The sequence below is a fragment of the Felis catus genome, chromosome X (assembly GCF_018350175.1).
Source record: "Felis catus isolate Fca126 chromosome X, F.catus_Fca126_mat1.0, whole genome shotgun sequence".
In the NCBI taxonomy this organism is placed as follows: domain Eukaryota; kingdom Metazoa; phylum Chordata; class Mammalia; order Carnivora; family Felidae; genus Felis; species Felis catus.
The window spans coordinates 42745229-42858540 of record NC_058386.1 but is presented as its reverse complement, the minus strand read 5'-3'; the positions used below and the strand labels follow the sequence as shown (position 1 = coordinate 42858540).

The 113312-nt window shown below is 49.5% G+C and overlaps 9 protein-coding genes and 1 long non-coding RNA gene across 28 annotated transcripts; 7 read left to right on the top strand and 3 right to left on the bottom strand.

Moving 5' to 3' along the window:
• The first annotated feature begins 529 nt into the window (after positions 1-529).
• SYP (synaptophysin) lies at positions 530-12613 on the top strand. The gene is made up of 7 exons (XM_011291702.3): positions 530-620; positions 1793-1858; positions 2982-3106; positions 5950-6145; positions 6860-7051; positions 8442-8769; positions 11083-12613. The coding sequence occupies exons 1-6, from the start codon at positions 585-587 to the stop codon at positions 8763-8765; spliced, it is 939 nt and encodes a 312-aa protein (XP_011290004.1). The 5' UTR covers positions 530-584; the 3' UTR covers positions 8766-8769; positions 11083-12613.
• A 1492-nt stretch (positions 12614-14105) lies between these two features.
• Positions 14106-23037, top strand: PRICKLE3 (prickle planar cell polarity protein 3). 2 transcript variants are annotated; one of them, XM_004000512.4, is made up of 9 exons: positions 14106-14260; positions 15403-15488; positions 16328-16511; positions 18437-18550; positions 19140-19277; positions 20054-20257; positions 20359-20545; positions 21320-21619; positions 22199-23037. In XM_004000512.4, exons 1-9 carry the CDS (start codon positions 14219-14221, stop codon positions 22795-22797), a joined length of 1854 nt encoding a protein of 617 aa, XP_004000561.1. In that variant the 5' UTR covers positions 14106-14218; the 3' UTR covers positions 22798-23037. The 2 variants fall into 2 exon arrangements, with proteins under 2 accessions (XP_004000561.1, XP_023104787.1); XM_023249019.2 differs by lacking the exon at positions 14106-14260 and having other exon boundaries at positions 15405-15488; positions 16332-16511.
• A 3-nt stretch (positions 23038-23040) lies between these two features.
• Positions 23041-25953, bottom strand: PLP2 (proteolipid protein 2). The gene is made up of 5 exons (XM_004000511.6): positions 25707-25953; positions 24472-24624; positions 24271-24366; positions 23644-23734; positions 23041-23446 (listed from the first exon to the last, which is right to left on the bottom strand). Exons 1-5 carry the CDS (start codon positions 25800-25802, stop codon positions 23424-23426), a joined length of 459 nt encoding a protein of 152 aa, XP_004000560.1. The 5' UTR covers positions 25803-25953; the 3' UTR covers positions 23041-23423.
• A 3795-nt stretch (positions 25954-29748) lies between these two features.
• On the bottom strand, positions 29749-33759 carry MAGIX (MAGI family member, X-linked). 2 transcript variants are annotated; one of them, XM_023249116.2, is made up of 6 exons: positions 33623-33759; positions 32640-32786; positions 31777-31859; positions 31464-31700; positions 30939-31110; positions 29749-30305 (listed from the first exon to the last, which is right to left on the bottom strand). In XM_023249116.2, the coding sequence occupies exons 1-6, from the start codon at positions 33669-33671 to the stop codon at positions 29998-30000; spliced, it is 996 nt and encodes a 331-aa protein (XP_023104884.1). In that variant the 5' UTR covers positions 33672-33759; the 3' UTR covers positions 29749-29997. The 2 variants fall into 2 exon arrangements, with proteins under 2 accessions (XP_023104884.1, XP_044906919.1); XM_045050984.1 differs by lacking the exons at positions 32640-32786; positions 33623-33759 and adding an exon at positions 32394-32418.
• Positions 32782-34799, top strand: LOC111558715. The gene is made up of 2 exons (XR_002739825.2): positions 32782-33555; positions 33641-34799. It is a non-coding gene; the product is annotated as an uncharacterized LOC111558715 (long non-coding RNA).
• Positions 34800-39663: 4864 nt separating this feature from the next.
• Positions 39664-40877, top strand: LOC101100947 (cytochrome c). The gene has a single exon (XM_011291704.4). The coding sequence runs from the start codon at positions 39809-39811 to the stop codon at positions 40124-40126; it is 318 nt and encodes a 105-aa protein (XP_011290006.1). The 5' UTR covers positions 39664-39808; the 3' UTR covers positions 40127-40877.
• Positions 40878-45869: 4992 nt separating this feature from the next.
• Positions 45870-60357, top strand: GPKOW (G-patch domain and KOW motifs). 3 transcript variants are annotated; one of them, XM_019823804.3, is made up of 12 exons: positions 45870-45885; positions 52470-52915; positions 53686-53840; positions 53940-54064; positions 56119-56228; positions 57016-57229; positions 57652-57784; positions 58466-58592; positions 58796-58919; positions 59005-59074; positions 59819-59904; positions 59999-60357. In XM_019823804.3, the coding sequence occupies exons 2-12, from the start codon at positions 52740-52742 to the stop codon at positions 60131-60133; spliced, it is 1455 nt and encodes a 484-aa protein (XP_019679363.1). In that variant the 5' UTR covers positions 45870-45885; positions 52470-52739; the 3' UTR covers positions 60134-60357. The 3 variants fall into 3 exon arrangements, with proteins under 3 accessions (XP_019679363.1, XP_011290007.1, XP_006943793.1); XM_011291705.4 differs by lacking the exon at positions 45870-45885 and adding an exon at positions 47003-47175 and having other exon boundaries at positions 52473-52915; XM_006943731.5 differs by lacking the exon at positions 45870-45885 and adding an exon at positions 47003-47175.
• A 28440-nt stretch (positions 60358-88797) lies between these two features.
• On the top strand, positions 88798-94088 carry WDR45 (WD repeat domain 45). 6 transcript variants are annotated; one of them, XM_004000505.5, is made up of 11 exons: positions 88798-88954; positions 90279-90474; positions 90598-90672; positions 90762-90866; positions 91763-91868; positions 91991-92085; positions 92591-92670; positions 92777-92985; positions 93065-93166; positions 93251-93396; positions 93631-94088. In XM_004000505.5, the coding sequence occupies exons 2-11, from the start codon at positions 90420-90422 to the stop codon at positions 93738-93740; spliced, it is 1083 nt and encodes a 360-aa protein (XP_004000554.1). In that variant the 5' UTR covers positions 88798-88954; positions 90279-90419; the 3' UTR covers positions 93741-94088. The 6 variants fall into 6 exon arrangements, with proteins under 6 accessions (XP_004000554.1, XP_006943788.1, XP_006943789.1 ...); XM_006943726.5 differs by having other exon boundaries at positions 91760-91868; XM_006943727.4 differs by lacking the exon at positions 90762-90866.
• A 356-nt stretch (positions 94089-94444) lies between these two features.
• Positions 94445-97346, top strand: PRAF2 (PRA1 domain family member 2). Its single transcript, XM_004000506.5, has 3 exons — positions 94445-94755; positions 95904-96121; positions 96547-97346. The coding sequence occupies exons 1-3, from the start codon at positions 94577-94579 to the stop codon at positions 96684-96686; spliced, it is 537 nt and encodes a 178-aa protein (XP_004000555.1). The 5' UTR covers positions 94445-94576; the 3' UTR covers positions 96687-97346.
• Positions 97347-97773: 427 nt separating this feature from the next.
• CCDC120 (coiled-coil domain containing 120) lies at positions 97774-112534 on the bottom strand. Of its 10 annotated transcripts, XM_019823794.3 has the most exons (13): positions 112188-112533; positions 108019-108101; positions 107743-107884; positions 104388-104487; positions 104121-104211; positions 103842-103975; positions 103066-103206; positions 102386-102680; positions 101966-102028; positions 101516-101690; positions 101287-101385; positions 99417-100331; positions 97774-98920 (listed from the first exon to the last, which is right to left on the bottom strand). In XM_019823794.3, the coding sequence occupies exons 5-13, from the start codon at positions 104167-104169 to the stop codon at positions 98806-98808; spliced, it is 1986 nt and encodes a 661-aa protein (XP_019679353.1). In that variant the 5' UTR covers positions 104170-104211; positions 104388-104487; positions 107743-107884; positions 108019-108101; positions 112188-112533; the 3' UTR covers positions 97774-98805. The 10 variants fall into 10 exon arrangements, with proteins under 10 accessions (XP_019679353.1, XP_019679359.1, XP_019679358.1 ...); XM_019823800.3 differs by lacking the exon at positions 108019-108101 and having other exon boundaries at positions 104445-104487; positions 107720-107884; positions 112188-112534; XM_019823799.3 differs by lacking the exon at positions 108019-108101 and having other exon boundaries at positions 104445-104487; positions 112188-112534.
• Between the last annotated feature and the right edge of the window lie 778 nt (positions 112535-113312).

Sequence of the window (113312 nt, the reverse complement as noted above, 5' to 3'; positions counted from 1 at the left end):
AGGATATAAAGGGTAGAGTAGGAGCAGACAAAAATATGACTAAAAGGAAAGAGATTAATAGGGGAGATGGTTGGAGGGGGAGGGAGGGGTTTTTAAGACCTTGCACTATGTTTAAATCGCAGGGACTTTGGGCACTGCCAATTACTAGCTGGGCGACCTTGTGCAAATAGCTTCACCTCTCTGGGGACTCATTTTCCTCATCCGTAAAAATGGGGCTAATAGTTCCTACCACATAGGGCTGCTGTAATGATTAAATGAGTGAACACATTCAACAAACTCAGTAAAAGGCCTGGCAAAAACGTCATACCGTAGGACCGACCGGTCCTCCTCGCCCCAGACCTTGGGCTGTGTTTTCAGAGACACCGATCTTCCCGGAGCGCTCTCGCGGCCCCAGCCTTAGGACTGGAATGGCGCCTGGCGAGATTGAGGTTCGGCCGGCTGTATGCAGGCGCGCGCAACGAGTGGGGCGGGGGCGCGAGGGGCGGAGCCGCGGCCGCCTAGGCTGTTCCGACGATCGCGCGCCGCCCCCGCCGCGCCCCGCGCCCGCCCTTGTTAGCAGGCGCCTCCCGCCCCCCGCATTGCTGATGCTGCTGCTGGCAGACATGGACGTGGTGAATCAGGTACGCGTTCCAGCACCGAGGACAGAGCCCGCCGCTGTCCGGCTTCCCCGTCCGGATGCAGCGGATCAGGCGACTCTGAGAGGTGGTGGCCAGGGTCCTGGCAGCAGACACCCGGTCCCGGAGCTGGGGCTGGGGTCTGCGGCAGGCGAGGGAGGAAAGGGGAGGTGGAGAAAAGGAGTGAGCCCTTTGCCGCAGCGAGGGCCGTCCTCTCTGCCGCAGCGGGGTCCGCCAGAAGCTGGGTTCCTTATTGGCAACCGTGAGGAGAGGAGAGGAAGAGGGGTCTTGGGGCTAGGGTAGGGGCGGAGGGGGGCGAGGGGAGGAGGAGTGGAAGAAGATGGGGGTTGCTGTAGATGAGCTAGGAAATAGAGCGACAGAAGGCGTTGGGGCGGGGGTTGGGGGGGGGAGCTGACACCTGCCCCTCCCAGAGAAGGTACCCCAGTGAATGACCACCCTTTCCCCCAGAACAGACCAAGGGGGACGATCCAATTTTGCCTCTCCAAAGCTCCTACTCTCCCCTCCCCCAGCACATATCCAGTGAAGCCATGTCCCAGCCCTCCCCCACCTTAATCAGCCGGGACCCTCTCTGCCATCTCACTCTTCTTCACCACCTCAGAACCTCACCCCCTCTCTAACCAGTACCAACCCCTCCCCATCCTCATCACTTCAGACCCCCCAACCACCACCTGACTCACCTTTACCACTGCAGACCCCTCCCCCACCCTAGCCAACCTGATTCCCTCCCTGTTATGACTCACCTTCACCATCCAAGACCCCATCCCCCACCATAATGAACCCCAACTCCTTCCTCACTCTCTCCACCTGATCCTCTTCGCCATCTGACTCACCTTTACCGTTTCAGACCTTTTCCCCTTCCCCAGTTAGTCCTGACCCCATCCCCATCTTCCTCACCCTGAAAACCCTCTGCAACCTATCTCACTATCTCCCCTAACCCCCCCCCCACCAGTCCTGAACCCCAGGGGTCTTCTCTCAGAGACCCTGTGCTCAAACCTTCCCTTAAGTGTCACTTTCTCCTTCTCACTCCCTCTCCGAACATCACTCCCTCCTGGAGGTCACATGCCCTATCCCCAAGGGTCATTGCCTGGTGGCCTTGCCCCTCACCTCCCTCTCCATGCCCAACAACCCCACCCCCTCCCCACCGTTTCTCTCCTCAGCTGGTGGCCGGGGGTCAGTTCCGGGTGGTCAAGGAGCCCCTTGGCTTCGTGAAGGTGCTGCAATGGGTGAGTGTGGACTGGGCCATGAGGAGAAAGAAGGAGGTGATGGGGTCTGGAAGAGCAAGGGTGGAGTAGGGGTGGTGAGCACAGAATGGATGAGTAGGTGGGGGGTGGAAGAGGACAAAAGAATTGGCCTCCAGGGTGAAGTCCCAAGGGGTTGGGGCTAGAGAATCAATGGGCTGTGATGTGACGTCATGTAAGACCAAGGGGTACCCCCGTTGTAAAGTGGAAGAATGTGATGTCCTACCTCCTCCCCTGAGGTGAGAGAGGGGCAGGGGAGGTGGAGCCTGAAGCTGGTTGCTGCGGAAAAGATGCAAAGCCAGAGAAATCCAGGGACAGTGAAAGAGAATGAGAGGCAGGAAATGATGGAGACAGAGGTGGAAATACCAAGAAAAAAAAAAGATACAGAGATGAGAGAAAGTGGAGACAAACAGAAAGAGACAAAGAAAAGGGAGACAGAGATGCAAAGAGAAATAGACACAGGGAAAGTGGCAGAAAAATGGAATGGGGGAGAGATAGAAACAGAGAAAAAGAGATACTCAGAGGAAAGAGAAGAGGAGGAACTGAAAAGAGAGAGATACCACAAGGGAGACAGAGAGAGCATGATACCGAGACCAAGTCAGAGACGGAACAGGAAGATAGAGACAAACAGACCAAGGACATAAAGACACATAGAGATAGACATACATTTACACAGAGATAGAGAAAAAAGAGACATAAAAAGACACACATTGATGCTAGAGAGTCAGAGACAGAGAGAGAAACAGAGATACAGAGACACCTGAGAAAGAGAAACAGACAGATACTAAGAGAACTAGAGACATAGAGAACAAGAGACAGGCAGAAATACACAGAGAGACACAGAAATAGACTGAAACAGAAGGGGGGGGTCAGGGCACGGAGAGGTAGAGACTGAGAGAGACATTGAGAAAAAGACGGAAGAGATGGCCACACCCCTGTAATCAGCTTGTCCTTGGAGCCGATGAGCCCTGATTAAGGGGTGGGGGTGGGGATGGAGACTGGTCCATCTGGTGCTGCTTGTGCTGGGCCCTGATCTGTCCAGAGGAGGGCATCCCTATCCCACGTGTACACGGGATAACCATGGCCATCTCCATCCCTGCTGCCCAAGGTCTTTGCCATCTTCGCCTTTGCCACATGCGGCAGTTACACCGGGAAGCTCCGGCTGAGCGTAGAGTGTGCCAACAAGTCCGAGAGTGATCTCAGCATCGAGGTTGACTTCGAATACCCCTTCAGGTGCGCCCCCACCCTACCCCACCCCTGGAATCCCGAGAGAGAGAGGGTGGGGGTGGGGTGGGACTGGCCAACACCACCTCCCCAGTGGCTCCTGTTCAGCCCCCACCTCAGGGTACCACACTGGCTAAGGTCACTGTGCATGCACTGAGCACCTACTTTGTGCCTGGCACTGCTCTGGACATCTAGATGTGTGGTGAGCCAGACAGGCCTAGACTGTTGCCCTCTGGCTATGTTCTAGTGAATAGGGAGGGGCAGGAGACCGGTAATAAACAAGATCATATATATATATATATATATATATATATATATATATATAGCCTTAACGCAGTAGGTGCTCAATTAATGTCAGCCAATCTTATTTAATTCCCATTCGTTTTTTCCATACACATTTTTGAGAACCTATTGCATGCCAGTTTCTGCTCAAAGTGCTGGGGACCTAATGGGAAAAAACAGACCTAGCTTCCTACACTTATGGAGCCAAATTATAACAAATAAATTGCTAGAAAGGGATGATTGCAGATTGGGAGAAATTCAAAGAAGGGAATCCTTGTGCTGGGTTTTATAACAGAGAATGATGAGTGGGTGCTAATTAGCTATAGGAAATGACTAAATCCAATTAAGCAATTCTGATATTTACTGAGTTGTGTGCACCAGGTGCTAGGTACATGAGGGCAAGCATAAGCAGGCAAAGTCACTGCCCTCGCGATGCTGCTTACCTCCTGGGTGGGTGGGAAGACAGAGACCCACAGACACAACTTTAATAGAGACTTTTGAGGCTCCTCTACTACTTAGACAAATCACATAACTGCTTTGGGTCTCAATTTCCTTGTCTGCAAAAGCAGATAATAATACCCACCTTACAAAGTTATGATGAATATTAAGTAAGTTAATACTTGGAAAGTGCTTAGCACAGTGCCGGGAATACAATAAGTGCTCCATGAGTGTTTTTTATTTTTATTTTTTTATTTGAGAGAGAGAGAGTGTGTGTGTGCGTGAGCAGGGGATATGCACAGAGAAAGAGAGAGAGAGGGAGAGGGAGAGAGAATCTTAAGCAGGCTCCATGCTAAGCACAGTGCGCAATACGGAGCTGGATCCTACAACTCTGGGATCATGATCTGAACAGAAACCAAGAGTCAGACGCTCAACTGACTGAGTCATCCAGGTGTCCTGCTCCATGAGTGTTTGTTAAAATAAAGAAAATAAATACATTTATTTATTAGGAACTCAGGAAAGAGGTCAGGGATTGAGTTGGAAATTGGGCATTTTTTGAGCACTAAGGATAAATGTAGGCTCAGGGAATCACCCAGGGTGAGAGGGAAGAGTGGAGAGAGGAAACCCAGCACAGGCTGTGAGGAATGGTTGAAAGAAAAAGAGGCACCAGGGAGGTGCAGCCCGAGGGGCAAAGGGGAGCAACAGGAATCCACTGGTTCACAGAAGCCAGGCAAGAGAGTTTGGGGAAAGAGGAGTTGGCAGCATGGGATACTGCTGGGGGCAGGCCCTTTGGGAATCCAGAAGGCCACAAAAACTGGTGCCCCCCCCCCCCGATTGCTCCCACACCTAGGACCTCCAGTCCTGAAGATATGCCTTTTACCCACAAGTCTCCTGGAAAAAAAGTCTTTGCCCTGGTCCCCCTAACCGACCCCCACTTCCCTTATAATCCCCCAAGAACCCCTCAGGACACCCCCCCCTCTACCAACCCAGCCTACTAGGAACCCAGAAACACAACCCAGATTCAACTCTTAGCTCTGTCACTTAGCAATTATACAACCTTGGGCAACTTAACATAACCTTGCTAAGCCTCTGTTCATCTGTAAAATGGGTATAATAATGCCTGCTTTAGAGAAGTGAGGGCGGGGAGGAGGGTCATTAAATGAGTCAATTATCTAAAGTGCCTTGTAGGTGATCAATAAGTGCAAGCCCCTTCACTCAGAACCTTTGCTACACAAGGAGCCTAGCACCATTTGCTCAGTCTCAGGATCCTGCCCCCCAGTCTGAGACCAAGGATCTGGAACCATACCTCAGACCTTCTCCCTAAACACGTTTTCTCCCTATGACCCCTCCTCCATTACACCGCAGGAAAGGTCCCAGGATACCTTCCCAATCTGCCTCTCCCCACCTCGCACACATACATTCTGTTTGTTCCAGGATCTCTTCCACCCTCCTGTCTTTCTGTCTGTCTCCTGCTTTGTAGTCTCTGAGCTTTCCTCTGCTATGCATGTTTCTCTTCTCTTGGGGACCTGAAGTGAGGTAGGGAGAAGAGTCAACACGATGTAGGGAAAAACACAGGGTTCAGATCCCAACTGCACCATTCTCTCTCCAGCTGTGTGACTTTAGGCAAGTTAATGCGCTTCTCTGAGCCTCTGTACATTTCATTTGATACACATTTACTGAGCACCTACTATGGAGAAAAATGGAGCTAGGAAGGGGGCTAAGGCGTACTGGGAGGGAATGGCTCCATTTCATTTTAATAGTGAGAGCAGGGAAGTCCTCACTGAGGTGACAGTTGAGCAAAACCTGAAGGACATGAAGGGAGTAATACATGAAGATATCTAGGAGAAGGACATTCCAGTGCAAAGATCCTGGGGTGGAAGGGTGCCTGGTATGTTTTACAAATAATTAAGAGGTCAAAGTGCCTGGGTTGGAGGAGGGGATGAGTAAGACCCATTTCACCAGGATGCTGTGAGTAATCAGTAAAATGTGACTGGAATACAGTAGGTGCTCTGTGACTGGTTACTTCCTCCTCTTCCTTCCTGGGACCTTGTCAGAATCTGGGGAACCCATGGCTGGGTAGGGGGAATGAGAGTGTTCTTAGGGTCTGGGCCACACCTGCCATCTCTCCACAGGCTGCACCAAGTGTACTTTGATGCACCCACCTGCCGAGGGGACACTGACAAAGTCTTCCTGGTGGGAGACTACTCCTCATCAGCCGAATTCTTTGTCACAGTGGCCGTGTTTGCCTTCCTCTACTCCATGGGGGCTCTGGCCACCTACATCTTCCTGCAGAACAAGTACCGAGAGAATAACAAAGGACCCATGATGGTAAGCCCACACCGCCACTCAAATGCAGGGGCCAGGGGGACATGAAGGCTCAGGGACACCACCATGTTCACAGGCCACACCAAACCCAGACAGTCCCACATGCAAGCAGTCACCATAACAGCCACAGATGTTACTGCTGCTGAGGCTGTGAGCATAAAAGAAACCAAATCATAGAATGACAGGGACACACTCATAGCCCACACAGAATCCAAGACAGGCCTACACCTGGAAACCCACCACCTCACACACAACCACACAGTCTAGATCAAAGAAAGGTGCACAGAGGTTCACTGTGACATTCATGCCTGTCACTGTGCCACCAGACACACTGATTCCTACACAGCTGTACTCATACACCCTCACCCCAGACACAAAATGACACAGATTCCCACATTCAGACAAAAGCATGAAGACACACTACTTTCCACAGATTCGGAAACCATCCCACAAAATCCCCCTACGCCCACACCCACACATCACAATTACACTCCCACATCCTCTGTGTCACACACACACACACACAAGCCCAAGCTAGGAATGCTCACCTTCAAGTGAGTATTGGTGGCTTCAGAGCTCAAAAGGTAGAGGAGAGACAGGGCTTTTCTGAAGGACACCTCCCCCTCCCCAAGAAAGCCTGTGATCTGAGGAGGCCCCACAGCATGACATGAAGCGGCCCACTCACAGCGTTGTCTGCCTCTCCTCTGTCTGTCCTAGGACTTTCTGGCCACGGCAGTGTTCGCCTTCATGTGGCTGGTTAGCTCATCAGCATGGGCCAAGGGGCTGTCAGATGTGAAGATGGCCACTGACCCAGAGAACATTATCAAGGGGATGTCTGTCTGCCATCAGACAGGGAATACATGCAAGGAGCTGAGGGACCCTGTGACCTCTGGCCTCAACACTTCAGTGGTAAGCCCTGGGAAGGTTACTGGGATGGTGGGCCAGCTGGGGAAGGAGGCTGGGAAACCCACTGTCTGGCATGGGGAGTAGTGGAGAGAGAGTATGAGAGGAGAATTCAGAGGAGATCCAAGAGGGCTCCCTGGAGGAAGCATGCCAACAACAGTGCCTTAAAGGATGAGATAGAAATTTTAACCACTGCGATACCCCAAATAATCCCCAAGAGGGGAATATAAGACCTTCTGACCGATTAGGTTAGGGAGATCTGGATCCCAGGCCCAGCCTAGTCATGTAGAATCTCTGACGACTCAAGAAGGCCTTGGGACCTCAGTGTCCTTATACAGTATGCAGAATGAGAGTAACTTGAAATGTTTCCCACTTGGACGCCCCCTACTGGCCGGAGTCAAACTGTCTGAGTTTCAATCCCAGCTCTGCCACCTGTGAGCTCAAAACTAGTTACTCAGCAGGGGTGTCTGGGTGGCGCAGTCGGTTAAGCGTCCGACTTCAGCCAGGTCACGATCTCGCGGTCCGTGAGTTCGAGCCCCGCGTCGGGCTCTGGGCTGATGGCTCGGAGCCTGGAGCCTGTTTCCGATTCTGTGTCTCCCTCTCTCTCTGCCCCTCCCCCGTTCAAGCTCTGTCTCTCTCTGTCCCAAAAATAAATAAACGTTAAAAAAAAAAAAACTAGTTACTCAGCATCTCAGCCTCAGTCTGAGCATGTAAATTGAAAACTAGTACGAGGTCCTGCTCCAAAGTTGAGTATTTAGCAAACTAATAACAAAGTGTTTAGAAAAGGGTCTGGCATGTGGTAAGTTGTGTACAAGTGTTACAGATGCTAAGATTCCAACTTTTTTCTGTTGCTTGCTGGGTGTGAGACCTTGAGCATCTTAGCCTCTAGAGCTGGGCCCCAGTTTCAACTATAAGGAGGAGATATTACTTCCTGCGCCAAAATTGAATTATATTACATATATTTAAGTTCTATATATGTGTTTTAATATAAAAGTACATATTTATATATGTTGTATGTGTATATACATATATTTGCATATACATACCTATGTGTGTATATGCATCTATTAGTGGTATACCTACATATTTAATAAAAATTTATACTTAGCATTTTACTATATTACAAATTTATATTGTTTACCATATTTTATACATGTATAAATATATATATGTAACAGTGATGTCAACATCCCCGAGAATCTGAATTCTAACACGTCTCATGCCCCTGCACCCCAGGTGACTTTTCTCCACATTTACGTTCATGCCCCAGGACTCTACAGGGTCCGAGTTTTAGAAACCACCACCCTTCGGGAGGCCCAACACGCGCAGTCTCGATGTTCCCCAGGGCCAAGTCAACGGACGCGCGGTGCGACAGCAGGGCTTTGTCTCCCCGCAGGTATTCGGCTTCCTGAATCTGGTGCTCTGGGTCGGCAACCTGTGGTTCGTGTTCAAGGAGACAGGCTGGGCCGCCCCATTCATGCGCGCACCCCCTGGCGCCCCTGAGAAGCAGCCAGCGCCCGGGGACGCCTATGGCGAGGCGGGCTACGGGCAGGGCCCCGGCGGGTACGGGCCCCAGGACTCCTACGGACCCCAGGGTGGCTACCAGCCCGACTACGGGCAGCCCACCGGCGGCGGTGGCGGCGGCTACCCACAGGGAGACTACGGGCAGCAAGGCTACGGCCCTCAGGGTGCGCCCACCTCCTTCTCCAATCAGATGTAGTCTGGTGAGTGACTGGCGGGCGGTGCGGCCAAAGAGGGTATAGGAAAGGAGACGGGCGGGTCAGTAAACCAATAAGAGTCAAGAATAAGTGATTCGTAGATGCAGGGGAGTTGGAAGAGCCAACAGAGAGGCGGAGCTACACGCTAAGGACGAAAAACTAGCCAATAAATGAAGAGCAAGAGAGTGGTGCTTGAAGATGGGCAGAATGAAGAACCAATGGGAGAAAAGTAGAAGTGCCTCTCTGAAGGGAATGGCAGGGAGATTTGCACAGTGTAGGAGCTACGGTGGGAAGAGAAGGTGGGCCTTAGAACTGCTTGATAAGCCAATATGTTAGGATAAGGCAGGTAGATGGTGACGGTAAACAGGCTTGGGTCATGAAGGTCAGACAAGCCCACCAATCCCAGAGGAAGTGACAGATCTGCCACTTCTCCCCAACCCTAGTGGTGAGGGAGGTGGTGTGGAATTTCACAGAAGGAAAAGGGGGCGGCGAAGGCAATGCGAAAGCTTGCGGGCCTTTTTGCTGGGCCTGAAAAGGGAAGTGTGATTTCCTCACGTAGGAGGGAAGGAAATGGGGAGAAGAGGCAGGGGGATGGCAACACGTGGGTGGAGGTAGCTTCTTGCACTTGGCCAGTATGGAAAGGATAGGGAAGAGTTTATTAGGTACCTCACATCTAATTCATCAAAAAAACCCTGTTGACTCTACCTTCAAAATATATCCATAATCTTCCACTTCTCACTGTCCTCTCCGAGCCTGGACATCTTCATAGCTTTCCACCCACGTTCCCATTCTGTTCTACTCACAGCATTGGGAGGGATCCTGTTAAATTCTAAATCAGGACACTGCCCTCCTGTGCTCAAAGCTCTGCCTGGGCTCCCATCTCACATTAAAAGCCAATGGCCTCACCAGGGTCTACACAAAGCCTTACCCATCACTTCTCTGACCTCCTGCTTCCTACCACTCCCCACCCCCAATTCTGTTCCAGGCACAATCCAACTTCAGGACCGTGGTACTTGCTCTCCCCCTGGAGTTTTGCACCCACATACCCTGATAACCTTACCTGGCCAGCGGCTTACTAGTCCCCTTTCTAAGTTTTTTTACATTTATTTATTTTTGAGAGACAGAGAGAGACAGAGCACAAGTAGGGGAGGGGAAGAGAGAGAATGAGACACAGAATCCAAAGCAGGCTCCAGGCTCTGAGCTGTCAGCACAGAGCCCAATGAGGGGCTCAAACTCACAAACCGGGAGATCATGACCTGAGCCGAAGCCGGACACTTAACCAACTGAGCCACCCAGGCACCCCAAGTCCCCTTTCTTATCTCTTTTAGTATCCCGTGCTTTTCTTTATCACAGTCCATGATTATTAGTTCATATGTTTATTGACTATCTCTTCCACTAAACTAGGGGATGTCACCATGACTTATTTATGCTGTACATATATCAGAGCCCTACTAATGTTAAGAAACATTTATTGAAGAAATAATAGAAACAACATGAGATATTTTACTCTCATTTTATGCTTCTCTGCTCAAAATCTTCCCATGACTTACACCTCATCCAGAGTCAAAACTAATGTCCTCCCAACCTAGTCCACAAGGCCCTATACGACCCCATTACCTACCTCTCTGACATCACCTCCTCCCATGCTCATACCACTCGAGCCCCACAGACCTCCTTGCTGTTCCTCAAACACACTAGACATGGTTCCACTCCAGGGACTTTGCACTGGGTGTTCCCCCTGCCTGAAATGCTCTTCATTCCAGTTATCTGCATGGCAAATTCCTTCACCTCCTTAATTCTTTATTCCAATATCACTTCTTAAATGAAGTCTTCTCTGACTACCCTACTTATGACAGCAACATTTCTTCCCCTGTTGGTACTCCTAATCCCCCTCACCCTGGTCTACTTTTTGTTTTTACATTTCCCTTATTATCTCCTTATGTCATCCTACAACTCACTTATACATTTTCGTTATTGTTTGAAGTCTGTCTCCTCTGCCACAATGCAAGCACCACAAAGATAAGGATTTTTGTTTTGCCCAATACAGTTGATCACCAATGGCTAGAACATTACCTGTAAATGGACTTTTGGGGGTTGGGGGAGGGGTGACCATAATGTCTTTGATACTTAACCTAGTGGGCGCAAGGTATATCTTCCCAATAGGAGCAGCTAGGGGACTATGAGTGAAGGAAGAAGGAAGAAAAAGCATGGCAGACAGAGAGTAAAGCCAAGGTGGAGGCATAGAAGCCCAGCCCCCCTCCCTAAGGGTACAACCTAAGTCTGGACCCCCTCTCCTTTCTGTGTCTTTTGTCTCCACAGGTCAGTGCAGCCCGGGAGGACCCCATGGGTGGGCAAGAGCTCAGAAGCCCTGCCCCCCTTCCCACCCCTACACCCCAGGTCTCCGCCCCTCAAGCCAGGAGACTCTAACTCTCTTTGCTGTTTATATATATATATATTATATATAAATATCTATTTATCTGTCTGAGCCCTGCCCCCACTCCACACCCCTCATGCATTAGGGGCCTGACCTTGAGTGGGCCCCTCTCCTACCCTCACTGCTTCCCTTGTATCCCTTGGCCCCTCTCTGTTCTCTGGCCCTGTGCCCTGAGGTTGGGGGACTCTGAAAGGGGGACAGGGAAAAAACAGATCTCAGCTATGTGGGGAGGGTGGGTGTGACTTCAGATTCTCTCCCCTCTCTCCCTTCCCTTCTCCCAACTTGGCCTGGATTCCTCCAGCAATGCCTGGACAGGGGCCATTAGGGGAAATTCAAACCTGAGAGGGGATAAAGGTAGACTGGTGGACTTGAGATGCAAGGTGGACTTGGAGAGGAGCTCTGGGGTGGAGAGGACTAGTCAGCCATACTGGATCTGGAGTCAGAAGAGGGATGCCCTAGGGCATTCTGGAGTGGGTCTTGGAAGGAGGCTGAGGGCATGGTTCTAGAATGGGTGGAGCCTTGAGTGAGGCAGGGGTTGGGCCCCAAGAGTGGGCAGGGTTTGGAGTAGGACAGGATTTTGTGTAAGGGGTGTGACTTGGAACCTGGAGACTGCATTTGGAAGATCATTGAGGGCATGGTTCTAGAGGGGTGGGGCCTGAATCCGGTAATGGGGAAGGCTCCAAAGTGGGCAGGTCTTGTGTTGGGACCGGTCTATGGAAGGGGTGTAACTAGGAACATTCAGGAGAATGAGTTTGATTCTAAAGGGGATAGATCTTGTGCAAGGGAAGAAGTGGGATTCAGGAATGGGCTAAGCTTGAGGTGAGGTCATGGTCTGGGTTCTAGGCAGGGCAGGGCTTAGAGTGGGTGTTCATGGTGGTTTCAGAAGGGGCAGCCCACCCTAATGGAGCAGTGAAAAAATATGTTTTAGAGTGGGAAAGTTTGGCAGTTGGGGGGGGGGCAGGAATATCCCTGGCCAAAGCTGGGGACTGAACTGGCCTGGGAGGAGCTAAGAGGTATAGCTTGGAGGGTAAGGGGTGGGACCCAGAGAGAAGCATCCTCCACACCCTTGCCCACCCCCATGATGGACAGCTAGGTAATCAGAGGACAGAGCCAACATGTCTGTGGGGCCAGCCCACCCTTCTTCCCCTTTCCTTGCCTCCTCCCTCCTTCCATACCCCCACCCATCCTGGGGTGGTTGGAGACCCGGTCTGGAGTCCCTATCCTGCACCCACTGCTGTGTCTGTGACGTCGGTAGTGCCTGTGATTGTGTGTTGCCACTTTGTCTGGCTGTGGTCCCTCCCCCTCTCCTCCAGACACCCACCCTTTTCCTTGCCCTTCAGTATTGTTTGAAGACCTCCCCAAGGAAGAACAAATAGGATTAATTCTCCTCCCCTAAATAAACTCCTCAACCACCTAGTCCACCTGGCTCTGATTTCTCAATGTGTCTTTTTGGGGGGGCAGTGGTGGGGGATGAGAAGGACAGATGGGGGAGAGGTAGAAAGAGGAAGCTCCGCCCCTGACCTGCTGGACCTGCCATTCAAGTCACCCATCATTTTAGGTCCCTCCAGCAGTGTTATGCCAAGCCACATCCTCTGTGAAGCCTCTCCTGTTGATCACTTTAAGTCACACTCTAAGTAGTCCTGCCCAGTGTCCCACTACTGGCAACCAGCTGAATGCTCTTTCTATGGTTCAGTTCTAATTCTGGTCCACTAGCCACTCTCCTTCCCAGACTCCGTGGAACCCTGTCTTCAAACCCCAAATGGTCTGAATAGAACCCCTACACTTAATAGGGAGACTTCTCTCTACCTAACCCACCTCATATTCTTCAGACTCTGCTTTCTTGACATTTTCTTCCTCTGCCCCAGATGGAGAACTGGGAGACCCAATGGGCTGCAAGGCCAGGAGGCAGGGCACTGGGATGACTCATTAGTTCATTCATTCACTCATTCCCTGGCTACTCCATGGGGCAGGGAGGGGCGGGAAGTGACTGGGATGTGCATATTGGAGCTGGGTATGGATGAGGTCCCCTGTGCCCATAATAAAAGGCCCAGCTGCCACCGCCACCTTGCCTAATTAGAAACCCCTGCCTGGTACCTGAGTCCTGACTGCCGGGTCAGGGACCCCCTCCTCCCAGCCCTGAGGGGCCGTGAAGCCTGACATGTGAAGGAGAGACTCCCAGCTATGGACTGAACTCAGGGAAAGGGATATCTAACTGGGGAGAGAAAAATGGGAGCCAGGGGGGGAAGGCTTTAGTATCTATTTCTCAGGATTTAGGGGACAAAACAGCGGGCCTGTAAGGAAGGGGAGGGAGCGGGGAGTAGGGCCTCCAAACCTGGCCTGTGACTTTAACCTTCTCCCCATAAATATCAAATGGTCCTGGCTCTGATAGAGTTTTGGTGTGGGGGGCTATGGGGGTGAATAAGAGTTAGTTCTCTGATGGTGGTGAGGGAGCACCAGCTGGGACTGCGATGGGCTTGGGGATCACACTTGCAGCATTCACTGGGGAGAAAGAGACCCTCAGAAGATCACCAGTGGGGAGGGGGCCAAGAGGTGGCTTTAACCCCTCCTCCCAATAACATCCAAGATAAATGGACATGAAACGCCAGTACAAGTACCCTAGCTCACCACTCCTTGCAGCCAGGTGGCCACTTCCAAGTTCCCCTCCCCCGCATTCCCCCCCCTCCCGCCTCTTCAGGCCCTAAAATATTCCGTGAGAGGCCATGTGTTACCCTGAGGTTCTGGGAGGCGTGCCTTCTGAGGCCTGGTTTTGGCTCCGGGCGGGAAAGCTGGGGAGCTCTCCTGTACGGCGCTCCTGGGCTGCGTGCCCCTCACCTCTAGGCAGGGGGCGCCTTGGCCCAGGAGTGAGTGCAGGCCCAGGAGCGGGCGGTGCTTGGCGCGCTCCTCCCATGCCGGTGTCAGATATACGGAACAGATCTCCCAGGCCGGACGCGCGGTGGCCTGACGGCCCGTGAGGATTCCATCGGCCTGACCCTGCCCGGCTTGACCCTGCCCGGGCGCGCCATGTTCGCGCGTGGGTCCCGGAGGCGCCGCTCCGGTCGCGCGGTGAGCGATACTCGGGGCAGCGGTGGGAGTCAGGGGTAAACTGAGGCCCAGGAGAGGGGGCAGAGGATAGGGATAGCGAGGAGGCGCGCCACTGAGGGTTTGGGAATCCCCATCTCCAGATTCCCAGAACAGACGGGCTGGGGCTGCTGGAAACGTGTGGATGAAGGAACGTGGAGATCTGGCGGCAGATGCTCCCTAATCGCCTCTCTGCACACTTCCATCAGCACCCCAGGACCTGGTGGTCCTCTCGTGTGAATTCTGGGAGGGGATTCTGAGGGCCAAAAGACTGGATCATGGAGTCCTGAATTGAGTAAGGACCTCCTGAGCATCTGAGGGAATCTTGTACCTTGGCAGAAAGTGATCTTAGGGGTGAGGTCCTACACTCCTGAGGTGCCTAAATACTAAGGGTCCAGGGATTTGGATTTGGAGTTAGAGGGCTTCCAGGCTTCTACCTGAGCCAGGAGCTTTTTGACCTCCTAGATAGTGGGGCTGCTCTTCCTTTGGAGGGGGTCTTTAAGTGGGATCTGGGTTTGGTGGTCCAAAGGACCAAAGGCCAAGACTTCTTGGGGTGGGGATTATTGAATGGATCATGGGCCTCCTGAGATCCTGATCCAGTTCCTTAGGTATGAAAGGGGGGAAGCCAGGGTTTGGGGGAAGGGCTTCGGAAAAGAGGGACAGGGTTCATGTGGGGATCCCAAGTGAGGATGGGGCCTCAGACTCCTACCCTGTGGAATTGGAGTGCTGCTGGCCTCCTGGATGGAGAAGGGGCCAAGATGAGGCCTGGGAGGGACACCCGGATTAGAGTCTCGGTGCTCTGGTGTGGAGAGTGTTCTGAGTTCTGGGGGAGGTGTTTGAGGCCTGGAGGAGTCAGAGGCTGGTGGGAGGTGTCCAAGGCTGGGTGAGGGGGAAGGGAATTCCCTGAAAAGGGGTATATAGGAAGGTGGCCTCAACTTCCCCGCCTCTACCTCAGTTGTGTCCTCCTCTCCTGCACTCCCGGCGCTGTCCCAGCCTGCCCACCGCTGCCCTGGTGGGACAGGCCCTGGCGTGCGGTCGCGGGCCTGGGAGTGGAGAGGCGGGCGTTGACTTCTCTCTCCCCGCCCCCGCACCTCGTCTGGTACCGCGTCTGCCCTCACCCACTTCAGCCTCCAGAGGCGGAGGACCCAGACCGCGGCCAGCCCTGCAACTCCTGCAGGGAACAGTGCCCCGGCTTCCTGCTGCACGGCTGGAGGTAGGTGACCATCTGAGGGCCTTGTCTTTGTCAGGGCCCCGTCCTCAGGGGAACCCCCAGAAGCTCAGGCCACACCCGTAGGCTTGAGCTTAGTCCATGGAAGCAGCTCAGTTGGGGCAATAGCCTTACGCTCAGACTCAGGGCCCCACCCCCTGACTCATTCCCAATTGTCCAGTTCCCAAGAAAACTCCACCCACTACATAGCCCCGCCCCCCAGAAGTGTTCTCGCCTGGCTGCCAGTCCATCCCTAGGGAAGTCCTCAGTCCCAGGGGCTGAGCAGCATCCACTGACATCCAGCCCCTCTCAGACTCAGAACTCTTCTCCCAGACCCAGTGTCCTATCCTCCACCTGGAGCCCTGTACCCAAAACGTCTCGTGAAATCCCACAGAACCCACAGCCGGCACACTCAGGCCCTACCCACAGGCTCAGAGCCCCCACCCGCCCACAAGTTCAGACCCAGCACAGGCTAGAGCCTGCCTCTAGGAAAAGTTCCCCCACAATATCCAAAGCCAATCCTGGAAAGAAACCTCTGAATATGTAACTCCAATCTCAGACTCAGAGCCCCACCTTTATTCAGGCCCACTGCCAGGACAGTCTGACTGAGTCCCAGAGATAATAGTCAGGGGCCACAGCCCCACCTGCAGTTCACAGCCACTCCCTCTGCTCCTCTCTCACCCACAGCAGTCCCACCCCTGGGCCCAGAGCCCTGTCCTGGCTTAGAGTCCTTGGGTGACGATAATCTGTATGTCCCTGCCCCTTATTTGTACTTCCTTGGGGCTGCCAAAGGGTCCAAGTGAGCTACTACGCCTTAGTAATTGACACCCTTCCCTCTCCCTCAGAAAGATCTGTCAGCACTGCAAATGCCCGAGGGAAGAGCATGCTGTGCACATGGTGCCTGTGGATCTGGAACGCATCATGTGTCGGCTAATCTCAGACTTCCAGCACCACTCCATCTCCGATGATGACTCTGGCTGTGCCTCGGAGGAGTATGCCTGGGTGCCCCCTGGTCTCAAGCCAGAGCAGGTGACCAGAGGCTGCCACCTGCTCCTGTTCTCCAGTGGATGCACACACATGCAGGCACACACATATACAAACCTATTTGTGGGACCACACTAGGGTGTGTGGTCAAATTGCATGTATCCTTCTGACCCCTATGTAATCTCACAGTGGTCGGCCCCCCACAATTCTCAGGGAACCCTGAGTGATCATTGAGTGGGTTAATTAGGGCATGTTCACCCCACTCCTATTCTATCTCTTAACTCAGGTCTTATCCCAGCACTTCATTCACCACATCACCATTAATTAATTCATTCAACAAATAGTTATTGAACACCTACTGCATCCCAGACACTGTTCTAGGCACTGAGGACACAGCAGTGAACAAAACACAAAAAAAATACATCCACCCACATGGAAGTTAGATTCCTAAAGTGAACAACAGCCAATATAAACAAACCTATAAAAATATGTCAGATGGTGTAAGGACTATGCAATAAAAAAAGCAGGGAAGGAGTAGAGAGAAAGTTAGAACTGTAAATAGGGTGCCCAAGTCAACCTCTGTGAGAATATGATGTTTGGGCTTCCTGAAGGAGGTAAAGAAGTAAGCTATGCAGATACCCAAGGGTAGAGCTATCCAGGCAAAAGGAAGAGTTGATGCAAAGGCCCTGAGGCAGCAGCATTCTTGGCACATGTGAGGAACAGTGAGGAGACAGTGTAGCTAGAACAGTGAGTGACTGGGAAAGTGGGGGGAGGTGAAGTCCAAGAGGTGGAGGGGGGTCATGGAGAAGACTTGGACCTCTACTCTGAGTGAGGGGGAAGCCACGAAAGTGTTGTGAGCAGAAAGGGATGTGGTTTGTTTTAGGATTAGCAGGATCCCTCTGACTGCTGCGTGTAGAACAAACAAGGAGTAAGGCTGGAAGCGGGGGGGGGGGGCAGTGAGGGAGAGGCTACTGGAGTAGTCCTGTGACTGATGACAATATTGGCAGTATAAGTAGCAAGTGGTGATCAGATTGCAGATGTTTCGCAAGCAGAGCTAAGAGGATTTGCTTGTGAATATGTGAGCGAGAGGAGTCAAAAATGACCTCAAGGATGGATGGATTAACTGATGTGGGACCGGCCAAGGCCGGAGCAAGTTGAGAAGTAAGAACATAAATTTGGGTTTGGCCATCTGGAGTTTGAGATGCCTGTTAAAGGTTTGAGTGGCCATGTTGCTGGGATCTCAGGGGAGAAGTCACAGGGCTGGAGGTATGCATTTGTGAGGCATTAGCCATGACGTGGTATTCATAGCCATGAGGTTGGACATGATTCCCAAGGGGCTGAATGTAGAGAGAGTCAAGAAACCCAAGGATGAGCCTGAGAACCCTCCCACATTTGGGGCTCAGCTATTTGAGGAGGAACCAAAAGGGAGACAGAGAAGGATCAGCCAATAAGGTAGAGGAAACCCAAGACAGTGTAGTGTTCTAGAAGCCAAGGGAACAAAGTGTTTCCAGGATAAGGGAGCGATCAACTGTGTCCAGTGCTACTGAAGAGTCCAGTTGTTATAGGGCCTGAGACCTGAACAATGATTTTAATGGTGTGCACCTTGTCAATGACCATGACAGGAACAGCTTTGGAACAGGGGCAGGGATGGAAGGGGTGGGGAAGCCTGACTGAGGTCGGGTCTGGAGACAATGGGAAGAGAGGAAGTGGACACAGTGAATGCACCCAACAGCTGTAAAAGGAAAGAGAATGATGGAAAGGAAAGTGGGGTCAAGACCTGAAAGAACTTACAGTGTATTTGGGGGGTGATGGAAATGATCCAGACTGTAGGAAGGGGAGATGGAGAGTGTCACTAGACATTCCCTTGTGATGACTTTAATTTTCTCAGAGAAGTAGGGTCCCACCATCTCACTGTATCACAACTCACCCCTAGTCTCAATCATTGTCTCCCATTCCCCGTGTCCTCCCAGGTATACCAGTTTTTCAGCTGCCTCCCAGAGGACAAGGTCCCCTATGTCAACAGTCCCGGGGAGAAATACAGGATCAAGCAGCTGCTGCACCAGCTGCCCCCACACGACAGTGAGGTGAGGAGAGAAAAGACAGGAAGGGCATGCCAGGTCGGGGTGGGGGTGGGGGGCACAGCCTGAGCAAATGCTAAGCAGCTAGAAAGAAATGGACAGGGCCAGGGGCACCTGGGTGGCTCAGCCAGTTAAGCATCCAACTTCGACTCAGGTCATGATCTCACAATTTTGTGAGTTCCAGCCCCGTGTTGGGCTCTGCGCTGACACTGCGGAGCCTGCCTGGGATTCTCTCTCTCTCTCTCTCTCTCTCTCTCTCTCTCTCTCCCTCTCTCCCTGTCTCTCTATCCCTTCCCTGCTCACACTGTCTCTGTCTCTCTCAAAATAAATAAATAAAACATTTTTTAAAAAAGAAATGGACAGAGTCAGAGGAGGAAAGGTAAGCTGATCTGAGGTCTGGACAGACAGGGACAATCAGGACATTCCTTGGCAAAACCACAGCTGAGCCTCGGGAGAAGAGGTAAGGGGTGGGAATTTCAGGCAGGAAGTAACATCTATAGAAAGACCTAGAAGTGAACTCTGAGCTGGGATGAATTCTGGAAGGTGGGGAGGGGCAGGCATCGTGGGAGGTACCTGGAAGACCTTCCTACCCCAGGCACAGTACTGCACAGCACTGGAAGAGGAAGAGAAGAAAGAGCTCAGAGCCTTCAGCCAGCAGCGGAAACGAGAGAATCTGGGGCGCGGCACTGTGCGCATCTTCCCCTTGACCATCACTGGAGCCATCTGTGAGGAGGTGAGCAAGGGAGGGCCTAGGTGAGTGAGTAGTGCCTTTGTTCCAGGCCCTGGTAAGATGAGGCCTGCCACTTAAGCCCTAGTGGTCTGTCTCTAATGTCCCCTCTGGTGGATGGGGTCTTTTCCTCCTATCCCACTGTTAGGCATGGACCATCCCTTGCCACCTCCCTGGCCAGCAAGGTCTGTCTGTAGGACCCCCTGGTGGACAGGGCCTGTTCCTCCCATCTCACTGTTAAGTGTGGTCTGTCTCTCGGGAGGCTCTAGTGGACCTTCTCTATTAGTTCCCTCCACGCAGTGGATGTGAGGTGTGGGCTGACTCTCTGGTCCTCTTGTGGTTGCAACATGTCCTTAAGAACTGACCCCCAGTAGCAGGACCTGTCTGTAGGGCCCAGTGGTGGGTCAAATTTATCTTCAAGGCCCCTCCTGGTAGGTAGAGCCTGACCCTAAGTCCTACTGTTAGGATCTAAAGTGAGGTTCGTCACTAAGTTTCCCCCACTGGGCCAGGCCTATCTCTTTGATTTCCCCAGCTCCCTAAAGCCAAGATTTGCCTTTAAGGCCACCCATGATTAAAAGGGCCTGTCTCTATGGTTTCCCCCAGGAGGAGGGTCAGTCTCTAAGGTACCCTCCCCTGTAGGCAGGACCTGTTTCAAAGTTACCCCACTGGTGGAACCAGTCACAGAGGTCTGCCATGGGGATGGCCCAAGTGCGACCTGCATGACTTGGCTGACCCCATCCATCTGACCATCTTGGTGGCAGTGTCTATCTGTCATTTGGCAGTGCGGGAAGCAGATTGGAGGTGGGGACATCGCAGTGTTTGCCAGCAGGGCAGGCCTGGGTGCCTGCTGGCACCCACAGTGTTTTGTGTGCTCCACGTGCCGGGAGCTGCTGGTGGACCTCATCTACTTTTATCATGCTGGCAAAGTCTACTGTGGTCGTCACCATGCTGAACGCCTGCGCCCGCGCTGCCAAGCCTGTGATGAGGTTCGTGCCTCTCTACTCAGGGGTGGGAGTGGAGAGTGGGCAGGGCCACGGGCAGGCCCCTCTGATGGCCAAGGTGGCCTGTGTTCCCCCCCCCCCCCCAGATCATCTTCTCCCCTGAGTGCACCGAGGCTGAGGGCCGGCACTGGCACATGGGTCACTTCTGCTGCTTTGAATGTGAAGCATCGCTAGGAGGGCAGCGCTACGTCATGCGTCAGAGCCGCCCCCACTGCTGTGCCTGCTACGAGGCCCGCCATGCCGAGTACTGTGATGGCTGTGGGGAGCACATTGGTGGGTGAACGTGACATTGAACAAGGGGACAGATGGACAGCTGGGCCACAGCACCACCCCAGCAGGATCCTCCGTTAACATTCCATGCTTTCAGTCTAGTGCCAGGACCAAAGCCCTATACCCTTCACTGCAAATCTCTCACCGGTATCCCCCGTTATGCCGTACTTTCTAAACCCCACCTGCACAACACTAGGCACCACGACACATCTAGGCCCACTTCCAGAGTTCCGTCTAATTCCCAGCCCCTCCCCCCTCCTTTAGTCCCTCATCCAAAGCCCAACTCCCCCAAGCTGTGCCCTATTCTGTAAAGATTCCTCCTACCTTCTAAACCACACCCTACCGTCTAAGACCCACTCCTTTCCTACCAAGGCCCCGCCCTACCTTCTAAGCCCTGTTCCCACCACCCTGGTCTTTTCATCAGGTCTGCCTTCTGCACTCCATGCACCAGAAGCCACTTCTTAAAGTTGAAGCCTGACCCACATCTTAGAGTCCAATGCCAAACCCCAACTCTGGGAGGGAGCACCCTAGGAAAGAAAGGGAAGGAGGAAACAGTTTCCAGAAAAGAAGGGATGACGAAACTCAGGGCAAAGCCCAAAGCTCGGGTTTCCTGCTTTCTCCAGAGAAGAGCCCCATTCTGAAGAGTTGGGGGAAGGAGGGAGTCTTGGGACACCCTGCCTTAGATTCCCTGCCTCTTCCCAAGAAGGGCCCATTCAGAACGGGTGGGGATATGCCTGATGACCCTGCCTCAGCTTCCCCCTTCTTCGGTCTCTGCAGGCCTGGACCAGGGGCAGATGGCTTATGAGGGCCAGCACTGGCACGCCTCAGACCGCTGCTTCTGCTGTAGTCGCTGCGGGCGAGCCCTGCTGGGCCGCCCCTTCCTGCCACGCCGCGGCCTAATCTTCTGCTCGAGAGCCTGCAGCCTGGGGTCGGAGCCCACGGCTTCTGGGTCCGGCCGCCGTAGCTGGAGCGCGGGCACGGTCCCCGCGCCTCTTGCAGCATCCACGGCCTCTTTCTCTGCTCCGGAGGAGGCGTCCGAGACCTCCACCAAAGGCACCAGCACGGAGCCGGAGCCTGGTGAGCTAACCCTCGAGCCACGCCCAGCCTCTAGAGCCACGCCCAGCCTCTACTCGTCCCTCCGCCTCAACCCTTGGCCCCCTGAGTTCAATTCACCCAGGCCCTTCACCTGGGGCATCCCCGGCACCGCCCCATCTCAACCCTTGTTCCATCCCCAAACTAGGTCTCGTCTCCAGCCCAAACTACACCCCCTCGTGAACCCTGGTTCCTCCCCGCTCAGTTACAAGGCCAGTCCCCTAGCCTCAACTTGTTCCTGCTTGACCCTGAGTTGTTCTTCCTTCCAAACCCTCTACCCTCCACCCTCCACGCCCAGGCCCCGCCCCTATCCTAAGGCAAATTTGGTCGGCTTTAGCCCATGCCACGCCCCTTCTATCAGAAGCCTAGCTCCCATTCCCTCCACCCATAGCCTGCCCTAGGCCTCATATTGCCCAAATTCCCCACCTTGCTGCCCCTCTCCGACCCCTGTTTCCACTTTCCCAGTCCCGATGGGGGAAAGCAGAGAAAGCCTTTCCACAGGCCTCCCCTGGGTGGTTGGGGGCGGGGGGAGATAACAGGGAGTTGCTCCATCTCTCTTTTCAGTTACAGGCCCCGAGGAGCCAGCCCGCTTTCTGAGAGGGGCCCCCCACCGCCACTCCATGCCAGAGCTGGGGCTCCGTAGTCCCCCCGAGCCACCCCCAGGACCCCCCAGACAGCCAGACCCGAGCTCGGAAGATGGTGCCTTTGGTCGCCAGAGCACCCCTCGTGTCAGCTTCCGTGACCCTCTGGTGTCCGAGGGAGGCCCGCGGCGGACCCTGAGTGCGCCCCCAGCCCAGCGTCGCAGGCCACGCAGTCCCCCACCCAGGGCCCCCACCCGTCGTCGCCGCCGCCACCACCACCACCACAACCACCACTATCACCGCCGCCAATCTGGCAGATATCGCCACCACCAATGTGACTTGGGATCAAGATCGGACTCAGGATCTTGTTCCAGCTCACCTTCTAGCCCCAGTTCTGAGTCCTCAGAGGAGGATGGCTTCTTCCTAGGGGAACGCATCCCGCTGCCCCCGCATCTGTGCAGGCCCCGGCCTGCTCAGGACAATGCAACTGGAACCCCTAAATCCCCATCTCCACAGCTCTCCGGGAACTCGCGCCCAGGGATGCCTCGCCAGGCCAGAGACAAGAACTGCATCCTGGCTTGAAGGCAGTGTAGTCCTGGAGGGCTCCATTCTCAAGTCCAAGTAGATGATCCCATCCCCCAACCTAAATCATAAATCCCCTTCCTCCTTCATCTGTTTTTTGTTAATGGAGTAATTTAATATTTGTTGTAAAACAGGTGTGGCTTCTTTACCTCCTTGCTCCAGCTGTCCTCCTCCCCAATTTTGCCCCTCCTGATGCTTGAGATTTATCCACATTTGATCAAAGGATTAATTTATTCATTACCATATGTTCTAACAATCTCTTTATTTATCCCTCCACAGAACCACCCACACTGAGGAGTTTTTTTGGTGTGGGTCACAACCTGGGACCTAAAATCTCAAATCTGAGGCTCCCTCCTCCCTCATTTTGTGGCTTAAGTGGGTCCATAGTCCAGGCAGAACAGGTGTCTCCTTTTGGATACTGCAGAAGGAAGGGGGACATAGGCACACCCATAAAAATGGCCACACCCAGGAGGGATTGGCAGGTAGGAAAATAGATTCTCCCGATAAAGGCACTTTTACTTCAAATAAGGGACTGGGAGTTGGCTGGGAGTGCTGTAGGAGCAGGAGGGAGTTATTTCCATGGAAGTGTTATTTGCAGGTTGCAGAGAGAAATGAAGGGAGTTCACCTACACCGGGCCATCTGCAGGGTCTGCAAGTGAGGAAAAGAGAGGAAAGCATTGGCTGGATTCATACGCCTATTTACAGACAAGAATACTGAAGCTTATGGTACTTACTGGCACTAAAGCCATCAGTACCAATAAGGGGCATTCATGCCCTTGGGAGACCCCTTTCCTTCTCTCCTCAGCCCCCTAAGCAACACTCCCCCCCCAACACACACACACTTACCAGTAGGGGCTGCTGTATGTCTTTGCTGCCGCAAGGGGAAAGTGATGTAGGCATCATAGCCAAAGAGGCATGAGACAATTAGGCCCAGTACCTGAGGGTGGAGATGGGAGTAAGTGAGGTTGGATTAGGTTGGTCAGCCTACTCAGGCTTTTGCTTCTTTGTCCACCACCTCCAATGACTGCCCAACACAGGGATGGTGACTAAAACCCAGATCAGGAAGCCAGAGAGCCCCAGGGAAAGACCAGGAGACTGGAATCTACCCTACCCTCCCTCCTCCTAGACCATCCCAACACAGGAAACCACATGATGGCCCCACATGTTGGTGGCACTATTCACACTGTACATTTGAGACAAAGTTCTAGCAGATGATAGTCTAATGTATTGACAAAGGGGCCGCCTCTTTGCTCTTCCCACAAAGGTCCCTGTGTTGGACAAAGTATGGCCTTTCACAGCAAATGGTGATCTTGGGAGGAAAACCAGGGCCTGGGCCAGACTTTCCTGTAGGCTCTGAGGACAAGTGTGGCCTGCTAGGGGTCACACGCTTTCTAGCAAAAACAGGGGCAGAAATGGCCCCTGGATTCTCAAACCCCTCTCTCTTTACTTTAGAGCTGCCCCTGCAGCTTTTACCCCTGCGATGATTTTGGAGGCATTTCCTCTCTCAACCAGGACAACAATGGAGGTGATCAGGTAGAGGATGGCCGCTATGAGGGTTCGGAAGAAATCCTGTGAGGTGTAAAGAGAAGAGGGAAGTCAGCATCCAGAGTTACTGGGACCATCCCACCTGCCCAGGTCCCTCCCTAACCACGCCATTTTCAGCCCCCTTCTCACACTCCAAGGCCAGTTGATGATCTGTATCTTAGTGTGCAGGTCACACATGTAGATGACAAAGAAGATAGTAGCAAGGATCATTTCAACCACCGACAGGGAGGAGTATCCCGGTGTGGAGGCACTGAAGCAGATCAGAATCACCAAGCAAAATATCTGGAAGGATGACAGGGGAAAGGGGGCCTATGATCAGTGCCCATCAGGGCTGAGGGGATTGATTTAAACTGAAGGTCTCAAACTCAGATGCCTACCAGGACTGGAAAGGTGACAAATAATAATCGCTAAACATTTATTGTGTGCTCATTGTGTCTCAAAGGTTCTTCTAAGAGCTGTACAAATATTAATTTACTTAATTATCACGACAACCTAATGAGCTGGGTACTATTAGTATCTTTATTTTACAGGTGAGAAAAGTGAGCTCCAGAGAGGTTAAGTGACTTGCCCAGGGTCACCTAGCTAGTAAGGGGTAGCGTTGGGTGCCTCAATTTCGCCCCTTTTCCCTTCCAGCATAGGGGCGGGCTGCTGGGAGTGGTGCAGCCAGGTGTTTTGTGAGTACGGCTGGCGCCAGCTTCAGGGCCTTGACAGGGGCGGGACCTGCGGTTCCCTCGGCAACCCTTTTGGGAAGCGGTGAGAATGACACCGGAGGGGCAGGGCTGTGTTAAAGGCGTCGCACCCCTTTTACAAGTGAATCAAAGGCGGCGCCCACTTTGAGGGAGGTAGGAAACCCAGGCTCCTGAGCGGCCGGAATAGCTAAGGACCTCCGACCCGACCACAGAAGGGTGAGGAAGAACTGGTAAAAGGCGGACCGCCCTACCCCAAAGGACCAGCTCTCAGGGCCCCACCCCAACAGGCCCCGCCCCTGGGCTCCCGGCCAGCCCGCCCGCCTGTGCCCAGGCCGCACCACGCCCTGCCACGGGAGGCCCCCCACCTCCCAGCCCCCTAGGATCCCTCGGTTGAGCCCACCGATGTGTCCACGCGGTCTCCCTCCACAGGGCCCCACATACGCTCTATGGACCCCTTGCGTCACCCCGTGGCCCAGCAGCTCCTGACCACCTTCTCCAAACCCCACGGACTCGCCCCGAGCCCCCAGTCTCGGGCCTCTGCCACTAAGTCACCCACCCTCGCCTCACTGGGGAGCGCCTCCGGGCCCACGTCTGCCTCACCTGGGGTCGCCGGGCTACGCGTGGTCCAGCCACCCCACCCCGCCTTTGCCCACCCGCCTATCCCGGGACGCTCACAATCTCAGCCAACAGGAGAATTCCTTTTCGGGTGCGCGAAAAGTTGGTGCAGGCGGCCCAGCAGCCGGGAGCCGAGAGGCGCTCGGAATCCGCCATGGGGTGCGCTGGAGTCCCTAGGGGCGCAGAGTATCTACTTGCTTGCCCGTGGATTGGGGGACGCTGCACACCCTGCCGTCTTGCCCGCCGTCTGGACGGGAAGGGGGCCCCCGAGGCGAAGGAGGGAGTGAATCACCTCGCAGAGCAGAAGCGGGCGGGGCCGGAGGGGGCCGGGCCAGGTGGCTGCCGCCCCGGAAGCCCCTTTGCCCCGCCTGCCAAGGATACTCCCCGCCTGGCTCATAGCCCCCAGGGCGCCCCACCTCCAGAGGCGCCAGCCTTTGAGGCTTGGCAGTGCGGGGTACCAAGTGCGGTAATGGCAGTAATGGCGAGACCTTTCGCGCTTTCAGAATAGGAATGCTTTCGGTGCTGACTCAATTCGGAACCGCGGGGATCTGGTTTTGGTGGGAGGAGGGGAGGGGGAGGTATGACTCCGTTTCCTTAGCTGTAAAAATGACTGAGGGCATGGTTAAACCCATGTGTGTTTCCAGAATTCTGAATATTTCGGATCTGAGTTGTGTTTCTTGACACTCTCAGAGAGGTTTGAGGCTGCTCCGTTAAAAAAAAAAAAAAAAACAAACACCTTAATATTTCTTCAAGAAAAGGTGTGGATGTCGTTTACAGTAAGTGGGATAAGTCAGAACTGAAAATTGTGCCTCGTTAAGTCAGGTCAGGTTTTGTAACCAAATGGTTCCCAACATGTGCTTTTTGGACTTCGGAATTTCGGATAAAAGATCATGGTTGGTGGAATAAACCTCTTAGCAGTGATGGAAATGAGACTGTGCTAGCGCACCGGCTAAAAGAGAACAGGGCTTGGTGAGCATCAAGCTGCTCAGTAAATCGGGACAGATATTAACAGTGTCACAGCCCAGGGTCTGATTCTCTGTTCTGCAATCCTAGGGAAGCCCTGGCCCTAAGTGCTGGGCCTCCATTTCCTGGTTCTAAGGAGAGCAGCTACCAGCACAGCCCTTGATGAGGAATGGGGAAGGAGCATGGATTTCTTTTTTTTTTTCTTTTTTTTTTTAATTTTTTTTCAACGTTTATTTATTTTTGGGACAGAGAGAGACAGAGCATGAACGGGGGAGGGGCAGAGAGAGAGGGAGACACAGAATCGGAAACAGGCTCCAGGCTCTGAGCCATCAGCCCAGAGCCCGACGCGGGGCTCGAACTCACGGACCGCGAGATCGTGACCTGGCTGAAGTCGGACGCTTAACCGACTGCGCCACCCAGGCGCCCCGGAGCATGGATTTCTTTATTGCTGGAAGTTTGACAAGATGAGAGGAAGGCTCCTGGGGTGCCAGTCTGGGTGACAATGCTGATGACATTTGATGTGTGTCATCCTAAGTGAGCAATTTCTCCTGACTCAGCCTTGATTTCTGCATCTGAGACATGCACCTGGTCACAGGAATCTGGATATCCATGGAGATGTGCTGAGGATCACACTATCCAGACTGGACTTGGTTTTATTCTCACCTCATTTTAGGAGGGAAGAGTTGTGGCTGGAAGGCCAGGACAGTTCAACACAAGGACCTGTCTGTACCCCCAACCTGGGGCCCCTCAAAACCAAGGAAGGGGCACCCCTCTGTCAGTCCAAATTGCTGAGAGTGGTTGGGTGGTGGAAGGAATGAAGCACATTTCTCCCACCCCGAGTGTGTGCTTTTAACTTTGTGAGGACATGTCTGAGATTCTAGAACAAAACAAACTCTGCTCCACCTCAGGGCCTTTGCACTTGCTGTTCCCATGGCTGTCAATGCCCTTCCTCAAGCTCTTCATACATCTGGCTTCTGGTCATTCAGGTCCCAGCTCAAATGTTATGTCTCCAAAGAGACCAGCAGCCCACCATCATCACCTCCACCAACATAACCTCCTTTTGCTATTTTTATGGTTCTGGGCTCTGAAGCTATCCTTTATTTATTCATTTTCTTGTCTTTTCTTTTCTGACATAAATCTACACAAGGTTAGAAATCTTTATGTTTTTCATTCCAGCAGCGTCTCCCTAGTGCAATTATTTTGTCAGATGCAGGTGAGATTAAGAGGACAGGCTTAGGAATCTGGCCTTGATTAAGATTTTTTAGGGGGCACCTGGGTGGCTCAGTCAGTCAAGTGTCTGACTCTTAATTTTTGGCTCAGGTCCTGATCCCACAGTTGATCTCATGGATCTCCATGATCTCCATGATCTCATGGAGCCTGCTTAAGATTCTCTCTCCCTCTCTCCCACTTGCACTCTTTTTTTTCTCTCTCTCTCTCAAAAAAAAAGATTTTTTTAATGTTTGTTTTTGAGAGCAAGAGAGAGAGCAAGCAGGGGAAGGGCAGGAGAGGGGGGTACAAAAGATCCAAAGTGGGCTCCCTGATGACAGCAGAGAGCCTTATCCAGGGCTTGAGCTCACCAACTATGAGAACATGACCTGAGCCGAAGTCGGATGCTTAACCAACTTAGCCACCCAGGTGCCCCCAAAAAGATTTTTTTAAAAAGATTTTTTAAAAGTAATCTCTACACCCAACATAGGGCTCAAACTCACAGGTGTGAGTCAGCCGGCTGGGCTGAATAAAACCCCCAGATCAAGAGTTGCATACTTCACCTACTGAGCCATCCAGGTACCCCACTCTGGCTTTGATTAAATCTTGCTTCAACACCCTCCCTCAAGTCATTTATACTGTCTGGGCTCACTTCCCTCCCCCATGAAATGGACATAACAGGATTGTTGAGTAGAGGAGTAAGTAGATGAAAATAGCACAAGTAAAGCCAACGGGGGGGGGGGGGGGGGGGGGGGGGGGGGGGGGGAGGCTAAGTAAATGGTGGCTGGGTTACTATTATTAGTCTCCTGGGTGTGACTGTGTTTATAGGACTGGGGCTCCTGACTTCCATAGAGCCACACCTCCACCAGGCTCTGAGTCAAGGGTAGCTGGAAGCCCCAGCGCACTCTCCCACAATGTCCACAGTGCTGACCATTCAAGGGGTCACCTCTTTATACCCTGGCTCCCAGCCTGGATTTGCAGTCCTTCTCTCCTCTCAGTGTCACTCTGGAAACTCACCTCTGGTCTTTCAATTTGTCGCCCCTCTCCGACCCCTCCCTGTAGAGGTGGGAGTTGCCCACTCCTGCCTGACCACAGCTTCCTTCATTGGGGGTATGGGGCCAAGTGTTCAGGATGTGGTGACAAGCGGAGGTGACTGGACATTTCTGGCTTCAGCCAGTGCTGGTTTTGGGGCTATCCCGGTTGGAGTCCCGCTGGCCATATAAGCCCTGGCTTTGGGGCTCTGCTCCCAGGATGGAGGAAACTCTGGCCTCTCCCAGGACCGGAACGCCCAGCATGTGGCGTGTGCATACAAGCCTGGCTGCAGTTCCTCACCATCTATGGAAGAGGGGGGCACGGCTCAAAGGTTCTAACAGCCTTTTTTTAGCCCAGCCCGCTGACTCACGCCTTCCCGACTCCACCCCAAAGGGGGCTCCAGGGCCCCAACCAATGCCCTAAGGGTGGCAGTCTACGTGCCAGCAAAAGCTGGTCAACCAGGCCGGAAGTGAGAGACCACAGACTCCTGGCGAAAGAAGTCACCCAGGTTCTAGCCTTGCTATCTGCTCATCAGCTGAGGGTCTGGAGGATTCCTGCCTGGAGCTGTGGGTATATAGGTGCACTCCTGCTACAACGGGCCCACCTCTGCATTCCCCGTGCCACGAGCAAAGATTATCTGTGAGCCCTGCACACCTCCCCAAAAGTGAAACGAATGCGGAGAGAAGCAAGAGTTGGGGAAGAGAAACCGAGTGGGGAGAAAGCACGCCCGGCTGAGGATCAGCAAAAGCAGACCCCGCTAGAGGCACGAGTGAAACAACACGAAGTAAGTTTGTCTATGGCTGCAAGAAGAAGCCCTCCTTGAAACCAGATCGACCCACCCCCTCATTTACCGGGTGAACTCAGGAGCCCCACCCGGCCTACAGCACCTGGCAAGTCAAGACTGGGTCGAACCATTTTATTACCACCCCCGCTCGAAACCAGAAGCGCTGGTCTGGCCCGTCCGGAGGGCTGTACCACTGACACCTTGAGGGGAGCATGAGCTGGTCTGCTGCTCAGCAGGAGGCCGGGTGAGACAACATAGACAGGAAGCTCTCCCCGCCCATGATAGCCATGGTAGTGTGCGGCCGGCGGGGCACGCCAGATACAGGTTGGGCTGTACCAAGGGAGCACTGAACCCTCTGTTACATGCTCAGTGCCTCCGCCTCCCAGCTGCCATCTCGAGAGCAAGCTGCGCAGCCCCTGGGACCCCTAGGGCCCGCGAGAGCCGTTCCTCACTCGGCACCAGCCAGGGTCCCGGGGAACCTGGGGTTCGGTCATCAGGGTCCTCTGTGCGGCGCTCAGGTGGAGGAACCGCGGGGCAGTCGGCTGCCCCCTCTGGGCTAGGTTCTGGGCTGCCCTGGGTTTGGGCCGTAGTACGGGATAGCGGGTGCTGACGTGGGGAAGCGCTGGCGCTGCGAGACTTCATCACCTCTGGTCCACCAGGATCTGGCCTGCGATCTGGGGATGGCAGAACTGCGGGTTAGATTGGGCGATAGGATGGGGAACTGAGAGCCGAGCCCCATAGTGGAGCGTGGCAGGGAGGCTGCAGGAAACAGAGACCCCAATCCTTATAATTTCCTACAATCCCCAAAGGAAATCAAACCCTGACCTTGACCTCAAGATGCCAAACCCCTCCTATCTAGTACCCTAGACTCTCCCCTTCCTTAACCTACCTCCCTCTACTCCCAACCTTTTCCCTAATGGATCCCTCAGCTTTGGAACTAGACCCCTACCCTCTGTATCCCCCTCACTACACCATCCCATGCTCTCCCTGCTGAGACCCATTCTGCCTTCTCATGCGAGGACCACAACTCTTCCTTCCGAACATCCACTTTTACCCCAGACTCGTTCTCCCCACTCCTCTCCCGGTACCTCAAAAGCCTCCACTCTAAGATCTACTTTTATTCCTATCCTGGGACCCTGCCCTTCCCAACCCTGCTTTTGGTAATACCATGACCCGTCACAGGCAGTGAACTCTGACCCTGCCCACTGAGACCACCACCTCTTCATGCCCTGGACCCCACCCTCTCCACTCTGCCACCCTCTCCTTCCTCTCACAGATCTCTGACCCCTCTCCTTTGGGAAACCCACCATCTCCTTTCTGAGGCCCTCCCATCCCCTCAGGCTTGCCGGGGTGGGTTTCAAGGGGCCTGCTTAATACAAGGCGGAGACGGGGTCCGCCTGCGCGAATCCGCTCCACCACCTGCGCATGGGTGAGGCCCTGCGTTGGCTCTCCGTTGATGTCGAGCACGAGGTCCCCGGCCTGCAAGAGTACAAGGCGAGGGGTGTTGTAAAAGAACAGATGGAGGGGCGCCTGGGTGGCGCAGTCGGTTAAGCGTCCGACTTCAGCCAGGTCACGATCCCGCGGTCCGTGAGTTCGAGCCCCGCGTCGGGCTCTGGGCTGATGGCTCAGAGCCTGGAGCCTGTTTCCGATTCTGTGTCTCCCTCTCTCTCTGCCCCTCCCCCGTTCATGCTCTGTCTCTCTCTGTCCCAAAAATAAATAAACGTTGAAAAAAAATTAAAAAAAAAAAAAAAAAAAAGAACAGATGGAGAACACCCCAACAAAAGGTAAGGATTGGGCTAGCCTTGTTTAATGACGGGTGTCTTATACCTTACCTGCAAGCGACCACAGCGCTGTGCCGGCCCATCCTTCAGCAGCCCACGCACTGCCAGAGGAGTATCCCCGGCTGAATCTTGGCCTCCACTTAATGTCAGGCCAAAGCCCGCGGAACCGCGAACCAGTTCCACATAGAACCGTCCAGAGGCCTGGAGCGGCTTCGAAGCAGAACGTGCCTTATTCTGGGTCACTTGGGGCGGTGCGGTACCTGTACCCAAGGTCTCTGACTGGTGATGCTGGAGTAAAGACACAAGTGTACATACATTTCCAGTCTAAAAACAGGTGGCATTCTTTAAGAGGACAAAATGGTACCTGGGGCCGGTGATCCACAAAAGTGGCATTAGGCAGGCGACTGTCTGTAACCTCTATGTCGGCAGAATCTAGCACACTAATGGCTGGAAGATGAAAAAGGCAATCAGAGGGGTACTCCATGGAAACCAACAAGGATCTACCCCCTGACTTAACATTCTAGCCTCACCTCATTTCCTTGCCTGTGGAATGCAGAGAGGCACACGCACTCATTTAACTGAACTCAGCACACCTGAATAACTGACTTGACCCAGCCTTTTTAAGTAATAAATCTGGGCCCGGCTATTTGAATAAGCCTCCAGACTTTCCTACGGCCCTCTAATACACACGAAGATCTCGCTCCTCATATTAACACCCTCAGGCCCTCCCTGGAGGGTGCAATTCCAAGATTGGGCTCCTGAACTTCCCAGGCTCCGCCCTCTAACTGGCCTATAAACTTCAACCCATTCCTGACATTTCGAGTCCCGCCCCTTCGCGCTTGTAGGCTCCACCCCCTAGAGTGGCCTTCCAGGACCGCCCCTTAGCCAAGTGCCCGCCCCCAACGCTCTCCAGGACCCACCTTCTCAGAAATGCCATTCAAAGCCCCACCGACAGGGATAACCAATCCGGCCCGCACTCACAACTAGCCATGCAACATTCACCTACTGCAGTAACCTTCCCAGTGTCACCTCCTGGAGGAATATTCTAGGATCACGTCAGGGCTCCCCCGTCTCGCAGCTCCCTCCGAGCCCCGCCCCACCAGTCCCCCCAGGGGAGCATTGGCCCCACCCAGGGGAGCAACCAACCATCCCGGGTCCGCTACGTCAGAATCCGGCTCCAGTCAGACCCCGCCCCCTGAGAGGCCCCGCCCCGCCCCCGACACGCACCGGCCTTGGGGCGCAGGCGCAATGTGGCGCCCGTCCTGCGTACCAGCGCCGCCACGTCGGCCGCAGCTCGGGCCGCCAGGGGGCGCGCGTCCAGCCGCGCCAGGAGCTGCCGGGCTCTGGGTCCCGCGGGCAGGGAAAGGCCCCGGCCTGCGCGGGTGAAAGGAACAGGTCAGCGCCCGCCGGAGCCTCGGCCAACCCCCACGCTCCCCGACGTCCGAAGACCTAGAATGCCCCTCAAGATCTTCAGAGCCCCCCGACCACTCGCTCGATAGTTCCGAAGGTCGCCCACTGCCCCTCTCAACTCCCGCGACCCCCAGACCATCGCGGGTATGCCGGTGGACCCCGCGTGCCCCCACCATAATCCTGGAGACAGCTATTTGGCCGAATTATTCCCGGACCCTTCCGAACATTTTGGGACTATCTCTGGAGGTCTCCGACTGCCCCTTCATAAGCCCAGATTCCAAACTCTTTCCGCACGATATCGAGAGGGACCCCGATTTCTCCAGGTACCCCGACAGAACAGGGTCGGCCGCCGCTGCGGCCCCGGCACCCCCGATTCCCCTTCCAGATATCCAGGTATCCAAATACCCTGATGGCCCACGTAGTCCCAGATTGCCCCTCCATTTATCCCAGAGGCTTCCCGCCTAACGCCCCCACCCCCGCAATTCACTACAGACCCTGAGGGCCCAGGTGTCCCCAGTGACCCGGGCAGACCCCTGTGGCACAACTCCCCGGAGACTCCTGAGAGCCCCCGGGTCTGGTTACACGGCCCCGCGGTGCGGATGCGGGTGCGGGTACGGGTGCAGGTCGGAGACCTGGAGCCCAGCCCGGGTCGCCGGGCCCCCCTGCTCGCCGCCACCGCCACCGCCACTAGGGCGCCTGGGCTGCTTTGTTTACTACCTGTCGGAAGGAAAAGGTGAGCAGCAGACAGGCGGGGCGAGGGGTGGCAGGGACGCGCCCAGTCCCTCCTCACCCTCCCGTACCTCCTCTGCTCCCCCTAGGGTCCGTGACGCCCCCCGCGTGCGGCTCCATGACCCGAAGTCGGTCGGGTGGACGCACGGCCGCCAGCGACGCGTTTGGAGCTCCTGGGCGCGCTCACCTGGCGGCCCGCCCGAGCCTGGGCGCCGCTGTAGCCGGCTGGTCCCGTGCCCGGCGACCTGACCCGCGCAGTCACCTACCTGGCGACAGGCAAGGAGGCCTGGCTGTGGGAGGCAGCGTGAGCGCTTGGCCTCCCTCTACCTCAGGCGCCCCCTCTGCTCTCCCAGGACCCTGGGCTGTGCTCCTTTTCCCACCCAGGAGAGGCTTTATTCCGTGAGCGAGAAGGGGAAGTCGAGGCCCAGAAAAGTTAAGGTCCCCGCCCCAGCTCTGACAACTAAACACGGGGGTGCAGAAGTGGAACCCACGTTTACCAGGGAACTCTGCAGCCTCCAGCAGAGCTTTGCTCCTGGTAGTTACTCGGTACATTTGCAGTGAATGTTGGCCTGAGCCAGGACCTACTTGGGAACTGGAAGAGTCTGTTGAGCTGGGCAGGGGGTAGCCCTTGAGGAGACTTGGGTACCACGGGAGGGTTTGGGGCCCTGAGCATGATAGGGCTGGGAGACTCAAGAAGCCGGGAAGGGCAGGTGCCCTGGAGAGTGGAGGGGTGGTAGGGGCCTGAACTTGAGGAGGCTTTGAAGGCCCTCCTGTTGGGAGGGGACACCAGCCAATGAGAGGTGAGAAATGAGGCCTCTCTTAGGTATCAAAAGTGGGGGAAGCCTGGGGACAGAGGTCCGGGGGGGGCACTTGGGCACAGTGCTACTGTAGTGGAAGGAGGAATGGGGTGCAATGAGAGACAGTCTGTGACAACCACTTTGTGGAGGAAGAAACTGAGGGGCACAGGGGCTCAGACACCTGTCCAGGGCCCTACAGCCGGCCAGTCTCAAGAAGCTTACCCCCAACATGCACTGTTTCTGTGACTTTCACTATAAGCTGTGGACACACTGTGTCCTGATGCTCATTCTGGGTGGCCGGGCAGCCTCTCTGGGCCACCTTTCAGGGTCTCTGTGGTGTCATAGGTGAGAGGGGCGGAATGGTCCCTGCTTTCCTTCCTCCTGGAATGTTGTGGCCCTCCCACCTCTGATCTGACCTTGTCTGAAGGGAAATACACTGGACTTTATTCACTGCTCTGTCTTGTTCTTGTGCATACCACATGGGGCTGTCACCGTTCCCCAAATATGTGCACAGTTTTCCCCACCCTCCTGCCTTTGCCGTGCTGTTTCTTGTGTATTGGAGCCCTTCCGAATCTTGTCCACCTGGAAAAGAACTTCGTGTTATCAAGGCCCAGTTTTAAGGCTTCAACAATCCATTCATCCTTTTCTGAAAAGAAAGAGCATATGTTCATTGCAGAAAATGGATGATTGGTTGAATATGTAGAACTGTAAACTAATGTGCTTTTGTCTGTGAGGAAGAGTCTAGGCTGATATCTTTTCCTGCGTCTTCTCAGGAGCACTGGATTAGGGAGAAAAAAACCAAGGCTGATCCCTAGGCTCCCATGTCCTCTCCTTCCCTGGGAAGCCTTCCCACTCTACTCTCTCTTCCAGGTCCCTGTCCCCTTGAACTCCCCTTGGGGAATTCCCCAATCCTGCAGGGCAGTGCTGGTCACTGGACTCACTGTCCTATATGGGCCTCTGTCTCCCTATACTGGGTTCTTTGCCCACATCTGACTCAACGTGGGTCTGGTGTTGTGTAGGGGAAGGTTGAGACCCTCTATAGTACAGTTCTCTGTAGAATTTTCATTAGTTTATGTATTCTGTGGACATTTTCTACCACCTGGTCAGAGCTTGCCCCCCCCCCCACTCCGCCACTGTGGTGCAGGAACAGTTGGGTACATGGAACTGAAACTGCCCTGGTGCTGCCATTAGCAGGAGCCATCTCTGGAAGAAGAGGCCCTACTGGATGCCTACGCAGACAGACATTGACAACACAGTGTGGTCAGGTCTGGGACCTGCCTCTCTTCTAGGTTTGTATGGAAACGTATTTCTCAAAGTAGGAGGGTACATCCAATTTTATTTAATAATTACCTCAATTTTTTACTTTTAGATTTTTGGCCTTATAGTATGTGGGCCTCCGTTTTTATTCTTCCCCTAGGACTCACAAATGTTGTGGGTTGGCCTGGTCAACCTCAGAAACAAAAGGGGAGCACATAGATTTCAAAATTTGACATGCTACAAAGACATAGTAATAAAAAGTGTTGAACTGGGAGTGAATTAGGCAAACTCCTCAATGAGAAATTGGGGTTTTATTTTTTATGTATTTATTTACTTATATTTGAGAGAGAGAGCGAGCATATGTGTGACCCAAGACAAGGTGCAGAGGAAGAGAGAGAGAGAGGGAGAATTCCAAGCAGGCTCAACCCTGAGTTGATGCAGAACTCCATCCCACCACCCTGGGATCATGACCTGAGCCGACATCAAGAGACACTCAACCGACTGAGCCACACAGGTACCCCAGAAATTGGGGTTTTAGAAATAAGTATATACAGGAACTTGATACATAATGTATAGGTGGCACTTCAAATTAAATGGGAAAGAATGGATTCTGGTATATGGGGGGGGGGGGGAATCAGCTCACCCTAACCTCAATGGGATGTCACCTCACACCCACTAGAGTAGCTACTATCAGGATAATGGAAAAGAACAAGTGCTGGCCAGGATGTGGACAAGTTAGTACCTTTGTGCATCATGGTGGGAATGTAAAATGGTGCAGCCACTGTGGAAGACAGTTTGGTGGTTCTTCAAAAAGTTAAATGTAGTCTTACTATATTTAACTTGTGATTCAGCAGTTATGATTCAGCAGTTCCACTCCTAGATACATACCCAAGAGGAATGATAGCAGAGAATCAAATAGATATGTGTACGCGAATGTTCATAGTAGCACTATTCCCAATAGCCAAAAGGTGGAAAGAATCCAAATGTCCATTGAGGGATAAATGGATAAGCAAAATGTAGTATAAACATACAATAGAATATTACTCAGCCTTAAATAGGAATGAAATTCTGACACATGCTACAGCATGAATGAACCTTGAGGACATTATGTTGAGTGAAATAAGCCAGGCACAAAAGGGCAAATAGTGTTTGATTCCACTTAGATGAGGCACTTAGAATATGCTAACTTATACAGACTGAATGTAGTATCTGGGGGGAAGGGGGAATAGGGTGTTACTGTTAATTAGGTACAGAGTTTCTGTATCCATGGATGGGGCAGGACTGAAATATTTAAAGGTGGGGAGGTTTTTAAGCTTAGATCCAGGAAATTGGCAATGAAGGGATGAGGCTCAAATCAGTGAATGGGTAGGATTTATGAGGTAGATTTATGGAGCCTAAATCCAAGAAAAGTGTGGGGCCAAAATGGAGATAATAAAAAAAAAAAAAAAAAAAAACATTAATGTGGCCTGGACTTGAAGAGAGGATTTCTTAAGTCCCTGAACAAAGGGAGCTTTAACAGGGGAAATGGTCTTAACTCTTAGAATGTGACAGCGTCAAGAAGGACATTGATTTAAATAATTTTATGCAGTGTGGCTATGAGGGAGTTCTACTCAAATCCAGGAATGCAGTGCTAAAATGGGGATTGGCTTGGGGTGGCTGGGTGGCTCAGTTGGTTAGGCGGCCAGCCTCGTCTCCAGTCATGATCTCACAGTTCGTGAGTTCGAGCCCTACATCGGGTTCTGTGCTGACAGCTCAAAGCCTGGAGTCTGCTTCCAATTCTGTCTCCCTCTCTCTCTTCCCCTCCCCTGCTTGTGCTGTTTCTGTGTCAAAAATAAATAAACATGAGAAAAAAATTTTTAAAATAAAATAAGATGGAGATTGGTTTAAATCCATGAATAGAGTGAACCTAAGAGAGGTAAATGGCTTAAATCCATCAATGAGATGGGGCCTAAAAGGATTTTGGCATAAATTCATTATGGGGATGTCTAAAATGGGATTGGTCCACCACATCTTGTAGTAATCAACATTAATTATGCTGGAGTGGGATTAAGAGGGGATTGCTTTAGATTTATGAATTGGGTGTGGCTATGAAGAACAAGACATGGATCTTTTGTTCAACATTGTACTGGAGGTCATAGCCAGTGCAATAAGACAAGAAGAAATAAACAACATACAGATCAAAAGAAGTAAAACTATCTTTATTCAGGCATGATTATTTATGTAGAAAATCAGGTGGAATCTCCAAAAATCTACTAGTACTAATAAATTAGTTTAGCAAGGTTAGAGAACACAAGATTAATAAAGAAAAATCATTTGTATTTCTATATAGGCAATAATCTGTTGGAAGTTGAAACAATAAAATACCATTTACAATACCATCTAATATATATAGTATTTAGAGATAAAGTTGACAGAAACGTGTAAGACATGGACACTGAAAATTATGAACTATTTAAAATATTTAATAAAGAAGACCTTAATAAATGGGAAATATATCATGTTCAGGGGTCCTAAGACTCAATACTGTTAAGATGTCAATTCTCCCAAAGTTAATCTATAGATTCATCAGTCCAAATTCCAATAAAAATCCTTGCAGTTTTTTTTTTGAAATTAGCAAACTGACTAAAATTCATATGGAAATTCAAAGAACATAACAATTTTGAATAAACAGAAAATCAGAGTACTTACAATATTTCACTTCAGATTTATTACAGACATACAATAATAAAGACAGTATAATATTGGTAACAAAATAGACAAATAGATCAATGGGAAAGCATAGAAAGTCTGCAACGAGATCCAGACATATAAGGACAACTGATTTTCAACAAAAGAATAAAAGATTTGTCTCTGGGTAAAGGAGTATATTTTAAACATATGGTGCTATAGCAGTTGGGTATAAATTGGATACACATACAAAAAATTTTTTTGAGGAGTGCCTGGGTGGCTCTGTTGGTTGAGCATCCAGCTAGGTTTTGGCTCAGGTCATGATCCTAGGTTGGTGGGATGGAGCCCCCCCTTCAGGCTCTGGAGCCTGCCTAAAGATTCTCTCGCTCACTTGCTCTCCTTCTGCCCCTCTCCCCTGATCGCTCACTCTCTCTCAAATTAAATAAAATTATAAAAAAATAATTTTGAAACACACTTGTTTACATAAAGTGGTGTAATTCAAAATAGATCATAGACCTAAATGTAAAACCTAAAACTATACAATTTCTAGAAGCAAGCATAGGAGAAAACCTTTGTGACCTTGTGTTAGGCAAAGGTTACTTAGGATGTCAAAAACACAATCCATAAAGGAACCAATGGATAAATTGGACTGCACCAAAATTCAAAACTTTTGCCTTTCAAAAGACAGTGCAAATCACTCATCTGATGAAGGATTGTATCTACAATATACACATAATGCCCCAAATTTAATAATAAAACAATCAATGCCATAAAAAATAGGCAAAATATTTGAACATAAACTTCATCAAAGAATATATATAGATGGCAAATAATCATGTAAACAGTGTTCAATATTATTAGTCATTAGGGTAATGCAGGTTAAAATCATGATGAAATACCACTGTGTACAGTTAAAAAGTCTGATCATACCAACTGTTGGAGAATATATGGAGGAAATGGAGCTCTCATATGTTGCTGATAGAAATGTAAAATGATATAGCATCTCTAGAAAACAGTTTGGCAGTATCTTAAGTTAAACATATACATGATCCAGCCATTCTCTTTGCAGGTATTTACCTAAAAGAAATGGAAGAATGTATCTATACAAAGACTTGTATATGAATATTCAAAGCAGCTTTATTTGTTGTCTTAAGTCATCTCAGGCTGGCATAACAAAATACTATACACTAGGTGGCTTAAACTACAGATACTAATTTCTTGAAGTTCTGGAGGCTCTGAAGTCCAAGATCAAAGTGCTAGCCAATAAAAGCTCTCTTCCTGGCTTGCAAATGACCACCTTCTACCTATATCTTCACATGGAGAGTGGGGGGGGGGGGGAGGGAGAGACAGGGAAAGAGAGAGAGAGAGGCTCTCTCCCTCTTCTTTTTAAAAAATCTTTAAGAGAGAGCTGGACGTCCGGCTTGAGAGCGGGCACCTTCTTTTCGCGCGCAACCAAAGAACGGTGAGCGCAAAGCTGGGAGGCCGAAGCGGGCGGGAAGCGCAGCCGTAGGAGCACGCAATTGCGTTGATTTAAAAATGGGTGATGTTGAGAAGGGCAAGAAGATTTTTGTTCAGAAGTGTGCCCAGTGCCATACTGTGGAAAAGGGAGGCAAGCACAAGACTGGGCCAAATCTCCACGGTTTATTTGGGCGAAAGACAGGCCAAGCCCCTGGGTTTTCTTACACGGATGCCAACAAGAACAAAGGCATCACCTGGGGAGAGGAGACACTGATGGAGTATTTGGAGAATCCCAAGAAGTACATCCCTGGAACAAAAATGATCTTCGCTGGCATTAAGAAGGCAGGGGAAAGAGCAGACTTGATAGCTTATCTCAAAAAAGCTACTAAGGAGTAATAGTTGGCTGTTGCCTTATTTATTACAAAACAAAAATGTCTCATGACTTTTTTTATGTGTACCATATTTAAATTGATCACATACACCAGAATTCAGATCATGAATGGCTGATAGAATATTTCTTTTGGACAGTCCTGATTTAAATAAGATTGGCTTGTGGTTAAATGAATATGATTCACTTTTTGACCTTTGATAGTAATTCTGGTTTAGCAAGTGCTGTCACTCTTTTCCCCTTTGAATATGATTGGAATTGATTAGATTGTTGAGCTTTTCACAGAGATGGTAAATGCCACCTCTAAACTTACAGGAGATTGGTTTTATATTTAGATTTATATAACTGGTTATATTAATATATTTAAATACTGAGGAAATCCCTTCACTGTATCAGAACAGCAAGACTCAGCTGTGTTTCAAAAGTTGTGTTAGCCTGTTAAAGGCAAGGGCTGAAGATAAGCTGGCAATGTCCACTTTATCTTTTTAGTCTTAACTACGCCAATTTAATTAAAATTCCCCGCATCTAAAATGTTGCCTTTTGCTTAATGAAAGGCATTTTAGTGTGGTTTATGTATAATATTAAATAAACAATAGTAACACTTCTCACGTTTTATAGATGATCTGTAAGGTCAGATGCTTTTAAAATTCAGTGTGATAAGTTATAGCAGCAGATTTGGCCTGTGAATTCTTTACTAAGTTATAATTCAGGATTGTCTTCTAAATAGCTATTCAAAAATACAACTGTGGAATTACCATATATGTATGATTGGTAATGGTGCTTTTGCTAACTCGTTAGAAGGGTTAAAGTAAAGGAGATATATCATCAGCACAAATTTGTAAATTATGTGATAAGGCTTAAGATAATTAAAAACAAAATCACAGATCAAAAAAAATAAAATAAAATAAAAAATCTTTAATGTTTATTTTTGAGAGAGACAGAGAGCAAGCAAGGAAAGGTCAGAGATAGAGGGAGACACAGAATCTGAATCAGGTTCCAGGCTCTGAGCTGTCAGCACAGAGCCTGACAAGGGGCTCAAACTCACAAACCACGAGATCATGACCTGAGCTGAAGTTGGATGCTCAACCAACTGAGCCACCCAGGCTCCCCTCTCTCCCTCTTCTTATAAGGCCTCAATCCTATCATATTAGAACCTCACTGTTATGATATCATTTAACCTTAATCACCTCCTAAAGACTATCTCCACATACAATCACATTGGGGGTTAAGTCTTCAACATATGAATTTTGGGGCAATACGATTCAGCCCATAATATTCATTAATAGCCAAAAACTGAAAACAACCCAAATATCCATCAACAGATGAGTGGATCAACAAACTGTGGAATATTTACGTAGTGGAATATTACTCTGCAATAAAAAAGAATGAAAAATTTTGATGGATCTGTTAGAATAAAAACCAAACAGGGAACAGCTTAGAAAATTTGAGGAGGAAACAAAACCAGTTTGGTCATACAAACAAAGTTTAACTTTTCTTGCAAGGCTAATTTGACTTGGGTCATTTCTTGCTTATGCTTCTGGAAATCATAAACAAAAAAAATTGTTTCCCAAGGTTGATATGCAGTAACCACTGACCAATTCCCTATCACTGAAGAAAATTCTAATATTATAGCAAATCGTTGTGAAGAATAAACAGTCACCACTTTCTTACTGTATAAACTGCTTTATAACTATATACCCCTGAGCTTCATTCCATGTTTTGATCTGAGTGCTCCTTGTTTACCAATTATTTTCTTGGTGTGTGCACAATAAGATTTTACTAGGGGCACCTGGGTGGCTCAGTTGGTTAAGCCGCCAACTGCGGCTCAGTTCATGATCTTTTGGTTCTTGAAATCAAGCCCCATATCGGGCTCTGTACTGACAGCTCAGAGCCTGGAGCCTGCTTCAGATTCTGTGTCTCCCTCTCTTTCTGCCCCTCCCCCCCACTCTCTCTCTCTCTCTCTCTCTCTCTCTCTCTCTCTCTCTCCCTCTCTCTCTCTCTCTCAAAAATAAATAAACATTACATTTTTAAAAAATAAAGTTTTGCGGGGCGCCTGGGTGGCTCAGTCGGTTGGGCGGCCGACTTCAGCTCAGGTCACGATCTCGCGGTCCGGGAGTTCGAGCCCCGCGTCGGGCTCTGTGCTGACAGCTCGGAGCCTGGAGCCTGTTTCAGATTCTGTGTCTCCCTCTCTCTGACCCTCCCCCGTTCATGCTCTGTCTCTCCCTGTCTCAAAAATAAATAAACGTTAAAAAAATTTAAAAAAAAATAAAGTTTTACTAATTACTACTTTCGTGATTGGTTTTACTTGTTATTTCTGAACTTAAAAAATTAATGTTTATTTATTTTTGAGAGAGAGACAGTGAAAGAGAGAGAGTGCAAGTGGGGGAAGGGCAGAGAGAGGGGGACAGAGGATCCCAATCAGGCTCTGCACTGACATCAGTGAGCCCAATGCAGAGCTCCAACTCACCAACCAGGAGATCATGACCTGAACTGAAGTCGGATGCTCAACTGACTGAGCCGCCCAGGTGCCTCTATTTCTGCACTTTTGAAATATCTCAAAATAACCCAGCTAAGTGAAAGAAGCCAGATATACTCCCAAAAAAGAGTACATACTATATTATTCCATTATATAGAAATCTAGATTCCAGTTATATGTGGAATCTAAAAAACAAAACAAAACAAATGAACAAACACAAAAAGCAGAAACAGACCCATAAAAACAGAGAACAAGCTGGTGGTTGTTTGAGGGGATGGGGTGGGGGGATGGGCAAAATAGGCGAAGGGCAGTGGAAGATACAGGCTTCCAGTTATGGAACAAAGTCATGGGGTGAAAGGTACAGCATAGGGAATACAGTCAATGGTGTTGTAATAGTGTTCTATGGTGACAGATGGTTGCTACTCTTGTGGTAAGCAATCACTATGTTGTATACCTGAAACTAATGGAATATTGTATGTCAGCTATTCTTTAATTTAAAAAAAATCTAGGGCTGCCCGGGTGCCTCCATCAGTCAAGCATTTGACTTTTGATCTCAGCTCAGGTCTTGATCTCAAGGTAATGAGTTCAAGTCCCACGTTGGGCTCCATGCTGTACACAAAGCCTACTTAAAAAGAAAAAAAATAAAGAAAAATCTAGAAAAAATGCAAACTGATGTACAGCGATAGAATAAATCAGTGGCTGGCAAGAGCAGGACACAGGAAAGAGAATTACTAGGCAGCAAGAGATAACTTTTGGCAGTGAGGATTATGTTTACTATCTTGATTGTAATAGTATCAGAGATGTAAACATAGTTAAAAACTAATCACATTTTGTCAGTTAAACCTCAATCCACTAAAAAAAGAAAAAAAAAAGGCTTGATTAAATTGTTGAGAATTGGGTGGGGCTATGAGAAGAATTGACTTAAATCCATGAATGAGATGAGGTGAAAAGGGGCAATAGGTTTATATTCACGAGTGGACAAGGCTAGGAAAAGCATTGGTTTAAACCACATTGAAGCAGGACTGAGAAGGGGTTTGGCTCTGTCCACTCTCATTGATTAGGAGTGCCTGGGTGGCTCAGTCGGTTAAGCATCTGACTTCTGCTCAGGTCATGACCTCATGGTTCCTGGGTTCGAGTCCCACATCGGGTGAGCTGATGAGCCCTCTCTCTCTCTCTCTCTCTCTCTCTCTCTCTCTCTCTCAAAAAAATCAATTTTGATTAAAGATAAGCACCAGGACTGCTACCACATAGCTTAGCTGGACACAATGCAGGTGATTTGGAAGCTTTATTCCTAATCCCTTGAAAATGTTACAATGCACATCTCATTACCCTCACTTCCCAGAGGGGTAAACTGAGGCTCTGGATGAAGCAGTCACTAGGGTTCCACCTTGTGTAACTAGGGTCAGCCTTCTGTCTGGATGCCCCCACCCCACAACCCTGCCAACATCCTCAATGACCTAAGAACTGTTGCTTCAACTCAATCTTTGACTGTGTCCCCAGATTTGTGGCCCTGCTGGCTTCAGCTCTCAGTGAACCCCCACTCAACACCCAGGGCCCCTGCCATTACAGTTAATCCCAGAGGCCTCCATGGACACCCATTCTTTTTTTAATGTTTACTTATTTATTTTGATTAGGGGAGGGGCAGAGAGAAGGACAGACAGAATCTCAAGCAGACTCTGTACCATCAGCCCAGAGCTGGACGCCAGGCTCAAACTCCCGAACCGTGAGATCATGACCTGGATGCCCCTAGACATCCCATTCTTTCCCACAGTCACCCAAAACTGAGCAACTCCTACTCTGGAAGCTTTTCTCATTTCTAGACCCTGGAACCCCCATCCACTTGGCAAGTTCCATGACCCATTTCCAAAGCATTGAGGCTGTCAATGCCTGAAAGCCTCCCCTCATCACCCCCCCCACACCAGCCTCGCCTTACAAGAGTGCACAAACCCTGAAAAACCTCCTGTCCACCAATCCACACAGCCTGAAGCTCTCTTTTTGCAGAATGCAATCACCCCTCTACACCAATCACCAGCTCTCAGAGCCATGAGCCCCATATTGAAAGCTGTGCTTTCCATCTTTACTGCTTGAAGTTTCAACTAGAGCAGGGAAAGTCATTCAACAAGGTCCAGTGTATTTCCCTTCAGACAAGGTCAGATCAGAGGTGGGAGGGCCACAACATTCCAGGAGGAAGGAAAGCAGGGACCATTCCGCCCCTCTCACCTATGACACCACAGAGACCCTGAAAGGTGGCCCAGAGAGGCTGCCCGGCCACCCAGAATGAGCATCAGGACACAGTGTGTCCACAGCTTATAGTGAAAGTCACAGAAACAGTGCATGTTGGGGGTAAGCTTCTTGAGACTGGCCGGCTGTAGGGCCCTGGACAGGTGTCTGAGCCCCTGTGCCCCTCAGTTTCTTCCTCCACAAAGTGGTTGTCACAGACTGTCTCTCATTGCACCCCATTCCTCCTTCCACTACAGTAGCACTGTGCCCAAGTGCCCCCCCCGGACCTCTGTCCCCAGGCTTCCCCCACTTTTGATACCTAAGAGAGGCCTCATTTCTCACCTCTCATTGGCTGGTGTCCCCTCCCAACAGGAGGGCCTTCAAAGCCTCCTCAAGTTCAGGCCCCTACCACCCCTCCACTCTCCAGGGCACCTGCCCTTCCCGGCTTCTTGAGTCTCCCAGCCCTATCATGCTCAGGGCCCCAAACCCTCCCGTGGTACCCAAGTCTCCTCAAGGGCTACCCCCTGCCCAGCTCAACAGACTCTTCCAGTTCCCAAGTAGGTCCTGGCTCAGGCCAACATTCACTGCAAATGTACCGAGTAACTACCAGGAGCAAAGCTCTGCTGGAGGCTGCAGAGTTCCCTGGTAAACGTGGGTTCCACTTCTGCACCCCCGTGTTTAGTTGTCAGAGCTGGGGCGGGGACCTTAACTTTTCTGGGCCTCGACTTCCCCTTCTCGCTCACGGAATAAAGCCTCTCCTGGGTGGGAAAAGGAGCACAGCCCAGGGTCCTGGGAGAGCAGAGGGGGCGCCTGAGGTAGAGGGAGGCCAAGCGCTCACGCTGCCTCCCACAGCCAGGCCTCCTTGCCTGTCGCCAGGTAGGTGACTGCGCGGGTCAGGTCGCCGGGCACGGGACCAGCCGGCTACAGCGGCGCCCAGGCTCGGGCGGGCCGCCAGGTGAGCGCGCCCAGGAGCTCCAAACGCGTCGCTGGCGGCCGTGCGTCCACCCGACCGACTTCGGGTCATGGAGCCGCACGCGGGGGGCGTCACGGACCCTAGGGGGAGCAGAGGAGGTACGGGAGGGTGAGGAGGGACTGGGCGCGTCCCTGCCACCCCTCGCCCCGCCTGTCTGCTGCTCACCTTTTCCTTCCGACAGGTAGTAAACAAAGCAGCCCAGGCGCCCTAGTGGCGGTGGCGGTGGCGGCGAGCAGGGGGGCCCGGCGACCCGGGCTGGGCTCCAGGTCTCCGACCTGCACCCGTACCCGCACCCGCATCCGCACCGCGGGGCCGTGTACCAGACCCGGGGGCTCTCAGGAGTCTCCGGGGAGTTGTGCCACAGGGGTCTGCCCGGGTCACTGGGGACACCTGGGCCCTCAGGGTCTGTAGTGAATTGCGGGGGTGGGGGCGTTAGGCGGGAAGCCTCTGGGATAAATGGAGGGGCAATCTGGGACTACGTGGGCCATCAGGGTATTTGGATACCTGGATATCTGGAAGGGGAATCGGGGGTGCCGGGGCCGCAGCGGCGGCCGACCCTGTTCTGTCGGGGTACCTGGAGAAATCGGGGTCCCTCTCGATATCGTGCGGAAAGAGTTTGGAATCTGGGCTTATGAAGGGGCAGTCGGAGACCTCCAGAGATAGTCCCAAAATGTTCGGAAGGGTCCGGGAATAATTCGGCCAAATAGCTGTCTCCAGGATTATGGTGGGGGCAGGCGGGGGTCCACCGGCATACCCGCGATGGTCTGGGGGTCGCGGGAGTTGAGAGGGGCAGTGGGCGACCTTCGGAACTATCGAGCGAGTGGTCGGGGGGCTCTGAAGATCTTGAGGGGCATTCTAGGTCTTCGGACGTCGGGGAGCGTGGGGGTTGGCCGAGGCTCCGGCGGGCGCTGACCTGTTCCTTTCACCCGCGCAGGCCGGGGCCTTTCCCTGCCCGCGGGACCCAGAGCCCGGCAGCTCCTGGCGCGGCTGGACGCGCGCCCCCTGGCGGCCCGAGCTGCGGCCGACGTGGCGGCGCTGGTACGCAGGACGGGCGCCACATTGCGCCTGCGCCCCAAGGCCGGTGCGTGTCGGGGGCGGGGCGGGGCCTCTCAGGGGGCGGGGTCTGACTGGAGCCGGATTCTGACGTAGCGGACCCGGGATGGTTGGTTGCTCCCCTGGGTGGGGCCAATGCTCCCCTGGGGGGACTGGTGGGGCGGGGCTCGGAGGGAGCTGCGAGACGGGGGAGCCCTGACGTGATCCTAGAATATTCCTCCAGGAGGTGACACTGGGAAGGTTACTGCAGTAGGTGAATGTTGCATGGCTAGTTGTGAGTGCGGGCCGGATTGGTTATCCCTGTCGGTGGGGCTTTGAATGGCATTTCTGAGAAGGTGGGTCCTGGAGAGCGTTGGGGGCGGGCACTTGGCTAAGGGGCGGTCCTGGAAGGCCACTCTAGGGGGTGGAGCCTACAAGCGCGAAGGGGCGGGACTCGAAATGTCAGGAATGGGTTGAAGTTTATAGGCCAGTTAGAGGGCGGAGCCTGGGAAGTTCAGGAGCCCAATCTTGGAATTGCACCCTCCAGGGAGGGCCTGAGGGTGTTAATATGAGGAGCGAGATCTTCGTGTGTATTAGAGGGCCGTAGGAAAGTCTGGAGGCTTATTCTATTAGCTGGGCCCAGGATTACTTAAGAAGGGGCGTATAAGGGTACGTATTCTTGTGGGTGGCACCTGGAGAATTGCTTTGATTGGGCACTGCCTAGGTAATTAAATTGTGGTCGAGCCTGAGTGTAAGTTGGAAGAGATAAGGCTAGAATGTAAATTTAGCGGGTTGGGCCTATGTATTTTCTATGGAGAGTCACTACAGCTTTCTTAGCCGCTTCCTTATCCCAGCCTTTAGTATGATGTATTGTAAGGACAGTAATGTCTTCAATAGTCATTTTCCCCAAGACCCTCTTGCTTCTCATACAGAGTTCCTAGGGTGGCAAATACAGAAAAGTGTGAAAAACCTGTGGATATTTTGGGGGAGCTTCAACAGTCCATGGCGCTGGAAACTTCCTTAATGAATTTGGGGGCACAGATTAGGGGAGAGGATGGCAGAGGAGGATGGAAGCTGCAGGAGAGTACTCAACAGGTCAAGGCTGAGAATCCCCACAGGCCCTGACTCAGTATTGCATGTATTTTCATAACTTAGGTCGTTTTAAGTTTTTTTCAACAATGTTTTGTAGCTTTCACAGTACAGTTTTTACACTTTATTTGATACATCTATTCCTACGTATTTTATTATTTTGAGGCTCTTGTAAATGGAATATTTTAATTGCATCTTTATTTTGTCTATGGAAACAATTGACTTTTGTATATTGATCTTCTATTCTGTAAACTTGCCAAGCTTGTTTAATAGTTCTAATACCTGCTAAAAAGCAAACATTTAACTGAGTAAATTTGAAGATTTAGTCGGTTTTATTAAACAATTCATAAACTGTAGAGTGGAGGTTTGCTAGGAGTTATACAAAATGGCAAGTTTTTATAGGAAGGAGGATTGGGCAAGAAAAGTGAAAAAAAGCAAAAGAAAATAAAGTATTGTTTTAGGTAAATTCACTTCCCCTCTGAAGAAAATGTGGGATGAGGGGTGGGGTGGTTCTTATCATGCAGATTACCTGATCTTCCTTTGGGTATGAGAGGGCCTCAAGTGACAGATTACCTCTTTGGTGCAGACCAGAACATTCCAGATTGATTGGTTTAAAATTCCACTCTTGGAGAGGTTGAAGTTGCAATTAATTGCAACTTGGAAGGCAAGTGACTCCACCTTGGGTTTATGTGTGGCTTTATTTTTAACAGTCCCAAGAATTCCAAAGGAACTATACCAACATTTTGGTGTGCTTCCAATAATAAAACAAAGAAGTATTCACCAAACAAACTAGTATTCACTAAGAGAAACAAGTACTCACCAAAAAAATGATAGTTTTTAAACAGATCTTGAATAAAGTCAGAAATGTTAACCAAAGGCAGGGAGCTCAGAATCCTAGAGGAGACTCACCCAAGAGAAGTAGGTCTGGACTGACAGAAGCCATGAGTGAAAGGTGCTTGGGACAGGTACCTCACATGATTCCCTGGATCATCATTCTTCTGGGGTCATCTCCTTTGGATCCCACTTCTGACTCCAAGGAATGTCAACCTAAATACAGAGGTAAACCGAGGCAAGCTCAGAAAGATGAATTTATTTGGGAGTAGGAGAAGAATTGTAATTCGGGTTTTATCTGTAGCTTGCTACAGTTTGGGTGTCCAGAATTGCAATCTTTGCTATTCCCAAATAAACTCATCTTGTTGAACTTGCATCAGTTTACCTCTTTATTTAAATCGACATTTATAAAAGTTGCTTTGTAGTCTTTATCTGCTAGGTATCTTTAAGGATGCCCAGGGCTTCTAAGCCTGGAAACATGGCCATGAGATTGATTATTGTGGTTTGTGTTTTCCAGACCATCCTCTGACCCAGCACATTATTCTACTTACCAAACATTTCACTTTCATTTAAGTATATTTATAGCTTCACATTTAAATGTTTTAGTATATGTGTTCCATGCAAGAAATGTGCTATAATTCATTTACCCAGTCTCCTTCTGTTGTCCTTTAAGTGGTCTTCAATCTTTTGCTACAATAAATAATACCATGATGAATCTGACATAAAAATCTTTTCATTGGGCTCCTGGCTGGCTCAGTCAGAAGAGCAGGTGACTCTTGATGTCAGGCTCATAAGTTTGAGCTCCACGTTGGATGTAGAGATTTTTTTTAATGTTTATTTTTGAGAGAGAGAGAGAAACAGAGTGTGAGTGGGGGAGGGGCAGAGAGAGAGAGAGAGAGAGAGAGAGAGAGAGAGGGAGACCCAGAATCTGAAGCAGACTCCAGGCTCTGCGCTGTCAGCACAGAGCCTGACACAAGGCTCGAACCCACAGACTTTAAGATCATGACCTGAGCTGAAGTCTGACACTTAACCAACTGAGGCACCCAGGTGCCCCATGGATGTAGAGATTTCTTAAATAAACTTAAAAAAATCTTTTCGCACATCTTTAATGATTTCCTTGGGATGAATTTTTAGCACATCTGTGGTATTATTTCTGGTGGCTATTTCAGTATCACTCTTCTACTTTATAAACTCTTATGATGAAGGCAGGCTGGGTCCGAGGACCCAGAGGGGGTCCCACAGGACCAGCCAAGAGGGTCCTTGGCTTCACGCAGCATAAAAATCAAATGTGAGCCAAGAAGAAGTAAGAGCAGAATTTATTAAAGATACAGAGAGAGTACAGATACAGGCAGAGTGTCTGGGAGACTCAGGAAAGGAGAGAGTCTTGTCTTTGCTTGGTGTCTGGGGTTTTTACTGAGGATTGTGGTCTGATGTAAGTGTCCTCTCAGGCATCGAGGAACTGGACAGAACAGGGAGAATGGTCCACGTGTCCTCCATAAGTCACTTATTCCTTGGTGCTAGGGGGTCTTAAAATTGAGATTTCTAGCACCGGTGGTCTGGAATACACACATGATGGCCTCACTCACTCATTCCTTAGAAGTTTTCTATTGTGCTGGAAGGTTCCAAAGAAACCATTAACTCCTTCATTCTTACAAGGAGGACATACATTATTTGTATTATAAGGAATGTGTAAGGCAGGTGTGCTGGTCCTAGCAAGAAGAGAAGCAGGGAAATGAGCAAAAAAGCAGTCCTTCAAAAAACAGCCCTTCATGGGGCCCTTTCAATTTCTCTTCTCTCTCTTTAAGGTCCTACACAAAAGGAATCTGTCCCATTAATTTTTCAAAGCCTTAGAACGTGGCTCTCACAACATATTTAATGTTGGTAGTATAAGCAGAAATAATTTGTGATCCCTGGAAAAAGAAAGATGAGGCATAAATTTCTTGACATAAGAAAAGTCACTTTAGAGGTGCCTGCATGGCTCAGTCAGTTAAACATCTGGTTTCTGCTCAGGTCATGGTCTTACGGTTCCTGAGTTCGAGCCCCATTGGGCTGACTGCTGTCAGCAGAAAGCCCACTTTTGGATCCTCTGACCCCCCCCCCCCTCGCTGGTTCTCTCTCTTTATCTCATAAAAAATAAACTTAAAAAAAGAAAGAAAACTCATTTTAGACTCTTGCTCATCTTGCAATTTTTGCCTGACAAGCACTACTTGCACATTTCTTGTAGAACTTCCTGAGATGTGTTGAAATTGCAGAGAAGAATAGATTTCAGTAGATAATGATTTGAAGGAAACAAAAGAATGTGAGAACAAAGAGACACTATCAGGCCAGAAGATAGCCTAATCATATCGGCAACAATAAATCAGTGGTAAAACTTCCATTTCTGATTCAAAAGTAAAGGTTGACCTGACACATATTCTTGAGTCTTCTTTGCAGGATTTAAATCCCTTTGAGCACTCAAATACCGGACCAACTGGAGCCAGAGAATTGATGATGCTGACCAGCTCTCCTGACTTCAATTAACTTGAGACCTGGTCTCAGTTGCCTTAAGATGACCTTTGCTCCAATTCCATGCTGAATTCCCAATTTTGCAAGCCCTTCCATGAATATATATGCACTTTTAGCTTGAAACTTACCCATTTTTATTGTTGAAGGAGACACTGCTTTGGGAGATATCCCCAGTGTTCTCCTTTATTTGTTGCAAGTAAAACTCTTCCTTTTCCTATTCTTTGCTTGGATGAGTCTTTTGGCTCCATTTCTACCAAAAGGTGAACCCAGTTTTGGGTAACAGTAAGAACTACAGTTGACCCTTGAACAACATGGGTTTGAACTGCACGTGTCCATTTATACCAGGATTTTTCTCAATAAATACAGTATAGTATTATAAATATATTTTTTCTTCCTTATAATTTTTTTGTTTATTTATTTTGAGATAGAGCGAGTGAGAGTGGGGGGAGGGCAGAGAGAGAGAGAGGGAGGGAGAGAGTGAATCCCAAGTAGGCTCTGCACGGATAGCACAGAGCCCCATGCAGGGCTTGAACCCACAAGCCTGAGATCATGACCTGAACTGAGATCGAGTCAGATGCTTAACCATCTGAGCCACCCCGGCACTCCTCCTTATGATTTTCTGAATAACATTTTCATTTTTTTCTTTAGCTTACTCTTAAGAATACAGTATAAAAAAATACAGTATATAATACATGTAATATACAAAATATGTGTAACTCTACTGCTTAAGTTATCATTAAGGTTTCCAGTCAACAGTAGGGTATTAGTAGTTAAGTTTTTGAGGAATCATAAGTTATTTGTAAATTTTCAACTGTGGGGGCAGGGGATTGGATCCCCTAACCCCTGCATTATTCAAGGGTCAACTGTATGTATGTGTATTTTTTTAAGTAGTCTTCACACCCAGCGCGGAACCCAACGTGGGGCTGGAACTCCGGATCCTGAGATCAAGACCTGAGCTGGGATCCAGAGTGGGATGCTTAACCATCTGAGCCATCCAGGCACACATGTATATATACTTTTAATATCTGTTTAGGTCATTGTTCCCTACTGGACTATGATCCTCTAGAAAGGAGGAGGTCTATTTTATTAATATTTGAATCCAGAGCTTGTGGTGTATTAAATCTGGCATCAGTAGGCACCATTTACATGTCTATTTGTTATTGTACACAACTGACACAGATTTTTTTCTTAAATGATGTATTTTTATCTACACTTCCCATACCAGTAGGGCACGGCGATTAATAACTACTTGTTGACTACCTGAATGAAAGAATGAATACCCCCAAGAACCACATATTCCTGTATGATTGGCGCGACGCGCCCCTATGAAGAACAGCAACAATTACTTCTTAAGGCCCCTGTTCCACGTACGCCAGTCGAGGCCGCAGTGTTTTCTGGGAAAGGTAGTTCTAAAGCCCGTCGTCTGGCCCCGGTCAAACTGAGCCCAAACTAAACTTCCCAGAAAGCAGCACACTCGCCTGGGAAGAGGGGCAAGATGGCGGACGCTGAAGACGGTACTTTGCGACCCGCGGGAGCCTCTGCTGCCCCAATTTCATTCAGCTTCAGTCGCACGTCCGCCAGGAGACGGCTGGCGGATCCGGGAGACGACGCGAGTGCGGCTCCGGAGGAGAAGGATTTCTTAAAGACCGTGGAAGGGAGGGAGCTGCAGAGGTGAAGCGCCGTGTCTTTCATCCCTTGGAATTAGGTTCGGTGGGTTCAAGCGGGAGGGTGGAATCTGAGTTGATTGTTTTGGTGGCAGCGGCCACCAAACCTTTGGAGCACAGCCTGAGGAAATTCGTGGAGGCGAGAAGGCGGGAGTGTGTAACAGGGGAGGTGGGGAAATTGGACCTGACAGCCAGGGCGTTTGAGAAAAGAGGATGTATTCCTGAGAGGGTGTGTCTTTAGCACTTGGGAGCCTTGAGATGTGTGCGTTTTGAGAGAAGGAAAGGAGTGGAGAATGACAGGACCCCTAGTTTCTCAGCTGAAGCGGTGGAGCTTCTCCAGTATAGGGAATGGGGTGGAGTGGCAGATGGAGTTTTGGGGAGGCCATCATTAGCTTAATGTGGAAAGGAGAGTTGGAGGGAGAGACTTCCAGAAGAGAATAAGCCATCCAGGGGTTGGTGTGGAGCCTGGACCTGGGGAGAGTCTGGGCTGAAGATGGTGACTTGTGAGTCATTGTGAAAGCCACGGAAGTGGGTCTTGGGCTGAGCAGAGGTTCCAGGACTGAAGGCTGATTCCTCAAAGGCACTGATATTTAAGAGTTGGGGGTGGGGGAGAGAATCTAAAGAAAACACCATCAGATACATGACATGAGAGCGAGGGTGTGGTCCCTCCAGCTGGGGGTGAGTGTGGCTCTTGTGTTTTCTCTGAAGGGAGGAGTGTGGCTCAGAACCCACTGACCATGCTACTCTCCCAACTTCACATCTCTGTGTCCACATCAGTGTGAAGCCCTCAGAAACCCCCAAGGAACTCGTCATCCCTTTGATCCAGAATGGCCATCGCAGGCAGCCACCGACCCAGGCTCCTGGGCCATCCACAAACACTGAGGCCTTGGTGGAAGGGGTGCTGTCTCAGGCTGTAAAGGAGATCATTGAGGGTAAGTGATCCCCTCTTTGCCTTGCCCTAGTGAAGGAAGAGGGGGAGGAAAATGGAAGGAGAGGGTGGGACCTCATTGCTTCCTCCCATTCTTCCTTAGACTCCAAGAAGTCCCTGGAGGAGAGAGAAAATTCGGGTATCGACCCCATGCTTGCTATCCCCATGATCCAGAAAGGATGCATCCCTAACGGAGAAGGGGCAGACAGCGAACCCCGAGCTGAGACAGTGAGCTGGCCCCTAACTCCTCCAGCCCCAGCCTTTCTTTGCCCTGTCTGCCAGGCTTGCCTCTCTGCACCCAGCAGGGAAAGTCAGTGTGTGTACTAGAGGCCTGCTGCCTAGCTCTTCCTCCTTCTGTCGTTTTTTGGAAGCATTAACAAAGGAATCCAGATACTGAGGTGTGGAAAAGCACTTGCATTCTGGAATTATATGAACAAGATGAGCAAATGGAACAGGAAATGTAAAGATCCTGAGGGTAGACTCTGCCTAGAGTGTTTGAGGAACACCAAGGAGACCAGTGTAGCTGGAGGGGAATGAGTGAATGGGAGGAGTAGTAGACAATTTCAGGCATCCCAAGACCAGAAACACAAGTTTCAAGACACATAGGAACACTAATAATATTAAATGCCAAGTAGAACTGTCTATGACAGAGTGTAATCTATCACACTGTACTAAGCAGAGGTAGAAAGTGACAAAATTGGAAAGTAGGAAGTGGCTGGGGCTAAACTAGGCAGGGCCTTGTGGGCCATGGTGAGGACTCTGGCTTTTATTGTGAATGATATGAGGGCCATGAGAGGGCTCTGAGCAGAGAGGGTGAAGACTTAAGATTTCACAAGATCTCTCTGGCTACTATGAGCAGAACAGACTAGTAAGTAAAGGCGGAAGCAAGGACACTAGTAGTGCAGGCTACAAATGATGGAGCCTCAGACCAGAGTGGTAGGAGTGAGGCCTGGAAGGACAAGTAGGGTTTAGTGAGAGAGGGAGGAGCAGCGTGAGTACCAATGGCAGGAACAACCCAAGCAACAGCATGGTGGCAGGGAGTCGGTGTTGTGTGTGCCCATCGGTGAAGCAACTTGCAGTGTGTCTAAAGTGAGTATAAAGAATTGGAGTGAGGATGGGAGGTGATCGATAAGGAGAAGTGAAGGGTATGTCTACAGAAGCAACAAAGTCTGTCTTTCATACACATGGATTCTACTTTTCACCTCTTTATTCGCAATTTTTTAGCGATGCTTCTTTGGGGCCTATTTCTCTTACAGCCCCAGACCACCCTCTCTTTTGACTGAACTGTTCTCATTGGCCTTCAGATGTCTTCTGATGTCTTTCATCTTTAAAAATAGGACCTTCATTTCACTTTCCACCCTGTTCCCTCTTTGGCCTCATTTCTCTCATTTCCTCTCCTCCCCCAGCCTTCCACATCTCAGTTGAACCCAGGTACATCTATTCTTCCTCTCAGCCAAAAAACCTTAGTCAGTGTTGACTCCCCTCTTTATTCCATACCCCAGGTACAGCCTTTCAGCAAAATCCTATCATGTCCCTTTGCAGAATACATCCAGAATCTGACCACTTCTCACCATCACCACTCTGGTCTGAGCCACAAGTATCTTTCATCTGGACCATTGCTTTAACTTCCTCACTGGCTCCCCTTGTGTGGTGGCCAGCCTCCTGTAGCTCCAGCCCAGATCTCCTGATTAATGTCTCACCACCCTCTCTGCCTCCACAGCACTGTTTCAGTCAGGTTGACTTTCATGATGCTCTTCCCACACCAGATCTTGTCCTGCCTCAGGGCCTTTGCTCTTATTGTTCTCTCTGCTTGGACTGCTCTCCCTTCTATATCCTCCTGGCTCCCTCTGTCATCTCTTTCTGGTCTCTGCTCAGATATCAACTCAGTAACCCTCTCTTCTCCATCCCTTTGCATCCCCTTAAGCTGCTTTATTTTTCTTTATATAACTTATCACTACCTGACATACCATGTTTTATGTATTTTATTTATTGTGTGTCTCTACAACTAGAATGTAAGCCTCACAGAGCAAGGGTTTTTGTTTTGTTTACTGCTTTATCCTCATCACCTAGATTAGTACCTGGCACAGAACAGGTGCTTTATAATTATTTGTTGAAGGACAACATGGAGGAGTAAAGTGAGAGACAGCAAGAGGAAATCAAAACTAACCTTGAGCTTATTGGAAAAGAAGTATTGAGGGTCACCCTGTGGGTGTTAGTAAGCGCACTTCGGAGGACCCACTGTGAGCCAAGCCTAACCATCCTTCCTCTGCCTGAACCTGTAGGTGCCGGAAGAAGCTGATTACGAGGCAGTCCCTGTAGAGGCCTATGGGCTGGCCATGTTACGAGGCATGGGCTGGAAACCTGGCGAGGGCATTGGCCGCACCTTCAATCAGTGAGTTCTAGGGTAGGGGCAAGGGGCAACAGATGGGGGCAGCGAACAAGACCCCCATGGTTACTACCCATCCAAAACCATCCAGGCAGTGAGAGGGCATGTTACCACCCTAATTAATTTAGTAAGCCTTTCCACTACTGTTTCAATCTCCTATTTACCCTTTGAAACTCTGTAACGAGATCCCATTTATGTAAAGGTTACTTTTCTGAACATTAGCTTTGTCATCTGAAAATGGGGATAATGACAATATTGACTTCCCAGGTCTGTTGTAGAGTTATGTGAAATTATACACATAAAGCACTTACAGCAGGCCCTGGCCCCAAATAAACATAGACTAGACATTTGCTATTATCACACAGACTTATGGTCACTTCTTCTCAGTTCTCAACTCCAAAGAATTCTGAAAACCAAACATTTTTTTCATAAACCATTTAGTAGCCAAACATGACCTGAGACACAGAGCATTTTATAGTCTATTTCTCCTGCTTGGCGTGACCATTTGTATGATTTCCCCTGTAGAAATATCAGGGTGTTTGATTACAGGGATCTGCCTCAGGTCCTGCTGTAGATACTATGTAATAGATGGTCTATCCAATGTGTTATTAGGTTGGACCAAATGAAATTGTTATTTCTGTAGATCAAAAGCAGTCCTAGTGTGAGATGGGGAAGGCTATTCTTGAACATGTTGACAGGGTGGAATTTGAATAGTAGTGCGTGGGGGAGGCACTGAAAACTTACATCTTCCCCCTCTCCTGGCCAACAAGCTCACATACTGTGCTCCCTGCAGAGTGGTAAAGCCCCGTGTCAACTCACTGAGACCAAAGGGGTTAGGGCTGGGTGCCAACCTGACTGAGGTCCAGGCCCTGGCCCCCACTGGCCCCCACCGCCTGCCAAAGCCAGATGAGGAGCAAGAGAAGGATAAGGAAGACCAGCCTCAAGGACTGGTGCCTGGGGGAGCTGTGGTGGTTCTTTCTGGCCCGCACCGAGGCCTCTATGGGAAGGTAAGGAACAAAACTGTGCCGGGAGCCTGAGACACGCAGCAGAGAAGATTGATGTGAGGGCCAGAGGGAGGAAGACTTGGGTTTGGGGTGGAAAGGGCTGGAAGTCCTTGTCTTTCAGGCGTGCCTGGCTTGCTGCCTTATTCGGTAACTCAGAACCACTTGCTGGGCCTTTCTGAGCCTCAGTTTCCAACTAAAAGAGAGAATGCCATATGCCACATGTTCCTGAGGATTAAATTCTTAAAATATATCCAAGCCACAGAGTCTGTCAGGGGAGACATATGGACCAGGGCCCGTCCCAGGCCTTGGGTCAGTCTGGTGGGGGAGACACAGGGGTCAAGCCTATTGGAAATAAGAGTGGACAGCTGGGGCCTAGGAATGTGGGTTTAGTCCACATTCCTAACTTCCTCCCCCCAACCATTCAGGTAGAAGGCCTCGATCCTGACAACGTTCGGGCCATGGTTCGCCTGGCCGTGGGGAGCCGCATGGTGACTGTTAGTGAGTACTACCTGCAACCTGTCTCACAGCAGGAGTTTGACAAGAATTCCTTGGATCTCAGTGAGTGAGCTTTTTACCTAGCTGGGAGAGTTAGAGAAGCATTCCACGGGGCGGGGGGGGGGGGTGGTGGTAGGGCCTGTCCCAGGTGGTGGGGGTGGTGGGGAGATCAGCAGTCTGCCTGGCAGGTGTGACTTCTGGTCAGAGGTCAGGAGGCGAGAATGAAGATAAGTGGTTTATTCAGTTTGAGGAAAAATTGATGTAGTAACCCTGGGGCTTTCTTTTGCTTCTTTCTGAGAGAGAATAAACAGGTATGGAAACCAATTCCTATCCTTGGGAGGTTTATTCAGGGTGATGAGCCTGTCTTCTTCTAGGGAGTGAGGGCAGCTGGGACTAGGCCGTGACCAGGGATGAAGGCATTCTAGGCATGGCAGCAGGATGGGGCAGTTTGGCAGATGGGAGATTGGTGCTGACAGAGCTCTCAGGATTTTCTAGCCCATACTAGGTGGTCGCCTCAGATTAGCAGCATCAGCGCAGGCTCAAGTGGCTGAGGAAGGCTTCCTAAAGGAATCCCCAGCAGTTGAAGGGAAGGGGAGAGCATTCCATTGGTGTAGGCAAAGTCATGATGGTAGGAGGGGACACTGAGGCAAGTGGGAGGTGGCCTGAGGCTGAGGTGTAGCCTGCAAGGTAAGAGAATGGCACACTGAGGCTCCTTCCTCCTTCTCCCCACACACCCTTGTGTAGGCCAGATGCGTAAAACTTCCTCAGTGCAACAGAATGGAACAGCTTCGTCATGGAAGGCCCTCCGGGATCAGGACCTCCCCAGCCAGCAAGAGGACTCACAGAGGAAGCGAAAACACCTTCCCGACCGGTGGGACCCTGGGCATCTGGGATGGGGGGGAGAAGGCAAGGCTGTGGAGAGGCTCCAGCAGTCAGAGAAGGCTTCCAGGGCAAGGCAGGCACATAGAAGGAACTAGAGACAGCATTATGGGTGGGTTTCACAGCAGCAGCAAAGGTGGGGTGAGCAAAATGTGCATCTAATGAACTAAGCCCCGTGTTGGCCCCTTTCCACAGACAGGGGGAGCCTGCTGCCAAGAATGAGAAGGCAGGTCCCAGGAGCCAGCACTGGTTGCACAGGGACCTACGCGTACGCTTTGTGGACAAGCTGCACAAGGGTGGCCAGTATTATAACACCAAGGTGGGAACCCTGCAACCTGGGTTCTCCTCCCCCAGGGACTAGGTCCCCATAACTCCAACATTCTCACATCCCTTGACCTCCCCAGATGACGATCGAAGATGTCCTCAGCCCAGATACCTGTGTGTGTCGAACAGATCAAGGCCAGGTCCTGGAAGGTGAGTCTGAGAGATGGCCACTGGGTCGTTATCATCCTGGAGGCTGATGGGAAGGCTGTCTTAGACCAAGAGGCTGGTGTGGGCAGAGGCTGGGAGATAGGGTAGAGTTCAGATATTTTGTAAGGTCCAGAATTGTCTTTTTTTTTTTTTTTTTAATTTTGAGTCTTTTTTTTTTTAAGCTTATTTATTTTTGAGAGAGAGAGGGAATGAGGGAGGGAGAGAGAACCAGCAGGGGAGGGACAGAGAGTGGGACGGAGGATCTAAAGCAGGCTCTGAGCTGTCAGCACAGAGCCCAATGTGGGGCTCGAACTCACAAACCATTAGATCATGACCTGAGCCAAAGTTGGACGCTTAACCGACTGAGCCACCCAGGCGCCCCCAAGGCCCAGAATCTTCTGACAGAACATTAGGCGCTTCTGTGATAGTGATTATCTGAGCCCCTCCTTTCCCCATCTGCGACATTGGCATGAAAATGAGCTATTTCTCCCTCTTGTACAGATGTGTCCTGAACTCCTTGTGCAGGGCAGGGCATATAACGTGCCCACAGTAAATGGTATCTGTTGTCATCACCCATCATCTTCCTACATAAGTGCTCCCTTTTTTAGGAACTGCTCCTTAGGTGTCCTCACCCACACCTGTCAACAGGGTACAGAGTGGCTCTCAGGAATACAGAAAAGGACTTGTGACAGGACCCTGGGTGGGCTAGTCCTGGCTGTGGGCCTCACTCCCTCCCCTCATCTGTAGGCCTGAGGGAAGACATGCTGGAGACCCTGGTCCCCAAGGTCCAAGGCAACCGGGTTATGGTGGTGCTGGGGCCACAGGCTGGAAAGGTAAGTCCCAGACCTGGGCGTGGGGGGTGGAAGCATGCAGGGGATGTCCCAGAGTCTGGATTGGCTCTGCTGACTCCACCCGCTGCTACTCTAGGTGGGCCGCCTGCTGGACTGGGACAGAGAACAGAGCCGGGCTGTGGTGCAGCTGCAGAGAGAGAATCAGCTGGTGGAACTTCACTATGATGCTGTCTGCCAGTACCTGGGCCCCAGTGACTCAGATGAAGACTGACCCATGGCCCCGTTCCCACCCCCAACGCTGCCACCTGCTCTGTATGGTGTGGAAAGACAGTCTTCACAAAGGTGGGGAGGTCATTGTTCCATCCTCCACTTGCACCTCAGCCCCAGGACCAGGACAGGGACAGGGCATAAGATAGATGGGCCTGAAGGGAGGCTTGAAACAAACCTGGTATTCTCCAGAAGCTAGTGTGTAATAAAAATCATTTCAAAAACTCAGTAAAATGACAAGATCGTAAGTGTGTGCTGAGCTGAGTAGAAGCGGGAGCTGAGCTGATGGAAGTGGGAGCCGTTCCAGGCTTCAGCCCCACCTCCCTGCATGGGCTGACAGACAAGTTCAAGGATCTGTCTGCTTACAAGTTCATTCTTGGAATACAGAAGCTACGAAGTGTGTCCCCTGAGCAGACGCTATGGAGTCTGGAGTGCCACATCTCTGTACAACTTCCTGAGGAAGAATCCTAGTGGTGGCTCTACTTTTTTTTTTTTAATTTTTTAAATGTTTATTTTTGAGAGAGAGAGAGAGACAGAATCCGAAGCAGGCTCCAGACTCAGCTGTCAGCACAGAGCCCAACACGAGGCTCAAAGTCACAGATGGCAAGATCATGACCTGAGCCAAAGTCAGAAGCTTAACTGACTGAGCCACCAGGCGCCCCATTGGTGGCTCTACTTTTTACTCTTGGTCCAGACCAGACGTCCAGAGGATATCTTGAGCCAGTGATGAGAGTCCAGAGGAAGGGAGGCTTCTACCCACAAATGGGATGTGTTTGCACTATTTCTCAGAGGACTCAGTTAATTTCAGGGCCCCTGTTTTAGTCCCCAAACTTTGGCTAGAAGGTAAAAAAAAGTTTTGTCCCAGGTAGGATTTCTCTGATCCAGGTAACTGGACTCTCAAAAAGGTTATTGTCAGACAGCCCTCAAACTTTTTCCCATTTAATGGGCTGAGATCCAAAATCAACAAAGGAAGCAAGAGCTTTAGGTCCAATTGCTTCTAAGTCATCCCCAAATGCAAACTGGTGCAGCCACTCTGGAAAACAGTTTGGAGGTTCCTCAAAAAATTAAAAATAGAACTACCCTATGACCCAGCAATTGCACTACTAGGCATTTATCCAAGGGATACAGGTGTGCTGTTTCAAAGGGACACATGCACCCCCATGTTTATAGCAGCACTATCAACAATAGCCAAAGTAAGAAAAGAGCCCAAATGTCCATCGATGGATGAATGGATAAAGAAGATGTGGTATATATATATACAATGGAATATTACTCGGTGATCAGAAAGAATGAAATGCCATTTGCAACTACGTGAATGGAACTAGAGTGTATTATGCTAAGTGAAATTAGAGAAGGATAAATATATGATTTCACTCATATGTGGAATTTAAAAAACAGATGACCATAGTGGTAGGGAAGGAAAAATAGATAAAAACAGAGGGAGGCAAACCATAAGAGACTCTTAAATACAGAGAACAAACTGAGGGTTGCTGGTGGGGTGTTGGGTGGGGGGGATGGGCTAAATGGGTAATGGGCATTAAGGAGAGCACTTGGGATGATGAGCACTGGGTGTTATCTGTAACTGATGAATCACTAAATCTCCTGAAACCAATACTATACTATATGTTAACTAACTTGAATTTGTTTTAAAAAGATGATATAACTGTTATATACACCCAAAATCAGAGTACCTAAGTATATAAAGAAAATATAGATATATATGAAGGTAAAAATAGTGTTATTACACTATATGTTAACTAACTTGGATTTAGATAAAATTAAAACTACAAAATAAAAAAATAATAAATCATCCCTAGTCACTAAGTTACTGATGTAATAAATGGTATTTGAGTTAGATCTAGACCACTGGTATGAACTCCTGACCTGTCAGGACATGGCCCAGTGCTGTAGAATTTTTTTAAAAAAATAATTGAATTATCACATTAAAATTATTACAACTCTTGGGGCGCCTGGGTGGCTCAGTTGGTTAAGCGTCCGACTTCAGCTCAGGTCACGATCTCACGGTCTGTGAGTTCAAGCCCCGCGTCGGGCTCTGGGCTGATGGCTCAGAGCCTGGAGCCTGCTTCCGATTCTGTCTCCCTCTCTCTCTGCCCCTCCCCCATTCATGCTCTGTCTCTCTCTGTCTCAAAAATAAATGAAAACGTTAAAAAAATTTTTTTTTAAATTATTACAACTCTTTTTTATCTGATTAAGTCTTTTGAAAATTTTAATTGTTGAATACATGTTATCATACATACATACAATGTTATCTTAGTTTCAGGTGTACAACGTCAAGTGATTGAACAATTCTAATACATTACTCCATGCTCACTAAGAAAAGTGTAGCTACCATCTGTCACCATACAACATTATTACAACATTATTGACTCCATTCCCTATGGTGTACTCCTTGTCTCCCTGACATTTTTTTTTTTTTTTGATAACTGGGAGTTTGTACCTCTTAATCCCCTTCACCGATTTCACCCATCCCCTTCCTCTTTGGCAACTACCCCTAGAGCGGGGCGATAAAGGTAAGCTACTGTCTCTGCCCAGCAGAGGCAGAATGCTGCTTAGAGCCAAAATGAGCAGGTATAGAAAAACAGGTGGCCAAATCAATGGCCATATGCTGAGTAAGGTAAGGGATGATTGGAAGACCTTCCAGTATCATAACCCCAGTGTGAAGTACAATTGCACAGGAGCGCCTGGGTGGCTCAGTCAGTCAAGTGTCTGACTTTGTTGGCTCAGGTCATGATCTTGTGGTTTATGGGTTCAAGCCCTGCGTTAAGCTCTGTGCTGACAGCTCAGACTGGAGCCTGCTTCGGTTTCTGTGTCTCCTCTGCCCCACCTCCACTCATGTTCTGTCTCTCTCTCAACAATAAATAAACATTAATTTTTTAAAATGTGTTATGAAGTATAATTGCACAGACAGATATTACTGATTTACTAATTTACTGATCCCTAATTAATTCCAGAACTCCTCTGTTTTCAGGATTGGCCAAGCAGGGCGGTTAAAGCAGACAGCAGAGGACAAACCCCCACCCCTAGTTTCTCCCGTTGCTGAGTCATAATTGTGATGGTACACACTGTCCCCGGAATTCCAGGCTGGGTTGTGTTTTTCATGTTGGGGGGAAGGGTCACAAGTTCTAAAGGTTCCCAATCTGGCACGTCCAGTAGTCCATTTGCCTTATTGTATGTGCTACACCCAGTCAAGAAGGCCTCCTCCTTTCTCCAAATCATAATAAATTCATCTTGGTAACACCCTCAAGAAGAGCTTAAAGCTTCCTGGAGAATGGTACTGGTCCTCTGTCTCTGCCCTGCAATGTGGTATAACCTGGCAGTTTCAGACAATCCCTTCCTCTCCTCCATGTGTCATAATACTTAAAATAGATTTCATCAGATTTTGGTTTCCTGGAGATGACATTTCTCCTGAGCCTGTCTTTAAAAACAGGGCCAAGGGGAAAAAAATAAAAACAGGGTCAGGGAGGGAGGGAGCCTCTGGGTGGCTCAGTCAGTCTTGATCTCATGGCTCACAAGTTTGAGCCCTGGGTTGTGCTCTGTACTGACAGTTCCGAGCCTGGAGCCTGCTTCCGATTCTGTCTCCTCTCTCTCTGCCTCTCCCCGGCTCGTACACGGTCTCTGTCTCTCTGTCTCTCTGTCAAAAATAAAACATTAAAAGAAATGGGCTGGGTGCGCCTGGGTGGCTCAGTCAGTTGAGTGTCTGGCTCTTGATTTCAGTTCAGGTTATGATCTCATGTTCCATGAATTCAAACCCAGCCTAGGGCTCTGTGCTGGCCTTGAGGAGCTTGCTCAGGGTTCTCTGTGCCTCCTCTCAAAAATAAACATTTATGTAGGTAAACAAAAACAAAAACAAACAAAAAAAAAGCGGGCCTGAAGTTCTTAAATACAACCCTGTGTCCCGAACACATAGCCCTAACAGAACACCTCGTCCCCCAACAGACCACGGTGGCTTTTTGTTTCCCCTGAGTTCATCCCTCCTGATCCCTCAGTTCCAGGACAGGCTCCTTACATTCTGAGAAGTGTGGACAGCATCAAGAAGCTTCCCCGATCTGTCCCTTGTTCATTGCACACAAAGAAAGATGACCCTGCACAGTTTTCTCTCGGCCCGATGCCTGGTGCTTGCCGGCTACCAAGGTTGCCCTTTGCCAGCTGTTGCTGTGGCAACAGCTGTGAACCTGTGAATTCTCCCTGGGCCACTCACAAGGCCAGGGCTGTGACCCATACAATTTGTTCAGACTGGCTTCCTCCACATCACAGGGAATGAGCAAGATGTGGTTGAAAAAGCATCTGCCTCTTCTGCTAAGTCTCCAGAAGTCTCCCTGGCAGGGTGCTGCCTCTATTAAACACTGTGCAGGGGCAACTGGGTGGCTCAGACAGTTAAGCGTCCAACTTTGGCTCAGGTCATTATTTCATGGTCTGTGGGTTCAAGACCCACATCAGACTGTGCTGACAGCTTGGAGACTGGAGCCTTCTTCAGATTCTGTGTCTTCCTCTCTCTCTCTGCCCCTTCTCTGCTCATGCTCTGCTTCTCTCTCTCTCTCTCTCTCTCTCTCTCTCTCTCTCTCTCTCTCAAAAATAAACATTAAAAAAAAAAACCCGTCCAGACACTGGGTCATAAATTTGTGGCAGCAGACTCAAGAAGCAGTTTCTTTACCTTTCAGAGAGTGAGTTATTTGGGTGATTGGGACTCTGTTGCCTAACGGCTGAGCCTGGTGGCAGATGCATGCAGTTAGATTCTCCTCTGACATTTCTTCCTCAGCCAGGGAATCCTCCCCTCCACCCCCACATTGGCTCCTGTTAACCTCCATGTTCCAGCACCACTCAGAAGGATTAAGTGCCCAACAACTTGGAAAGCTGTATGAAGGGCAGTGGGTCCTCACCAAGTGCTCCTATTGCCCCAATCCATTCAACAGGCATCTATTGAGCCCTTACTGTATTCCAGGTACTGTTCTGCATGCTGGGGGAAAAGTAGAGAGTAAATCATTCAACAAACATGAGTCCCTACTATATGGCAGATGTGATGCTGGGGATATGGCCATGAATAAGACAGACAAAGATCATTGCCCTTGTGGCATCTGCGGTTCCAGTGAGGCTGAGAGACAGTAAGCAAAAAACACAAGAGGTAAATTACCTAGTATGCTAGAAAGTGATGAGTCATGGGGGGTGGGGCAGGAGCGGTGTAGTGGGGGCAGGGAAGAACAGCAGGGTAAAAGTGAACTGGAGTGGGCAGATGGCAGGATTCATAGCATGGCCAGGGAAGGCTTTCTTTGCTACAAAGGTGACACAGGAGTAAAGATAAGAAAGAAGTGAGGGACAGTCCTGCAGCAGCTTGGCCTATGGTGGCACCATTGCTGGTATGTTTGGGGAATAGCAAGGAGGCCACCATGGCTGCTGGGGAGTAAATGAGGGAGAGGGAAGTAGGAGGTGAGGTCAGAGAGGTACCGCAGTGCCTTCAGGGCCACACTCCATGTTCTCACTGAGACAGAAGCATGGGAAACCTCCACACAACCACTGCCAAAGGCTGAGTGCTGATGCTCCTGTCCCCCCCTCCACCGCCGCTCCCCCCCACACCCAACCACAGTAAACACACTTGTCCTTCTAGTGCTTTGGTCAGTCTGGCTGATTTTCACTGTTGGGGATGAATTCTCCCACTGGCCACTCACTGGGGTTTCCCAGAAGGCTTACCTTTCCCATCAGTGCCAGTTGGGGTGCTTTGGGGTACTTGCTTCAAACTGGGGAAGCACCTTTCCTCCCAGTCCTCAGACAGATCTCCAGCACCTTTCATATATCCCTGATCTTTCACCACTTCTCTGGAAGCGTTACCATTGCCGGAGGATCATCAGACCACCAGCTAAAGGGTGAGAAGCTCTCAATATTTCCCCACAGCATCTCAAAAGAGGACTAAATGCCACTATTTGTGCTCACTAATCCTTTGGGAGTTCTGATTTCCCTCATAACCTTATCCCATCCTTGTCTTCAAAAGTGCTTTAGGGGCGCCTGGGTGGCTGAGTTAGTTAAGCATCCGACTTTGGCTCAGGTCATGACCTAAGGGTCTGTGGGTTCAAGCTCCACATTGAGCTCTGTGCCGACAGTGCGGAGCCTACTTGGGATTCTCTCTCTCCCTCTCTCTCTCTCTGCCCCTGTCCTGCTCTCTCTCCCTCTCTCAAAATAAATAAATTTTAAAGAGATAAATAAAAGTGGGGCTCCTGCATGGCTCAGTCAGTTAAGCGTCCGACTTTGGCTCAGGTCATGATCCTCTGGTTTGTGAGTTCGAGCCCCGCGTCAGGCTCTGTGCTGACAGCTCGGAGCCTGGAGCCTGCTTTGGATTCTGTGTCTCCCTCTCTCTCTCTGAACCTCCCCTGCTCACACTCTGTCTACTCTGTCTCTCTCTCCTTCAAAAAATAAACATTAAAAAATAATAAAGAATGACGAAAAATAAAAGATAAATAAGAGTGCTGTAAATCATCAGGAAATTGCAAATTAAAACAATGAGCACTACACAGAATGGCAGCTAACCAATTGCTGGTGAGGTGGTGGAGCAACAGGCACTCGCATCCATTGGAGGCTGGGACACAAAATGGCACAGCCATTCTGGAAGTCTGTCTGGCTGTTTCCTACAAAACCGAACATACTCTTGACTCTATGATCCAGCAATCGCATTCCTTAGTATTGACCCAAAAGAGTTGAAGGCTTATGGATAAAGACATTGTGGTTTATATACACAATGGAGTACTACGTGGCAATGAGAAAGAATGAAATATAGCCCTTTGTAGCCACGTGGATGGAACTGGAGAGTGTGATGCTAAGTGAAATAAGCCATACAGAGAAAGACAGATACCATATGGTTTCACACTTATGTGGATCCTGAGAAACTTAACAGAAACCCATGGGGGAGGGGAAGAAAAAAAAAAGAGGTTAGAGTGGGAGAGAGCCAAAGCATAGGAGACTCTTAAAAACTGAGAACAAACTGAGGGTTGATGGGGGGTGGGAGGGAGGGGAGGGTGGGTGATGGGTATTGAGGAGGGCACCTTTTGGGATGAGCACTGGGTGTTGTATGGAAACCAATTTGACAATAAACTTCATATATTGAAAAAAAAAAGAGTTGAAGGCTTATGTTCCCACAAAAACCTGCACATGGATATCTACAGCAGCTTTATTCGTAATTGCCAAAACTCGGAAGCAAACAAGAGGTCCTTCAGTCGGTGAGCAGATAAATAAACTGTGGTGCATCCAGACAGTGGAATATTATGCAGCACTAAAAAGAAGTGAGCTATCAAGCCACAAAATGCTACAGAGGAAACTTAAATGCATATACTAAGAAGGAGCCAATCTGGAGAGACTGCACACTAGAAGATTCCAACTACATGCCATTCTGGAAAAGGCAGAACTAGGAAGTCAGTAAAAAGTGCTTCCCAGGAGGGGCACCTGGGTGGCTCAGTCCGTTAGGCATCCAACTTTGGCTCAGGTCATGATCTCACGGTTTGTGAGTTGGAGCTCTGCCTTGGGCTCTGTGCTGGCAGCTCAGATCCTGGAGCCTGCTTCGGATTCTGTGTCTCTGTGTTTCTCCACACCTCCCCCACTCACGTTCTGTCTCTCTCCCTCTCAAAAAATAAACATAAGAAAGTGGTTTCCAGGAGTTGGGAGGGAAAGAGGGATGAATAGATAGATCAGAGAGGATTGTAAGGTGATGAAACTATTTTGTATGTGGTGCATACATGGCATTATACATTTGTAAAAACAGTTTGCATGTACAACACCAAGAGTGAACTCTATTGTAAGCTATGGACTTTGGGTGATGATGATATGCCATTGTCAGTGTAAGTTCATCAGTTGTAACAAATGTACCATTTTGGTGTGGGATGTCAAGCAGGAAGATGTGCATGGGGAGGAGGGGAGCAGTGTTCTAATTTCCACACAATTTTTCTGTGAGTCTAAAACTGCTCTAACAAATAAATAAAGCCTATTCCTTTTTTTAAAAAAAAGTGTTTGAGGGGCACCTGGATAGCTCAGTTGGTTAAGCGTCCAACTTCGGCTCAGGTCATGATCCCACAGTTCGTGAGTTCGAGCCCCACGTTTGGCTCTGTGCTGACAGCTTGGAGCCTGGAGCCTGCTTCAGAATCTGTGTCTCCGTCTCTCTCTCTCTCTCTCTCTCTCTCTGTCCCTCCCCTGCTCTAGTTCTGTCTCTTTCTCCTTCAAAAATAAATATTTTTTATTAAAAATAAATAAATAAAGGTACAAAAAAGGAATTTAAAAAGTGCTTGAAGAACATTTATAAATATTAAGGCTACACCACCCCCTTTGTCTTTGCCATATCCTATTTGTATTGTTTTCCAAAAGCATTAATACAAAGATTCAGAATATCCACAGTAGTGAATAAAATAAAATAATTGTTCATGTTTGGGGTCTACGAGATGACTTTTTATGCTGTCAGAAACATCGCAAAAGGACATGCACACAGAAAGAGATGGCGGTGGCCTAGGAAGGCAGGAGACGGGTTGTATTATTTCTATAACATGTATACACCCATGAGAACAGCATCACAATCACGATAGTGAACATATCATTATCCCCAAAAGTTTCCTCTGCCCCTTGATAATCCCTTCTTCTGGCCCCAGCCCCATCCCCAAGCACACGCTGATCTGCTTTCTGTCACTACAGTTTATTTTGAATTTTCTAGAGTTTTCTCTAAATTTTCTAGAGTCTGTCTGACATACTCTACAAAATTATTAAAAATTCATCCACGTGATTCATGTATCAATAGGTCATTCCATATATATATATATGTATATATATATATATATATACATATATATATATATATAATAAAACCCACAGGGGCACCTGGGTGTCTCAGTAGGTTAAGCTCCTACTTCCACTCAGGTCGTGATCTCATGGCCTGTGAGTTTGAGCCCCATGTTAGGCTCTATGCTGACAGCTCAGAGCCTAGAACCTGCTTCAGATTCTGTGTCTCCTTCTCTCCCCTTGCCCCTCTCCCACTCCCACTCTGCCTCTCTGTCTTTATCTCAAAAATAAGTAAACATTAAAAAAAGAATTTTATAAGACAAAACTCACATACCGTAGGTTCCACCCCTTTCGAGGGTACAATTCAATGGTTTTAGTACATTCATAAGGTTGTGCAACTATCACCACTAACTCCAGAACATTTCATCACCTCTAAAAGAAACCCTGTACCAGTTAGCATTCACTCTGTTTTCCCCTCCCCCCAGCCTCTGGCAATTACAAATCTATTTTCTGTCTCTACAGATTTGCTTATTCTGGATAGTTCCTATAAATGAACCATACAATATGTGACCTTTTGTGTCTGGCTTCCTTCACCCAACATCATGTTTTCAAGGTTCATACATGTTACATCATGTGTCAGTAATTCACTCCTTTCTATTGTGTAATGCTTCAATGATATACCACCTTTTGTTTATCTACTCAGATGTTGATGGAGATTAGTGTACAAGTCTTTGAATGGACATATATTTCCTTTTCTTGTGGATAGACTTCTGGGAATGGAATGCCTGGATCATGTAATAAGTATACATTTAATATATTTTTTTAATTTTTTAAATGTTTTATTTATTTTTGAGACAGAGAGAGACAGAGCATGAGCAAGGGAGGGGCAGAGAGAGGGAGACACAGAATCCGAAGCAGGCTCCAGGCCCTGAGCTGTCAGCACAGAGCCCGACGTGGGACTCGAACCCACAAACCGTGAGATCATGATCTGAGCCAAAGTCGGACACTCAACCGACTGAGCCACCCAGGCGCCCCATAATGTTTTAATAAACTGTCAATATCCCAAGTGTCCAGCACACTATGTAGCATATAGTAAGCTTTCAATAAATAATTGTATAAAGAATAACTGACCTTATGACCAAAAAATAAACACACAAACAAAAAACTCTGTCAAACTGTCTCCCAAAGTGATTATACTATTTTACATTCCTACCAGTAGTGTACAAGAGTTCTAGTTCCTCACATCCTCGACAAATTTTGGTATGGTCAGTCATTTGGATTTTATCCATTCCAATGTTTATTTCTGGTATTTGTTGTGGTTTTAATTTTCGTATCCCTAATAACCAATGATATTGGGCATCTTTTCACGTGTTTATTTGCCACCTGTATATCTTCTTTGATGAAAGGTCTGGTAAAATTCTTTGCCTATTTATAAAAAATGGGCTGTTTCCTTGTTGAGTTTTTAGAGTTCTTTATATATTTTGGATAGAGATACTTTATCAGATAGATGCTTTGCAAGTATTTTCTTCCATTGTGTGGCTTGCCTTTTCATTTTCTCAAAAACGTCTTTTGAAAAACAAAAATGTTGGGGTGCCTGGGTGGCTCAGTCAGTTAAGTGTCTGACTTTGGCTCAGGTCATTATCTCACAGTTTGTGGGTTCAAGCCCTGCATCGGGCTCTGTGCTGACAGCTCAGAGCTGGGAGCATGCTTTGGGTTCTGTGTCTCCCTCTCTCTCTCTGCCCCTCCCTCGCTCATGCTCTGTCTCTCTCTCTCCTTCAAAAATAAATAAACATTAAAAATGTTAAAAAAGGAAAAACAAATATTAAATTTTGATGAAGGCAAACGTATCAATTTATTCTTTTTGGTTTGTCCTTTTGATGTCATATCAAAGAAATTTTTGCCTAATCCAAGGTCACAAAGGTTTTCTAGAAGTCTAATGGTTTTTAAAAAATATTTATTTATTTTTGAGAGAGAGAGAGAGAGCGGAGCAGGGGCAGAGAGAGAGGTGGATAAAGAATCCAAAGCAGGCTCTTTGCTGACAGGAGCAAGTCCAACATGGGGCTCGAACTCACAAACCATGAGATCATGGCCTAAGCTGAAGTCAGACACTCAACTGACTGAGCCACCAGGAACCCCTAGAGGTCTCATGGTTTTAGATTATACATTTAGGACTTCATTTCATTTTGAATTAATTTTTGTGTATGGTGGGAGGTACAGATCCAAGCTCATTCTTTTGCAGGTGGCTATCAAACTATTCCAGTACCATTTGTTGAAAAGACTATCCTTTCTCCACTGCATTGCTTTAAAGCTTTATCAAAAATCACTTATTCACCACAATGGAAAGAAAAAAAATCAGTTGTCCATATACGTATCAATTTGTTTCTGGACTCTATAATGTTCTATCGATATATTTGTCTATCTGTGTGTCAGTATCATACTGTGTTGATTACTGTAGCTTTATAATGATTCTTGAAATCAGGTAATGTTAGGGGCGCCTGGGTGGCGCAGTCGGTTAAGCGTCCGACTTCAGCCAGGTCACAATCTCGCGGTCTGTGAGTTCGAGCCCCGTGTGGGGCTCTGGGCTGATGGCTCAGAGCCTGGAGCCTGTTTCCCATTCTGTGTCTCCCTCTCTCTCTGCCCCTCCCCCGTTCATGCTCTGTCTCTCTCTGTCCCAAAAATAAATAAACGTTTAAAAAAAAAAAAAAGAAATCAGGTAATGTTAGCCCTTCAACTCTGTTAATCTTTTGCAAAGTTGTTTTGGCTATTCTAGGTCTTTTATATTTCCATATGAATTTTAGAAAATGTTTGTCAATTTCTACAACAAAAGAGACTACTGGATTTGGATCAAATCTACAGGTCAATTTGGGAAGAATCGACATGTTAATAATATTTAGCCTTTGACCCATGAAAAAGGTTCGTTTATATATGCCTTCCTTAATTTCTCTCAACAGTTTTTGTAGTCTTCAGTATATGGGTCTTGCACATCTTCTGTCATATTTATCCCTAAATATTTCATATTTCTTTTTTTTTTTTTCAGAGTAGGCTCCATGCTCAAATATGGGGCTTGAACTCATGATCCTGAGATCAAGAGTAGCACGCTCTACTAACTGAGCCAGCCAGGTACCCCAGTATTTCATATTTCCTGATATTATTGTACATATTATTTTTTAATTTCAATTTCCAGTTGTTCATTGCTAATGTATAAAAATACAGTTTATTTTTGTACATTGGTCTTGTATCTTGCAATCTTTTTTTTTAATTTTTAAAAAATTTTTAAATTTACAACCAGATTAGTTAGCATATAGTGCAACAATGATTTCAGGAGTAGATTCCTTAAGCCCCTTACCCATTTAGCCCATCCCCCCTCCCACAACCCCTCCAGCAACCCTCTGTTTGTTCTCCATGCTTAAGTCTTTTATGTTTTGTCCCCCTCCCTGTTTTTATATTATTTTTGCTTCCCCTCCCTTATGTTCATCTGTTCCGTGTCTTAAAGTCCTCACATGAGTGAATTCATATGATATTTATCTTTCTCTGACAGACTAATTTCGTTTAGCATAATACTCTCCAGTTCCATCCACGTAGTTGCGAATGGCAAGATTTCATTCTTTTTGATTGCCGAGTAATGCTCCATTGTATATATATACACCACTTCTTCTTTATCCATTCATCCATCGATGGACATTTGGGCTCTTTCCATACTTTGGCTATTGTTGACAGTGCTGCTATAAACATTGGGGTGCATGTGTCCCTTTGAAATAGCACACCTGTATCCCTGGGATAAATGCCTAGTAGTGCAATTGCTGGGTCATAGGGTAGTTCTATTTTTAGTTTTTTGAGGAACTGTTTTCCATAGTGGCTGCACCAGTTTGCAAAAGAGATCCATCAATGCAAAAGAGATCCTCTTTCTCCTCATCCTCACCAACATCTGTTGTTGCCTGAGTTGTTAATGTTAACCATTCTGACAGATGCGAGGTCGTATCTCATTGTGGTTTTGATTTGTATTTCCCTGATGATGAGTGATGTTGAACATTTTTTCATGTGTTGGTTGGCCATCTGGATGTCATCCTTGGAGAAGTGTCTATTCGTGTCTTTTGCCCATTTCTTCACTGGATTATTTGTTTTTTGGGTGTTGAGTTCGATAAGTTCTTTATAGATTTTGGATACTAACCCTTTATCTGATATGTCATTTACAAATATCTTCTCCCATTCCATCAGTTGCCTTTTAGTTTTGCTGATTATTTCCTTCGCTGTGCAGAAGGTTTTTGTTTTGGTGAGGTCCCAATAGTTCATTTTTGCTTTTGTTTCCCTTGCCTCTGGAAACGTGTTGAGTAAGAAGTTGCTGCAGCTTGTATCTTGCAATCTTGCTAAACATTACATTTACTAGCTTTTTTCATTGGATTTTCCACTAGATAATCATATTGTCTTCAAATAAAGACAGTTTTACTTTTTCCTTTCCAATCTGGTTGCCTTGTGTTTTTTTTTTTTTTTTTCTTGCCTTGGTGCACTGACTAGAGTCTTTAGTACAATGTAAAATAGTAGTGGTGAGAATAGATATCTGTTCCTGGTTTTAGGGAAAAAGCACTAGCCATTAAGTATAAGGTTAACTGTAGGGTTTTTTTCTCCCCTCTCCAACATACCTATCATTTATTAAATAACCATTTATTACCAAGCAGGGTCAACACATCCTAACTATATGCTATAAATTCAGCAAAGTCCCAGCTTCCTGTCCTTCTAGGGGCTCTGGTCATACCTTGAATCAAAGAGTTCCCTTGTGATGGGTAAGACAATACTCCAGGGGTAGAGTTGTATTATTTTGTAGTGTCAGGCACCCAGTGATTCTAGCAATGTGGACCCCAGACCAGCAGCAGCAGCATCAACTTGAAACAGCATAGAAGTGCAAATTCTCAGGCCCCTCCTGCATATGAATTTGACATTCTGGGGATAGGGGACAGCACTCCATTATTATGAGCCCTCCAGAGAATTATAATATGAGCTCCAGTTAAGAAGTGCTCTTCCAAAAAATAATGGCAGAGGTAGGTTTGTTTCAGGGTCAAGCCTTGGGCAACACTTCTAAGGACAAAGGCTACAGTCACAACTAGATTCTCATGCCTATTAAGGCAAGATAGAGAGGGCTTCAGAAATACTTCAACCAATACACATATCTGTTTTTTCTTTCAAGGAGATTTTACTTTTTAAGTTTTACTGTGGTAAGAGCACAACATGAGCTCTATCCTCTTTTTTTGAGAGAGAGAGAGAGAGAGAGAGAGAGAGAGAGAAAGAGAGAGAGAGAGCACAAGCAGTGGAGGGGCAGAAGGAAGGAGAGAGAGAATCCCAAGCAGGCTCCATGGTCAGCATGGAGCCCAACACTCCCATGACTGGGAGATCATGACCTAAGCCAAAACTGGCTGCCCAGCTGATCAACTGACTGAGGCACTGAGGCACCCTGAGATCTATCCTCCTTGAGTGTGCAATACATAATTGTTGACTATAGGCACAATGTTGCACAGCAGATCTCTAGAACTTATTCATCTTATTTTATGGATGTATGTATGTATTTTTATTTTATTATTTAATTTTTTTTTAACTTTTATTAAGTATAGAGAGACAGAGTGTGAGTGGGGGAGGGGCAGAGAGGGCAAGAGACGTAGAATCTGAAGCAGTCTCCAGGCTCTGAACTGTCAGCACAGAGCCTGACACGGGGCTCAAACTCACAAACGGCTCATGACCTGAGCCAAAGTCAGCTGCTTAACAAACTGAGCCACCCAGGAGCCCCTGAATTTTTATTTTAGAGAGAGAGAGGGCCTGAGCAGGGGAGAGGGGCAGAGGGAGAGAGAGACACTCTTAAGCAGGCTCCATGATCAGTGTGGAGCCCAAAATGGGGCTTCATCCCATGACCCTGGGATCATGACCTGAACCTAAATCAAGAGTCAGACAACCGACTGAGCCACCCAGGTGCCCCTAGAACTTATTCATCTTAATCTAACTAAAACTCTATGCCTGTTGATTAGTAACTCCCCATTTCTCCCTTCCCCCAACACTTGTAAACCACCATTCCAGTCTTTGATTTTATGAATTTGACTATTTTACATACCTCATATAAGTGAAATCATGCATCTTTCTGGGTCTGGCTTATTTCAGTTAGCAGAATGTCTTCAAGTCCATCCACGCTGTTGCATATTGCAGTATTTCCTTCTTTTTTGTAAGGCTAAATAGTATTCTATTGTATGTATATGCTGTATTTTCTTTATCCATTCATCTGTTGACTAATATTTAGGTTGTTTCCACATATTATCTATTGTGAATAATGTTGCAAGGAACATGAGAGTGGTAATTTCTCTTCAAGATCCTGATTTCAATTCCTTTGGATAAATATCCAGAAGTGGGATTACTGGGTCACATGGTAGTTCTTTTATTAATTTTTTGAGGAACTTCCATATTGTCTTCCACTGTGGCTGCACCAGTTTGCATTCCCACCAACAGTGCATGAGGGTTCCTTTTTCTCCACATCCTCACCAAAACTTGCTGTTTCTTTTTTTTTTTAAGTTTATTTATTTTGAGAGAGAGAGAGAGAGAGCGGGGGGGGGGGGGGGCAGAAAGAGGGAGAGAGAGAATCCCAAGCAGGCTTCTCACTGTCATCACAGAGCCTGACATGGGGTTTAATCTCATGAAGAATATGACCTGAGCAAAAATAGAGAGTTGGACACTTAACTGACTGAGCCACCCAGGGACCCCTTGTTTCTTGTATTGTTGATTTTATCCATTCTGAGAGGTGTGAGGTGGTATCTAATTGTGGCTTTGATTTGCATTTCTCTTCTGATGAGTGATGTTGAGAATCTTTTCATATACCTGTTGCATTAGGTTGAAGAAGTTATTTTCTATTCCCACTTTCCTTAGTGTTTTATCAGGAAATCATGTAATTTTACCAACTTCTTTTCTGCATCTATTGAAATGATTATATGGGTTTTGTTTTCTTTTGTTGTTTGTTAGTATGTGAAGTTATATTGATTTTTTTATTTTTTATTTATTTTTTTATATGAAATTTATTGACAAATTGGTTTCCATACAACACCCAGTGCTCATCCCAAAAGGTGCCCTCCTCAATACCCATCACCCACCCTCTCCTCCCTCCCACCCCCCATCAACCCTCAGTTTGTTCTCAGTTTTTAACAGTCTCTTATGCTTTGGCTCTCTCCCACTCTAACCTGTTTTTTTTTTTTTCCTTCCCCTCCCCCATGGGTTCCTGTTAAGTTTCTCAGGATCCACATAAGAGTGAAACCATATGGTATCTGTCTTTCTCTGTATGGCTTATTTCACTTAGCATCACACTCTCCAGTTCCATCCACGTTGCTACAAAAGGCCATATTTCATTTTTTCTCATTGCCACATAATATTCCATTGTGTATATAAACCACAATTTCTTTATCCATTCATCAGTTGATGGACATTTAGGCTCTTTCCATAATTTGGCTATTGTTGAGAGTGCTGCTATGAACATTGGGGTACAAGTGGCCCTATGCATCAGTACTCCTGTATCCCTTGGATAAATTCCTAGCAGTGCTATTGCTGGGTCATAGGGGAGGTCTATTTTTAATTTTCTGAGGAACCTCCACACTGCTTTCCAGAGTGGCTGCACCAATTTGCATTCCCACCAACAGTGCAAGAGGGTTCCCGTTTCTCCACATCCTCTCCAGCATCTATAGTCTCCTGATTTGTTCATTTTGGCCACTCTGACTGGCGTGAGGTGATTCCTGAGTGTGGTTTTGATTTGTATTTCCCTGATAAGGAGCGACGCTGAACATCTTTTCATGTGCCTGTTGGCCATCCGGATGTCTTCTTTAGAGAAGTGTCTATTCATGTTTTCTGCCCATTTCTTCACTGGGTTATTTGTTTTTCGGGTGTGGAGTTTGGTGAGCTCTTTATAGATTTTGGATACTAGCCCTTTGTCCGATATGTCATTTGCGAATATCTTTTCCCATTCCGTTGGTTGCCTTTTAGTTTTGTTGGTTGTTTCCTTTGCTGTGCAGAAGCTTTTTATCTTCATAAGGTCCCAGTAATTCACTTTTGCTTTTAATTCCCTTGCCTTTGGGGATGTGTCGAGTAAGAGATTGCTACGGCTGAGGTCAGAGAGGTCTTTTCCTGCTTTCTCCTCTAAGGTTTTGATGGTTTCCTGTCTCACATTCAGGTCCTTTATCCATTTTGAGTTTATTTTTGTGAATGGTGTGAGAAAGTGGTCTAGTTTCAACCTTCTGCATGTTGCTGTCCAGTTCTCCCAGCACCATTTGTTAAAGAGGCTGTCTTTTTTCCATTGGATGTTCTTTCCTGCTTTGTCAAAGATGAGTTGGCCATACGTTTGTGGGTCTAGTTCTGGGGTTTCTATTCTATTCCATTGGTCTATGTGTCTGTTTTTGTGCCATATATTGATTTTTTTAAAAACACTCATTTTTTTATTTTACAGAAAGAGAGAGAGAGGAGAAGAGCAAAGGGAGAGAGAGAGAATCCTAAGCAGGCCCCACACTCAGAATGGAGCTGGACTTGGGGCTCAGTCCCACAACCCTGGGATCATGACCTGAGCTGAAATCAAGAGTCAGATGCTCAACCAACTGAGCCACCCAGGCGCCCCTACATTGATTGATTTTTGAATGTTAAAGCAACCCTGTGTTGCTGGGATAAACTCCACTTGGTTGTAATATATTATCTTTTTAATATAATGTTGGAATAAATTTGCTAAAATTATGTTTATAATTTTTGCCTCTGTGTCATAAGGGATATTGGTCTTTAGATTTCTTTTTCTGTAATGTCTTTATCTGGTTTTGGTATCAGAGTAATGCTGGTTCCATCGAATGGCTGGGAAGTATTCAAATTTTTGTAAGAGTTTGTATAGAGTTGATATTATTTCTTCCTTAAAATGCTTGGCATAATTCACCAGTGACACCGTCTCGGCCTGGAATTTTCTTTGTAGGAAGAATTTTAACTGGAAAGTCCACTTCTTTAATAGATATATAGTTACTCAGGTTATCTATTTCTTTGGTTTAATTGTAATCAAATACACATAGCATAAAGTTTACCATCTTGACCATTTTTAAGTGTAAAGTTCAGTGGTATTTTTTTAAATTTTCTTTTAACGTTTTATTTATTTTTGAGACAGAGAGAGACAGAGCATGAACGGGGGAGGGGCAGAGAGAGAGGGAGACACAGAATCCAAGCAGGCTCCAGGCTCTGAGCCATCAGCCCAGAGCCTGACGCGGGGCTCGAACTCACAGACCGCGAGATCGTGACCTGAGCTGAAGTCGGATGCTTAACCAATTGAGCCACCCAGGCGCCCCTAAAGTTCAGTGGTATTAAGTATATTTACATTGTTCTGCAACCATCACCACCATCCATCTCAAGAGCTCTTTTTATCTCACAAATCTGAAATTCTGCATCCAGTAAACAATTGCTCCTCTAACCTGGCAACTATCTAATTCTTCTTGAGTGAGCTTTGGTAATTTGTATCTTTCAAGGAATTTGTACATTTTTATTAAGTTGTGGAATTTATTGGCATAAGTTTTTTAAATATTCTTTTATCCTTCTCGGTTTCTGTAGAATCTATAGTGATGTCACCTTTCATTCCTGATATTGGTAAGCTGTGCCTTCTCTCTTTTTGTTTTTAGAAGTCTTCATGTTTATCAATTTTATTGATCTCAATGACCAGCTTTTAGTTTCATTAATTTTTTCCATGGTTTTCCTGTTTTCTATTTCCATTGATTTTCACTTTGATCTTTATTATTTCCTTTTTTCTGCTTACCTCACCTTTAAATTTTTAAATTTTTTTTTTTTATTTTAGAAAGAGAGAGAGGAAAGTGCAAGGGGTGGGGGAATGGAGCAGAGGGATAGAGAGAATCTTAAGCAGGCTCCATGCTCAGTGTGGAACCCAACACAGGGCTGGATCCCATGATGCTGGGATCATGACCTGAGCTGAAATCAGAGTTGGACACTCAACCGACTGAGCCACCCAGGCACTCCATAGCTTACATTTACTTTTCTTTTTCTATTTTCTTTATTTTTTTAATTTTTTAAAGTTCATTAATTTTTGAAGGAGAGAGAGAGAGAGAGAGACAGAACGCTAGTGAGGGAGGGGCAGAGAGAGAGAGAGAGAGAGGGACAGGGAGACACAGAATCTGAAGCAGGCTCCAGGCTCTAAGCTGTCAGCACAGAGCCCAACACAGGGCCAAACTCATGAGCCATGAGATCATGACCTAAGCTGAAGTCGGACGCTTAACCAACTGAGCCACCCAGGCGCCCCTTCTTTTTCTAGTTTCTTATGGTCGAAGCCAAGGTAATTGATTTTAGACCTTTCTTAGTCCTTTCTTCTTTTCTAATATTGGCATTCAGTGTTATAAATTCATCCACAAGTACTGCTTTAGTGGCATCCCAGAAATACTAATATGTTGAATTTTTAGTTTCATTCAGTTCAAAATGTTTTCTGATACCAATGTTTCTTTCTTCTTTGATCCATGAGTTATTTTAAAGTGTATTATTTAATTTCCAAGTATTTAGTGATTTTCCAGACATCTTTCTGTTATCAACTTCCAATTCAGTTCTATTGTGGTCAGATAAAATACTTTGTATAACGTGAATCCTTTTGCATCTTGAGACCAATTTCATGACCCAGCATAAAGTCTCTCTTGGTAATAGAGGGGAGCTGCTACATGCTGGTGCCCTGACAACTTTGCATATATCTGCATACTTCATGTAAGCAAATTTAACCACAGCTGATCTAAGTCTTGGCAGAAGATATGATTTCCCAGAACATTAGAACATGGGAAGCTTGTGAGAAGCTGCTACAAGGTAATTTCCCACTCACTTTCCTATCTTTTTTAAAGATTTTTTAAAAGTAATCTCTACACCCATTGTGGCGCTGAAACCTACAACCTCAAGATCAAGAGTTGCCACATTCCACCGACTGAGCCAGCCGGGTACTGCTCACTTTCCTTTTTTTCCCCCAAACTACAAGAAAGTATTTTTTTCCAAGAAAGGCTTTTAATAAAATGAGGCACAATGTTTGATAAGGCAAAATTCACACAGAGGGTTAAAATAGCATCACATTCTCTTGTATGTCCTATGGGAAAAAAGGAGGTATAGAATTGAAGTAGCTTAAATATTTTTTAGAGCATTTACCATTACAAAGTAATATATAAATTTGATGCAGTTAACTATATCTTGTTCTGAAAAGAAAATTTAATTGTTGAATCATGTTACTGAATTACATTTATTGTTATCATTAAGTTTTAAATATCTATATATTTATATAGATATCCCTAATTCACAAGATTTCAAATACATAAAATTAAGAAATCAGATAATGAAAAGTAATTTGACTAAAGTAAAAGTACATACATATGTTTTCAACATCCTTTTTTGATAAAGTCCCAAACTTTATAAAAAGTTAAAGTTAAAATACTGGTAATTTAAAATATTTCTCCCATGATATTTTTGTTTCTCACGAATACAAAGTGGGCTCAGAAATGCAACAAACACCAATTATAGGCACACAGGTTTCTCCGTGATTGTATTGTTGTAAAGTGATTGTTGCAAGTTAATATTCCTTCTCAATAACATACATCCATCCCATCACATCAGTGACCACATCAATGTCAACCATTAAAGCTTAAAGGGATTCCTTTAAAACATCAGTTGTAGACAGAAGAACTAACCAACTTAGTAATGTTTTTGTAGTACCATCTCTCACTTTCCTATCTTTGAGGGAGAGTTTTTCATTGTCTTACAAGTTCTGATGAGGTATAAGGTTTTCTGTCTCATCCTGACCCCTCAGTGTATAGCTGCACGCTATAAAAGTGCTTAGGGACAGGGTGTTCTGATACTGGTGTTGCACTCATCTGGCCCTTTTGTTTTGGTGTTATCCTATGGGGCAAAAGATATGGGTAGCTGACCCCTTTGCTACTCTTGTTTTTGCTATGTAACAAACTGAATCTAGCAAAGGTTGTTATTTCTTGGCCAAATATTTCAGCCTTGCTTAACAGGTAAATTTTTTGTGTGCATTTGAGATGAGTGTTATTCTGCTGTTGTTGGATGGAATGTTTTATAAATATCAGTCAGATCAAGTTGGTTGCTACTGTTGTTTTAAGTCTACCATATTCCTGCTGATTTCCTGCCTACTTTTTCTACGAATAATGTAAATAGGAATAAGGAAATTTGCAACTATAATTGTGAATTCATCCATTTCTCTTTGAAGTTCTATCAATGATTGCTTCATGTGTTTTGAAGCTCTGTTACTATGTGCATAAATGTTTAAGATAAATGTTTATCCTTTGTAATAACCTTTACTCTGAAATCTACTTTGTCTGATATCAATATAGCAATTCCATCTTTTTTTAACAACTAGTGTTAGCATGGTATACCTTTTTCCATCCTTTTATTTTTAACCTATTTGTGCCTTTGTATATAAAGTGTGTTTCTTACAGGCAGCATTTAATTAGTTCTTGCTTTTTATCCAAAGTGGCAATCTTTGTCTTTTAAATGGATATTTAGGTCATTTATCTTAATGTGATTAGTGCGATAATGTGATATGATAAAGTTTGAGTATATCATCATCTTACTATTTGTTTTCTATTTGTTCTGTCTTTGTTCCCTTTTCTCACTTCTTCCATCTTCTTTTGGATTAATCAGAAATTTTTAACTATTTCTTTTTATCTCCTATGTTAGTTTGTTATCTGTAACTTTTGGATTTGTTATTTTATTGGTTGGTTTAGCATTTATAGTATACATTTTTAACTTATAGTATGCCTCTTTAACTGATATACTACTTCATGGATCATATAAGGACCTTATAGTAATAAGTTTCCGTTTATTCCTTCCCGACCTTTATGCTATTGCTTTCACGCATCTTACTTTTACATATGTTATAAACACCACAAAACATTGTTGTTGTTTTTGATTAAATAGTCAATTATCTTTTATTTTTAAATTTTTAAAATGTATTTGTTTTGAGAGAGAGAGAGAGAGAGGGAGGGAGAGGGAGAGAGAGAGAGAGAGAGAGAGAGAGAGAATGAGCAGGGGAGAGGCAGAGAGAGAGAGAGAGAGAGAATCCCAATCAGGCTCCACACATCAGTGCATAGCCCAATGCAGGGCTCGAACCCACAAACTGTAAGATCATGACCTGAACTGAAACCAAGAGTTGGTCACTCAACCAACTGAGCCACATAGGAACCCTTATCAATTATCTTTTAAAGAGATATAAATAATAAGAAAAATATATTCTATATTTATGTATGTAGTTACCATGTCCAGTGCTCTTCATTTCACTGTGTAGATCCAGATTTCAACCAGATATCATTTTCCTTCTGCCTGAAGGGTGTTCTTTTACATTTCCTGTTTTGCTGTTCAAATGGTGTTGAATTCTTTTAGCTGTTTCATGGCTAAAAATATCTTTATTTTTTCCCATGTTTTTACAAGACATTCTTACTAGGTATGGAATTCTAGGTTAACAATTTCTTTTTCAGTACTTTAATATGTCATCCCACAGTCTAATGGCCTCCCTGGTTTCTGGTGAGAAACTAATAGTAAATCTTATTGAAGATCACTTGTATGTCCTGCTTTTATGATTCTCTCCCTTGGTGCCTTTAAGATCCTTTTTCTTTATGTTTTGAAAGTTTGATTATCATATGTCTGGGTATGTATCGCTTTAAATGTATCCTACTCAGACTTCTTTAGTTTCTTGGATGTACAGATTGTTTTTCATCAATTTGGAAAGATTTTGACTGATCTTCAGTCATCTACAACCACCTATTCAACATCTCTACATGATATCCCATAAGCATTTTAGACTCCAGAAAAACAAAACCAAACTCCCAATTTCCCATCTCAGATCTCCTCCTCCAGCTGACTCCCAGGTGAATCAAAACCTTTTGACTCATTCTTGACTCCTAGCTTTCTCACACCCTATATCCAATCCATCAACATATCCCTTCAGCTCCACCTTCAAAATAATTCCAGAATGCATCTTATCTCTTCTACTACCCAGTGTCCAAGCCACCAAAAACCATTGTCTGATTTATTGCAATAGCCTCCTAACTGCCCTCCTTGCTCCCCCTTTCCCTGCCCCCACCTTGGTCTTCACATAGCAGCCAGGAAGTACTCTTTTGGAAAGGCAAGTCTGGTCACATCTCTGTCCTCTCCTTCAAACTCTCCAGTGGTTCCCTATCTCACTCAGAACAGAGCCAAAGCCTTTAAAAAAAATTTTTTTAACCAAACCTTTAAAATGGCCTACAAGGCCCTGTATGATCTTTTCCCAACCCCATACCTCTGTGACCTCACCTCTCAAGCTGTATTGATATCCTTCCTGTTCTTTTTGCCTACCATGCTCTTCCCCAAAATTTCCATAAGACTCATTCCCTCTCTTCCTTCAGGTCTCTGCTCAAATGTCACCTTAGCACAAAAGCTTCTCTGAGCACCCCAAATAAAATAGCAACCCCTACCTCTACTCCAGTTCTTCCTATATTCTAATCCTTTTTCCCTTCATAGCATTTATGTATATGTCCATCACCTTTCTCTTTAGAGGACAAGGATATTGATCTGCTTACTTTTCTATTCCCAAGATTTCATACAGTGTGCCTGTTTTAGGGATTTAATAAATGAATGAATGAATGTTCAATGATAAATGAAGACCTGTGGAAATCAAGATGCTACTTTTCAAAACATCAGAGTAAAACTTAAATGATTCTTCCAGCCACAAACAATCCATTTTCCAGGATGCATTGAAGAGGAAGCTTAATTCAGTGTGTCACACCCACAAAAGAAGGTAAAACATTCCAAGGAGGGGCTCTAACTCTAGTTGGCCCAACTGGGTCTGAGCAGAGTGATGTTTAGCTTCAAGATTCATGCATCAAGAAAATTTTTGACTGAGATGTAAATACTTATAACTCATTCCCATGAATCTGGAATACCTAAATGTTCATCCAAGTTTGGATTTCTTCAACAGGTTACTCTGTCATTGAAACTTGGTCCTTTCAATCCTGAAACCTTTCCTCATAACAACTTTGTATAACAGGAATGTGCATCATTCTTCATTTTCTGGTGAGTGTCCTATTAACATATAACATTAATAAACAGACCACTTGTTTGAAAAGCAAACTAAGAGGACTTAAACACCTAGGAACCCATCTTTATTCAAATACAATGTCAAGCCCTATTTACTCAAGTATAAAGATGAGGTAAAACATTCATTGTGGAAGTGAGGATAGGTTAGTACCTTTATAACCAGAAGTTTTAACAGCACTGATTAATAGTTCTAAGTGTGGTCTGGGATCCGTGGGGGGTCCTTGAGACTCTTTTAAGGTGTCTGGAGGTCAGAAGTATGTTCATGACACCAAGACATTATTTGCCTTTTTCATACTCATTCTCTCACAAGTGCATAGTAGAATTTTTCTCAGGACACCAAATATGTGATATCACAAGAGATTGAACTCAGGAGCAGATATGAGAATCTAGCTGTTTTCTATTAAACCAAACATTAAAGAGACTTGCAGAAATGTAAAATGCCCCTCTTCTCACTAAATAGTTTTTGTTGTTGTTTTGGAAAAATTCTATCTATGTTAACATGTGATTTTTTTTTTAAAGGATGACAATTCTTCAGGCATATAGCATTTTTAAAATTTTTTTTAACGTTTATTAATTTTTTTGAGACAGAGAGAGACAAAGCATGAACGGGGGAGGGTCAGAGAGAGGGAGACACAGAATCTGAAACAGGCTCCAGACTCTGAGCTGTCAGCACAGGGCCCGACATGGGGCTCGAACTCACAGACCGCGAGATCATGACCTGAGCCGAAGTCGGACACTTAACCGACTGAGCCACCCAGGCGCCCCAGGAATATAGCTTTTAGGGGAGCTCCAAGCACATTTTCCTCCCTCCATCCTGATAGGCTGCTGGCTTTTATTGGTATGATGGAGCTGGGTAGAGAGGGGCAGGAATAAGGCAAATTAAAATGACACAAAGCTCATTCCTACCAAGATGCAGGCATTTTTCTTGAATGGATGCTCCTCAGATTGTTTCAAGTATTTGGCTAATGTAGAAAATTCTCAGAAAGTTAATTTGGACTTTTTTTGGCTATTGTTGTTGGCCAGTGTTTTCATTACCTTTATGGAGGAATGGATTTGGGGGTTCCTTACTCTGTCATTCAGAACGTACTATCCTCTTTTAAAGATGTTGCCCTACTGTCTTCTTGTTTGCTGACAAGAAAGCTGTCATTCTTCTCTTTTTCTCCTTTAGGTAACACATCTTTTTTCCCTGGCTGCTGGTAGGATTTCATCTATTATCATTGGTTTGGAGTAATTTGATTACAATGTGCCTTTGTGTAGTATTTTCCAACTTTCTTGTACTGGAGATCATTGAACTTCTTGGATCTGTCCGTTTATATTTTTTATTAATTTTGGAAAGTTTTAGGACATTATTTCTTCACGTACTTTTTCCGTCCCCCTTCCTCTCCTTTGGGGATTTTATTTCAAATGGCATATTAGGCCATTTGAAATTGTTCCATAGCTCATTTATGCCTTATTTATTTATTTATTTATTTATTTATTTCTCTGTTTTGTTTGTTAGTTTCTATTGCTATGACTTCAAGTCACTAATGTTTTTCTTCTGTGATGTCATTAATCCCATTTGGTGTATTTTTCTATAATTCACATACCACATAATTCATCATTTAAAGTGTACAATTCGTTTAGTATACTGTTGTTCAACCATCACCACAATCAGTTTTAGAACATTTTCATCTCCCCCAAAAGAAACCCCATACCCCTTAGCAGTCATTTCCCTTTCCTTCCTAATCAAAGTCCCCCCACCCCCATGCCATCACAACTGCCATCAGCCCTAGGCAACTACTAATCCACTTTCTGTCTCTAAGGACTTGCCTATTCTGGACATCTCATAAATGGAATCATATAATATGTGGTCCTCAGGGTGCCTGGGTGGCTCAGTCAGCTAAACATTGGACTCCTGGTTTCAGCTCAGATCATGATCTCACAGTTTCATGGGTTTGAGCCCTGCATCAGGCTCTGCACTGGCAACATGGAGACTGCTTGGGATTCTCCCTCTCTCCCTCTCTGCTCCTCCCCTACTTGCGCTGTCTCTGTCTCTCTCAAAATAAATAAATAAAAACACTTCTAAAAAAACAACATGTAGTCCCTTGTGACTGGCTTCTGCCACTTAGTATATTAGTTTCAAGGTTCTTCCATGTTGCAGTATGTACCTCCTGCTTCTTTTATGCCTGGTCATGCTTGTTTGGATAACAGAAATTGTAAATTTTACTTTTTTAGGTGCTGGTTATTATTATTATATTATTCCTATAAATTTTCCTGACCTTTGTACTGATATAGTTACTTGGAAACAGTTTCCTCTTTCAGAGTCTACCTCTTATGATTTGTTAAGTGGGTCTCAAGCAGTACTAAGTCTACAGCTAATTATTTACCACAATTGAGGCAAGACCTTCCTGTGTGTTCTATGCCCTACAAATTAGGAGTTTTCCCAGTCTAGCTTGTAGAAGCAAGAACTATTCTCTGCCTATGTACCAGGCCCTGTTCACTCTAATTCATTTGGATGGGCCTTTCCCTAGCCTTAGGTAGTTTTCTCAAATGCATGCACTGATCACTGCTCTGCTCACAGGGACCCTCTGCAGATTTCTGTGCTTCTCTCTCTTTGCAGCTCTCTCCTGATACTCTGTCTTTGAACTCTAAGTGCCCTTGTCCCTCTGGACTATCTTAACTTAGGGAGGCCTGATGTCTGTGTCTTGGAAACCACTGTTTGATGTATTTTGTCTGGGTCTTTTTTTTGGGGGGGGGGTGTTTCATGTGAGAGGGAAAATTTAGTCCTTGTTACTCTATCTTGACTGTAAGTAAATGACTGAGGGGTTTATTTCTGACACCTTTTGATAGGGAGACCAACAAAATTTGCCAATGACAATGGAGAATAATCAATTCAGCATGATATGTCTGCTATTTGACTTGAGTGACAAACTGGGTGTTGTGGTCCCATTGGTTGAGATGAGGGAGACAAGAGGGTGTTTGAACCAAGAAAATGTGAGAGATCTGTTTGGGTGGGTTAAATCTGAGATACTTTATGAGATATCCACAGGAAGACGTCAAACAGGCCATAGCATATATGAGTCTGGTGTTCAGGAAAGAGGTCTAGGCTATAGGCCTAAATTAGTGGATCTCCAAAACACTTGCAATAATTAAAGCTATGAAACAAGATGAAGTCACCTAGGGAGAGTATATTGGCTACAAAAGTAAGGGGACCAGGATACTCTAATATTTGGAAATTGGATAAAGGCGGAAGGGTAGCCAGAAATGTAAGAGAAAACCAAGAGAATGAGAGAAAGAAACTGTGGAATGCATTGGGCAGTCACAGGAGAGGGTAGGGAAGTGACTGCTGGTTAGTCAAGATGATTATTCATGGGTGATCTGGTTAAGAGCAGTGTCTGAGACATAGGAGTGGCAGAACCCAAACTAAATTAAGTTAAATATGGTCTGGGACATGAGAAAGTAGAGACCAAAGAAAGCCAGAAGATTAGCTTTGTTGAGAATCACAGCAATGGAGTCACACCTAGTATATGGAGGCCAAATTCACAGTATGTTGAGAACACCATACATGAAACAACCTAGATGGCCATCAGTAAGAGAACAGTTGAACAATGCTACATTTATTCCACGGAATTCCATGAATCAGTTAAAAAGGTGCAATTTTTAAAAATTGGGGGGGGCGAGGGGGCTGGGTGGCTCAGTCAGTTAAGCCTCTGACCTCAGCTCAGGTCATGATCTCGAGATTTGTGGGTTCCAGCCCTGCATTGGCCTCTATGCTGAGAGCCCAGACTTGCTTCAGATTCTCTGTCTCCCTCTCTCTCTCTCTCTCTCTCTCTCTGCCCCGCCCCACTCGCGCTCTGTATCTCAAAAATAAACATTTTTTTAAATTAAAATAAATTTTAACGTTGGAATTAAACATACCCATTATATATTAGTCAAAAATTTAAGAAGTGTCAAAACAACACTTAAGTGGAGCGCCTGGGTGGCTCAGTCAGTTAAGTGTCCGACTTCACCTCAGGTCATGATCTCGCGGTCCATGGGTTCAAGCCCCGCGTCAGGCTCTGTGCTGACAGCTCAGAGCCTGGAGCCTGTTTCAGATTCTGTGTCTCCCTCTCTCTCTGTCTCAAAAATAATAAATGTTAAAAAAAGTTTTTTAAAAAAACAATACTTAAGAAAAAGTAAAGGATGGGTACATTGTATCAATATTAATAACCTGACTGTAATATTTTACTATAATGTTACATGTTAACCTTTGGAGGAAACTGTTACAAGTACATCTCGTTTCTCTGTATTATTTCCCCAAACCACACGTGAATCCACAACTACCTCAAACGTTAAAAGTTGAATTAAAATGTATTTCCAGTATGTACGTATTTGGTTTCTTTTTCCACAGGAAGCATTATACCTCTTACCATTAAAAACCCCCTTTTCATTTTGTAAACAAAACCAAGCAAGGGTATGGAATCTCATCCCTGACTTCCCCTGGGCAAGGCGTTGCAGCTTTACCGGGTCTCCAGGTCCGCCCCCGCCTCGGGCCTCCCCCCCCCCCCCCCCCGCCTCTCTAGAAATCTGGGAGGACTAGTATTTCCAACAAGGAAGGCCCCTCTAGCCCACCTTGGAGGTCCAAATCTTGCTAGCCCAGAAAGTTGACGCCTTTAGCCCTCAGAGCAGGACAGAGCGGGGGAATGCTTGGCCCTCTTCCTCTCCGCGAAGGAAGGGCTCCCTCTCGCCCACCCTCCTCTGCTCCCTCAGACAGGCCCTTGAGCATCCTCCCCTGAGGACGCCACTATCGCTTGCGTTGCTCCAAAGACCTGGAACCCAGGGGAGGAGGGTTGCGGTCGCAAATGAGTCATTTCCGGTCACAGACTCCCTCCCCCGGAAGTGAGACCTGATGTAAACACCAGAGCCGGGCGTCAGGGCCCGGGAGGTCAGAAAACCGGGCCGCGGGCGGCACCGACGGCTGGGGTTGGAATCGGGAACGCGCGGAGATCAGGTCAGTGCAGGCAGCGGGAAACTGGGGCAAGATTCCAGAGTTGGTCCGAACCTGGAGGAGGGTCCAGCGGGAGGGTTCCATGAGCAGAGGTTTTGGTGGATGGTGGGAGGGGGGTGTCTAGGTCGAGTTTAAGTGAGTGCTGGTGTTGGAAGGAGTATGAGGGCGGTCTTGGACATGAAGAAGTGGAGGGAGGTAAGGCATCCCGGAGCAAAGTTCTTGGGTGGCACGGGTCTTTGCAACGGTGGTCTGAAAAAGGGACCTTGAAAGGTGGGGCTGTCCAAAGAATGAGTCTTTGGAGAGTGAGGCGGTCTGGTGGAGGTGGTACAAGGGCGGAAAGTAGGTTTGAGCTCCTGGAGGATGGGGAACGGGTGTGCTTGGGCAAAGGTCTTGGGGAGATGGGGATTTGAAGGGAGCATGGGGGCTTTTAGGACAGGAATCTTAGAGGGGTCCGGGGCAGGCGTCTTGTTGGGTTAAGTTGTTCCAAGGTAGGGGTTTTGGGAGGTATGTCCTGGGCAAGAGTCTTGATGGAGGAGGGGTGCCCTGGGGCAGGGTGTTTGGGGAGAGGATAGAGAATCTGGAGGAAGAATGTAAGGGGGATGAGATTCCTGGGGGTAGGTTCTAGTCAGTCTATGTTGGAGGAAATGACAGCAAAGCACATGGAAGGGAATGTTCCAGGGGTGGGCGATTTGGAGTGATGGGGGAATCTGATGTAGAGTCTTTAGGGCATAAGGAGGTCTTGGGGAACATCCAGGCTGACCCGGGTTGGGCAGAAGTTAGCATGGCATGAGAAGAGGTCATCTGGGGCTAGGCATGGGATCCTGAAGGGGTTTGGAGAAGCCTGTGAGGAGGGGAGGTATGAGAGGGCTCTGAGATGGTGGAATTGGCTGGGAGCCTCAGAGGGCATGAGGAGAGGTGGTTCTGTGGGTGATGGACCAACCATAGCAGGTCTCGGGGCCAGGTCAGGGAGGTGTGGCAAGAAGTGGATGACCTAGCTCCATTTCCCTGCTTATTGACAGGTGGAGTTGGATGCTAGGTCCAGGTGTGAAGATGAGAAGTGGTTCTAGGCCATGTGGGGCATTAGAGCCAGGATTGGCTGGGGGTGGGGAAGAGATATCACTAACCCTCTACCCCCATTACTTCCTGACATGCATTGATGGCTATGGAGTAAGAAAGAAATGGGGAATACAGGTCAGGGTAGGGCTGGAGCTGGGCTCATCCAAGTGTGAGAAGATGGGGAAGTTCCTGGCCATGCTCTTTGGGATCTTAGGAGATTAGTGTGGAGACCCCAGAACTATCCCTCTTTTTTCTTTTTTGTTTTCTTCAGTCCTGCTGGCGGCAGAAAGTGGCAGAGGAGGAGGAGGAGGAAGAAGAAATCCACTGGGGACAGGAGTTCTAGGAGAAGGGCAAACCCCAGGACTCTTCCCAACCCTACCCCCATCTGTGTCCAGGGAAGCAGTCCTGGACCATGACTCAGCAGCCACTTCGAGGAGTGACCAGTCTGCGTTTCAACCAAGACCAAAGTGAGAGAGGCTTGTGCCTGCACCCTTGTGGATTGGAGGGAGGGACAGAAAGAATGGCCAGAGGTGGGCCATGGCTTCCACCTGGGCATCCTTTGAAGCAGCCCCAAATCCCCCCCTCCCCAGGCTGCTTTTGCTGCGCCATGGAGACAGGTGTGCGCATCTACAATGTGGAGCCATTGATGGAGAAGGGGCATCTGGGTGAGCCATTGGTGGAGGAGGGGCAATGGGCAGAAGGGACGGGCTGGGCATTGGCTCCCACCCCTGCTGACATCCTGGTCCTTGTCCAGACCATGAGCAGGTGGGCAGCATGGGCCTGGTGGAAATGCTGCACCGCTCCAACCTGCTGGCCCTGGTGGGTGGTGGTAGCAGCCCCAAGTTCTCAGAGATCTCAGGTAAGTGCCCTCATCCCATCCCGCCCTTGGCCCAGATTCCCCGGAATCCTGGCCTCCTTCAGGCACCCCGAGGCACTGGCAGATGAAGATGTCAGAGCACCTCAGAGTCCCACAGTGAGGCCTACAGCTTGGAAGTCATGGATCTTATCGCTTGAGAAGCTTGGTGTTTTGCCTTCGCTTAACACTTATTGAATGCCTCCTGTATGCCATGTCCTTACCTATGGAGCACTTGCTATAAGCCTGGTACTGTTCTACGCACTTTATATATATTAACTTATTTAATCCTCACAGTAACTCCATGTGGTAGGAAGTATTGTTATCCCCAATTTTACAGATGAAGAAACTGAGGCTTAGGGAGGTTAAGTGGCTTTTCCAAGGTCACACAACCAACAGGTCTTAAAATCTTGGTGCTGTCTCCCCAGTATCCTCTTGCTTTGAGCCTCAGGAGACATCTTGTTCTAAGGGTTTTGTTGATCCCACTGGGACATGGCAAGAGATGCCCTAGGCAAGTCACAGAGCCCGAGGATTCATCGCAGGAATCTTCTAGGGGTACGGACTGGGACCCTGGAGGCAGAAATAGTTACTAATGGGAGTTACAGTCCTGAATGTGAGTCCCTGCTTGGGTTGCTCATGGGCAGTGAGGTTCTTGGCCAAGATACTCAACCTCTTCAAGCCTCAGTTTCTTCATCTGTAAATGAGTATGTAACAGTTTTAGAAACCTATTCTCAGAAATCACATCCACAAGTGCTCATGCCGTATGAAGCCCACGCTGGGTGTTAACAAAAGGTTAAGCAAGTGGGTTGAGGTCCCATGGGGAGTAGGGGTGGGTCTTGTGTCACCAGGGCTGCCCCTCACCCTAAACCTTGGCCCCGACAACGCACCCACCTGCCCAGCAGTGCTGATCTGGGACGATGCCCGGGAGGGCAAGGACTCCAAGGACAAGCTGGTGCTGGAGTTCACCTTCACCAAGCCAGTGCTGGCTGTGCGCATGCGCCATGACAAGTGAGCCTGAGGAGGACTGGGGTGGGGGAGGTAGGAGGTCCCCACAGCAGGCGAGAGGGTTAGTCCTGCATGGGCATCCCGCCATCCCCTCATGGCCATCCCGTGTTGTGTGTTGCCCACAGAATTGTGATCGTGCTGAGGAACCGCATCTACGTGTATTCCTTTCCCGACAACCCCCGAAAGCTGTTCGAGTTTGACACCCGGGACAACCCCAAGGGTGAGAGGACCCAGATGTGCAGGTGTGAGGTCAGGAGGCAGTGGATGGGGCAGAGGGGCAGAAATGAGAGGTTGGAAGGGGCACACCGGAAAATGGGGAAAGAGGGGCAGAGAGAGAGTCTTTGTGCAGAGATGCTCAGATGGGTTGACAGATGTTCATATTCCCAGTCAGTCCATCTTTCCAACCCTTAGCCAGTTCTCTGTCCCCACCCGAAGCCCTGTCCCACGCCCAGGTGCCCCAGATAGCAGAGCAGAAACACCCAGTAAGGACATGGCTGGCTGTGCCAGGGATCCTTGGGCCTCCTGGGGCTGCCGCAGCTGCATCAGGAGGTGGAGAATCTGCCTCACTGCTGGGGAGCACTGCGGAGGGCAAGCTCCCCAAGGGTTCTGTGGGTAACATATCATGGAAGGTCAAAGTCTTGGCCCTTATCCTGCTTCTGTCCATTCTGAGACCCTGCCTGGCCCCTGCATCCCCCCAACCCCGACACTTCATCCTCACACCCTAGGGCTCTGTGACCTCTGCCCCAGCCTGGAGAAGCAACTGCTGGTGTTCCCAGGACACAAGTGTGGGAGTCTGCAACTTGTGGTGAGCCATCCAGTGGGCAAGGGTAGGTGGGTGGGCTGGCTCCCCCTGTGGATGCTTGGCCCCTGCTTCCCATACCCCCAAGCCCAAACTGCTCCTTCCACCACAGGACCTGGCAAGCACAAAGCCTGGTACTTCATCTGCTCCATTTACGATCAATGCACATCAGAGTGACGTGGCCTGTGTGTCTCTGAACCAGCCGGGCACTGTAGTGGCCTCAGCCTCTCAGAAAGGCACCCTTATTCGCCTCTTTGACACGCAATCCAAGGAGAAACTGGTGGAATTGCGCCGAGGCACTGACCCTGCCACTCTCTACTGGTGAGCACAGGATATGTGTGGCGGGCTGGTGACCCCATGTCACATGACACATGGGCGTCACTGCTGGTCTGTCTTCCAGCATCAACTTCAGCCATGACTCCTCCTTCCTCTGCGCTTCCAGTGATAAGGGCACGGTCCATATCTTTGCTCTCAAAGATACCCGCCTCAACCGTCGCTCCGCGTGAGTACTCCCTGCCCTGCCCTGCCATGTCCCCAGTCCCCCTGCCCATGTACCACACCTGGGCTTAGCCAGTGCTGCCTGCAGGCTGGCTCGTGTGGGCAAGGTGGGGCCTATGATTGGGCAGTACGTGGACTCTCAGTGGAGCCTGGCGAGCTTCACCGTGCCTGCCGAGTCAGCCTGCATCTGCGCCTTCGGTCGCAATACTTCCAAGAACGTCAACTCTGTCATTGGTGAGTGGGAATAGCCCTTGACTGGGGGCACTGCATGGGCGAAGTCCTGCAATTTGGACCTGAAGGAATTTTAAGGCATGGGAAGCTAGAGTGGGTGGCTCGACTCCATCATCAGAGGGATGGCATGTGGACAAAGGTCTGGAGGTAGACCCTAGGCCATAGGACACCTGAAAGGATTGGAGTGTGTGGCTTCCGCAGCTTCTAACCTTTTGCCCATCCTCCCCCCTCTTCTAGCTATCTGCGTAGATGGGACCTTCCACAAATATGTCTTCACTCCTGATGGAAACTGCAACAGAGAGGCTTTCGATGTGTACCTTGACATCTGTGACGACGATGACTTTTAAGGACCCTGTGGGTTGTGCGAGGGACCTGCAGTGGCAGATTGCAAAGCCCTCAGGGGGTCAGGAGTACTGTGAAAGCTACCAGCCAGCGAGCATTAGTGGGGCAGGTGCCCACCTTCCACTCGGCAGTGCAAGACAGCTCACTTCGCCCAAGCACTTCTTGGTGACTGTGTGCCAGCAGGGCCAGGCTAGGGAAGCAGGGAGGGAGCAGACCCCCTGGGGCTCCCAGCCTGGAGACGACTGCTAGGGACCCAGAGGGAGTGCCCTAATTCAACCTGTGGGGATTAAAAAACCTTCCCAGAAAGAGATATCTCTGATGTGGTGAATATGAATAAAAGGCCCTTAATAGTATTTATGGCTGGACCTGGGGGGCATGGGTGGGGCCTGGAGGAGATGTAGCGGAAAAGGCCCTGCAGGGGTTTCCAAGTAGGTGTGACCTTCTTGGACCCTGACCGGAAAGAAGTGGCATCCTACCCAAGTCCTTCTGACAGTCCCTGTTTTTCTTTGCGTGTCCTCGAATGTCTGATTACCGTGGACTTGAGCCATCAGCACGGTCCAGAACTACCCGCTTGGGCGCCCCCACCCGGGGGTGAGTGGGAACGCCTTGCGGGCGGCGGAGACTTAATTTCCCGGCAGCCCTTGCTGCCTCACAGCCCCGACGTGTTGTTGGCATTTCCGGTCACATGCATTGCTGCCGCTGCCCAATCTACTTAGGGGGTGAGCGTAGCAGCCGCTCGGTCCAGACTCCATTTCCCGGTGTCCCTCGCGGTGCAGCGGGGTGTTACGGGGGTTGTAGTCCGGCCGCTCTTTGGGCTGGTCCAGCTACTTCGACCGGCAGGATGTCGGAGGTGCGGCTGCCACCGCTACGCGCCCTGGACGACTTCGTTCTGGGGTCCGCGCGTCTGGCGGCTCCGGATCCTTACGACCGGCAGCGATGGTGCCACCGCGTCATCAACAACCTCCTCTACTACCAAACCAACTACCTTCTGTGCTTCAGCTTCGCACTCGCTCTGGCCGGGTGAGGGAGGGAGGGAGATGCCGGTTGGCTAGGGACGCCTGCAGGGCAAGAAGGGTGGACCCGCGGTATTTTGAGGAACGGGAGGGGGATGCAAGGCTGGAAGGGGGAGTTCATTAGAAACGGAAAGCCTACGGGACAGGTGAGGGGGGACTTGAAGGAAGTCAACGTGGTTAAAAGGAGTGCCTTGGGTGAGATAGGGCCTGAGGGGGATAGAGGTTTGAGAGGATGGAGAAATGTGGGACTGGAGGGAAACTGGGTATCGAGGTGGACCTAAAGATAAAAAGGGTCTGAAAGTAGGGGTAGGGGAGACGGATGTGAGTGATGCCCCCAGATTAAGGCAGCCCTGGAGGACTTTGGGCAGATACAGGGACAGGGATGTGGTCAAGTTGAAGGGTTGGGAGGGTGGGCTTGTGGGGGCTCTAGTTTGGAGGAGATCCTGGCTATGATTGGAACGCTCCAGGAGCAGGTACCTCTTGGGGAACTTGAACCGAGGGGGAAGACCCAGGGGTGGAAGGTTTGAGAGCAGAGAAGGATGGAGAACCCCTGGGAACTTGGGCAGGGTTGGAAGTTAAGAGTGGTACTGAAAGCCTGAAGGGGTTCTTGCAATGATGGAGAGAGGGATCTGTAAGAAGTGGGGAGTGGATGGGGAATCTGAAGGGGAGGAAGTCTGGAAGGGTGTCTTTCTTGTAAGGACTCTGGGCCCGGGGAGAGGGAAATGTATAGAGACATAAGGCCTGGAAGAGGAATCTACAGGCCTAGCTCCAAGGGTGGATTTAGGGGCGGGTTGGGGTGGGGCCTGAGGGGTTGGAGACGGGCCCTGCGGGGGTAGGGTTGGAACGAAAGAGCTGGGAGCCTGGAGGCCTAGCGGGATGGGAAGGCCTGAAGCGGAAGAGCTAAGGAAGATGGGACTGTAGGATCGACACCAAAGAAACGAGGGTCCACAGGGCTCCTGGGAGTCAGAAATCCTGGAGGGTGGACCTATTGGGAGACAGGGCTGGGGGAAGTTATTTGTTGGGCTGGAGGATCCGGAGAGAGGAGAACCAAAGCTCCTGGGGTCCGGGATTGAATGGACGGTGGTCCAGGAGGCTTGGAGGCTGGGCAGCTCTCTCCCCGTCTGCTGGACTAGCTTAGTTCCATTGTCCTCACAGGTACGTGCGCCCGCTGCATACCCTCCTAAGCGCGCTGGTAGTGACGGTGGCCCTTGGCGTGCTGGTGTGGGCGGCAGAGACTCAAGCAGCCGTGCGCCGCTGCCGCCGCAGCCACCCGGCCGCCTGCCTGGCCGCAGTGCTTGCCTTCGGCCTCCTTGTTCTCTGGGCCGCGGGCAGCGCTTGCACCTTCCTGCTAGGCGTCGCCGGACCTGTGCTTCGTGAGTATTCACTACCCTGAGACCGCCGAGAAAACGGCCAGCGCTTGCGCACAGTGGCAGCCCCGCCCTGCCCTGAGAAGAGGCCGAGAAACCAGGCGGGCACTTGGCCACACCCCCTTCACAAAGCGCCTTCCCTGGCTTTGCCTTCCTTCTTCTGGGAACGCCCCTCTTTAACTACCGCCTTTTCTGGCTTCCCTGTTGGTATTAAGTGTCTTCCACCAGGCACGTCCCAGTTGCTGTGCGCCCTCCCTGGCCACGCCCCAGCTGCAAAACTCTGTACTCAGCCACACTTTAAGATCAGAGGCATCCTGGCCACTTAAGACTCTGTTGGCCTGCCTGTGCTCCAATTCCCCTCCGTGGTCCCCCCACTGGCTAAAGCTGATATCTCATCCCACTGACCCCACTCCTCTCGGCACTGCCCACAGTGATTCTGGTGCACGCCTCACTGCGCCTGCGGAACCTCAAGAACAAGATTGAGAACAAGATTGAGAGTATTGGTCTCAAGCGGACGCCAATGGGGCTGCTACTGGAGGCGCTGGGACAAGAGCAGGAGGCTGGATCGTAGGGGTCTAGGATTTGTACCCAAGACCTGGAGAATGCCACCCCCACCCTGGCCCTGTACTGGGACCCAGAGCCCTTTCTAAGCCCTTGAAATAGAGGGCCCCGTCCAGTTCAGAAAGCAGGACATCTGTGACCCTCCCCCTGATCAGCTCCCATTACCTAGGGGACCAGACTCTTCTTCAGCCCTGAACTTGAGGGCTTGGATACCTGAGCATCCATGGCCATCCTCAAACCCTGGACCCAGTGATACTCCCCCACCTCCAGTCTGGGACCCACCCATCTCCCACCCTCAGCGCCAAAGGTGGGATCTGGGCCCAAGGCATTCTCTTGAACCCTGGACTAAGGCTTTTCTAGACCCCCACCCCAGCTTTGAACCCAGATCAGGGCATTGCCAAATCTTGAACCCAGGACCCAAGTGTTCCCAGCCCCCATCAGGACAGAGGATTCAGGCATCCTGACCCTGTCGAACCCTTGGTTCCAGGTGACCCGAACCCTCTCCAGTCCCACTTGCCTCTCTCCAGCTCTGCTTAGTGATTCTGCTCCTCTCTCCAACATCCCACAATGATGAGGACCAAGGGGTGGGGTGGGGGTAGCCCTGACCTGGAATGGGGCATCTGTATCAGTGTTACGGCAACAATAAAGACTGTTGCATCTCTCAAGCCGATTTGGGCCTCCTGGGTAAAGTCTGCATTTCAATGGCCAGAAGTGGCCTTCTGCTTTTTGATCCTGCTAGACTCTTTCTGACTAGGTCTTTTTGTGTCAAATACATGGACTGAAGGGGTGAGCTCTCAGTTCCTCCCTCGAACCTGTTATCTCTGGCGTGGCATTAACACACAAGGTAGTTAAGGGCAGGGTGTTTCCTATCATTTGTATTACTGAGGACTCTTGTTCAGGGCAGGCCAGCAATCTGAGTGCAGACAGGAAGACATGTGACCCCACATCACAGCAAGAAAAGCCAAAGTAGATGGTATTATCACGGGCTGTTTCCAGTGTTCTATTTCTTATCACATGGAGTCATAAAAATATATTATCTGGTCTTAACTACAGGTGTGGGCCCCCAAGGCAAGGCAGACAGAGGAGTAACACATGGGTTCAGTTTACACATTTATTATAGAAATCCCCTTCCAGTGTGGGTAGTGTCGTGGGCCCAGGTCCATTGGTAGAAAAAGAAAAGTTTAACACCAGGTAAAGGAGGTAGGGGGACCCCCCAGCTCCAGAAAGTCACAGATAGGTATCATAGAAAACACAGCTTGTATAGATTTAAAAAGTGGTGGATGGAACAAAAGCCAAGGAAGACGTGACGTAGCCTGTGGCCAGACGTCACCTGAGGATTTTACTGGCATCCACCAGATGCCAGATTCCACCACCGCAGCATCCCAGGACACAACACACCCGATGGCTCTGCCCTCTGGCCCCTCCTGCAGGGCTTCCTGACTGGGGATAGATAGGGCAGAGGCTGCCACCAAACGCTGGGCCATCTAGTCCTGTGGGCAGAGGCAGCGGGCACAGACAGGCAGACAGGGACTGGGGCTCCTTCCGGCACCCCTGGGGGTAGGAAAATGAACCCAAGCCCCCTACCCAGACTTCAGTCTTTCCAATTGCAGGCAGAGAGCCCACCTCCCCAATAACTGCCCTGGTGGGGGGTGGCAGGGGGTTCTGTTCACACCAGAGTCTCCTGGCTGCCCCAAACAGGGCCCTGAGACCCTATATGATCCATTTTGTGGAGGGGGTTCCTGAATGGAACAGGCTGGGCATGGGGACAGGAATGAGCCCAACCAGGACGAGATCACAGTTTCCCTTTTATAAAATGTCTAGTGTTGGGGGAAGACAGCGAATATCTAAATCACAACTGTAAACAGAAATGGAAGAAGGGGCTCGGAGTCCCCATTACACCATCCTCCCTCTTTTACGCTGGCTGAGGGCCCCAGTTCCCAGCACAGTGTGAGAGGGGAAACAGGGCGTCAGACACCTTCGTGGGTCCACAAGGTGCCAGGGGCCTTGGAAGATCAGGTTCGGCACCCCCCAGGACTGAGAGCAACCACACCCCAGGGTTCATCGAGGTCAGCTGTGTGCTCCCCAGACTAAAGCCGTGCCCAGGCCAACAAGGAGTGTATCAGAAGGGGTCAGACCAGTGTCCCCGGGGTCTGGGGGTCAGAACTGGAGGACTGCTCCCCCTCTAGCGTCAGGTCACTTAAACGAGCGCTCAGCTCCGGAGCGTACAGGAAGTCCGCGTAGTATCTTTAGAAGGGGTAGCAGGAATCCAGACAGGGTGGCAAGATAGAGGAGAGAGGAAAAGACAAACGACACAGAAAGAGAGGAAAAGAAGCTCGTTAAAGAGGCAGAGGCAGACACAGGAGAGTACGTCTGGGCTTGCAAGCATGGGGAGCACAGCAAAAAGGAAGAAGAGAAAAACGAGGGGCCCGGGAGGCCCTTCCTCCCAGCACCCTGCTTTCAAGGCTCATTTTCAGCTGACATGCACTGTTTTGTTCCAATATTACAATTCTTCTATGGCTTGGTGGAAAATTGCTGCTGCCAGGGCCCAAGACACCCCTCTCCACCAAGCCCCCGCGGACTCATGCAGATTAGGCAGGGCCTGATGACCCTGTGCTGAGGCCGCAGCTAGTTCTCTCGTGGTCTGAGTCATTAGCTACCATGACTGGCTGCTCCCCAGCCTGGACACCTTTGCCATCTGCCTCCAGAGACCCCTACCCATCAGTAAAAGCACCCCCCATACCTGCCGGAGACAGGGGGTGCCGTGAAACTCCTCGAGTGCGGGAGCGGCGCCTGGCTGGGGGCCCCATACAGCGCCTGGCCCACCTCATAGCAGCGGGCATGGAGGAAGGGTGGGTGTTGCGGGCCCATGTGGGGGGGAACAGGCCGGCGCTGGGGCCCGGCGGCCAGTCCCGAGTTGCGGATGTACCAGTCCCGCAGCCCCTCCAGGGCAAGGTTCTTATGACCACTGCGCTCACCAGCCGGGGGGATACGGGTGGGCGGGGGCATCCACAGCAGAGGGTTGGGATGCACCTCTGGACCCTCGGTGGCCTCCAGGGGCAGGCCACAGGGCTTGGTGCGGGTAGCACGGGTGTGGGGATCCTTGCTGCGGAGGAGGGGGCTGCTGCCGTCAGCTGCATATACAGGTGGTGGACCTGGAAGCATGGTGAGGAGCCCATCCCGGCGGGAGAGGGGTCCCGGGACCTCAGCCGCAGGCAGCAGCTCCCCCCAGCCTGCCCCACCACCACTGCGGGGCAGGCCCCGGTCCAGGGAATAGTCCAAGAGGAAGTCCCCACATACAGGTGGGAGCCGGGGGGCCCCTCGGGAGGCAGGGGCAGCTGAGCTAGGCCGGGCAGCCCGGGGAGGGTCTGGGGGGCCAGATGTGCGGGAGGAGAAGGCAGGGGTTGGTTGGGGGCGCTCGTACAGCACCTCACTGCTCTTGCAGACTGGGGGGCCAGCGGCAGGGGGAGCCAGAGGCGCCGGCGGGGAGCCAGCTCCCCCACCAGCCGCCCGGTCCACAAGCAGGGCTTCAGAGCTGTTGCTGCGGCGGGTGCGGGCTGCAAAGAGGGAGGCACGGTCGGAGGCCAGGTCCGCCCGGGGGAAGCCCATCTGGGAGTCCTGGCTGCCGGACCACTGGCGAGAATGGAGGCCTTCGGGTCTGGGAACGCAGAGGTGGGGGTGACAAGAGTAGGGTCAGAAATATCAGGCCAAGTGCCCACTGTACTTCAACCCTTCCTGAGCCTTCAACTTGCACCAAAGGGACCCAGGATTAGGAACCGTGAGTATAAAGGTGTTAGGTAGTGGCGTGTAAAAGACAGCAGAGGTTCTGTCTGACGCTGGGGGGTGGAGGGACTGAAGACATATGGGGGGTATCAGCGCCAACGCCAAGGGAGATGCCTGTGGCAGGGGCAGGGGAGTGCTGGAGAGGAAGTACTAGCAGAGGAAGGCCAGCAGAGGGCTCTTCCCAACACACGTGACCCTCAGCCCTACTACCATGTGTCTCATAGCCCCCCACCGCCTCCACGATGGGGTGCTGATCCTTGGGTCCGGAATTCAACTTCCTGAACTCTGTCCCCCCCATGTGTATGAACCACCCGAAACTATCATCCCAAAAGCCACCGGTCACAGGATGCAAGTGCCATAAGGACCCGGACTTTGTTTTGTTCACAGCCTTGGAGAAGCAGGCACTTGGCAAGTATTTAAGAAGCACAAGGGTACAGTGTTTAAAAGCACAGACTCTAGAGTCAGACTTGCCTGGGTTCAAACACCAGGTCTTCAGTTTACTAACAAGTCACTTAACCTCTCTGTGCCTCAGTTTCCTCATCTGTAAAATGGGACCAGCAATAGCACCTATTGGAAAGCATGGATTCCCAGAAGATGGTAGATGCTCAGTACATGTTAACCAGAACTTACTGTGCCTACAGTGTCTTTCAGAGGCAGGTATTATGCCCACTTCGCAGATGAGGAGCAAAGATTCAAAGAGAAATGACTTAACCAAAATACACCTTTCAAAGCCCAGCCTCTCACATCCCATGCCCTTTGATAATGCTCTCATAGTTAGAACTAACAGTTCCTTCCTCTAGTCCTTGAACCCACCCTCACAGTCCCCTTACTTGCAGAGCTGGGGGCCAGCGCCCCGGGTGAGGACAGGGGTGGCAGGCACACTTCGCCCCTCAAAACTGGAGGCACTCCTGGGCAGCGAGCGTGTGGGGCTAGACAGAGATGGGCAGGCCCAGGTCAGGGGCCAGGTTAGAGACCATACCCACCAGCAGGCCCTCCTGCCAGCCCCAGGCTCAGGATCCTGCTCCTGGTTCCTGGGGGAAGGATGGGGCTCACCCTCACCTGGTGGGGCTGGCCACAGAGTTCCGCCGGCTCTTCAAATCCCCATAAAGATCTGATGGCGGTGGTTTCCATGGGGTTCGCCGCTCAGGGCTGCCCCCTGACACTGTCCGCAGTTGGTCCCAGGCTTTGGGCGGCGAGGGGCGCTCGGCCAGAGGGAAGCAGCTGCGGGGCTCCTCTGAGAGGAAGGCAGAAAGTAGGGGAGAAGTCAATGAGAGGGGGCCAGATGGGTTGCAGGCAAAGCAAAGGGCAGGAGCCAGGGAGACAGGCAGGGGCAGCGGGCTGGGCAGGGGCTAATACATGGGGCTGAAACTGGGGCTGATGAGCTGGGCAAGGTGACGCAAGAAAGACAGGGGCCCCATGAGAGGATGGGGCATGGCTGAGATGGGGTTGAAGGGGGGGGGGCTGAGCATCAAAGGATGGATGGGTCTGTGGGGGGACAGAGGTCCTCACCATTATCATGGCTGGCTCCAGACTCTGACAGGGAGCTGCTCTCGGAGTGCAGAACTACATCCTCTATAGGTGAGAAGGGGGAGACCCAGGCCTATCAATACAAGGCCTGGGTGCCATCCCCTTACACCACTGGATGGTCTCCTCCCTGCCCTGTTCCTTCCCAATAACCCACCTTCACCTGAGTCCAAGACCACCTGAGGCTCGGCTCCTCGTTCTCCTGGTGCCATGTGGTCTAGTTCCCAGCGGCCCCACCCATGCTGTGGAGCCAGTTCATCACAACTCCTCTTACAAGTCAGGTCCCTTAAGATCCACCTCGCTCCCACTTTTCACTATTTACCCACCCCACCCCTACCGTGTCCCTCAGCCGATGCCACGCTCTGCTTTCACCATGGGGGCCGGGGGCAATGGGGCCCGGCTCACCTTGGCTGAGCTGAGCGAGGCGCGTGCCCAGGCAGACTCCTTGGGCCGTGATAACTGCCCCTGTGGACAGGGGTAGGGGCTGCGGCGGTGGGAGCACCGGGAGGCCAAGGCGGGCCCGGAGGTCCCCAAGCTGTTCCTCCAGCTCGTGCAGCCTCCGCAGCGCGTCTGCCTGGACCTGGCGCCGGCGCCGGCGTTGCTCGATGCTCAGCTCAGGGGCCAAGGCCAGGCGGCGGGCGGCGGCCGCAATCTGCTGCTGCACAGACACCTCACGCTCCAGCGCCTCAAGAGCCAGCTCCTGTGGGACCCACCCAAGAGGGTGGGACAGGACCAAATGTTGGAAATGGCCGAGCACAGGGACCACTGCGGGCACAGCCTGTCTCCACTCGAGGTGGGGGAGGGGGGCGGTGCTATTCTAGGGTGGAGCTCATTTCTTCTGCAGGCAGGGCCTGTCTCAATTAAGAGACTAGACATATTCATTTTCCTGAGGGTGAGAGGCTTATCACGGACGAAGACCAGCATCCTCCCTCAGAGCCAGAACCCACCTCCCTCAAGTCATTCCCTCCTCACCTCAGCCTCTCCCTCCCCTGGATGCAACCCCAGCCCTGCCTGGCTTCCTCTAGGCTCCTCTTCCTCTGCACCCGTCCCACCCCCATCTTGCTCTCCAAGCCCAATCTGTTCACCTCAGCAGGGCACAAGGAGTGGTGTGCTGGGTTGGGGTGCGGCGGAGGGTAGGCTCGGGCCGCAGGGGGCCGCCGGCGGACCAACTGGGGCCGTTCACCAGGCTCCAGCGGGCACTCGGGGGGCAGCTGGCCAGTCAGCTCCTGGTGGGGGCAGGGGTCAGAGACTACCAAGGGTTAGCTGGGGGAATGGGGCAAAGCAATAACGACTCCTAAAGCTACAGGTGTCCTACTAAGAGCGCAGTGATGCTGAGCACGCCATGCCTATTACTTCTCTCCCCTTCCCAATTCTCCACCAGACAGGTATGCTGTGTGCTCTCAGCCCCTTGGTGGCCCAAATCCCTGGGGCAGTGGGCATGGGAGGTAGTGGGACCTGCTTTGGAACCCAGAATTTCTTATTTTTTGTAAACGTGACACAGTCTACATACTGCATGATACGTAACACCCCCCTCAGGGCCTGGGGCTGCATGCTCTGAACCACACGATCATTTCTAGCAAACCGTGTAGACGTTCACACCAAGAGGAACAGGTCGGGTTTTACTGCCAGATTTTGGAAATAGCCATTATTTTTGAGGCATTTTGGATTTCAAATTGCTGATAGGGAACTGCAGGCCTGCACTGCCATATTTTACCGATTTGAAGATGTCTAAGTTGAGCTTTGAGAAGCTACAAGGTGACAGAGAATCTACAGCTCAGACAGGTGGCTCAGCACCTACCTAGTGGCCCCATCTCCTTACCGCCGCCCCACCCACCAGGCACTCTTAGGGCCAGGCTCTCACCGCCTCCTGGAGACACACTTTGCGGAGCTCCTGAAGTTTCAGGCTCAGGGCCTCCTGTAGGGCCCGCTGCCGGTCGAGCAGCCCCCGCAGACGCTCTGACTTCATCTGGGGGACAGCTTCTCCAAACAGGGCAGCTGGACACAGAAGGAGCAAAGTTCAGAGCAAAGATCAGCCAGGGCACCCTGGCACAGCTGTGGGGCCAGGGACCAACCCTTTCCAAGTAGGCAGGTGGTGACTCAGAGCAGGGGAAGAGGCAGAAAAGGGGAACAAGCCAGCTACCTGAGGCATTGAAGGTGGGAGAGCTGATCAGCTGACCTTTGACTTCCATCCTGGTGCTGTCGAGAGGCCGTGGCTGATGGCTGGACAAGGCCTGGCAATAACACACAGGGGCCATTAAGGAAGCGTATTCTGTGTTCCCCCAGCCCCTGCCCCTACCCAACTTCCCACACCCCAGCTGGGAAGAAGGGGGACCCTGACCCCACCCGCCTGATTGACCTGCCCTCTCAGAAATCTGTGTCAGTGTCCAGACCCACTTGGCCCTGGTACCTTGGTTCCCTTCCCATTGAGTGGGAGCACAGCAAGCGGGGAGCTGGGCGGACTTACAACGCCTCCTCAGAGGTCCATGGGCCACAGTCAGGAGTCTTGCCTGGGAAGGGAGAGTTAAGGGTACAGATTCAGCCAACTATAACAACAGTGGGCATTTATTGAGCACCTGGGTGCCTGGAACAGTTACCTTCCATGCCACATTTAATCTTTACAACCACCCTGTGATGGCAGTTCTGTGATTATTGCTCCCATTTTAGAGATGAAGACAGTAAGTCACAGAGGGGTGAAATAACATCCATGGTTAAGGATGTAGCAGCCTAGGCCCACCCCTCTGGCCCGACTCTCCCTCACTGGAGCTGTTCTAACTCCACTAATTCGTCATAAGCTCCCAGTCCAGTGAGCCTCAGGGCCTTTGCTCAGGCTGTGGCTGTCTGGAGTGCTCTTTTCATGTCTTGCCTCTCTGGCCCCTGGCTCTCACATTCTAGGGCTTAAATGTCACTTCCAGAGGTGGATCCCTACATTATGTCCCCTCATAACTGCTGTCCAGCAAGAGACTGAGCCTCCTTTACATATCTGCGAAGACAAGAAACATATCTGTCCTGGTTTTTTTTTTGGTATCTCTGGCACTCAGAACACTTCTGAGCATGTAGCAAGTACTCAATGAATGTCTGTTGCATAAATGAAAGAATGCCAAAGTAGCCAAGCTAGGGATCTAGCCCAGATCTGTGGGTCTCTATTTGTCCCAACTCCATCTTGTGGCCTTGATGCATCGGGGGAGTGTTTCCTTAGCCCCAGGACCCCTCCAGCCCCTCTCCCCACCCCAACCTGTCCTGTACCCAGCACAGAGAAGATGCTCTGCAGGAACTGTGATCAGAAGAGTCCATAGCTGCAGATAACAAGCCTCCTGCCTCCTGCTTCCTTCTCTGCTCCCAGACACCCTGGCTGACCACAGAACCTGCCTTGGCTGGCTGCCAGCCCTGCCCTCATCCCCTCCTCTGGAGTTTGCTCCTTCCCTCCCACATCCTGCTTGGTCCCCAGCTGGGTAGCCAGGTGACATCACCACCCACCACCTGGCCTGACCTCAGCGGCAGGCAACTGGGAGGGCCTCTTGAGGCCACAGACATCCCATACCCACCTAATCCCCAGCTTTTCATGACATGGTGGCCAGCTGTGGAGAAGACCCAGGCAACCAAGGAGGTGTGGGTTCAAGCTCCTTCCCCATCTGTACGCTGGGGGATGTGGTCGACTGGCTAATATGGTGCCACTAGTTTCTTGGCAGTCCTCCTACCGGCCCCATAGAGTCTGTATGTCCTCCACAAAACAGTGGTCCTCTGTCCTCAGCCTCAGGGACAGGGATCAGTCTCTCAAGCTTTTTGCACACCCAGGCAGCAACGCATACTTTGCAGAGAGGTACTCAAATGCCCGGCCTCCAAGGTCCGACACTGCCCAGCACAGTGTGGTTTCCTTGAGGTCCCAGCTCAGTTTCCTCTGTCCCTAAGCTCCTGGGGCTCCTTCTTCCCCAACCCCCATTTGAGTTTGAGGAACTCTCCCAGGGCTCCCCTAATCCTTCCCCCACATCCCACACTGGGCTTCCTTAAGCCTGCTTTCCCTGAGAGCTCACTGCATCCTAGATCAACGGGGTCCAGACAGGAACCCCGACTCCACCCTGTAAGCCTGACCTTGGGGACATAGCTCAGGCCTGAGTCACGGGGTCACTGGGTAGGGAGACACAGGGTCAACGCCCCACACCCCCACACCCGGCTCCCAAACCTCTGCCTCCACTTGCCTCCCCTCTGCACATTTGCCTAGGGGTCCGGAACTCCCCTAGCCCCACCTGGAGATGGTGAAAAGGGGGATTCCAGCAGTCCCCTTCCCTAACGTCCCCCACACCACCCCCCCACACCAGCTCCTAAGTCCCGTCCCAGGAAGGGCTACAGCAGGAGAGCTGCAGAAGGTACCCCCCCCATACACACCCAGAGGCGGGCCCAGCAGGTTTTTCAGGTCTGCCCTTCTGACACCACAGCCGAGAAAGAAATTCCTGGCCTTAATGACTGTTTACAACCAAGACACCTCACCTGGGTGGCACCCCAACACCCTCAGTGGGACCCCCATTTCCATATCTTGTCCCAATCAGAGCACAAACTCCCAGTGTCTGGAACTGTTCCCCACACTGCCCTGGAGGCCCCCCTGCCCCCACTCTGGGTGAACAGGCTGGGGGCAGGCAGGTGCCAGGAAGTAGTTTCTCAACAGCCCAGTCTGGGCTTTGCTGGGGGGGCCAGGCCCCAGGTTGCAGGAGGGCAGATGCTCCTTCCCAGGGCAGGGGAAAGGGGGAGAGGAAGTAGGGAGGACAGTGGAGAAGGGGGGACTCTGGCTTCTCTTCTCCCCCAACCCTTCCCCTTGTTCATTTCCGGCAAGGAATCGGCTTCGTGCCAGCAAAGGAAATTGGGCATTTTGGGCTTTGCTCTTCTACTCGGGCCCTCCTTCTTCGCTGTACCTCTTGCACAGACTTGGCTTTCTCCCACAGGGGGCCTCAGTACACCCTAGACCCTTCTTCCCCTACCCTGCCCCTGGGTCCCCTGTTCCCAGGTGCTCACCAACGCCAGAGAGGTGCTGTGGGGTGGCCTCAAGTACCTCGATAAAATAGTTGTCTCAACCAGGCCCTGTTCCAGCTGGTAGTGGCAGTGAGCAGTGAGCCAGTGGCAGATGCCTAGGCCGCCTCCCACTAGGCAATAGCCCAGCCTACCTGGCCAGGGACTGGGCCAGCCCATACCTCTTAACCCTTGCCTGCCTGTCACCAGGGCTCAGGACACCCTTAGGGGCAGTGTCAGGGCTAGGGCCCTTCAAGGCGTTCAGCGTGGCCAAGAAGAGAGCCCAGACAGCCCTGCTCTCCCCAGTCACCTAGCAGAGAACCAAGAACGAAGGGCTAAGGGTAGTGGGAGTGGGGCTGCCCCTGGTGCTACCCAGGTTCCCACGTCAGACCCTGCCCACCCAAGGGTATTTATGACCTTGGAGCTGGGGGACGGAGTTCTGGGGCGTTGTTAAGCACACAGGAGGCCTCAGGTGTATGTAAATCTGGCGTGTCTCTTGGCAGCGAGCACCACATTCCTGAGGCCCCTACCCTTTCCTCCCAGGGCAAGGCTGGGGTGGGATAAGGTCTTGGGACAACCGCCACCCTCACTGGGGTAACAGTTTCCCAAGCTGGGGACAGAGGAGGTCAACTTTTCCCAGGAAAAACCGGGTCTCAAGACCCGACCACCTTCTGCACCTCCGGAAGAAATCATCCCAGCAAACTGACAAAACACACGTTTTCACCCATCCTGGTCGCTACAAACCTGGGAGAATGACGCAGACCCACCTCTTCATAGCCAGCTTGCCGATGAGGAAGCTGGGGCTTGGACAGGTGAAGAGGTCTGATTCTGATCACAGAGGCGTTAAGAGCTGGTGGACTCAGAACTCAGGGGGCCGGGTCCTGGGTTGGAGGCAGACAGAGGCTACTCCTGCAAGGGAGGAGGAGTGGGGAGGGGGCTCATGCTTCTTCACATCCAGGCTGGCTCTACCCCACTCCTCCCCCGTGGGCATTTCTGGCCAGGAGTCAAGGAAATTGAGGGCTCTGGCCTGCCCCGGCACATACCACACATCCTGTGCTCCATTTGGGACCATCTGCTCTGTGACCTCAGGGCCCAAGCCCAACCCGGGCCCCTGCAGCAGCCCATGCTGTGATGTGAAAGAGCAGAGTGAGGAAACCTCCCTCCCCACTTGGCAGGTGGGCCAAGCCTGGAGGGGAGCTCTGTATCAGCAACAACGCCCTGCCCCACACACATGCTATTGAGGCCTCCCATCACCCTGCCCACCTTTCTTCCTGGGGGTGAGATTTCAGGCAAGGGACACAAAGGCCCCTTTCATCCACCCCCCTTTCTCCCTGCTTCACTGTTTAGGGCTGGTGGAGGCAGCAGCCATAAGGTAGGTGGCTGGGTGTTGACGGGGAGTGTCCCCTCAGCTGTGGCCTCTCCTGCCTCTTGGCGGACACCAAGAATGTTGGGAAGAAGGACAGTTCTAAAACCAGAGCTGAGAGGGACAAGGGTATCTAGCTGGCAATGTAGAATGAATAGCAAGGCCTAGGTTTCCTCATCTGTAAAATGGGTAAACAATGGTTACATAGCCAACAAAGCCAGAGTCACTTTGGAAGGCATTTCAAAGTACAAGGAAACTCACATCACGTCATTAATGACAGTTGATAACAACAAGAATAAACTCATGCAGAGGTGGCTTGGTGCAGGAGTAAGGAGGGGAAAGCAGGTAACTGGGCCTCTTGGGCCAGGCAGACAGGCGGGGCAGAATCACCCGCACACATCGTTGCCCTGGTCCATGACTTCTAACAGCCTGGAAGATGGCCAACCTCTAGGCCCTACCCCAGCCAGGACCTGAACCTCATGTGGCCTCATGTAGGGGTAGCAAGTGGTAACTCTGGGATTCAACCCTGCTCTGCCACTTATGTCTGTGTGACTGCTTGGACAAGTCACTTATCCTCTCTGTGCCTCAGTGTCCTCATGTGTAAAATGGGGATCATAACAACAGTATGGACTTCACAGGATTGTTGTGAGCATGACTTGAATTAATACACTTAAAACTTGCTTAGGACAGTAACTGGCCCTTGGTAAGTGTTTGATGTGTGTTGGCTGCCACAATTAAATTTTTTTCAATGTTTATTTATTCTTGAGAGAGAGAGAGAGAGAGAGAGAGAGAGCACAGGAAAGGGGCAGAGAGAGACACAGAATCTGAAGCAGGCTCCAGGCTCAGAGCTATCAGCACAGAGCCCAACACGGGACTCGAACCCACGAACCATGAGATCATGACCTGAGCCAACGTCTGATGCCTAATCAACTAAGTCACTCAGGTGCCCTAACTGTCATAATTACAACTATTCCTCTCAATCCAAACTCAGCAATCAAATGTGTGTGTGTGTCTGTGTGTCTGTGCATATTTTTTTGAGACCAAGCTGGTATCCCTGTGCTGTACCTGATAAATTTGAAGCAGAGCTGTTGTTCGTCAAATAAATGTGTCCAAATTCTCACTATCCAAAATCAAGAACTAAATGTATTCAGATGCACTGGTGAGACAGAGCTCGTATCCCTCAGCCTCCAAACCCTCCCTACCTGCTACCCAGACATGGAACCCTCCCTATCAATCCAGGCATATTTGAAACAGAGTTGTTTTCCCTCATTATCTGACTTCTCCCTACTCAACATCAAAAATGCAGGAACCAGGGCGCCTGGGTGGCGCAGTCGGTTAAGCGTCCGACTTCAGCCAGGTCACGATCTCGCGGTCCGTGGGTTCGAGCCCCGCATCAGGCTCTGGGCTGATGGCTCAGAGCCTGGAACCTGTTTCCGATTCTGTGTCTCCCTCTCTCTCTCTGCCCCTCCCCCGTTCATGCTCTGTCTCTCTCTGTCCCCCAAAAAATAAATAAACGTTGAAAAAAAAATGCAGGAACCAAACATCTTCAGATCAATTCTCTGAACACTCACTATCCATATACAGGAGCTGAATGGATCCGGATGCACTTTTGAGATAGAGCTGGCACCCACTTCTCTCTGAGCTTTCCTTACGAGGCAAGATGCAGGAACCAAATATATTCATACAACACGGTATTCTTACTATCCCAACTCTTGCCACTGGAGCTCAGGGAAATGAATCTATTTGAATATATTTTTTAGTTGGGGCCATTGTCCCTCACCTCCCCGCTCACTGTGTAAAGTGCAAAACCAAAAAACCTCCAGATAACCTGGTATCTTTTACTGTCTGAACTACCCAAGCTCTCCCTTTCAGAAGTCAGGTGCCAAACAGACACTGGGACAATGAAGGATGCTTGTGTTGTTATTAATAGGCTTGGATAAATGTTTTAGATGAATGAGATGGGTCTAGTATCTCATTATTCAAAATCTCACTACTCTATGACAAATGGAGGAAACAAAACATAACTGAATTAACACGTTATCTTCTCACTCTCCACATTCTCCCTGACTGTCCTCAGAATCAAGGGGATTCAGAGAGAGAACCTCGTATTGTTCTTGTGGTTGTTATTGTCACTATTGGATAGGCCTGATTCTAACACCCAGTGACCACCCCCTACACACACACGCCCCACAGAGGTGGGATGGATTTAGCACCAAAATTTGTATTGCGTACAGCCAAGAGAAGGGGAATAAACCCCCCACCCCCACTCCCAACACCCTCCCCACGAAGCCCTGAAGCCTCTGGCCTGGAATGGACTTTTTCCAGATCATGCACACCCAGGATTGAGACTAGGAGATGGGGTAACATGACACAGAAGATTCACACACACTCCTGAGTCCCCCACCCGTCTATGTTTGCTTGCCACCCGCCCCACCTGGACATGGGACAGCCCCCAACCTAGCAAGGCTGGAAACATGATCCAGACCACACAGACTCCCAGAGTCACTGAATAATTTAGGGTGTTCTTTCACACTCGGGGAGGGTGGGGGGCATAGGAACAGTTCCATGCTCTCCCGGGGCAGGGAGACAAATGCAAGCTCTGTGTGAGATCACTGGGTGGGGGTGAGGGACATCACATATGAAAACCCTCTTAGCCACACAGGGCCCACAAGGCTGCTTGCTCTTGCTCATGCTGAGAGAAGCATTTGGGATGAACTTGAGATCATGGGAACAGCAGAATCTCCAAGTTCAGGGGCAGGGTATAATGGGACCCCAGTTCTTTTAGGCTCAGAGGAGATGGAAAGTGGGTGTTAGGAAAAGAGAGCTCTGAACAGGGTGGAGGGGCAAGGTAAGGGGTAGAACAGGGGTCTGGGGTTGGGACAGAAAGGGAGAGAGAGGGCAGGAAGGGGTGTAGGAGACAAGACAGAATCAGAGTCATTGGAGGATGGAGGTTGGGAGGAAGGACAGAGAAAGAGCCAAGACACTGGCCAGGGGATGGGATGGAGTGAGGTTCAGAAGAAGGGTAAGAGAAAAAGTAGGGGGCAGCAAGGAACAAAAGAGAAGAGCAAGGCAGGGTCAGTATAGAATAATCAGAAGACATGATGAAGGACAGGCCAAGACACCAGTCAAGGTAGGGGAGAGGTAAAAAGGGTAGGTTCAGGATGGAGGTAAGGAGCAGGAAAAGACTGGAACAGAAGAAGTATAGGCATGAGGACAGTGATGGGACAAGAGAAAACAGGAGACAACAGCATAGGGCTGGGGGCAGGGACAGGGCAGTTAACAGGGGTATGGTCTAAAGGGGGTGGGCCAGGATGGAGATGGGGAGTCAGGAGGGGACCAGGATAGTACAGATGGGGAGAAAGTTTAGAAATCAGAGGTCAGGAATCTGGACAGACCTGAATTAGACTGCGGTGAGGGGGGCAGGACATGAATGGAGGGGTTCAGGGACAAGAGTTTAGGGAACTGACGTGTCAAGCATCAAGACAGAAATCAGGATGATCAGGACAAGGCAAGATGAGCTTCAGGGATGGAACAGGGTCAAGCCAAGGATCCTGAGAAAAGAACTGGGTGGGGTTTGGGGTCAGGACTGGGTTTAGGGGAACAAAATAGGGATTGAGGATCACGCCAGGCCTAAACATGGTTAGGTCAGGGGTCAGAGCGGAGGTACTGGGGCCAAGACTGGCCAGAGCTTGAGGTTAAGAAAAGATGTAGTCAGGTCAGGTAGGGGTCGGGAGTGAGACCACAGGGTCAGAGATCGCGGGTGCGCACGCAGGTACAGCCCCTGCCGGCGTTTCCGGGCCCTCACCCCGCCCTGTCTCCTCCCTTCCTCTCCAAGCGGGCGTTACTCACCGAGGGTCCCCGTCCCGCGATGTAGGCGGGGTCGCTGTAGGCCAGGAGGGGTGGTGGGCGCGCCCCTCCCTCGCCGCCCCCCCCCCCCCCGCTCGTCCCCAGCCTCGCGTCTACTCCCCTTCCGCGCCCTGCCCGTGGGCCGCGTTTGGCCGCGCGACTGTTAGCAGTGGGGGCCACACGGGGGGAGCGGGGAGGGTAGGAGAGGCGCGGGGACTCGGCCGCGGGCGGTGGACCCCAGCCCCCCACCTTCACCTCGGGTCCGTCCGCTCCCGGCGGCACCAACACCGCCGCCGCTGAGCGCGAGCCTGGGGGGAGGTGGGGGGACGGGGGCGGGGCGCAAGACCACAGCAGCGGCGGAGACCAAGTGCGCAGGCGCCAGTTTGGGTCTTCGATTTTCCTGCCCTGGGAGCGCCAGGAGTGAACCAGCTGGGAGCGCGTGCGCACACGCTTTCTCGAGGGCGGTGAAGCGCTCCTGTACTGAGGCCACGCCCCCTCGGTGATCAGACTGGAACCCCTCACCCCAAGTCACCCCCGAATGGACCCCCAAGCAGGACCCTAAATTGCCTTCTATCAGCCACCACACACTTCTAAACTCTTCTAAACTTCTGTGTCCCCAAACCACCCTCCATCATCCCTCAAAATGTATCCCCAAACTATTGCTCATTGATCCCAAGCAGTACCCCCAATCCACCCTCCGTGGACTCCCAAACTTTATGAATAAACTGCCATTCACTACCCCCAACTTGTTCCCCTAAACCATCTGCAATCAGCCCTAAAACCATTAACCTCCAAAGAGCACTTCCAAATCACCCTCCCATCTACCCTCAATATGCACCCCAAACACCCCATATTGACTCCAAAGCACTCTCCATGTACCCCCTGAAGCATACTCTGCAGCCCAAAACTATACCTCCAAACCACTCACTCTTGAATTACCACTATACCCAGCCTTGTCTTTCCAATGGATCCTAATTACACCCTCAAAATGTCTTTGAAAGCCACCAAGCATAATCTCTCCAAGAACCACCAAATATACTCCAAGTCCTCTGCATTAGCTTCCTGTGGCTGCTGTGATAAATTTCCACAAACCTGATGACTTACAACCTAAGAAATTTATCCTCTCAC

What these genes read in the sequence shown, in the direction of transcription:
- CCDC120 (XM_019823800.3), bottom strand. Translation starts at nt 104,169, where the DNA reads ATGGAAGTCAAAGGTCAGCTGATCAGCTCTCCCACCTTCAATGCCTCA. An exon ending in TCCCACCTTCAATGCCTCAG is followed by an intron (nt 103,976 to 104,120) that starts GTAGCTGGCTTG and finishes TTCTGTGTCCAG; the next exon opens with CTGCCCTGTTTGGAGAAGCT. An exon ending in TGGAGCCAGCCATGATAATG is followed by an intron (nt 101,691 to 101,965) that starts GTGAGGACCTCT and finishes CCTTCCTCTCAG; the next exon opens with AGGAGCCCCGCAGCTGCTTC.
- GPKOW (XM_019823804.3), top strand. Translation starts at nt 52,740, where the DNA reads ATGGCGGACGCTGAAGACGGTACTTTGCGACCCGCGGGAGCCTCTGCT. An exon ending in TGTAAAGGAGATCATTGAGG is followed by an intron (nt 53,841 to 53,939) that starts GTAAGTGATCCC and finishes ATTCTTCCTTAG; the next exon opens with ACTCCAAGAAGTCCCTGGAG. An exon ending in CGAAAACACCTTCCCGACCG is followed by an intron (nt 58,593 to 58,795) that starts GTGGGACCCTGG and finishes CCCTTTCCACAG; the next exon opens with ACAGGGGGAGCCTGCTGCCA.
- MAGIX (XM_023249116.2), bottom strand. Translation starts at nt 33,671, where the DNA reads ATGGAGCCGCACGCGGGGGGCGTCACGGACCCTAGGGGGAGCAGAGGA. An exon ending in TTGTGGATCACCGGCCCCAG is followed by an intron (nt 31,701 to 31,776) that starts GTACCATTTTGT and finishes TCTTTACTCCAG; the next exon opens with CATCACCAGTCAGAGACCTT. An exon ending in AGCGCTGTGGTCGCTTGCAG is followed by an intron (nt 31,111 to 31,463) that starts GTAAGGTATAAG and finishes GTACTCTTGCAG; the next exon opens with GCCGGGGACCTCGTGCTCGA.
- PLP2 (XM_004000511.6), bottom strand. Translation starts at nt 25,802, where the DNA reads ATGGCGGATTCCGAGCGCCTCTCGGCTCCCGGCTGCTGGGCCGCCTGC. An exon ending in TTCTCCTGTTGGCTGAGATT is followed by an intron (nt 24,625 to 25,706) that starts GTGAGCGTCCCG and finishes TCATCCTTCCAG; the next exon opens with ATATTTTGCTTGGTGATTCT. An exon ending in CCTCCAAAATCATCGCAGGG is followed by an intron (nt 23,735 to 24,270) that starts GTAAAAGCTGCA and finishes CTCCACCCTCAG; the next exon opens with GTACTGGGCCTAATTGTCTC.
- PRICKLE3 (XM_004000512.4), top strand. Translation starts at nt 14,219, where the DNA reads ATGTTCGCGCGTGGGTCCCGGAGGCGCCGCTCCGGTCGCGCG. An exon ending in CTGGAGCCATCTGTGAGGAG is followed by an intron (nt 19,278 to 20,053) that starts GTGAGCAAGGGA and finishes GTCATTTGGCAG; the next exon opens with TGCGGGAAGCAGATTGGAGG. An exon ending in GCTGCCAAGCCTGTGATGAG is followed by an intron (nt 20,258 to 20,358) that starts GTTCGTGCCTCT and finishes CCCCCCCCCCAG; the next exon opens with ATCATCTTCTCCCCTGAGTG.
- SYP (XM_011291702.3), top strand. Translation starts at nt 585, where the DNA reads ATGCTGCTGCTGGCAGACATGGACGTGGTGAATCAG. An exon ending in GACTTCGAATACCCCTTCAG is followed by an intron (nt 3,107 to 5,949) that starts GTGCGCCCCCAC and finishes ATCTCTCCACAG; the next exon opens with GCTGCACCAAGTGTACTTTG. An exon ending in ATAACAAAGGACCCATGATG is followed by an intron (nt 6,146 to 6,859) that starts GTAAGCCCACAC and finishes TGTCTGTCCTAG; the next exon opens with GACTTTCTGGCCACGGCAGT.
- LOC101100947 (XM_011291704.4), top strand. Translation starts at nt 39,809, where the DNA reads ATGGGTGATGTTGAGAAGGGCAAGAAGATTTTTGTTCAGAAGTGTGCC.
- PRAF2 (XM_004000506.5), top strand. Translation starts at nt 94,577, where the DNA reads ATGTCGGAGGTGCGGCTGCCACCGCTACGCGCCCTGGACGACTTCGTT. An exon ending in TTCGCACTCGCTCTGGCCGG is followed by an intron (nt 94,756 to 95,903) that starts GTGAGGGAGGGA and finishes TTGTCCTCACAG; the next exon opens with GTACGTGCGCCCGCTGCATA. An exon ending in CGTCGCCGGACCTGTGCTTC is followed by an intron (nt 96,122 to 96,546) that starts GTGAGTATTCAC and finishes CACTGCCCACAG; the next exon opens with TGATTCTGGTGCACGCCTCA.
- WDR45 (XM_006943726.5), top strand. Translation starts at nt 90,420, where the DNA reads ATGACTCAGCAGCCACTTCGAGGAGTGACCAGTCTGCGTTTCAACCAA. An exon ending in GTGGGAGTCTGCAACTTGTG is followed by an intron (nt 92,671 to 92,776) that starts GTGAGCCATCCA and finishes CTTCCACCACAG; the next exon opens with GACCTGGCAAGCACAAAGCC. An exon ending in GAACGTCAACTCTGTCATTG is followed by an intron (nt 93,397 to 93,630) that starts GTGAGTGGGAAT and finishes CCCCTCTTCTAG; the next exon opens with CTATCTGCGTAGATGGGACC.